This window comes from Ursus americanus, chromosome 2 (genome assembly GCF_024610735.1).
Source record: "Ursus americanus isolate L20-20 chromosome 2, mUrsAme1.1.p, whole genome shotgun sequence".
NCBI lineage: Eukaryota > Metazoa > Chordata > Mammalia > Carnivora > Ursidae > Ursus > Ursus americanus.
Genome location: NC_142128.1, coordinates 9,826,377 through 9,969,019, shown reverse-complemented (window position 1 = coordinate 9,969,019; position 142,643 = coordinate 9,826,377). Strand labels below are relative to the sequence as shown.

The 142,643-nt window shown below is 50.1% G+C and overlaps 4 protein-coding genes across 5 annotated transcripts; 2 read left to right on the top strand and 2 right to left on the bottom strand.

The window, feature by feature from the left end:
* Positions 1-69,860: 69,860 nt before the first annotated feature.
* Positions 69,861-71,594, bottom strand: TMEM270 (transmembrane protein 270). The gene is made up of 3 exons (XM_045786261.2): positions 71,523-71,594; positions 70,232-70,639; positions 69,861-70,154 (listed from the first exon to the last, which is right to left on the bottom strand). Exons 1-3 carry the CDS (start codon positions 71,592-71,594, stop codon positions 69,861-69,863), a joined length of 774 nt encoding a protein of 257 aa, XP_045642217.2.
* Positions 71,595-92,327: 20,733 nt separating this feature from the next.
* CLDN4 (claudin 4) lies at positions 92,328-94,050 on the top strand. Its single transcript, XM_045786186.2, has one exon. It carries the CDS (start codon positions 93,420-93,422, stop codon positions 94,047-94,049), a length of 630 nt encoding a protein of 209 aa, XP_045642142.1. The 5' UTR covers positions 92,328-93,419; the 3' UTR covers position 94,050.
* Positions 94,051-95,914: 1,864 nt separating this feature from the next.
* On the bottom strand, positions 95,915-99,754 carry METTL27 (methyltransferase like 27). 2 transcript variants are annotated; one of them, XM_045786187.2, is made up of 6 exons: positions 99,679-99,754; positions 99,301-99,427; positions 98,636-98,764; positions 98,280-98,415; positions 97,880-97,972; positions 95,915-96,296 (listed from the first exon to the last, which is right to left on the bottom strand). In XM_045786187.2, the coding sequence occupies exons 2-6, from the start codon at positions 99,421-99,423 to the stop codon at positions 96,037-96,039; spliced, it is 741 nt and encodes a 246-aa protein (XP_045642143.2). In that variant the 5' UTR covers positions 99,424-99,427; positions 99,679-99,754; the 3' UTR covers positions 95,915-96,036. The 2 variants fall into 2 exon arrangements, with proteins under 2 accessions (XP_045642143.2, XP_087724306.1); XM_087868180.1 differs by lacking the exon at positions 97,880-97,972.
* Positions 99,755-131,589: 31,835 nt separating this feature from the next.
* Positions 131,590-132,973, top strand: CLDN3 (claudin 3). Its single transcript, XM_045786270.2, has one exon. The coding sequence runs from the start codon at positions 131,946-131,948 to the stop codon at positions 132,600-132,602; it is 657 nt and encodes a 218-aa protein (XP_045642226.1). The 5' UTR covers positions 131,590-131,945; the 3' UTR covers positions 132,603-132,973.
* The last annotated feature ends 9,670 nt before the right edge of the window (positions 132,974-142,643 follow it).

Sequence of the window (142,643 nt, the reverse complement as noted above, 5' to 3'; positions counted from 1 at the left end):
ATTAGAAATCAATAAGAAAAAGATTACTGGAAAATCCTTCCAAATATTTGGAAACTAAATAGTACACTTCTAAATAACCTATGGGTCAAAAGAGAAATTACATGGGAATTTACAATGTATTTTAAATAAATGAAAAGGAGAAGACAACAGATCACAATTTGTAGGATGCGGCTAAAGCGGTATTTAGAGGGATTTTTTTAAAATTCCAGTATAATTAACATACAGTGTTACATTAGTCTCAGGTGTACTATAGAGTGGTTCAACAACTCGATACAGTACTCAGTGCCCATCATGATGAATGTACTCTTAATCCTAGAGGGAAATTCAGAGCACTGATTGCTTATATTAGAAATAAAGGCCTCATTGCACTACTGGGTATTTACCCCAAAGATACAGACGTAGTGAAGAGAAGGGCCACATGCACCCCAATGTTCATAGCAAGCAGCATTGTCCACAATAGCCAAAGCGTGGAAGGAACCGAGATGCCCTTCAACAGATGACTGGATTAAGAAGTTGTGGTCCATATATACAATGGAATATTACTCAGCTATCAGAAAGAACGAATTCTCAACATTTGCTGCAACATGGACTGCACTGGAGGAGATAATGCTAAGTGAAATAAGTCAAGCAGAGAAAGACAATTATCATATGATTTCTTTCATCTATGGAACATAAGAACTAGGAAGATCGGTAGGGGAAGAAAGGGATAAAGAAAGGGGGGGGTAATCAGAAGGGGGAATGAAACATGAGAGACTATGGACTATGAGAAACAAACTGAGGGCCTCAGAGGGGAGAGGGTGGGGGAATGGGATAGACCGGTGATGGGTAGTAAGGAGGGCATGTGTTGCATGGTGCACTGGGAGTTATACGCAACTAATGAATCATCGAACTTTACATCGGAAACCGGGGATGTACTGTATGGTGACTAACATAATATAATAAAAAAAATTTTAAAAAAAGAAATAAAGGCCTCACATCAATGACTTAAAATTATACACGGAGAAACTAGATTTAAAAAGAGCAAAATTTTTAATTAAGAAATATTATCACCTGGGGGTGCCTGGGTAGCGCAGTCGTTAAGCGTCTGCCTTTGGCTCAGGGCGTGATCCCGGCGTTCCGGGATCAAGTCCCACATCAGGCTTCTCTGCTGGGAGCCTGCTTCTTCCTCTTCTACTCCCCTGCTGTGGTCCTTCTCTCACTGGCTGTCTCTCTCTCTGTCAAATAATATAAATAAAATCTTTAAAAAAAAAAAAAGAAATATTATCACCTGGAGAGCTCAGTCAGTTAAGTGTCCAACTCTTGGTTTTGGCTCAGGTCATGACCTCATGGGTCATGGGATTGAGCCCTGCATTGAGCTCCCCACTCAGTGGGGAGTGTCCTTGAGGATTCTCTCTCTCCCTCTCCTTCTTTCTTTGCCTCTTCTCCCACTCGTGCTTTCTCTCTTTCTCTGAAATAAATAAATCTTTTTTAAAAAAAGAAATATTATCAAATATACACAAACTCTTTTGGAAGATTTAAAAAGTGAGAGTACTTCCCAATTCATCCTATGAGTCCAGCATTACCAAAACAAAGATTGACACCAAAAACAAAGATTCTGAAAAACAAACAAAAACGACCAGTGTTCCTCATGAGTAAAATAAAACACACACACACACACACACACACACACACACACACACATTCTTAATAATGTCACAGTAAATCAAATTTAACAATATATAAAAATTATAGCACATTATGACCAAATGGGTTTATCTCAAAAATGTAAGGTTGGTTTAGCATTTGAAAATCAATCAATGTAATTCATGTTATTAACAGAATAAAAATGTAAAAACAAAACCTAGGTGATAATCTCAGTGGATGCAGAAAAAGCTCTTGACAAAATTTAACATCCATTCCTGAAAGTACTAAAAATACAAAGAAACTTTATAACCTTCATGAAGAATTTTCCTCCTAAAATCAGGAACAAGGTAAGAATGTCCATTCTCACTACCACTATTCAATGTCGTACTGGAACTTTTAGCCAGCGCAACACAGCAATGAAGAGAAATAAAAGTCATCTAGGTTGAAAAGAACTATCTAAACTGTATTAGCAGACATCTTATCCATGCATGTAGAAAATCTCATGGAATCTCAAAAAAATTATTAAAACTAAAAAAACAAAAAAACTTTAAACTTCTTAAAAAAATTTATCTGTTTGTTTATTTTAGAGAGGTGGGGAGAGGGGCGAAGGGAGAGGGAGAAAGAGTCCCAAGTAGACTCCACACTTAGTGTGGAGCCTGATGCAGGTCTTGATCTCCTGACTCCAAGATCGTGACCTAAGCTGAAGCCAAGATTTGGACGCTTAATCGACTGCATCACCGAGGCACCCTGAAACTAAAAAAATATTAGAACTACTAAAACTACAAGAATAAGTGAGTTTATCAAGATGCAAGATACAAGATCACTATACAAAATCAAGTATATTTCTATGTAGTCGCAAAAAGTTATCAGAAATAGAAAATGTAAAAAATATTTAGTGTAGTATCAAAAATTTGTGCACCAATATACAATAAATTTGACAAAAGATATTCAAAAGCAGTACACCGAAATTACAAAACATTACTCTGAAAAATTCAAGAAGACTTAAATCATGTGTTGTCAATAAGATTACTATTACCCCCAAAAGAAAGAAAGTTGGTTCTTGGAGGAGGAAGTGTGTGAAAAGTCTTACTCTTTTATATATAAAATACAGATATATATACAGTACACAAGCAGATATTAAAATATCATGCGGGGTGATTATGAAATTCATCTCTAAAAAGAAATGATAAGAAAGGCAAAAAAATTTGAGAAAAACAGAAAAGTTGAGAAACAAATACATGGAGACATATTCCATATTCATGGATAGGAAGAGTGAATATAGTTAAGATGACATTTCTCCCAACATTATCTATAGATTTAATGCAATTCCAATCAAAATCACAGCAAGATTTTTTCTGGTAGAAATTGACAAACGGATTCTAAAATTTATATTGAAATGCAAAGGACTTAAAATGTCAAAACAATTTTGAAAAAAAGAATAAAGTTGGAAGACTTGTACTACCTGGTTTCAAGATGTATTATGAAGTGACAGTTATCAAGACAGTGAGGTATAGGCATAAAGATATATATACAGATCAACAGAACAGAATAAAGAGTCCAGAATATAGAACCACATATCTGTGATCAATTGATTTGCAATGAAAGTGCCATGGCAATTCAATTGGGAGTGGATAATCTTTTCAATAAATGGTGCTGAAGCAGATGGATATTCATATGCAAAAAAATAACCTTCAATCCTCATCTCACATTATATACAACAATTAAGTGAAATTTCTGATTATGGGAATACTTTCCAGTTTTCCTTCTGCTATTTATTTCTTTTTTTAAATGATTTTTTATTATATTATGTTAGTCACCATACAGTACATCCCCGATTTCCGATGTGCTATTTATTTCTAATTAAATTCTGTGTACGTAAGAGCTAAACTATAATATTTCTAGAACGAAACATAAGAGAAAATTTTTGTAACCTTAGGTTTGTCAAATATTTTAGATATAACACACAAAGCATATAACTATCAAAGAAAAAAATCAATCAATTGTACTTCATCAAAGGAAAATCTGCCCTTTAAAAAACTCAGTTCAGGATGTGTTTGTTACAATCACTAAGAATAAGGAGAATTCTCCCTGTCTCTCCCCCTGAATGCAACTAAAAATCTTGGTCAAAATGCATGGAATAGTTATTATGGACTCTGAAAATTAAATGTTAGTGGGCATTTTGGGGGGAAAAAACAAAACTGGAAGCAACAGTTAGTACCCCCCACTTTGCTATCTCCCACCCTGGCTTCAAAGGTAGCCCAAACCCAGACCGGCATACTGGGTGCAAACAGAAAGAACCCCCAAAGTAGCTCTCCACTTGTGGTTCAAGGAGTGGGAAAGGGAGTTCATACAGCTAAGAGAGGAGGGAGAAATTCCAAGATTCACACCCTCCCCCCATTTTCTACTATCCCATCTTCCAGAAAATTCCATGGTGGCAGAGGAAGCAGGAAAAAGTAATTGGGCAAACGCCACATACTCAGTCAAAGGGAAGCTTTTCTATGACAAGAGACACTGTGGTCCCGAGAGTACTGAGTGAATCCCTGTTGCTTTTTTTCTATCTCTTTGTCATTTGACACTGAAGGAAGATGCGGTCATAGTGTGTAGCAGAGCATAGAAACTGAAGCCCTGGCTTTCCAATCAGAGCACTAGAAAGAGGGGTCCTTGGGAGCTAGAAAGTATAAGTAAAACTGCTGAGAAGAAGGAGTTCAAGAAAACAATGATAACTGGTTTATGAACTCCTGGGCTCACCTCTGAACTTTTTGTGTGCCCTTCTGACCCTAAACAGCATAGATTTTGAGAAATAAACCATGCTTGGGATAGACCACTGCCCGGGTCTCAGGATGGCCACTGTGTGGTGTGTAAAAAGTATGTATCTGAACTGGACTGTGAATTCTTTAGAAACAAAACTGACATTGCAACCACAGCCCACAGAATACTAGGAAGCTCTTGCAGCTTGAACCTAACCAAATTGTCTACCAAACAAACAGAAAACAAAAAACAAACAAAAATTCTCTGTAGGATTTAAGCAAGGCCCAGAATCACATAATATTTTAAATTGCCAGAATGTAATTCCAAATAACCCAAATATGAAGAATTAGGAAAATCTAAATATCTTACAAGAAAAAAGACAATTAATAGATGTCAAGCACAAGGTGACACAGATATTGGAATTAGCAGGCCAATATTTTAAAGCACTCCATTTATTTAAATTTAACCATAGAGGAGACTATTTTTGAAAAAAAAAAAAAAGAAGAAGGGTAGAAAGCCTTAGCAGAGAAATAGAAGATATTTTAAAAGAACCAAGTAGATATTTTAGAACTGAAAAATATAATAATTAAAATGTAAAGTTCACCAGATACACTCAATAATTAAAATGTAAAGTTCACTAGATACACCAGATACAGGTCAATGTAGATAGCATTAGGAAAAAGCCAGTCAACTTGAAAATAAGCTTTAAAAATCATCCAACATGAACAATAGAGTGGGAATAGATTAGAAAAAAATGAGCAGTCTGAGATAGGAGAAAGGGTGTGGTGTAGAAAAATATAGAAGGAAATCATGGTTTAAAACTTCTGAAACTTGGGGAAATAAACTTAGAGATTCAAGAAGCTCAGTAAATCCCAATTAACATAAACTCAAAGAAGTCCACACCAAGACACATCATAATAAAAATGCTGAATACTAAAGTTTAAGAAAATACCTTAAAAGCAGACATAGAACCATGGCACATTACACACAAGGTAATAATTACTTGAATGACTAGGGATTTATTATCTGAAATTGTGAGGTCCAGAAGGAGGTAACACAACACCTTTTAAGTATTGAAAGAAAAAAAATTGTCAACCCGGAATTCTGTCTCTAGGGAAAATATCCTTCAGGGATAAATGTGAAATAAAGGCACTTTGAGACACAGAAAAACTAAGAGAATTTGTTGGCAACTGAACTGCAGTAAAAGAAATGCTCAAGGAAATTCTTCAAACGAGAGGAAGGAATACCAGAGAGAATCTTAGACCCTCAGAAATGAAGGAAGAGCAACAAAAATGGTAAATATCTGGGCACCTGGGTGGCTCAGTCGTTAAGGGTTAAGCATCTGCCTTCGGCTCAGGTCATGATCCCAGGGTCCTGGGATGGAGCCCCGCATCGGGCTCCCTGCTCAGCAGGAAGCCTGCTTCTCCCTCTCCCACTCCCCCTGCTGGTGTTCCCTCTCTTGCTGTGTGTCTCTCTCTGTTCAATCAATCAATAAAATCTAAAAAGTAAAAAAAAATAAAAATAAAAAGTAATTCTTAAGAAAAAGGTAAATATCTGGGTAAATGTAAGAGAATTTTTTCCTTTTGGGTTCTTTTAAATAGGCGTAATTATTGAAAGAGAAAGTTATAACATTCTTTAGTAAGCTTTTAAAATAGCTTTATTTTTTAGAACAGTTTTAGATTCTAATGGTGTTTTCAATGTATGTGGAGGTAATACATATGAAAACTACAACATCAACAGGGTGAAGAGATCTATACTGTGGTAAGGGTCCTACATTTCACTGAAAGTGTAAAATATTAATTTTAAGTAGAATTTGAAAATTTTAGTACACACCCACATAAATTCCTAGAGTAACCACTCAAAAATCGCACAGAGATACAGTCAAATGATCAAATGATGAATTAAGATGTAATACCAAACAATATGTAAAGAACCTGAAAGAAGGCAGAAAAAGGGAAAAAGAGGAATACAAACATAGGGAACAAACAGAAAATAATTAAGAAAGTGATATTCCTAAATCCAAACACACCAATAAATCCAGTCAATGTGAATTGTCTAATCACACCAACTAGAAGACAAAGATTGTCAGAATAGATTTTTTTTTAAGACACGACTATACACTCTAATATAGATAGGATGAAAGTTATAGAGGGGGAAAGTTTGCCATGTCAGTGCTAATCTAAAGAAAGCTCACGTGGCTGTGTTATTATCAGACAATGCACACGTTGGAGCAAGGAAATTTACCAGGGATAAAGAGGGAAATTACATGATGGCAAAAAACCAAGACAACATGGTTTAAAATGTGAATATATCTAACAACAGAACTTCAAATAGATGAAGCAAAAACGGACAGAACTGAAGAAATAGACAAACCCACAATTATAGTTGGAAACTTCATCACTCCTCTTTTAGTAATGGCTAGAACAAATAGAAAATCAACAAGAATACATAAGAACTGAACAACACCATCAACCAATTAAAACTGAGAAAATGCTCTATCCACAGCAGTATAATATACATTCTTTTCAAGAGCACATAGACTATTTACCAAGATAGATTATATCTTCAATCACAAAATAAGCCTTAATAAAGGTTTTAGGGTTAGAATTATATAAACTATGTTCTCAGATGATAATGGAATTTAACTAGAATTCAGAAGACAGTAATAGAAATAAAACTGGAAAATTAACAACACGCGTCTAAATAATTCAAGATAAAAGGAAATCTCAAGGGAAGTTAGAAAATATTTAAATTTGAATGAAAATGAAAACACAACATATCAAAAACTTACAGATGCAGCCAAAGTACTAGTCAAAGGAAATTTATAGCATTAAATGATTGTATTAGAAAATAAGAAAGGTCTCAAATTAATAACCTACCTTTCACTTTAATTAACTATTTTTTAAAAGGGTAAAATAAACTCAAAGCAAACAGAAGGACACCTGGCTGACTCAGTCAGGAGAGCATGTAACTCTTGACCTCAGGGTTGTGAGTTTGAGCCCCATGTTGGGTATAGAGATTACTTTTAAAAATTTAGTAAAATCTTGGGGCGCCTGGGTGGCTCAGTCGTTAAGCGTCTGCCTTCGGCTCAGGGCGTGATCCCACCGTTCTGGGATCGAGCCCCACATCGGGCTCCTCCGCTGGGAGCCTGCTTCTTCCTCTCCCACTCCCCCTGCTTGTGTTCCCTCTCTCGCTGGCTGTCTCTCTGCCTGTCAAAAAAAAAAAATTTAGTAAAATCTTAAAAAAAAAAGCAAGCAGAAAGAAGGAAATAAAGAAAAATAAGAGCAGAAATGTATGAAATTGAAAGGAAGAACAATAGAGAAATCATTTAAACCAAAAGCTGGTTCTTAGGAAGGATGTATAAAATTCCTAAACCTCTAGCCAAATAAAAGGAAGGAAGGAAGGAAGGAAGGAAGGAAGGAAGGAAGGAAGGAAGGAAGGAAAAAAGAAAAAGAGAAGAAAAAAAAGAATTGGACAAATTTCTCAAAACCACAAACTACCAGCACTCACCCAAGTTAAAACAGATATGCTGAATAGTCCCATACTATTAAAGAATTGAATTTGTAGTTAAAAACTTACCAAGAAGAAATCTCCAGGTCCAAATAATTTCTCTGGAGAATTTTACCAAAGATTTAGTCTTTGGTAAATCTTATGCAATTTCTTCAAGAAAATAGAAGAGTGAATACTCCCCAATTTGTTGTATGAGGCCAGCAGTATTTTTATACCCAAACTAGACCATGTTTGTGCAAAAAGAGAAGTCTTCACAGACCAATAGTCCTTATCAACTAGACATAAAATCCTCAAAAAAGTAGCAAATTGAATGCATCAGTATGTAAAACGATAATACACTACAACAAAGTGAGTTTTATACCAGCAATACAGGGCTGGTTCAATATTTGCAAATTAATTAATACAATCCATTTTATTAACAGTTTAAGAAGAAATAGCATGTGATCTTATCAAGGTATGCAGAAGAAGCATTTGGCAAGATCCAGCATCCATTCTGGGTAAAAGCTCTCATCAAAGTAGGGACAGGAAATTCCTCAACCTGATAAAGGGCATCTATAAATTACCCAGAGCGAAAATCATACTTACTGGTAAAGAACTGCATGCTTTCCCTTAGTTAAAAAGACAAGGGAAGAATGTTTACTGTCACTACTTCTATTTAACATTGTATCAGAAGTGAAATAAGTCAAGCAGAGAAAGACAATTATCATATGGTTTCTCTCATCTATGGAACATAAGAACTAGGATGATCAGTAGGGGAAGAAAGGGATAAAGAAAGGGGGGTACTCAGAAGGGGGAATGAAGCGTGAGAGACTATGGACTATGAGAAACAAACTGAGGGCCTCAGAGCGGAGGGGGGTGGGGGAATGGGATAGACAGGTGATGGGTAGTAAGGAGGGCACGTATTGCATGGTGCACTGGGTGTTATACGCAACTAATGAATCATCGAACTTTACATCAGAAACCGGGGATGTACTGTATGGTGACTAACATAATATAATAAAAAATATGATTATTTAAAAAAAAAAAAACCCATTGTATCAGAAGACCAAGCTAGGACAATAAAGCAAGGAAAGAAGTAAAGAGCACACGGATGGGAAAGGAAGAACTAAAAACAGTCCCTAGTCCTAGAACGCATAATTGTCTCCATAGGAATCCCAAGAAATCCGCAAAAAACCTCCAAAAACTATAAATAAATTTATAAAGATTGAAACATGCAATTTTATATCTGTGCACTAGCAGCAAACAGCTGGAAACTGAGAATTTAAAAACAGTACCATTTGGAATAGCATTAAAAGAAGGAATACCGGGGGGTGCCTGGGTGGCTCAGTCAGTTAAGTGTCTGCCTTCAGCTCGGGTCAGGATCTCAGGGTCCTGGGATCGGGTCCCGCATGGGGCTCCCTGCTCAGCGGGGAGTCTGCCTCTCCCTCTGACCCTCCTCCTGCTTGTGCTCTCAAATAAATAAATAAATAAATAAATAAATAAATAAAATCTTTAAAAAAAGAAGAAATACCTGGTTATAAAACTAACAAAACATGTGCAGGATGTTTATGCTAGAAATGACAAAACACTTTTAAAAGAAATCTAGGAAGACCTAAATAAATGAGGAGACACACCATGTTCACAGACTAGAGGATTTGGTATAAGTAGGATGACAATACCTTGCAAATGATTTATGGATTTAACGCAACACCAATCAAAATCTTAGTAAGATTTTTGTAGCTATATACAAGCCGATTCTAAAATTTACATGTAAAGGCAAAGGAAGTAGACTAGTTAACAACGAATTTGAAGAAGAAAAATACAGTTGGAGGACTCATTTACTAAGTTAAAAATATAGTTACCATATTGATGAGGTTGTAGAATACAGGTGAGGTTCAGTGGGGTGGAGTCCGGAGCCGATGACCAAGAAAGAATTCTTGAGGCATCTTTGGTGCAAAATGGTGGTTTATTAAAGCACAGGGACAGGACCCGTGGGCAGAAAGAGCTGCTGCCCCGGGGTTGTGAGGAGTGGCCCATTATATACCCTCAAGTTGGGAGGGGATTAGGGATAGCGTAAGTCTCTAAGGAATTTTGGAAGCAAGGTTTCCAGGAGTAGCTGTTGTTGGGAAAAGGTCATTTATTACTGTCTAATAAAACCTGAGTCATGAGACCCTTTGGATGTATATCGGTGGGCATATGCTTGGGGGATGATTGCCAACACTATCTTGGGGGGACGGTTAGAGATAAAGGAAGTTTCCAAAGGAATTTTTATACATTAAAGTAGACTTACAGGATTGTGGTGGAGGGAAGGGGGTCAGGCTAGGACTGCCTTTTGCCCTTAGCAAAGTATTAACATCGAGGCAGCTGAGTTCCTAGAGTAATGTCACCGTGCCTGTTTCAAGGACTTGTCAATGAGCTGTAGGTAGTAAGGAAATTTAATTGTGTCTACATACTTTCCCTTCTGGAAGCTAGGTTACTGATGTCCTTTAGGGCAGCCAGGAGTGCCTGAGGAATGTCACATACATCTGCTGGGCAGGGGGGGCGGGTGTTGCAGGGTGTCAGCTTCTGCTTTGTCTTCAGCTTGCCTCCATTCCCTCATCAATATGATCCAGAAATCTCTTTCTGGGGTAGGTATCCAAGAGAAACGAAATCATACATCCACACATAGCTTCATATACACATGTATATAGCAACTTTATTGTAATAGCTTGAAACTGGAAAAAACCCAGATGTCTATAAAAAGTGCATAAATTTTAAAAAGTGGTATATCTATGTGATGGAATACCACCCACAAATAAAAAGGAACAAATTACTGATTTATGCAACTACATGAATAAGTCTCAAGAAACTATGCTACTGGAGGAGTGATGTCAGTGAAAATGGCAGAGGAACTCCAAAATTCCATTGTTCAATAAAAGTAATAACAACAACAACAAAGGCAAAAACTGTCAGAATATTTTCTTTTTGCAACTGGAAATTAAACAAAGGTTTGCAGCAACCTGAGAGCACTAATTCAAGAAAAACAACTGAATTCAAGAAAAACAACAAGCATTGTGGTATTTAAACTTCCGCCAGTCTAATCTCCCTCTCCCTGGGTCAGTGGTAGTTTTGACAACAGCAGCCCACCTTGCTGGTGGTAGAGGAGGCAGAACACACCTCATTCACCAAAAAAAAAGGTAATTTGTTTTGACCAATCTGGGAGTTCCCTATAAGATCAGCTCAGAAGACTGGGTTGTTTTTGTTTTTTTGTTGAAGTTTGTGTGTGTGTGTTGTTTTTTTGTGCTTTGTTTTTTTATGTGTTTGTTTGTTTTTGTCTCACTCCAAACTGGCCCAATGCTAGAGACACTACCAGGGGGTGGAAGGTGGAAGCATTAACTGAAAACATTTACAGATGAATGTTTTAGTCCCTACTGCCTGAGGCACTAGATAACAGTGGGGCAAACAACAGTCTAACCAAAACGCTTGGTAGGAAAGATGGGGAAAGTGTTGTCCATAAGCGATTTAAAAGCTGTGACATAGTTCTGAGAATCCAGAAAGTCATGCACGTGCTCAGGGATGTATGCATGCTAAGAAAAGACCTAAGAAGGCCCTACGCTCTCACCTCGGGCTGACCTTCAGATTTCTGCACAAGCAGGAAGTGAAAACTAATGCAGAGCTATAAATTGCCAGTCTCCGTGGTGAAGGAGTGCCCAATGTGCACATGGAGACCTTCAACAAAGATTAGGGGACTTTTTTCATTTCAGGAAGGAATAAGAATACTTCTGTCCAATCCTTAGCTGACCACTAAACTAACAGACTTCGTTAGCCACAAATGAGGAAGAATACAGAATTAGTTCAGAAAAGTGACTAAACAAATGCAAAACTGACAGACCCTAGGGGAAGGGGGAGAATATGATTTCTTTCTTTCTTTCTTTCTTTTTTAAAAAAAGATTTTATTTATTTATTTATTTGAGAGGGAGAGAGAGCATGAGCAGGGGGAGGGGCAAAGGGAGAGGGAGAAGCAGACTCCCTGCTGGGCAGGGAGCCTGATGCAGGGCTTGATCTCAGGACCCTGAGAGCATGACCTGAGTCGACGGCAGATGCTTAACCAACTAAGCCACCCAGGTGCCCCAAAATATTCCATTTTCAACAAAAAAATATGAGGCATGTAAAGAAACAAGAAAGCATGGCCCATATACAGGGTGAAAAAGCAATCGATACAGATTGTCCTGAATGGAGCCCAGACATGGGATTTTCTAGACAGACTCAATCGGCTATCTTAAGTATGTTCAAGGAGCTAAAAGAAACAAGGTCTAAAAAATAGAGAATATCTGTAAAGTGACTCAAATCATAAAAATGAACCAAATAGAAATTCTGGAATTGAAAATTACAATAACTAAATGGAAGTTTCACTGGAGGGTCTCCATAGATTCAACCAGGTGGAGAAAGAATCAGAAAACTTAAATATAGGTCAACTGAGATTATCCAATAGAGGAACGGTTAAAAAAAAAAAAAAAGAAAAGAAAGCTCAACACAGCTTCAGAGGTCTGTGGGTTACCAAAAGTGTAGCAACATTACCATAACGGGAGTCTCAGAAACAGAACAGGTGAAAAAATATTTGCAGAAATAATCACCGAAAACTTCCCAAAGTTGATGAAAACATTAATCTATATATCCAAGAAGTTTAACAAACTTCAACTAGGAAAAAGTCAAAAAGATCCACACCTACACCTGTCATAATTAAACTGTCAAAAGACAAAGAAAGTATCTTGAAAACAGCAAGAGAGTCATGACTAATTATATACAAAGAATCATCAATTAGATTAGCACGTGAGTTTTCATCAGAAGCCATGGCAGCCAGAGACAGTGAGTGGGACCACATAGTCCAAGTACTGAAAGAAAAACTGTCAACCAAGAACTCGGTATCTGGCAAAACTATCCTTTGAAAAAGAAGGGGAGGGGCACCTGGCTGACTCAGTTGGTAGAGCATGTGACTCTTGATCTTGGGGTCATAAGTTCAAGCCCCACATTGGGCATAGAGTTTACTTAAAAAAATAAAATAAAAATAAGTACAATCTTTTTAAAAACCCGAAAGCAAAGACGAAGAAGAGATTAAGATATCTTCGGATACACAAAAACTGAGGGTTGCTGCTAGCAGACCTGTTCTACCACAGATGCCAAAGGGAGTCCTTTAGGTGGAAATGAAATGGCTCTAGGCAGTAACTAAAATCCACACAAAGAATAAAGAACACCGGGAAAGATAACTACATAGTTAAGTATAAAAGACAGATATAAATATATTCTTTTATTTGTAACTCTTTTTTTCTATCTGATTTAAAACACAATTGTACAAAACAATAATTTTAAATCTGTATCAAGGAGCACACAATGGATAAAGATGCAGTCTGAACAAGAATAGCATGGGTTGGGACTAATGGAGCTATATAGGAGCAAATTTTTTGCATACATTTAAAATTAAGTTAGTATTAATACAAACTAGGTTGTTATAAATTACAATGTTGGGGGGGGTGCCTGGGTGGCTCAGTCAGTACAGCATGTGACTCTTAATCCCAAGGTCATGAGTTCAAGCCCCACATTGGGTACAGAGTCTACCTAACAATAAATAAATAAATAAATAAATAAATAAATAAATAAATAAATAAATAGAATTAAGATGTTAATTGTGATCTCCAAGGCAACCTCAAATAACTAAAAAAAAAAATACTAAAGGAACAACAAGGAATTAAAATGGTACACAAGAAAATATTTTAAAACACAGAAGAAAGAAGTAATGGAGGAACTAGGGAATAAAGGAACACGCGACTGATAGAAAACAAATAGCAAAATGGCAGAAGTCTTTCCTAATCAGTAAATACATTAATTAAATGGATTAAACTCTCCTATTAAAAGGGCTAGATTAGCAGAATGGATTTGAAAAATAAATTTGAAGTATGGATAGAAAAAGATAGTCCATGAAATCAGTAACCAAAAGAGAGATGGAGCATTTACACTAATATCAGACAAAAGAGACTTTAAGACAAAAATTTTTACTGAAGACAAGGAAAGACATTTCATAATGATAAAAGGGATACAATTATAAGCACATATGACCTAAAAACAGAGCCTCAAAGAACAGAAAGCAAAAATTGAAGGAATTGAAAGGAAAAATAAACAATAATATTTAGATACTTCAATATCAAACTTTTAATAACGAAGGAAACAACTACACAGAAGATCATCAGGAGATAGACTATATAACAACTAGACCTAACAAATGTCTACGGAACATCCTTCCTAACAACTGCAGGCTATACATTCTTCTCAAGTAAACATGGAACATTTTCTAGCATAAATGATATGTTAGGCCATAAAACAAGTCTTGATAAATTTTAGATGATTGAAATCATGAAAAATATATTTTCTGTCCACAACAGAAATAAATTAGGAAGTAATAATAGAAGCAAATTTGGAAAAATTTATAAATATATGGAAATTAATATGCTTTTAACAGGTGAATCAAAGAAGAAATCACAAGGGGAATTAAAAGTTATTTCAAGATCAGGGGCACCTGGCTGGCTCAGTTGGTAGAGCATACGACTCTTGATCTTGGGGTTGTAAGTTCCAGCCCCACAATGGGCATAGAGTTTACTTAAAATCTTTCAAGATTAATGAAAACAAAAATACATTACACCAAAACTTATGGGATGGAGTAAAAGCAGTGCCCAGAAGGAAATTTATAACTATAAATGCCTAAATTAAAAAAGGAGAAAGAACTTTTATCAATAACCTAATGTTCTATCATAAGAAACTAGAAAAACAGAGCAAACTAAACCCAATGCCAGTAGAAGGAAGGAAATCATGAAAATTAGCATGGAAATAAATGACAGAGAATAGAAAATAAACACAGACGTTCAACAAAAGCAAAAGTCGGTTCTTTGAAAAGGTCAACAGAATTGACAAATCTTTAGCCAGACTGATGAAAAACAGAGGAGACTCAAATTACTGAACTCAACAACTAAGCAAGGGACACTACTACAGACCTTAAAGAAATAAAGAGGATTATAAGGGAATACAATAAACAATAGTATGCCAACAAATTAAAACGCCTAGATAAAATGGAAAAGATCCTAGAATCACACAAACTCTCCAAAGTGACTAAAAAAGAAAAAGCCCAACTGAAAAACCCCATTGAGTTAGTACAAACAGATTTCAACAAAGAAGAGCCAGACCAAGATGGCTACACAGCTGAATTCTACTAAAGGTTGAAAAAAAGCATTAACACCAATCTTTCTCAAACATCCCAAAAAAGAGGAGGATAGAACCCTTCCTAAGCCATTCTACGAGACCATTATTACCCAGATACCAAAAACAGACAAAAATATCACAAGGAAAGAAAACTATGGACCACTATTCCTTATGAAAGCAGATGGAAAATCCTCTATAAAATATTGGAAAATTAAATCTAGCAGCATACAAAGATGATTATATGCTGTGACCAAGTGGGATTTTTCCCAGCAGTGAAAACTTGTTTCGGTAAACAAAAATAGGGGCACCTGGGTGGCTCAGTCCGTTAAGCGTCTGCCTTCAGCTCAGGTCATGATCTTGAGTTGATCAAGCCCCAAGTCAAGTTCCCTGCTCAGAGGGAGCCTGCTTCTCCCTCACCCCCACCCCTACTCATGCTCTCTCTCTCTTTCTCTCTCTCCAATAAATAAATAAAATCTCCAAAAATACATGTACAAAAATAAATCAATGAAATACACCATTTAACAAAATAAAGGGAATAACCCATGATAATCAATAAATGCAAAAGAAACACTTAGCAAATTCCAACACCCTTTCCTGATAAAAACACTCAACAAACTAGGAATAGAAGGGAATTTCCTCAATCTGATGAAGGCCATGTACAAAAATCCCAGAGCTAACATCAAATTTAATTGTGAAAGGCTGAAAGTTTTCTTCCCTAAGATCAGGAGCAAGACAAGAATATCTGTTGTCACCACTTCCGTTCAACATTGTATTTGAGGTTTTGGCCAGGACAATAAGGCAAGAAAAAGGCATCCAGATTAGAAAAGAAGCAAACTCTATTTGCAGATGCCATGACCCTAATACACGGAAAACCCAGTTCATCAAACTTACAGGATACAATGTCAATATACAAAAACCAGTCATTTTTCTGTACACTGGCAATAAACAATCTCAAAATGAAATCATGAATATAATTCCATTTACAATTGCATCAAAAAGAATAAGATACTTAGGAGTAAATTTAACAGAAGAAGTATGAAACTTGTACTGAAACTAGGAAATAGTATTGAGAGAGATTAGGGAAGATTTCAATGAATGAGAAATCATCCCATATTCATGGATAAAAAGACTTAATATTGTCAAGATGGCAATAATACCCAAAAGGTTCTACATAGTCGATGCAATCCCCCTCAACATTTCAACTGCCTTTTTTGAAGTTGGACAATATGATCCTAAAATTCAAATGGAAATGTAATGAGCCTCAAATAGCCAACAATCTTGAAAAAGAACAAAGTTGGAGGACTCACACTTCCTAGTTTCAAAACTTACTGCAGAGCTGCCATAATTAACATTTGTGGTGCTTCCATAAAGATAGACATGTAGACCAATGGAATAGAACTGAGAATCCGGAAATAAACCCATATAATCTATGGTCATTTGATTTTTTTTTAAGATTTTATTTATGTATTTGACAGAGAGAGAGACAGCCAGCGAGAGAGGGAACACAAGCAGGGGGAGTGGGAGAGGAAGAAGCAGGCTCCCAACGGAGAAGCCTGATGCGGGGCTTGATCCCAGGATTCTGGGATCACGCCCTGAGCCAAAGGCAGATGCTTAACGACTGAGCCACCCAGGCGCCCTGATGGTCATTTGATTTTTGACAAAGATGCCAAAACCATTTGATGGAAATAGGATAGTATCTTCAACAAAGAGTGCCAGGACAACTGGATACCCACATGCAAAAGAGTAAAATTGGGGGCGCCTGGGTGGCACAGTGGTTAAGCGTCTGCCTTTGGCTCAGGGCGTGATCCCGGCGTTACGGGATCGAGCCCCACATCAGGTTCCTCTGCTATGAGCCTGCTTCTTCCTCTCCCACTCCCCCTGCTTGTGTTCCCTCTCTCACTAGCTGTCTCTATCTCTGTCAAATAAATAAACAAAATCTTTTAAAAAAAAGAGTAAAATTGGTTCTTCACATAACATTGTATACTTTTACCTCACACCGTAATCCAACACAGATCAAAAACCTAACTATAAGATCGATCTAAAACTATAAAACTCTTAGAAGCAAACATAGGGATAAATTTGCATGACCTTGGATTATGTGATGATTTCTAAGCTATGACTCTAAAAGCCTCAAGCCCACAAAAAGAAATAGATAAATTGGATATCATCAAAATTGAAAACTTGAGTGCATCAAAGAACCAGATTGGTAGAGGAAAAAAACAACCCATTGAAAAGGAATGGAATTCCTGGGTCATAGAGTATCTGTGTTAAGATTTTTGAGGAACTGCCAATCTTTTCCATGGAGGCTCCATTCTACATTCCCACCAGCAATGTATGAAGGCTCCAATTTCCCCACATCCTAAAGAACACTTGTTATTGTCCCCCCTTTTGAGTACAGTCATCCTAGTGAGTAAAAAGTGGTGTTCATTGTGGTTTTAATTTACATTTCCCTAACGAATGCCCTAGTGTAGGACATCTTCTCATGTGTTTATTGGTCATTCGTATGTCTTCTTTGGAGAAATGTCTATTTTAATCATTTGCCCATTTGAAATTTGGGTAATTTGTTGTTGGTTTATTGGGTTGTGAGAGCTAAAACTATAAAACTCTTAGGGACAAAACATAGGGGTAAATCTTTAGACCTTGGACACAGCCATGGTTTCCTAGATGTGACACCAAAGGCACAAGAAACAAAAGCAAACGGAGATAAATTGAATTTCATCAAAATTTAAAACCTCTATACATCAAAGGATATTATCAAGGAAGTCAAAAAGCAATCCACAGAATGGAAGAAAATATTTTTAAATCACACCTTTGGTAAGGATCTAGTATCCAGAATATTTAAAGAACTCTTACAACACAATAACAAAAAAAAGACTTGAACAGACACTTCTCCAAATAAAATACATAAATGGCAAAAAAAAAAAAAATCACGTGAAAAGATGCTTCACATCATTAGTCATTAGGGAAATATAAATCAAACCTCCAATGAGATACCACTTCACACCCACAAGGATGGCTATAATCCAAACATGAAAAATATGTTTTGGTGAGGTTGTGAAGAACTGGGAACTCTCATACATTGCTGGTAGGAATGCGAAATGGTGCAGCCACAGTGGAAAACAGTGTGGCAGTCTCTCTCAATGAGTTAAACATAGAATTACCCTATGACCCAGCAGTTTCATTATTAGGTATGCATCTGCGAGAGCTGAAAACATGTTCACAAGAAAACCTGTACACAAATGTTCATAAGCAGCGCTATTCACAATAGCCAAGAGCTGGAAACAACACAAATGTCTATAAACTGATAAATAATAAACAAATTGTAATCTATTCATACAATGGAATGTTGTTTGGCCATAAAAAAAGAATGAAGTTTTGATATTTTTTACAATGCGGATGGACCTTGAAAAACATTATGTTGAGTGAAAGAAGCCAAGCGTAAAAGACCACATACAGTATGACTCCACTCATATGGAACAGCCAGATTCATGGGGATGGAAAGTAGATTAATGGTTGCAGGAGGTTGGAAAACGGGAGAATGATGAGTGATAGCTTTATGTGTATTGGGTTTCCTTTGGGAGTGATGAAAATGGAATTAGATAGTAGTGATGGTTGCACAATACTTTGAATGTACTAAATGCCACTGAATTTTACATTCAAAAATGGTTAGGTGGTAAATTTTATGTTCCATGTATTGTACCGCAATAAAAAGTCACCAGTAAGAAAATAAACAGACAAGGCCCAGACTCAGGAGAAAATATTCACAAAATATATATCTGACACAGGACTTATACCCAGCATATATAAAGAACACTTATAAATCAATAGTTAAAAAAAAAAACAATTAAAAAAACAGGCAAAAATCCTAAAATTAGATACTTTTCATTTTCTTTTAAAGATTTTACTTATTTATTTGACAGAGATAGAGACAGCCAGCGAGAGAGGGAAGATAAGCAGGGGGAGTGGGAGAGGAAGAAGCAGGCTCCTAGCGGAGGAGCCTGATGTGGGGCTCGATCTCATAACTCCGGGATCACGCCCTGAGCCGAAGGCAGACGCCTAACCGCTGTGCCACCCAGGCGCCCCTAAAATTAGATACTTTTCAAATGAAGTTTTATAAATAATAGTATGTTCATCCTAGTTGGCCTGAAGGAAAATGAAAATTAAAGTCACAGTGAGATACCACTACATATCTATTAGAATGGCCATGCTGAAAAAGGAGATCTACTCTATGATCCTACTGTAAAGGCTGAAATTTAAAAGACTGACAATACCAAATGTTGGTGAGAATGTGGGCAACAGTCTCCTTCATTGTTAGGGGAAATTTAAAAAATAAAAGCACTGTAATAAAAGTTCTGATCATTTTTTGTTTGGTTAAACATACACTTTATGGACACCTGGGTGGCTCAATCAATTAAGCGTCTGCCTTCAGCTCAGGTCATGATCCTGGGGTCCTGGGATTGAGTCCCACATCGGGCTCCTTGTTCAGCGGGAAGCCTGCTTCTCCCTCTGCCCCTCCGCCCACTTGCACACTCTCTCATCTCTCTGCCTCTCTAACAAATAAATAAAACCTTTAAAAAAAATAATAAACATACACTTTCCTTACCACCCAGCCACTCCACTCCTAGTTAGTTACTCTAGAGAACATTCTGGAATGATGGAAATGTTCCCTACCCTGATCGGTGTTATAGACTGAATGTGAAGGTGGGGCTTTGGGGAGGTAATTAGGTTTAGATGAGGTCATGATGGTGGGGACCCCATAATGGGATTAGCCACCTTATAAGGAAATGAAGAGACCAGAACTCTCTCTCTTCCTGTCACGTGAGGACACTGCAAGAAGATGGCCATCTGCAAGCCAGGAAGAGAGTCCTCACCAAGAACTGAATCTGCCAGCACCTTGATCTTGGATTTCCCATGAGAAGCATGAGAAATAAATAATGTTCTAGCTGCCAGTCTATGGTATTTTGTTATGTCTGCCTTAGATGCCCAAGGCAGCTGGGCTGCGGGAAATACAAGCGTATGCATTTGTGAGAACTCATCAAAGTACACACTTAAGATTTGTGTGTTCTCTATATCAAATTTTATTTTAGGAAGTGTGAATAAGTACTGGATTCCAGTCAGTAGTTTTGCTGGATGTCAGTACGAACTCACAGTTTTTAGCGTGTGTGTGTATCTGCGTGTACGTGTAGCATGAAATTACATGATAAAGCCAATGGGGCAAAACGTAAACAAGTGACAAATCTAGGCTAAACAAGTCACTGGGCTTTGCTTACCATATTCTTGCAGCTTTTCTGTAAGTTTAAAGTGATTTCTAGATAAAAAGTCTCAAAAAAAAAAAAAAAAGAAAAACCAATAAAGCAAATTGGCAAAAGCAGGCCACAGGGATGCAGAGAATAGAGATGTTTTCGAGAATCACCCCACCCCAAGGATGCTCGGGAAGGGAAATCCACTTTACACACGCAGACTGGGGAGTGTCCGCACGCACATTATATTAGCCCTTCCAGAATCAAAGAGAAATGCCACGTGGATTTTCCCATTTGGAAGAGGCAGCAGCAGCCTGGCAGAGAGAAAAGAGGCCGGGCCAGGCGCCAGGATACCTGGGCTCGAGTTCCAGCTTGTGCAGCCGTGGAGGATGGCTCCCGTCCTCTGGACCTCACCATCCTGTCCACACTGTGAGGTGGCCAAGATCTCCAGCCACTCTGTTTTCACCGCTTTGGATGGTCCCAAAGCCAGAGTGGTGCTCGCCAACAGCTCCAAGACCCACTGTGGCCCCCCTGGGGGTTTCCACTTTCCAAGAACTAGTCTCTGGGCTTGTGTCTCTTGGAACACCAGCCTCCCAGCACTTTCCCTGCCTTGTCCCAGGGCCAGCCTCGATCTCGTGATGTGATTTTCCAGACTGAGGCATCTCCTTGCCCTTGGAGCCTCCTGCCGTAGTCTGAGGACAGACCCTGCCCCCAGCCCGCAAATAGGCAGCGGCCACAACAGGGGCTCCACTCTCGCTGGACTTTCTGACCTCCAGGGGTAGTGGCCACAGAGAGGGGTGACCACAGGACCCAGTGCCACCAAGGAATGATCCCTGGGCTATGACCCAGGTAAATGAGACTCACCTGCTGATTCCTGTCTGCCCACACCCCACTGTCTGTCCTGTAGTCTCAGAGACTTCCTCTGCAGGGCAGAGAGAATATTCTTTCACTACTTTCACACATTTTTATGCCGCGTCCTGTGTCAGGGTGAGCACACGTATACATACCCACAGAGCCTGCATTCCAAACCGACCAACTGGAATGTATAATTATGCATGGGATAAGTGCTCTGTAGGAGAGGAAGAAGGAAATACTCACATTTCTTAGGTCAAAAGAGGAGAACGCAGTTTGGGGCACAAGGAACAGGAAATGCAAAAGCCCTGAGGCCATATCAGCTTCAAAGAATGGAAAGAGGTATGGCCTGGTCAGCAGGGGCCAGATGTGCAGAGACCACCAGAAGTGCAGGTCACTCGGGAGGTGATATGCATACGTTTGCACTTGCCAAGATGCCTGGCCCCAGAGCAGAGGGTGCACAGAGGAAAGCGGGCACACTAGCTGGGAACTATTGCAGACGAGTAGGCGATAGAGAGGGGGGCTCAGAGAGATGTGTCCTTCCCATCCTCCCACCAGAAGGCGGGGTCTGAAGGTGAAGCCTAGTGGTCAGCCCGGCTGGGGAACACATCTGAGTCCTTGCTGCCTCTGCACCTCTAACCAAAAAAAAAAAAAAAAAAAAAAAAAAAAAAAAAACCTACTCCACTTTATTGAGATATAATTCACATGCCATACAACTCACCTATTCAATGTGCACAGTTCAGTGGTTTTGTGGTTTTTTTTTTTAAGATTTTATTTATTTATTTGACAGAGAGAGAGAGAGAAAGACAGCCAGTGAGAGAGGGAACAGAAGCAGGGGGAGTGGGAGAGGAAGAAGCAGGCTCCCAGGGGAGCAGGAAGCCCAATGAGGGGCTTGACCCCAGGACCCCGGGATCACGCCCTGAGCTGAAGGCAGACACTTAATGACTGAGCCACCCACGCGCCCCAGTTCAGTGGTTTTTAATATACTCATAGATATGTGTGATTATTAGCACAGCCCATTCTAGAATATTTTCATCGCCTCGAAAACAAACCCTCTGTGCCTTAGTTATCACCCCCACCACCTCCCCCCCAGGCCATCCCAGCCCTAAGGAACCACGAATCTACTTTCTGTCCCTGTAAGAATGGCCCAGTCTTTGCCACCCTCCGCCTTATCTGGAGGCTGACTCCTATCCCAGTGCTCCAGGCACTCACTGAGCCTCCTATGCCCACAGGCAGCGTGGAAGCTCCAGGGCCACCACTGAGCCTGCCCTGCCCTCGGATGCCAGCTGTGTCCTCCTGCCTGACTGCTGGGACAGCCCTTGCAGCTGGCGGCTCTTCGTGTCGCCTCTGCCCCATCTCTCCTCTTCAGCCGGATACGGCTAGTTTCTGTTCCTCTACTGGCCACACAAGCTGGCTTGCAGGAGCAGCTTCCCCAAACCCCAAGACTAGACCTCTTGGACCTCAATTTAGGGCCTGCTTCTGCCCCTTCTCCTGTCCCAGGGCCAGATCCCAGACAGCTCTACCCACCTAGCCCAAACCTGTTCATTGTCTCTCCCTCTCTCAAGGGCAGGACTTAGATGGCCCTCCACTTTTCCATTCCCCCCACCCAGCATCCACCCACATCACTGTCATCAGCTAGCACCTCCGCCATTAGAAACTGAACCCTTATTGGGGCGCCTGGGTGGCGCAGTCGTTGAGCGTCTGCCTTCGGCTCAGGGCGTGATCCCGACGTTCTGGGATCGAGCCCCACGTCAGGCTCTTCCGCTGGGAGCCTGCTTTTTCCTCTCCCACTCCCCCTGCTTGTGTTCCCTCTCTCGCTGGCTGTCTCTCTCTCTGTCAAATAAATAAATTAAAAAAAAAAAAAGAAACTGAACCCTTTTTTTTTCATGGAGAATCCATTTGATCTGGTCTGGAGGGGCTGAGCCTTCCCTGTCCCTCCTCACAGAGGTAGGCCTGTGACTCGGGCCTGAGTGAAATACGAAGAGAAAGGGAGAGAGAACGAGAGATACCTGGGAAGTGGATGGTTCTGGGTTACTTAACGGTGGGTACGTTTGGGACGAGATGTGCCCCGGCGATTGGTTCAGGGATGGGCATGTGAGCCCAGGAGGACGGTTCATCTCCACTGAGATTTGCATCTGGCAACTGGAAAGAAGAGTATCTCACTTCCTTTCATACGGGGACTTTTAAGGATGGTGCCCAGGGCTGCTAGACACCAGTCTTCCCAGCTCATGGGGAGAACCCCTCTGAGAGAGACACCAACACACACTCCAGAAAGCTGGAGAAAGAGAAACCCAGTGACATAATTTCTGCCCCAGGATCTGGCCACACCCTTGGACTTCCCAGCTACCTAGGCCAATAAATTCCTTTTTTGCCGAAGTCATCTGAGTTGAGTTCCAGTCACTTGTGACCCACACTTGCTGAGTGGTGAGGGAAAGGGTTCTGACATCAGGGGCACGTTAGATTGGGTGGACTTTAAAGCCCCCTCCAGCCGGGAGCCTGAACTGTCAATGTGGCAGAGGCAGCCATCCACTGTAGCTTCGACGGCCGTCAAGGCCCTGCTGATGTGGGGAGTGGACAGAATATACTTCCTACACTGCAGAAGCTGGGGGCCCCTCTGCGTCCCAGGTCTCGGGAGGTTCTCCTTCCAACAACCAGCTCATGGCCCTTTCTGGAGGACTGCCTGTGGGCTGTGGAACAGGCTTTCCTGCACTTGTAGAGAGCCGGAATGCCAGGACTTTCCCACCTTCCAATGCCGTGGTCCCCAACCATGGACCAACACCTGCACACACAGCCCTGCTCAGGAAAGTCCAGCTTGCCCACCTCAGGCCAGCAAGTACAACATCTACTCCAGAGTCCCCTCGGGGTCAGGCTTCCAAGGCTCATGGCTGAGATCATACTTTTGCTTGACTGCCTCCCCCATCCTGTCCTAGGTCCTCCTATCACCTGTGAGTCTCTCCTAGGAGCACTTTCTTAGTAAATGATTTGCACAAAAATCACATCTCAGGGTCTGCTTCTAAGAAACCCAATCTCAGACAATTCTCAAGGCTGAAACTCCAGTGTATTCTTCTGACTCTGGCCTGTTTACCCAGATGCCTGTTGACATGTCCAGCCGACTGGCCTACCTCAACCTCCATAAACTCCACACTGAGTTCATCCTTTCCTGGTCCAAGCTCACTCTTTCCGTTCCCTACCCACCTCATCTCCTGATCCCCAAATGGAAGGGTCATCTTCAACCACCACCACCACCCCCCATCTGCAATGCACAGAGCATCACCCACTCCCCTAGATTCTGTCTCTTTATTACTTTGTGACCTACTCCCTCCCTCCCTAGTTGGTTCACTTTTGGTACCACCCCATGGATCTTTGCTTCACTACAGCTCAAGTCCAAATACCTGGCCGTGTGACCTCGCTGCATAACCCCATCCACAGCTTATTTCAAGGGTAACAACTTCCTGAGCTGGGTGTCTGAGGTCTACAGGACCTCACTGATGCCTTCTCTGGACCTAGCTCTCGCTGAGCATGGGGAATAGGGAAGGGACACAGATCCATTCCCACCTGGGTATGTCACTCTGGCCCAACCCTTTCTCTCCCCCCACCCCATTGCACCAGGCAGACTTTATCCATCATTTTCAAAATTATGAATTTTTCTAATTCGATTTTTTCGAATTTTCTGGCACTCCACTTCACAATCTGATCACTGTGCTCTGTTTACCACTGGGTGTTTATATTTTGACGGTTTCTAGTTGGGCTTTGGGCAATCCAGTGTTTCGATTGTTTTCGTGTTTCAATGATCAGATGTGTCCTCTTGTGTCCTCTGCTTGTGTCTCCTTGGACCTCCTTTTGGAGTCTTCATGTCTGGCAACTGGCTTCCTGGGTAACATCTTCAAGAGACCATCTGGATGTCTTTAGATTGGGACCAAGGCTGGAAATCACTCTACAAGGTCGCCATGCTGCCTCCTCCTGCCAGTGCTCCTGTGGGCCATCTGTGTCACAGCAGTCCAGCCTCATGGCCTGCTCCCACCAGGACACAGGGGTTTCCCCCAGACAGGGTCCAGCAGGGCCACTCACTGGGCACCTGCCTGGGATCACACCCTCCCAGCCCAGCCACCCTGGCTCAGCAGAAGCAGATTTTTCCTACAGGGAACCTACATCAAACTAGAACCAGAAAGAAGACCAAATGCTTTTTATAGTTTACAAAATGCTTTCAGATGCATGCATCCCATTTGTGCCCCATAAGAAGTCTGGGAGGTGGGCGTGATCATAACCATATCTGCTCATAACTGATGAACTCGGGGCTTGGAGAGCGAATGCAGGCTGCCTTCCTGACTCAGCTAAACAGCGGGGATGGAGCAGAGACTCAAACCCAACCTTTGGCCTCCAGTGCCGTGCTTTTTGAAAATAAACAGGCACGTAAATATAAGCAGGTGTGCGTGGTAAGTTCTGAGTGGTACAGAGTGCAAGACCAACAAGGCGTCCACGGGGGATACGATGGTCCAGGGAGGTTTCCTGGAGGGACAGCTTAGAGTTTGATCATGAATGGCAAGGAACTGGAGGAGCAGAGGGGAGGCTCAGAACCAGAGACAGAACCAGAGACAAAACCCCTATACCCCTCTTGTGGGGCCGCCTCACACCTCACACAGGTGATCTCTCTCTCTCTCTCTTCATTTTGCCCACCAGGAAACAGTAGCTCAGAGATGCAAAGACTTGGCCAAGGTCACCCAGGGAGTGGCAGGGCATGAGTAGGAGCAGGGCAAGGAGCAGAGGGCGGGCATCAGCACTGCAGGGGGTGGAGGGGAGGAGTATGACTTTAACTCTATGTCCAGCAATGGCTGTGTCAGGCCCCATCCACAGCCTCCCTGGTGAACAGGCAGGATGGACAGATGGCTGGGGGGTGTGGCTTCGGACAGATCCTCAGAGCCGGCTGCCATCCAACCAAGGGGAAGTGGCCACTCTGCTCACTGAAGGGAGCAGGGTCCCAAGCCCTTTGGCCATTCTGTTCTGCCTTCTTCTGCCTCTTTTTTTTTTTTTTTTTGCCCTCCCCAGATGCTGGGGTAGGGAGGGGGGGGGATTTGTTTCCAATTGGTTTCAGGAGGCTGGAGCAAGACCTCTGTTTTTCCAAAGCAAAGCGGAGATGGTCCGCATTAGGACAAGCAGCGTGAAATCCATTCTAAGAGGTTCCGTGTGTACCGGCAGGATGGGGGCTGGTCCTCAGCACCATCATCTCACATTTGAGCCCTTTCCCCGGACCAGAGGCAGGGAGCTACACTCTGCCAAGTTCCCCTGGCCCCAAAGTGGCAGCAGAAGGGCCCAGGGCAAACCATAGGGGCATCAGCTGCAATCCCACAGTGCCTGACATCTTTGGAGCCACTTGGAGCCAGCTTGGGCTTGTCACTCCCACCTCTCCTTCTCCAGGAAGCCTGCCCTGACCACCACCACACACAGGATCACATAACCAGGCCTCTCCACGGCCTTGGCTGTGGGCAACACCATTGCCAGTTTATGGCGGGTCAAAAAATACATTGCACCTGTCCCATTGTAGGATTCTGTATCAGTCTTCTATTGTGTTTTCTTATCATGTGTCATCAACTCTTTCCATTACTTGTTCCACAAACAGTTATTAGGTGGCTATTGGGGTCACCAATAGGTCCCAGAGGCATGGGGTGCTAGGAACAAGGAAATGATCTAGACACAGGCTTGCCCTCCGGTGGCTCACCAGCTGGTGAAAAGGTCAGACAGGTAAACACATGTTTAAAATTTAAAAGAGCAAGTGTTGACACAACAGAGAGAAAGGACCTGAGGGTCAGGGAAGTCTTCCCAGAAGTGATTTTTGAACTGGGTCTGTAGGAGGCGCGAGAGTCCCCCAGTGTAGACAGAGAGGGCCAAAGTTCCACTGTGGGGCTGGCATAGCTGAAGCATGGAGGGAGGGGGTGGTGGAGAGAGAGGCTGGGATAAGTATAATAATAGCAATGCTGCTGTTTGCTGAGCATCAACTAAGTGTCAAGCATTGCCCTGAAAGCTTCACCTGTGTTAACGTATTTAACCATCACTAATGTCCTAGGCGGTAGGTAGATGGGTGCTATTATTGTTATTTCGATTTTATAGATGAAGAAATAGAGGCACAGAGAGTTTAAGCAACTTGCCTAAGATCACACAGCTAGCAAGTGATGGAACTAGATGTTGGCCTCAGGCAGTCTGGTTCCAGAACCCACGCTCTTAGCTGTGATTAGGTACCATTTCTATCAGGTGGGTGTATTACTGTGTCTCTTCCAAAATGTTGTGGACACATTACAGTTCAAATAAATTAGCCTTCCTGTTTCGAATGACTAACATCATCTCCCTCCTCCAAAAAGGTCCAGCACTCATGTTCTCTCATTGTTTCCTTATGAATCTCCTTTCCCCGACAAGAGCACAAGCCCCTCCTAGTAGGGTCTCCCTCCCAGGGTTCCCCACTGAGTCCCGTGTTCATGGCCTATCTGGAGGTGGCCCCAGACCCAGCAGTACTTGCTGGAAGGATGGGTTGACTGAGGCCTCACCACAAGTCACCTGAGCTGCGAAACACCTGTAGGCCAGCCAAGTGGCAAGGCTGAGTGTGAAATTTTCCAAACTGACTCCCCAGGCAGCTCAGCCCCAAGTCCGGCCGCCCCAGAAAAGATGAGCTCACACAGGGGCTCTCCTACACCTCACGAGCTCTGAACTCCAACCAGCGCTAGAGCCCCTTCCAAATCCCTAACTTGAAAAACCTGTTTGTGAGCCCTGGCCACAGAGCATGTCTGCCATGCACGGTTGGTGCTAAGGAATGGCGCCCAAAGCTGGCTCAGCTGCAGACCAGGCCCAAAACCAGGACCTCAAGCATGGCCTCACCGCTGAGGCAGACATGGCCAGAGCCAGCTTTGGGGGCCATGTCTGGAGCTGCAGGCCAAGTCGATTAGCAAAGGCAAGGCTGGAAGTTGGAAGCCTACAAAGGAGTGTTGAAAGGGGACACTAAGGCTTGAACTGGGGCAGTGGCTGTGGGCTAGAGAGGAAGCGAGGTTCCCCAAGACATTGGAAAGGTGCCATTGACTGCACTTGGGTTCTCCAGATTGGTGGCTGGGGGAAAAGAAATGGACAGAGTGAAAGAAGGGGGCCCAGACCTGTGTGGCTGGAGAAAAGTGGAGCAATCTTGAAGTGGCCACTGCACAGGGGAGAGGACAGGTTGAAGGACAGTGGAAAGAGCAGTGGAGAAAGTGTAACTTATGAGGGATCTAGGGTCACTGAAGCAGAGATATCCACCAAATGGTTGGCCACTGGCCCATTCCTAGAAGCATAGGTAGGGCTGAAGGTCAAGCCTCAGGTTCCATAATCACTGGATTGTTTATGGGTCATGAGGCTGTGGAAAGAGATGAGATGGCCAACCAAGGCAGTCAGCTAAATCTGATGGAGAAAGGAGCCCAGAAGGGTCTGGATTCTGGACATCCCCAGCTGGGGCCGAAGAAGAGTCAAAGGACCCATAAATGAGCTCAACAAGATGGAGGGAAGCCAGCAGGGCAGAGTCACAGAATTCTCAGGAGTTGTGGGGTTTAAGAAGAAGAAGGCCAAACCAGAGTTCAGGCTGGGTGGACACAGAGAAAGGCCACTGGGTGTGGAGAACAAGGCATCCCTCAAGAGTCAAATGACCTAGAGAATCTTCTCCTAACCGTATGCCAAAGAGAGAAAAACCCCATACGTCATATCCAACAAAAGAGACGTGCAAGAATGCTCATAGAGCTCTAGTCATAATAGCCCGCACTGGAAACCACCTAAGTGTCCATCAATTGATGAATGAATAAACAAATCATGGTATAGTCATACAATGGAATTGTTTCAGTAATAAAAAAAAAAAAAGGAATCAACTTCAGCTACATACAATAACATGGATGCATCTCAAAAACATTAGACTAAGCAAAGTAGCCAGACACAGAGTACCCACAACTTGATTCCATGTATAAAATTTCTATGACAGGCAAAATGAATGTACAGTGATAAAGATCATAATTATGTTTACCTGAGAGAGGAAGTTAACTGTCCTGGAAGGGGTATGAAGAAAACTTCGGAGGAACTGAAAATATTTTTTATCTCGATCTGGGTGGTGACTGTACGAGTGCACGCATATCGAACTCATCAAGCTGTATGTTCAAGATTTGTATATTTTGCTGTTTCCCTCAATAAAAATGTAGAGTTAAGAAAAGAAAGAGACTTGGCAACATCATGGAACATGGTGGAGTATGACACTTAAAGAATCAGTCCTCCCACTCAAACAACCATAAGCAGGCAAAGATGGACTTAATCCATTTTTCTTCGGGTTTCTGGAATCTAATCCAAAATTTACAGCAACCAGGAAGATGCTTAATGAAGAAGAAAAGGAAAACTGAATTTTAATAAGAGAGCATTGTGGCATTTTCACCCACCTGAGTCTCATTTCTCATTCCCCAGCATGGCGGCAGCTGTGAGGATGGCAACTTGCATTCCTGGTGTGGCTTGCTGGGGTCAGGGTCTGGTGGTTCCCTGAGGGATGCCTCAGAAGTTGACTTTTACTTTTCATGCCCCCCAACCCCTGCCAGGCTAGAGTGGTTTTCCAGGAAGCAGCAAGATTTAAAATCATATACACCCCATGCCCTCCTGGGGCAAAGGATAGCACATGGGACAAGCGGCTGATGGAACACAAAAGCCTGAAAAGGAGGAGACAAAGAAGAAAGGTTATTGGGGGAATAAGGACTCAGAAGAGCCAGTGAACATACTAGGGAGAACAGAGTGCAGTGTGCATGCCCAGGATGGAAGGCATACTCAGGAAAGACCTGAGATGTCCCTAGGCTTCACCTCTGCTGACTCTGTGGGCTCCACATAAGCAGAAGGTGACAGCTAAGGCAGGGTTGGGCTTAGCACTGAAAGAGTGTCCTCACTCACAGCCAAGCTACAAAGACTGAGAGAATACTATGTGGTTTTTTTTCTTTTTTGCTCCAGGCATAAAGGAAATCTCTGTGTGGTCACTGGCTGACCACTGAGATAACCAAAAGGACTTTAGAGACTATACACAATAAGGAATACAATCTTTGCAAAAATGATTTGTAATAGCCACTAAACAAATGGACAACTGAAGCCATCAAAAATCAACAAAAGCAAAACCTGGAGAAGAGAAAGAATATAATTTCCAGAAGTCCTACATTATAATATTCAAAATGCCTAGTTTTCAACAAAAATTATAAGGCGTACAAAGAATCAGGAAAGTATAGCCCACTCCTGAGGAAGATCAGACATTAGACTTACTAGACAAAGACTTTAAATCGATGGTTTCTGTTTTTGTTTTTTTAAGATTTTATTTATTTATTTGACAGAGAGAGAGAGAGAGAGAGCCAGCAAGAGATGGAACACAAGCAGGGGGAGTGGGAGAGGAAGAAACAGGCTCCCAGTGGAGGAGCCTGATGTGGGCCTCAATCCCAGGACTCTGGGATCACACCCTGAGCCAAAGGCAGACACTTAATGACTGAGCCACCCAGGCGCCCCTAAATCTACTGTTGTTGTTTTTTTTTAAGATTTTATTTATTTAACAGAGAGAGAGACAGCCAGTAAGAGAGGGAACACAAGCAGGGGGAGTGGGAGAGGAAGAAGCAGACTCCCAGCAGAGGAGCCCGATGTGGGGCTCGATCCCAGACCGCTGGGATCACGCCCTGAGCCAAGGGCAGACACTTAATGACTGAGCCACCCAGGCGCCCCCTAAATCTACTGTTTTAAATATGCCCCAAGAGCTAAGAAAAACTATGAACAAAGATCAAGGACATCAAGAGACCAATAGATTAACAAGAACATCAAAAAGGAGATAGAATTTTTTTTTTAAAGAATCAGAAAGAAATTCTGGAACTGGTAAGTGTAATAACTGAAGTGAAAAATCCACTAGGGGGATTTAACAGCAGATTCGAACATGCAGAAGAAAAAAAATAACAACTTTGAAGATAGGATAATTGAAATGATCTAGTCTGAGGAACAGAAAGAAAATAGAATGAAGAAAAGTGAATAGGGCCTAAGAAATCTGTGGGACACCAGCAAACAGATCAACATATCCATTATGGGAGTTTCAGAAGGACAAGAGAGAAAAGGAGGCAAAAAGAAATATGTGAGAAATAATGGTCAAAAACATCCCAAATTTGATGAAAAACAATAATCTATAAATCCAAGAAGCTCAAAGAACACCTAGTAAGGTAAATTAAAAGAAATCCACACTGAGACAAATCATAACTATCAAAAGACAAAGAATTTCAGAAGAATTTTGAAAGCTGCAAGAGAAAGAAAGGATCCACAATAAATTTAAAAGTCGATTTCTTCGGGTGCTTGGCTGGCTCAGTCAAATGGAGCACACAACTTTTGATCTTAGGGTTGTGAGTTCAAGCCCCACGTTGGGTGTGGAGCTTTTTTTTTTTTTTTTAATAAACAAAATATTTTTGTAAGGTTGATTTCTCACCACAAACCATGGATGCTAAAAAAAGAGAGGGATGATTATATTTTAAAGCCCAGTGATGGGTATTAAGGAGGACATGGATTGCATGGAGCACTGGGTGTTATATGCAAACAATGAATCATGGAACACTACATCAAAAACTTATGATGTACTGTATGGTGATTAACATAACATAATAAAATTTTTAAAAATAAAAAAATAAAGTGCTGAAAGAAAAAAATAAGAACTTCATATTTAGCAAAACTATCCTTCAAAAATTTAAGGAAAAATTAAGACATTTTCAGATAAACAAAACCTGAAGAAGTTCATTGCTAGTAAACCTTCCCTATGAGAAATGCTAAAGGGAGTCCTTCAGGTTGTAATGTAAGGACATCAGACAGTAATTTGAAGTCATATGAAGAAATTAAAAACTCTGGTAGAGATAACTACATAGGTAAATATAAAAGTCAATAGTATTATAATTTTGGATTATAAGTCTTCTTTTTATTTCATATAAGATTTGTAAGAGAAAAGCATTTCAAAGATTATAAACCTATGTTAATGGGCACAAAATGCATAGAGATGTAATTGATAATGATATAAAGGTGGGAGGTACAGAACTGTATAGAAGAAGAGTTTTTGTGTGCTACTGAAGCTAAGTTGGTATCAATTCAAATGAAATTTTTTTAATGTTTTTTTATTATATATGTTAGTCACCATACAGTACATCCCTGGTTTCCAATGTAAAGCTCGATGCTTCATTAGTTGCGTATAACACCCAGTGCACCATGCAACACGTGCCCTCCTCACTACCCATCACCAGTCCATCCCATTCCCCCACCCTCCTCCCCTCTGAAGCCCTCAGTTTGTTTCTCAGAGTCCATAGTCTCTCATGCTTCATTCCCCCTTCTGATTACCCCCCCTTTCTTTATCCCTTTCTTCCCCTACCAATCTTCCTAGTTCTTATGTTCCATAGATGAGAGAAGTCATATGATAATTGTCTTTCTCTGCTTGACGTATTTCACTTAGCATTATCTCCTCCAGTGCCGTCCATGTTGCAGCAAATGTTGAGAACTCATTCTTTCTGATAGCTGAGTAATATTCCATTGTATATATGGACCACGACTTCTTAATCCATTCATCTGTTGAAGGGCATCTTGGTTCTTTCCACGATTTGGCTATTGTGGACAATGCTGCTATGAACATTGGGGTGCATATGGCCCTTCTCTTCACTACATCTGTATCTTTGGGGTAAATACCCAGTAGTGCAATGGCTGGGTCATAGGGTAGCTCAATTTTTAACTTTTTAAGGGACTTTCACACTGTTTTCCAGAGTGGCTGTACCAACTTGCATTCCCACCAACAATGTAGGAGGGATCCCCTTTCTCCACATCCTCTCCAGCAAGTGTTGTTTCTTGCCTTGTCAATTTTTGCCTCAAATGAAATTGTTATACATTCAGGATATTAATTGTAACCTTCGTGGTAATCACTAGGAAAATATATAAAAGATATACACAAAATGAAATGAGAAGGGAATCAAAATAGTTCACTACAACAAAATCAATTAAACACAACAGAAAGCAATAATGAAATGATGAACAAAAGAAGACACACAGCAAACAGTAAAGTGGCAGATGTAAGTCATTCCTTATCAATACTTACTTTAAATGTAAATGGATTAAACTCCTCAGTCAAAAGGTAGAGATTGGCAAAATGGAATTTTTAAATAATAATAATTCAACTACATACTGTCTGCAAAAGACTCACTTTATTTTTTTTTTAAATATTTTATTTATTTGGCAGAGAAAGAGACAGCCAGCGAGAGAGGGAACACAAGCAGGGGGAGTGGGAGAGGAAGAAGCAGGCTCCCAGCAGAGGAGCCTGATGTGGGGCTCAATCCCTGGACTCTGGGATCATGCCCTGAGCTGAAGGCAGACGCTTAATGACTGAGCCACCCCAGTGCCCCAAAAAGACTCACTTTAGACATAAGGACACATATAGGTTGAAAGTAAAAGGACAGAAAAAGATTTTCCATGAGATCTGTAACCAAGAGAGCTGGGATGTTTATACTAATATGAAAGAAATAAACTTTAAATCAAAAACTGTTACAACAGACAAATAAGGACAGTATATACTAATAAAAGAATCAATTCATCAAGAAGATGTAACAATTATAAACATTTGTTCACAAAGAAGTCCCAAAATATATGAATCAAATATTGACAGAATTGGCAACAACATGGATGGATCTAGAGAGTATAACGTCAAGTGAAATAAGTAGTCAGAGAAAGACAAATACCATATGATTTCACTTATATGTGGAACTTAAGAAACAAAACAAACAAGCAAGAAGGGAAAAAGAGAGAGAGAGAAAGATAGAGAAACCAAGAAACAGACTCAACTACAGAGAATAAACTGATGGTCACCAGAGGGGAAGTGGGTGATGGGATGGGTGAAATAGGTGTAGGGGATGAAAGAGGGCACTTGCTGTGATGAGCACCTGGTGATGTATGGAAGTGTTGAATCACTATATTGTACACCTGAAACTAATATTAGGCTGTATGTTAAGGAACTGGAATTAAAATAAAAACTTTTAAAAGGGGAGAAAAGGGAAAAAAACAAATATTGCCAGAATTGAAGGGAGAAATAGACAATCCTACAATTAAGTTCAAGACTCTAATACTCCACTTTCAATAATGGATAGAACATCTAGACAGAGGGTCAATAAGGAAAAAGAACACAGACAACATTATAAAATAATTAGATCTAGCAAAGCTACATAGAGCACACCAGTAAACAACAACAGAATACTCATGCTTCTCTAGGGCACATGGAACATTCCCCAACATAAATCATATATTGGGCCACAAGACAAGTTTCAATAATCTTAAAAGATTGAAATCATATCTTTTTTGACCACAATGGAATGAAGTTGGAAATCAATAACAGAAGGAAAACTGGAAAATCCACAAATATATGGAAATTGAGCAACACAATCTTAAATGGTTCAAAGAAATCAAAGCAAATTAGAAAATACTTAGAGACAAATGAAATGAAAACACAGCATACCAAAGCATAGGGGATATAGCAAAAGCAGTGCTCTGCAGGAAATTGTAGCAGTATATGCCTACAATTTATTTTTTCAAAAAAAGGAAGATCTCAACTCAATAATTTAACTCTATACCTTAAGGAACTAGAAAAAGAAGAGGTAACTACACCCAAAGTTAGTAGAAGGAATGAAGTAATAGGGGTTAAAGTATAGATAAATGAAATAGAGAATAGAAAAACAATAAAATCAACAAAAACGAAAGTTGGTTCTTTGAAAAGATAACAAAAGTGACAAATCTTCCATTAGATTGACTGAGAAAAAGAGTAGGAATGACTCAAGTAACAAAAATAAGAAATGAGGGGTGCTTGGGTGGCTCAGTCAGTTAAGCTTCCAACTCTTGATTTCAGCTCAGGTCATGATCTAAGGGTCATGAGACCAAGCCCCACATCAGGCTCCCCAGCATGGAACCTGCTTGAGATTCTCTCTTTCCTTCTCCCTTTGCCCCTCCCCAGTTATACTGTCTTTCTATAGATAGATAGATAGACAGACAGATAATAGATAGATAGGTAGATACATGTATATAAAGAAAAAAAAGAAATGAAAAAGGGGACATTATTACTGACTTTATAGAAATAAAAAGGATTTTAGGAAAATACCATAAAGACCTGTTTGCTGAACAGATGAGATAGCCTAGCTGAAACGGATGAATTCTTAGAAACACACAAAGTAAAAACAGACTCAAAAAGAAATAGAAAATCTGAATAGACCTATAACAAGTAAGGGGATTGAATCAGTCATCAAAAACTTCCCAACAAAGAAGTGTCCTGGACCAGATGGCTTCACTGGTGAATTCTACCAAACATTCAAGGAAGAATTAACACCAGTCCTTCTCAAACGCTTCTGAAAAATTGAAGAGGAAAGAACACTTGTTAACTTACTTCCTGAGGCCAACATTACCCTGATACCAAAGCCAGAGAAAGACACTAAAAGAAAACTACAGACTAATGTCCCTTATGGATATAGATGCAAGAATCCTCAATAAAATACTGGCAAAGTGAATTTGGCAGCATATTAAGAGAATTACACACTATGACCAAATATGACTTTTCCCCACAATGCAACATATGAAAAGCAGGCAATGTAAAATACCACATCAGTAGAATGAAGGGAAAAAAACATGATTAGTTCAATTGATGCAGAAAGAGCATTTGACAAAATCCAATACTCCTTCATGATTAAAAAGAATTTCTGTAAAGTAAGAATGGAAGAGAATGTCCTTAACAAGGTAAAGGACGTATATGTAAAACCAACAGCTACTATCAATACTCAATGGTGAGAGGCTGAAAGCTTTTCCATGAAGGTCAAGAACAAGACAAGGATGCCCACTTTTGCCACTTCTCTTCAACATAGTACTGGAAGTTCAAGCCATAGCCATTAGACAGGAAAATGAAATAAAAGGCATCCAAATTGGAAAGGAACGGGTAATACGATCTCTAGTCACAGAGTATGTGGTACTATATGCAGAAAATTCTAAAGAATTCACACACACACACACACACACACACACACACACACACACACCCCTGTAAAAGCTAATAAACAAATCCCACAAAGTTACAGGATACAAAATCAGATGTCTTTCTATACACTAGCAACAAACAGTGCAAAAAGGACATTTCAAGAACAATTTCATTTACCAATAACATCCAAAAGAAAAATCCTTAGCAACAAATTTAACCAAAGAGGTGTAATATTTATATACTAAAACCTTCAAAGAGTTGCTGAAAAAAACTGAAGTGGAGAAATCCAAAAATAGAGCCAGACCTCTATAGTCAATTGATTTTCCACAAAAATGTCAAAGCAATTCAATGAGGTAAGGAAAGACTTTTCAACGGGTGCTGGAATAACCAGGTATCTCTATGGAAAGAAGTGAACTTGATCCCTTCCACATACATACACGAAAATTAATTTGAGATGCATCCTAGACCCAGAAGTAAAGGACGAAATTACAAAATTTCCTTTTTTTTTTTTTAAGATTTTATTTCTTTATTTGACAGAGATAGAGACAGCCAGCAAGAGAGGGAACACAAGCAGGGGGAGTGGGAGAGGAAGAAGCAGGCTCCTAGCAGAGGAGCCCAATGTGGGACTTGGTCCCCCAATGCTGGGATCACGCCCTGAGCTGAAGGCAGACGCTTAACCGCTGTGCCACCCAGGCGCCCCGAAATTACAAAATTTCTAAAAGAAAACAGGAGAATATCTTTCCAACCTGGTCCTGGTGGTTGGTAAATATTTATTTTTTTTTAATATTTTTAAAAAAGAAAAATAAATTAAAGTTTTAAAATAGTTTTAAAAAGAAAAAACTTTAAATTAGACTTCATCAAAATAAAAAAGATCTCTTCTTTGAGAGACACTGACCAAAAAAAAAAAAAAATGAACAGAATAGCCCCAAACTGGGAGAAAATATTCACAGAACATACATCTGACATATGACTCAAAATGCAAAATATATAAAGAATTTCTACAAATCAATAAGACAACACAATTCAAAATGCACAAAAGACTTGAAAAGACATCTCACTGAAGAAAAATTGTACATAGTCAATAAATACACACAAAAGCCATCAGCATCAGTAATCATGAAAATTAAAACCACATTGAGGGGCGCCTGGGTAGCGCAGTCGTTAAGCGTCTGCCTTCGGCTCAGGGCGTGATCCCGGCATTATGGGATCGAGCCCCACATCAGGCTCCTCCGCTAGGAGCCTGCTTCTTCCTCTCCCACTCCCCCTGCTTGTGTTCCCTCTCTCGCTGGCTGTCTCTATCTCTGTCAAATAAATAAAAATAAAATCTTTAAAAAAAAAAAAACCACATTGAGATACCACTTTACACTCATTAGAAAGGTTAAAACGAAAAAGATCAACAATGCCAAATGTTACAGAAAGTGTGGAGCAATGAAAACACTCATATGTTGCTGGTGGAAGGGTAAGTTGACAACCACACTGGAAGATAGTTTAATAGTTTCCTAGATTAATGATCTAACAAAGATAACGTTAACAGCCTAGTACTTGGGTCTATTCCTCGGCATTTACCCAAAAGAATGAAAAACCTATATCCACACAAAGACTTAAAAATGAATGTTCATGGTGGCTTTATTCATAATAACCACCAAACTGTATGGGCGCCTGGGTGGCTCAGTTGTTTGGGTGTCCTACATTTGGTTATGGCTCAGGTCATGATGTCAGGGTCATGAGATCGAGCCCTGCCAGCGGTCCAAGCTCAGTGCGGAATCTGCTTGAGATCCCCCCTCTCCCTTTGCCCTTCCTGCTTGTGCGTGCTCGCTCTCTTTCAAATAAATGAATAAATCTTTTAAAATAAATAAATAAATAAATAAATAAATAAATAAATAAATAAATAGATAGATACCCCAAACTGTAAACACCCAGATGTTCATCCACAGGAAAATGGATAAAGAACCCTTGGCGTTGGGCGCCTGGGTGGCTCAGTCGATAAGCGTCTGCCTTCGGCTCAGGGCGTGATCCCAGGGTCCTGGGATCGAGTCCCACATCGGGCTCCTCCGCTGGGAGCCTGCTTCTTCCTCTCCCACTCCCCCTGCTTGTGTTCCCTCTCTCGCTGGCTGTCTCTATGTCACATAAATAAATAAAATCTTTAAAAAAAAAAAAAACCCGTGGCGTATCCCTCCAGTGGGTTAGAGCTTTGGAACAAAGTACAAGCTGGAGCCTGGAAGAATCTGAAAAATATTATGTTGAGTCTAAGAAGCTGGACCCCCCAAAAGTCTATACACACTCTCTAATTCCACTTATATAAAATATTAGAATAGGCAAAACTACCCTGTGCTGGTAGAGATCAGATCAGTGGTTACTTTGAGGGGTGGGGGCATTGGGAAGGGGCACAGGAAACTTCTAGGGGTGATGGAAATGTGCTGAGAAATAGGCATTTGTCAAAGCTAATTGAATGGTACACTTTAAGATTTGATCCTTTTGCTGCAGGTAATTACACCGCAATGAAAAATACATTCATTTCTTCACTTGTATCAGAAACATTTCTAGAATCGGTAGCCCACAAGCTGCCAGGGGCTACCGCGCTGTACAATGTGGATCGAGAACATTCCCGTCATTGATAGAAGATTCTATTGGGCAGTGCTGTCAGGGGGTCCCCAGGGGGCAGTGAGCCCCAGTGTCTCTGCTCATTAGCACACTTTTGTCGGCTTTGCTCCTGTCCCTGTCTCCCTCTCCCCACAGCCCTACCTGTTTCCTGGATCTCCTCCCAAATAAAACACCTGCACCCAAGTCATCGTCTCATTGTCTCAAGGTCTGCTTTCAGGAGAACCTAAATCAATGTGGCGGGTGACCTCAGTAAGAGGGTGACAGCCACCACCACCTGAGAGCCCCCGAAGGAGCTGAGGCCATGTCCCTGAGCCCTGTGCCACCCCCACCTCTCCAAAGGTGACAGTTGAAGGGACCTGCGGAGGCCACCAGGCAGGGAGGTCAACAGCTCTGCAGCCAGGCCCTGGACATGGGGATCATAGGAATTTGGGGCAATGCTAGCTCAAGGCAGAAGGGGCTGGCACCTCCCAGCCTGGGGTCTTTTTCAGAGCCTCGAGCCCTGCTCTGGGGGCACAAATGCGATGACCAGCTGGTTTCCCTTTCCCTGGTGAGCAGCTTTCATCTGGCTAAAAGGCGCATGGCTCTGGGAGTCGCGAGCAGGCTGCTTCATGCAGGGAGGAGGCGGCCCAGTGACAGGGAGTAGGAGGACATTCTGGGACAAGGGGTTCTGACCATTTCACCCTTCAACCCCACATTCCCTTGCTCCCCCGAGTCTTCACAAGCCGAGCTGGACAGGGTGGCAGTTGGAGAGCTCAGAGCCATGAGCCTTGTCCCCAGGGCACTGTCAAAATTAAATTAACATTTTTTCCATTTCCCCTTTATTGCAAACATATTGAATGCTGTTGTCCAAACTCCGTTTCTCCACTGGCTTCTCCACCCCTGTTTTCTCGGGCCTGGGCTTCTAGGGCAGGGCTGAAGAAGGGTGAGGAGACAGGTCTTACACCCCCTCCCCAACTATACCCTCAAAGGCCCTGGTGCCCCAGAGATGGGGCCAAGGGCCAGCCCAGACAGGGCCCATGATCCCCTAACCATCCAGCCCTCTGCTCCACTGGCTGCCAGCCCTCCCAGCTCCTAGGCACCCACACCTCTCTGCCCCTCTCCCATTGGGGCTAGATGTCCCAGAGGAGAGTAAGTTCCCACTCCCACCAGCCATCAGCCCGTGGCAGAGATACGCAGAACACAGGCCTGCCAGGGCCCAGCCTGGGAGAGCAGCGGGGCTCAGGTCACATCATCTCAGCAGGGGCCACAGAGAGAGGACTGGGAGCCTGCATTTGCTCCTTTGTAAGTGCGTATTGAGCATTCCCTGGACCCCAGGCCCTTGGAGAGACCCAGAAGAATCGGGCACAGCCCTGATCTCGGAATCAGGACTCGAGTGGGGACCACAGCAAGGCAGTGCTGGCACAGAGTGTGGTAAGTGGAGGGTGCTGCCAAGAGCAGACGTGAGCTGGAGGGGACTCATGGCTTGGGCAGGGGGTTCGTCCAGACAAGAAAGGGAAGGGGCCTTCCAGGCAGGAGAAATGACCTGTAAAAGATTACAAGGAAGAACTCGAGCAGTGTGGTTGGGGGTGATACTCATGGGGAGGTGGGGGGATGGGCTGGGCCAGCCTGGAAGGGCAGTCAAGGATGTGGCCGCAGAGGGCCCTGCAGCGGGGAGCCATTGAAGGCTGTTGAGCTGGGGAGGGGCAGCGGCAGGTTTGCATTCAAAGAGGTCTCCCTGGCTCCGCATGGAGGGCCTTGGAGGGGCAGAGACTGGCAATGGGGATGTTGTAATAGTCTGGGCCAGAAAGGATAAGCTCAGAATGAAGGCAAGGGCAGGGGGGAGAGAATAAAGTTCGGGAATCACAATAAATCACACAGATTGGCCTTGGTCAACCAACAGGACCAAGGGGGTGGGGGGCGAGGGAAGGGGAGGAGTCCCTGCCCAGGAAATCAGATAGGTAGTGGAGCTCTTCACTGAAAGGGGGAACCTTGGGGAGGGGCAGGCCTGGGGGAGCCTGGGCAACTGAGTGGATGGACCAGTGGGTCACCCCCATGGGCATGTCAATCTGGTTCTGGACCTGCTGGCCTCGAGCCCTGGGGAGGGCTGGGCTGGTGATCTGATGGGGAGGGCTGGAGCAGTCACCCAGCCCAGTGTCTGATATCAGGCCACTGGCCCAGGAAGAGGACGGTGAGGGAAGAGGGCTCTGGTGGACCACCAGCATGACTGAGTTCAGAGCGAGGCTCTGGGGGTGGCAGGGTGAGGCCAGGACACGCAGGGGCTTCATGGCAGGTGGGGCTGGCCAGGCAGTCTGGTGGGGGGGGGCACAGGGATAAGCAGTGGCACTTAGCCACAAACACTCCAGCATCCATCTCTCAGCCCGTGGAGGGACTGGGGACAGAAGCCAATCTGGAGAAGGCTCCGGAGGGAGTGGGCAGTGAGGAAGTGGGGGATGGAAAGTATGGACAACTCTTTGAAGAAACTTGACTGTGGACAGATGGAGAAAGCCGTGGGGAGCAGGGGGATCGCTGGGGTGAGGTCGATGTGTCCAGAGGACTTCCATCACTCGGTGGACGGTTTTTGGATCAGTGAGGGAGCAGGAGCGGGCTCCGGCCTCATGCAGGCCCCCTTCGTGTTGGGGACCAAAGGGAGGGGCAGGCCAGCTGGGCGGGAAGATCTTGCAGAGAGGGAGGCGGGAGTCTCCATGGGGTGGCTTAGGTGCTTGGGGTAAGTGGGGGGAGTGAAAGAGGGGTCCTCCACCACCGATACCCCCGATGCTCCTCCCCTCTCCACTATCCAGGAGTGCAAGGACATGCTGGGGGTGGGGTGCGCAGGGCCCGACGGCTGGGCACCCAGCCCTAATCCTGACTCCCCAGGTGACCTGGAGCAGACCTCCCTGTTCTCTCAGACCCTCCCCTTCCCCACCTGCACAATGGGGCCTTGGCATCCAGGGGTGCCATGTGACATTCCATGAATCTTGCATTTCAGACTGGAATTCTGAGAAGTCAATCCTCTGATTTCAGGCTTCTAAAATTCTATAACATAATTTCGGTGTTGCCACGAGGGATGAGTCCAGCAGACATCTCTCTCCCCTGCAAATTGCTCTGTCTGCCCATCCCAGCTGCCAGCTCTCCATCCCTCCCTTTTCCCCATCAACTCTGGGCACAGCGAGCCTCGAACACGTCCCAAGCGAGCACTTGGCAGGCGGGGGCCGTGATTCATGCCCCTCCAGCAGGCTTCGTGGCTAGCCCGCCCGCCAGAGTATGCAAGACATTCTTGGCCTTGCCGTGCACTTGGGATTAGCAGGGTGGGGGCGGCTGGGGCAGGGGGAGGCAGACTGTGTTCTCTATCCTCAGTGAGGCGGGGGGCATCCAGGCACGAGCATGTCTGAAGTGGCCGCCAAGCTGGCCCGGGAGGGAACATCGCCCCATAAACCGAGGCCACGTCTGGGACCCAGACAGCGGGGCTGGAGCAGGACATTCGAGGAAGGCTGCCACCTGCTCCGTGTCCAGGGACTGAGGAAGGGCCAGGAGTCTGGGGCCAGCGAGGCTGCTCATCCCAACACCCTGGCCCTATTTCCCTCCATGAGCCCCTTCCTGCCCCACAAGTCCCTTCTTCCTTCCCTGTGTTAGCCTGGCCCGCTCCATCTCCACACCCCAGATCCCAGACTTGGCTCAGAGCGTGAAGCCTATTCCTGTGTAGTCAAGGAGCAGAGAACCTCAGGTCCCCCCATCTCTCTCTGTCTCTCTGCACCCACTCCAGGTCCCCCACATGCCTCCCTGCAGGGCAGTGCCTCCATCCTCAGACCATCGCTTCAGAGCAAGATGATGTCTCCCTAAAAGCAAGCCTCCCAAGTTAGGGCAAAGTCACATGCAGGGCGCGCGTGCGCGCGCGCACACACACACACACACACACACACACACACACATATGCACATGTACTTGGAGACCAGCATCCCAGCACAGCTTTGAGATCACATCCTACCACATCCTATTGCCCTCAGACCATCATCTCAGACCACAGCTGTGATCCAGGACAGCCAGCAGCCCGGGGAAGGGGGAAGAAGAATGCTGCCTTTTCCCCCACCCACCCATGGGTTCACCTGGTCTGTGGAAGAATCTCTGTGTAGGGATAGGTATAAACAGTCCCCAGGGCTTCCTCACAAGTATGTTCTCTCTCCAGTCTCCAGTCAAGCACCCGGCCGAGGCTTCCCTGGAAAGAGCAATACCAGGGACGCAGGTGGACCCAGAAGTGACCATGCGCTCCTGGCGCCCTGGGACCAGTGGGGAAGCCGGACAGACCTGGGCCGTGGAGAGTCTGAAGGTGTGAGAGCCGCACCTGGGAGTCAGGGACACATGAGGAGCTCCGGAGGCATGGGGGCTGGGGAGGCCATCTCTAGCTTCTGGGGGATGATGGGGAGAGTCAGGGATGGGAGGCCCAAGGTTTGGGCACAAGGTCCCAAGTGTCACAGTCGCACTGGCCAGAGTCTCTGGACCCACGTGACACATGCAGGTAGGCTCAGGGGCCATGCGCACAGGTGGCCAAAGAGCGACCTGACAGCCCAGAGGTGAGTGGACTTGCCCGTAACCGCAGTGAAAGGGATTGTTCACCGAATGGGGGGTGATCCTCAACCTCTGTCTCGTCTTCTGTCCCCCAAGACTGGGAGCCAAAGGACTGGGTCTAAATCCGGGCTAGGCCTTCTATCAGCTGGAAGGCCTCAGACAAGATCCCTAACCTCTCTGAGCCTGACTTTGCTCATCTGTGGAATGGGTCTGGTAATAACACACGAGCCATCAGAGAATGACGTGGGCCGAGTTAGGAAAGGGCCTGGCACCATGACTGCATTCGTCATCTCCAGGCCCCTCTGAGAAGCTCCTCAGGGGTGCTCAGCTCGGGGTGGGGAGGGGGCAGTCCGAACCAGAGGCCCGGAGTCCCAGGCCTGGAGCCCCTGCTCAGTGCTCGCCACCACCCGAGTGCGGACAAAGAAGCGACAGAAGCCCAGACAGACCCAGCCTGCTTCCTGCTCCGGTTCAGTCCTGCTGGGAGTCCTGAGACCTCTCCCCACAGGGGCACCCGGCCAAGCGCCTCAGACTGGGCCAGACCCGGAGGACAGCTTGGCCAGACCAGAGATGGACCTTACTCCCCGTTCAGTCCTTAAAAGTCTACCGGCCTGAGCTCCCCTCCCGCGGAGGAGGGGGCCTGCCTGTGCAGGGGCTGCATTCCGAGCATGCCACGGAGGGGGAGCTGGCTGGAGGTCTCCCCAGAAAACGCCTGGCTCCAGGCCGGATCCGGGGAAGAGGCCACAGCACCAGGACCTGGAGCAGCCCGGCTGCTTGCTGCCTGGCGACTCAGAGCTGCTCTGAGCACGCCTGGCAGAGCCAGCAAGTTGGGGGAGGGGGGCAGTGGGCTTAGGATGGGGCTCGACTAGAGGAAGGGAGACAGAGGAAAAGGGGGCTCAGAAAGAGGAAAAGGGGCTTAGTGAGGGGGGAGGGGCTCAGTGAGTGGGGCAGGGCTCACCAGAGGGGTCCGGTGGGGCCTCCGGGGTCAGCAAGGAACCCAGGCCCACGCACCCGCCCTCCCCATCATACTTCCTCTCTCTGGCTCTGTCACACAGCTCCCACTGGGTTCCCCAGCCTGGGCTGCACCCTCTGGCCTCCTGCTTGCCTGGCTTGACCATTCCGCCACGTTCCTCTCCATCCAGGGTCTTAGTGAAGTCCAGGCCAGAGTGGCCCGAGGTCTGGGCTCTCCCTGAGGACATCTCCACAAAGCCTGGTCAATCCAGGCTGGGATTTGGGCCCCAGGCCCTATTTGGACTCTAGTGCCTTGGTGCAGAGTCCCCAGGACCCGTCCCTAGAGTTGCTCTGGGAGAGAGAGAGATAGGCTGGAGGCCCAAGCTATTGTGCAGATGTGAGCTAGCCCGTGAGGCAGTGGGCAGCTCCCTCTGGCAACCCATGGAAGTCTGCCTGGAGGAAGAGGCGTGACCCTCAAGTGGGGTTTGAAGGAGAAGGAGACCAAATAAAGATGTCTGGCCATGGGGCGTGGAGGCACTATCCAGGGGCAGGTGTGTGGCCGGGAGAAGGGCAAGGTGGGGCTGCAGAAACGGATGGGCACCGTACCCCCTTAGTCTGGCAAGTGATGCCAAGGGGGTCGGACTGCACCTTAGAAGTAACGAGGAATAGACAGAGGTGTATAGGTAGGGGAGAGACTGCCTGGGAGAGGATCTCTGGCCTTGACATTCTCCCTGGGTAGCAAGAGAAGGAAGAGGGGCCTCTGGGCCTATTTACCCCATGGTTGCCCCTCTGCCTCCAAAGGCTGAGGAAACTTCTAGTCTCTGCCCACTACCCCCAAACACACACACTTCGTCCATAGAGGATGCACTGTAAGAGGGAGTGGGGGCAGGGTGGTTCATGCAATCATCCTCAGGCTCTGTCCAAGATCAAGGGCAAGACAGCCTCCCAGGCCCCAAGTCCCGTTAACCCAGGGGGGTTGTGGGTCACGGGGCATCATAGCTAGACCCGTTCCTTCTGCACCCTTCTGAGTACCCACCCCCAGGAATGTAAGTGGTCCTGGAAATACTGTCTAGGTACAAACACTTCTTCAAGAGATATCCTGATGGGCAGGGAAGGAGCAGGCCAGCTAAGGAGAGGCCAGGGTGTGGGGGCATGGAGAGACCCCTCCTGGTCACCAACTGATTCTGGTCACCAGGGAAAGGCAGGCTAGGCTGAAGCTGTCTTTCCCATGGCCCAAAGGAGAGCGACAGACAGAAGGAAGAGAGACAGCAGAGCAAGGAAGGGGCAGAGGAGAGCTCTAGACCGGGGTCCCAAGGCTTGTGTTCTACACCCTGCTCTGTTACTGGCTCCGGGCCTCAGTTTTCCCATCTGTAAAATGGACAGGCTGTCTCAATGGCTCCTTTGACCCGGGTTTTCCAGCTCTTCTGTTCTCTGCTGCTGTCAAGAACTCCCCTGGGGGGAGAGGGCTCTTGCTCCTCACAGAAGCCCCTCTCCACCCCCCACACCCCTACTCCGTCTGGCCAGTATGAGAAGGAGCAGCTGGTTGGATATATGGGGTGCCACCAGGGGGCCAGAGCTGGGGAAATCGCCTGGAAAGGCTGGGTGGGGAGGAATTTGGAAATTTTTTAAACCTTGACAGCTGGAACCCCGTGAGTCAGTGGGGCAGATGGAAGCGATTAGGCACTGGCGGGAGGTACAGCGGGGCGGGGACGGGAACCCATGCGGGGAGCTCGGAGCTCAGACCGAGGCGGGTGGCTTCCTCCCAGCCCCACTGCCGCCGGGGACACAGGGCTGCTCTGCGTGTTCGGAGGCACCAAGCCAGGCTGTGCACCAGGCTCACGTGCCGCGGGCTGAGGAGGCTAGAGACGGGGAGTCCAGGGAAGAGAGGGGACCCCAAGGCAGGAGAGAGGCATGGGACACTGGGCGGGGACACCCTGCTATTGGACCCGTAATGCATGCTGCCCAGACAAAGAAAGGGTCTCAATGCCTGCCCCCTCATATCCATTCCCCACTCCCAGAAGCTCCTAGGACCATCCTTAGTGATAATGCAAATACCCCCAAAAAAGTCCAGTTAGGTACTCCCTCCCTGGGAGGCTACTCTTGTGTTCCCCAAATGATAGTTCATCTCTGGGGGAGGGAAAGCAGGGAGTAAGCCATTTTGCAAAGAATTCCATTTTAAACCATGTATTGACCTTTTCCTAGACCAGCCCAGGTTCGGTTCTAAGGACTGTGAGAAAAGCCCTCTGAGCCCCCTGCCCTTGAGAAGTGTCCAGTCAAGCAGGGGAGACTGGTTCTTGCACAGGGCCGTAGAGAATCAGAGTGAGAATGGCCCATGGCAGCATGCAGGATGGGGAGGCTGTGAGCTGGGGGCTGTGGAGATCCGGGTATGGTTCTGGGGAGATGCTGGGGAGGAGGGGGAGAGGGAAGCCAGGAGGAGAAGGAGGGACATTGCACTTTGCTGCTCAGCCACTCAGACTGATGAACAAGGAGGCCACTGGTCTCACTGGGACATTGGGTGGCAGTCAAGTCGGAGTAGATGGAGGGGTGAGGACAAGGAGAGGAAATAGAGGCGAGCAGAACCCAGCTGCAGAGGTGAGGGGTGACTGACAGGCGAGCCCTGAAGGGGAGGGCTTGGGAGGGTTGGGGACACGTATGCAAAGCCTCTCTCAGGGCCCGGGCCCAGCTAGAGCCACATCAGGCAGCCGTCCACAGGCCCTCCCCACAGACCCACCAGCGACTCCCCAGATCATGACAACGCTCAAACATGACACTGCTGTGGGCTTCCAAACCCAGTGGTGCCAAAGCATCTCATGGCCCCATTCCTCCCCAGCCAGCCCTCGGTGTTCAGCAAACGTTCGCCAATGGTCACTGTCTCCCAGGCCTGTATCAGGCTCTGTGGCAAGAGAAAAACCAAGCCTGGTCCTGGCCAAGGAAGGGAGACAGGTGGAGCGTCCTGGGTGCCATGGTTGCTGTCTGGAAAGAGGGACCATTCCACCTGGGAGGTGGGGATGCCGTGGGAAAGAGGTAGGTCTGGAGGCAAGCCTGGTCAAAGAAACAGGAGTTTGCCAGGCAGGCCCAGATGAGGAGCTGTCAAGGGCACGGAGATGGGTGTGTGTGTGTAGAGGGCCTCATAGGGTGTGTGTGTGTAGAGGGCCTCATAGGGTGTGTGTGTGTAGAGGGCCTCATAGGGTGTCCAAGGCAGGCACCCAGGACCTGTCCCTGGAGTCCCTGGGGAGGGGCCATTAAAAGAATTTTAAACAGGGTACATCTATAGTATAGAAAATCACTCTAGGGATCTGTGAGCATGTCAAGATAAAGCCTGTTTAGAGTGTGTGTGTGTAGAGGGCCTCATAGGGTGTCCAAGGCAGGCACCCAGGACCTGTCCCTGGAGTCCCTGGGGAGGCGCCATTAAAAGAATTTTAAACAGGGTACATCTATAGTATAGAAAATCACTCTAGGGATCTATGAGCATGTCAAGATAAAGCCTGTTTAGAAGAAGGGGCAGACACAAGAGGGGCTTAGGAGGTAAGATCTGTAGGATTTGGTAACAGGATGTAGGGGGATGAGGGAGGGAGAAGGAGGCTTCTGGAGAGCAGGGAGGAAGGAGGTACTGCAAAGGGACAGGGGAGGAGGAGCTGATCTGGCTCCATCACTGAGCTGCCCCAGAATCTGATGGCTTTGCAGCATCTGGGACATCTCAGTGATGACATCCCCGAGGCTGTCAGCATGGATCTGGCAATGGAAGTCTTTAATGAGGATGAAGGGTCTTAAGCAGAAGGCCGAAGAGCTCACAATGTTCTCATGGCTAAGATGGGGAGCCACTGGAGGCTGCAAGCAGGGAAATGACACAATCAGATGTAAAAATATCATTTTGGCAATGGGGAGGAGGCCGGGGCAGAGGGAGACTGGAGGCAAAGAAACCTAGGGTGAGGATGAAATATCTCCTCCGAGGCCAGGCCTCCAACAGAAGCCAGGGTCAAGGAAAGGGTCATAGTTCATATCCTGGAAAGCAACTAACCTAGACTTCAGGGTCACAGTGGATCTCACTTTTTCCATAAGTAGGGTCTCGACACGTTGGGTCATAAACGACGTTTGTGCTGATACTTTAGGTCAAACCCTATTTTAAATGACTCGACCCCAAAACAAAATTAAGAAAACAATTCCATTTGCAATAGCATCAAAAAGAACAAAATAAATAAATTTAACAAAAGAAGTGAAAGCCTGTACACGAAAAACCACGCAACATCATGGGGGAGAAAATTAAAGATCTAAATAAAGGGAAAGACAGCCTGTGTTCAGGAATTGTCTAAATCGTGAATATTGTTAAGATGACAATACTACCAAAAACAGATTCAGTGTAATCCCTTTCAAAATTTCAGTGGTGTTTCTGAAAAAATGGAAAAACTCATCCTAAGTTCATATGAAATTTCAGGGGGCCCCAAATAGCCAAAATAATCTTGCAAAAGAGGAACAAAATCGGAGGGCACACACTTCCTGATTTTAACACTTGCTACACAGCTACAGTAATCAAGGCAGTGAGATCCTGGTGTAAGGACAGATATATAACTCAGTGGACTAAAATTGAGAAATACATCACTACATTGATTTTTGACAAGGGTGCCGAGAACATTCACTAGGGAAAGAACAGTTTTTTCAACAAATGGTGCTGGAACAACTATCCACACGCGATAGAGTGAAATTAGACCCCCTACCTCACACCATATACAAAAATTAACTCAAAATAGATCGAAGACTTAAACGTAAGAGTTAAACCGATAAAACTCTTCGAAGAAAACATAAGGGTAAATCTCCATGACCTTGGATTTGACGATGGCTTCTGAGGTGCAACCCCAAAAGCACAAGGGAAAAAAAGAAAAAATAGATACATCAGATATCATCAAAATGAGAAGAAACTTGTGTGCATCAGAGGACACTACCAAGAAAGTGAAAAGCAGCTCACAAGATATTTGCAAAGATATTTCAAATTATTTAAGAGAATATGTTGTCTAAAAGTCTCGGAAATTCTCCGTGCTGGGGAGTGGAAGGAGAAGACTCTTCTCCAGCGTACAGAGAGCAAGGTATCCTGTCCTGTCTTCCCTGGAGTGAGTTTGCCCAAAGGGGATCTGCCTGTCTAGGAAATTAGGGAAATAAAAATCGGAGGAGGGTGGGAAGAAGCAGGGACACTTGCCCCCAGGGCAGTCACAGTTCTCTGGGAACTTGCTCACAAATTCCCCGAATTCCCCCATATTAATTTTAGAACGAGTCCTCGAAACCCGAGCAGGCCGGGGACGTCCCGGCGCCAGTTTAGGCAACTCTCAGAAAGGGGGCAGCGTGAGGGAGAGGCTGTCTGGCCTGGCCTCCTCTCCCAGCCAGACCTCGTCCATGGGAGGGTCACGAGAGGCACGAGCCGGGGCCAAGCCCCGTGCAGGGCGAGGGCTCAGGCAACCAGCCAGGAGGTCCTGGGGCCTGAGGCCTCAGTTCCCACTGACATCAGTGCAAGGTGTCAGGGGGCCTGAATCATCGGGGCTGGGGCCAGCCCCCTCCCGGGGGGAGAGCATAGCAGAGGTATGAGGCAGCCCCAGCCAGACAGGCGGCCCTGGGACTGGGCTGGACACTGTGACTGTTTTATAGAATTAACAAGTGGGACCCGCCACAGGGGGGCGGGTGGGGATGTCATTGTCCTGGATTCCAACAGGCTGCCCCCCCCACCTCTTTCTGATTCACAAAATTAATTCCAACAGCTAGAGAGAGGAGTCTGTCAGCAGGGCCAAGGGGTCATAATCACGGGGAATATTAATAGCTCCAGCCAGGCTGCCTGGGGGGCTGGGGGGGCCTGCCAGAGGGACTGACTTATTTCATCTCCTCATTAATGATGTGGAAAGAGGAGAGTTTACCCAAGCCTGGGGCAGGTGCTGACCCACATCAGGGCAGGGGTGACCCAAGAGGAGGACAGACCACAGGGGTCTGGTCGGGGCTCTGTTTCCCCCCAGAGAGGATTCCTCTTTGCACTATCAGGGTGACCCTGGCCCCACAATGCAGCCAGGGGTGAGCTGGGTACAGCAGGAGTGCACCCTGGCTAGGTAAGGATGAGTGTCTTTCCTCAGGCTCAAGAATGACTCACTGGTGCGTGTGAATACACACACACACACACACACACACACACACACACAGCTTTGCACATTTCTGAGAACAGGGACCAGGTCAGGGTACCATGTCCTGCCACCCCAGAGGTGCACGTTGACCAGATGAGTATGGGCTCCTTAACTAGACCCCGACCTCCCTAGCCCTGCCCCCCAACCTCTCCCTGCAATGAATCAAGTTTAAGGGTACTTACAACTGGGAGCTAAAAAAAACCCAAACACACACGCACACACACACATCTCTCCCCCCCACTCCCCCACCCTGTGCACAGTCTGTCCCACTAAGGGGAACAGAAATCAGGGTCATTGGCACGTTCTGCCCCCTCCCCTGTCCCTTCGGTCCTGAGAACATCATTCCAAACGGACTTCAGGACCTCAGGATCAGGGGGTCACAGGCAAAGAAAGGAGTTGGTGAAGGGAGACAGCTGGAAGAGCGCTTGCAGAGAACGGGCTCAGAGGCATGCCCAGGGCCCCCCTGCAGATGGGCTGGGAGAACCCCCGCTCCCCGGGAAGCCCCCCAGCTCCCAGCTGCACAGCTCCTGGCTGCCAGCGCTGGGACAGACACAGACGGCCCGGGACTGGCAGCAGCTGGGGCTGGGAGCCTGCCGAGTCCCAAGCTGGAATGAAAAAGAAACCTATCCAGCGATGAGATCAAGGGGATGGCACCAGTGTCTCCCCAGGGAGCCGAGCTCTGCGTCCCAGGACATTCCAAACTGCGAACAAAACATGGGTGGGAGGCCGGCCAGGCTGGGCCCGTGCCAGGTGGCCCCCTCCACCCCTCCCATCAGCAGGGAGGCTGGCCCGGCAATGGGACCGGCTGGGAACGTAGCATGAGCTGCTGGGAATGCTGCCCGTACAAGTCGCCTGGGGACGCAGCGTCCAGACACCTGCCACGTTCCCGCGGCAGAGCGCCATGTGCGGCCATCCGCCCGTGCGCCTCCAAGCCTGGCCCGTGTGGAGCGCTGCAGGCCGCGGGCCTGGCGCATCGACCTGCGCGGGGCCATTGCACTTAGCAAACACCTTCAAAGCCACGATCGCAGTCACTAACCCCTGAAGGAAGCCAGGCCTGGCAGCTTTCCCCATTTTGTAGGAAACTGGGGCCTGGAGTAGAATTTGCTTGGTGCAGGCAGCAGGAGGCCACCAAAACCCTGGCCTCGGCCTCCCTGAACGAACCCCAGTTCCGTCACAGGGCCCCAGAACTCAACAAGTTCAATGCATTCGTTCTATAAATAGGTAAACTGGAGTTAAAAAAAAAAAAAAAGACAAGACAAGGGCTTGCCCAAGGTCAGAGGGCACCAGAAGTAGCAGTGAGATACTGAGGATGGTGTTCACAGGTACCATGCCAGGCAGCTGATGTCAAGACAGCTGGACAGCACTCAGCTTCCATGGCTCAGAGACCTGGAGAGTAGAGGGAAATCATGATGGCTTCCTGGAAGTGGTGTTCTCCCCAACAGTCCAGTCCTCTGTGAAGCCTACTCAGGTGACCCTAGATAGAGACAGCAATAGGTCAACAAAAGGAAAATTGCAAAGAAGAATCAGAACCCATTGGGGTGAGCTGTCCCTTCCCCTCTACCGGCCTCAATGGTCTCATCAGTACAATGGGGGCAAGGGATGCTGGCTCCCGCCATAGCTCACAGTGACTTTCCAGCTCAGACACTCATGGTGCGGGTCTCTGAGGGCTAGCGCAGGGCAACTCAGGCACTGACCCTCACTCAGGAGACCTCAAGCTCTAGCGGGGTGCCCGGGAGGGCGGGGGGCACTTTGCCCCCAGCTTAGCTTAGGCCCGGGGAGGGTCCAGATAGAGCCTCAGAGAGATGACCAGTGCTGGCAGGAGCTGATGGACAGGAGATAGAAAGCATGAGCGTGGGTAGCCAGTGTCAGCAGCTTGGACCATATTCCATAAATGACAGGAAACTGAGGGCATTAAGTGAGGCAGGGTCATGGTCACAATCACCATGGTGTGGAGGACACTGGCTCAGGGAAGGAGTCATCTGCACAGCCTAGCAGTGGCCATGAGACAGCAGCAGAAGGAGAAAGAGGCTTTCTCTCCCCGTTCCTGGACTGAGGGCCCCTTGAGGCCAAGAGAGGGCCTCTGGTCCCCGGGACAGGCATGGAGAGGCAGGATGGACCTGATGACGGTGTGCTGACCCCCAGGGAGCCTGGCCATCACAGTCCTCTGCAGGGATCTCTGCTGGACCCAGTCATGCTGACCGAAGGCTCCCCAGGCTCCTCCCAGTGGCCACAGCTTGCGACGGCAGAATGGTTCCCAGAAATCAGTGGTTCAAATGTCCACATCAAAGTGGGGCAAAGCATGAGAGGAGACAGATTCAAGGAGGAATTCGTCCCTCCCGGCCCAACAAAGGCTCACTGAGCACCTACTGTGTACCAGGCTTGGGGCTGGGGTGGGGAGCACAGAGATTAGGAAGATAGGGCCTCATCGGGGAGGGGATGCCTTCATGAGCCATGAAGCCCCAGGGGTCTGGGCAGCGGGCAGTGCCCTGGAAGAACAGGGCAGAGATGGGAGCAGAAGAGAAAGGGCAGAAGAGATGCGGGCGGGGCATGGGTAGGTATTAGGGACGGCGGTAAAACACAGGATTCTGGGGTCTGCAAGTGAGTGCGGGGAAGGGGCTTGGTGGGGAGGCCTCAGTGAGGAGAGGGGGCTCAGCAATCCAGTCCAACTCTGGACCAGGACCAGGACCCCAGAGCCCACCTTCCCCCAAACCACCCGTCTTGCCAGGTTTTGGTGGAGACACAGAAGCAGAGCTATGGGCCATTTTCACCTTTTAAAAACCACAGATATCCGACACGGGGCACCAGAGCCAGATTTCTGGGAGAGACAGAGGCCCTGTGGGCGCTTCGCCTGACGTCAATCGGGGCTTCTCTTTTGTGTCTGCGGCTTTGACAGGAGGAGGCCAGATTAGGGGGCTAAGCTGAGAGAGGGAGAGAAGAACGAGAAGCCAAGCGTGGCCCCTGGCTGTTCGAGTGCAAAGCCCTTGTTACGGTCGTTCGGGGACCCTGCTGATGAGCAGGGCAGGTGTCAGTTACTGGCCAGGGGCTGGGGGCATCTGGAGTCCAGGGCCAGAATCTGGACCCATTGCCGGGCTCCGTGCCTGAGCCCTAACGTGAAAGCCACACTTGTGGTCTGGAAGTTTCCACACTGGGGAAGGAGCCCTTTGACGACAGAGGTGGCCCCATCAGCCACTAAGAGGTGGAAGATGCCTCCTTGGCTGTTGGACCCGATGCAGTGGGTTCCCAGGAAGGTCTGTCTTGTGTGTCCCTCCTCCCCCTGCCTGTCCATGCCAGAGGTCCTGCAGTGGTCTCGTACTGCCCCCCCACCCATACACCCCCAATCCTCTTGACACAGCTGCCCAAGCTGCCAGGTCCCAACTCCCCAACATGGAGCTTCTCAGACAGGGAAACTGAGGCCCAGAGAGAGCTAAGGGGCTAGCTGGTACACCCTGTGTCCCCAGGTCCAGCACAGGCCTCAGGACACATTTGCCGAAATGCCCTCCCCACCCACCCAGCCCTCATTCTGCCTCCGAGCCGCTTACGAGGCCTCAGGAGTCAGGGACCAGCTGGTTGTGGGGGCAGGGGTCTGGGACAGGGTACACCTTTAACAGATCCCCGCCTTAATTGGCTCCACATACGGGTCTTGTCCTAATACACACTGAGTGCCTAGTCTGAGACTTGACCCCAAGCCCAGAGGGACCCCAACACCCACCCTAGGCTAAGCCCAACCACAACCCCAGGGTGAGCCTGAATCCAAACGAGACCCTGACTCCACCGTCAGACTGAATGCCAGCCCGAAATACAGGCTGCCCCCGGAGCCCCAGAGCCCGCTCTGACCCTAATCCCAATCCCGGATGACACCTTGCTTCTGACCCCGACCCCAGATTGAACTTTGGACCCAACCCCAAGGCAGAGCCCTGTCACAGCATAAACAGCCTGGGAAAGACCCCAGGGACACCAGGACATAAGCCCCAAGCCCCCTGCAGCCATGCAGGGCGGCAGACTCCTCTGAATGCTGGGCCCCAGGTGTGAGGAAGGGAGAGACAGCACAGTATTGTGTCCCACTGGCCAGCACCATACTCCTGATCTCAGGTTTCTCAAGTGGGGGGGGGGGGCAGTGTGCGGAGGGAGTGTCTCTAGGCCTGCCTGCCTGCCTCAGGGCAAGGTGACTCTGGTGGGATAAAAGTAGGTTCGGGCAGGGCCATCCTGGATGGAACACTGGGCCCCTACATCCCTCTGCATACAGGTCTTTCAGGAAGGGTGGCCTGAGCCAGGGGGAGGTCCTGTTGCAGAAGGGACCATTCCACTATGGCACTGAGCTTGCCTTCATGAGGAGCCAGGCACCCAGGGCCATGCTTTGCGGAGGGTATAGCTGATGTGGCTGTGCGTGAGGCTCAGGCCCGGGGGCTCCGGGCTTAGCAGTGCAGGGACCCCCAGTCTCTGGCCCTGCCTAACAGCAGGAGATGGAGTCCGGGGGGGATCAGTCTATGTTCTCCAAGATGGCTAGGGACTGGGGAACCCCCAGCCTGAGGGAGTGCTCCTTTCTCCCCCGCCCCCAGATGCCCTTTGGTCTCAAGGCAGAGCCAGGGCCCCAGGGAGGCCGGCCTGAGCCCCCTTCTGCATCACCCCAGTCCCCGGCTTCACTTCCCGCCTCACTGTGAGAACGTGCGCTTGCAGCCGCAGAGAAGAAATCAGCAAGAAGGAATGTGCTGTCCGGGGGCCAGCGGACAGGATGGGCTTGCCGGAGAGGGAGCGAGCAAGGAGAGCTCCGGGAGATCGGAGCCGGGAAGGAAAACAGAGATGTGCTGGGGCAGCTGGCCAGGCAGCACCGGCCCAGCCATTGTTCCCAGCCCCACGGGTCAGGTGCACTGGGCTCGCGGCCGAATCCCAGCCTCTGCTCAGCGTGGCCCCAGCCTTCCCCACAATGCCTGCCCACCTCCCTCCTGTCCCAGACCCTGACCTCTGGGGCCTGGCCCAGCCTAAGAAGAAGACAGATTTGTCCTCTGTGCCCCCAACCCACTCTCCAGGCCTCTGTCCGTCTCTTGGCACACGTCACCTCTCCCCGCTGAGGTCCATGTCCTTCCACAAGCCTGACTCTGTCCAGACCTCCCTGTGGGAGGACGCTTCTGGTTTCAATGGCCTGATAAGCTAGTCCATACGTGGACATTAATAGCTGATAATAGCTCAGACCTGTCCTGTCAGAGTGTGGTCCCCAGACTGGTAGCATCAACATCACCTGGAAACTTGGTAGAAATGCAATTATCAGGCTTCACCCCAGACCTACGAAATCAGCCCCCACAGGGGCTTTGCATGCACGCTCAAGTTTGAGAACCACTGGCTTAGAGTGTGACCAAGGTCAATTCCACAAACGTTGATGGGAAGAATAGGTAATTGAATGAACAAAATGGAGCAAATGACTTTCGAGAGGGCCTGATGGAGGCTTGAGCAGAATGGTTCCCGTCTGGCGTCCAAGCCCCAGGGACAGCTGAGAGCTACATCTTGGGACAGGGAAGGACTGACCAGCTGGACTCCCTCTGAGATGGAACAGGCTCTCAGACAATGTCACCTGCAAGGAGGCCATCCAGCAGGTCGGGCCTGGAGCCCAGGCAGACACAAAGGGAACGAGCCAGAGTCGACAGGAAGAAGGAGTCCGGCAGGTCAACGGGATGTAGCTATGGGAATCTGGGGACACCCAACAGCAGGCAGACAAGAGGAACCCTGGGAGCAAAGCTGAGCTTCATTTATCCGAACTGGGACACCAGATTGAATGACGACCCCCTGAACATTGAACTTGGCTCCTTCAGCAATCCCCTCATTGAAGTCGGGCTGGGCCCCAAAATCTGGGGCAGAGCCAAGCCTACTGGTGGGGTCCAGCGACTCCAGCTGTGAGGAGGGGACAGGGATCTGCAGGATGAGAACCCCACAGTGGTACCAGTCTTGCTAACTCGTCCCAAAATCTGGTCTTGGCATCAGATCTCTCCTGAAGCTGGGATCGCTCTTTCTAGAACTTCTCACCAGCTTGATGAGTGAGGTCTTCCCTGCTTTCCCTACTGGGTCGTGCCCAACCTTGACCACAACCAACTCAACTGTGGCTCATATTTTCAGAATAAGTTAGAGAGACGGACAAGGTCTGTCCTTACCTCCTTGTTCTGCCCACCTGCCAGCTCATCTCCCTTCAGTGCCAAGGAAGAGAGGACAAATCATGTGGCCAGATCTCCACACTAGCTTGGCCAACTTCCGAGCGTGGCCAACTTCATCCAATATTACAAGGGTAATTTCCCACTTGACATAAAAGGAGAAGCATCTTCACCCACGGCCACCATCTCTGCTGGGTGACTTGACGTTTCAAGTCCATGAGGTGTTTTCTAAACACTCATGGCCCAGAGTATGTCCCACTTGTCCCGGAAAAGATTCCATGAGGAAAAATGGCACCCAGATCAAATAAGACTGGGAGACGCTGCACACCAGGGCCCCTTCCTAGGACAACAAAGTCCCTGTTAATAATTTTTTAAAAAGATTTATTTACTTATTTGAGAGAGAGCGTGGGCGGGGGTGGGCAGGGCGGGCAGAGGGAGAAAGAGAGAGAACCCCAAGCAGACTCCCCGCTGAGCATGGAGCCCAAGTCGGGGCTCTGTCCCACAACTCTGAGATCATGACCTGAGCGGAAATCAAGAGTCCGACGCTTAACCAGCTGAGCCACCCAGGTGCCTCACAAAGTCCCTTTTAATAATTAAAGGCTCTGGTGAGTCCTGTCTGGCTGTCAGGTTCAGTGTTTCCCAGTTTATCGGATCCAGACCCTTTTTTTCCCTCTCCTCCCACAACGCTCCACGGAGCATCACTTGGGATACACATCCCAAAGTGCGAAGTGGCATTGCCCCCCGCCCCCACCGCCCCCAGCCACCTAGACACAGACAAGCTTCCTTCTGAAGTTCCAGGGAGGAAAAGCAGAAGTCGGGGGAGTGTCTCGTTCAGGAGCCTAGTGGCGGTGAGAGCAGGAGACTCTGGAGACCCACGAGGGATTGGCATGGATGTCCTTCTGTTCACCTCCAGGAGACCCCAACTCCAGAGCCACTGTCCCCAGAAAAGGTGTCATCAAGAAGAAGCCTTCAAGGAGGAGCTAAGCTGAGAGGGGAGGTTGGAGGGGCTGCTGCTCTTGGAAGAGAGAGGCGTGGGTAGGCTGGAGCACCCCGCCAGCACAAGAATGACAGGCAGCTCCCAGCATCCCCTGGGGGAGGTACAATCTCATCCCTTGGCTGGACTTGAACCAAGACCAGCTCCTGCCTCCCCCTCACTCCCCTCCTGCCCAGCTGGACTCCCCCATTCCCTCTTCTGCTCATTCCTCTGCAACCCCGGAGGCCTGGAAAAACCTCCCAGCCCCAACCTGTGTGCTCGGAGGTGTCCTCTTTGGGGTGGAGGGGAGAGAGTCCTGCTTCAGCTCCCCGCCTCCTGCCCAGACTCTTGGCTGCCTCCCGAAACCGGACAATGCAGGGAAATGTTTGCACCCAAACAACTCTGCTGCCTCAGGAACTGCCTGACCCTGCCCAGGAAAGCGAACGCCGGCAGCTCCACCCTGCTGCCCCCTCAGTCTGGGGACCAGAGACCAAAGCTGGCGGGGTGGCCCAGCAGAGGGGTCAGCAGAGCAGAAGGGGTCATCGGCAACCCCGATGCGGGCGGGAAGGGAGCTCAGGGTCACCTCTCTCTAGGGACCGGAGCTTTCCTTCCTGCCGGCATCAGAAAGAGAGCTCTGTCCCTGCCTGTGGGATATCCAAGAGCCAGATGGTCAATATTTATCTGGAGAGCCGCGGCCCTGGATTCATCTGGCCCGAAGATGATGAAAATAGCACTTTGATGGGATTTGAGAAATGCATTCATTCATTCAACAAGTATTTGCAGCCCTCAGGTCCGCGTGCCAAGCCCCGGGCATGGCACTGGGCTGCAGGGGTGGATTAGCCCTGCCGTGCCCTGGACAGCCCTAGGGGAAGATATAGGCCCCCAGAATGGAACAAGGGGCAGGTGGGCCCGTCATAAAATGCACCCACAGCTGCGGCCACCCAGCTCGGGGAGCCACGGGTCAGCGCCGCTTGCAGAAGCAGAGGTCACGGTCCCCGTGTTTGATAAAGACTGAAATGCCCTCTGGTGGCTCCCCTCCCCACAGCCCTTCCCATCCGCTCGGATTCCGCCCTCCCTCGCCAACCCCAACAAGCCCTGAGGCGAAGAACACCAGGTGCAGCCGATGATCGTGGCTTAAAGCAGTGCGAGGGGAAGGCAGATGATCTTCTCCTTGCTGGTGGGCGCCGACCTGGCCCCATGTGATGCTGCCACGGGGTGATCTCCAGGCATTCCTGTGTGCGGCACTTCGGGGCACAGCGGCTCCCTGTTTCCAGCAGCAGGGGGTAGAGGGGAGAGAGCCAGTGACCCCCGAGTCCCAGTGGGGCTCTTCCCTGTAGCTTGGAGGAGGCCGAGGCCCAGATGGAAGGAGCCGGGGGGCAGCTAAGGTCAAGGCAGCCAGCCTGCTTGTCGCAACCCCTCACGCCCACCTCGCCCGTGTGCCAGAGACTGTGTTTTTGTCTTTCTTGGGGGGGAGGGGTGTGGCTCGGGGCCTTGAGTGATGAGTTAAGTGACAATGAATTTGAACCACATGGAGCTCGGGCTTAAGGGGAAAGTGTTTTGGTGAAACGCAGCTGGAATTTCGTCAGCCCCCACCCCCCAGACGGTACAAAAATAGTCCGGGCCAGGCAGGCTCTGACCCACAGGCCTGGCCCAATTTCGCCGCCCCCTGTCCCGGAGAGACGCTTGGAGTGGCCTCTTTCCCTGAATCTGGGTTTCGTAATCTTTCCTTGTTGTTTTGGTCGCCTGTTTGTTGACTGGCCTGGTTCGTCTGGGAGAATTTGCTCCCTGACGAGCTCCCTGCTGCTTGGCTTCGAAGAGAGAGCAAGGCAGGAAGACCCTCTCTCGCTGTTGGTAACAAGGCCCAGGGGGCTGGAGGCTGGAAAGATGGTCACAGGCACGGCCCCGGGGCTGGTCGGGAAGCCCTGTGACCTTGGGAATGTGAGTGGGCGGCGGGGGGCTCCGGACGCAAGGGCGAGAAGTGGGCTTCACCTAAGCAAGAGCTGAGATGTTCATAGAACATTCTATGAACATCTCAAATCCAGCCTTGTTCCTCAGAAGGGGAAACTGAGGCCAGAGGCAGGGGGTAGGTGATTCCAGGCATCAGAACCTACCAACAGCACAGCCAGGACTCACCCCAAGCAAGGACTTCTGCTTCCCAGCCCAGGGTCTGGCGCCAGGAGGCATCCAGGGTGTTCGTGGACTGGGAGAATGCTCAGAGCCTGTCGCGTCCGGTCTTCAGCTGGGAAGGAGACAGAGGGGGAGCTGTGCACCCCAGGCAGACCTAGAAGGTGGTCAGGCCTCTACCACTCTCAGCATCTATCATCACCTTCCCCCAGATGTGAATGGTGGGAGCCACTCCTGAGGGCCCCTCCTGAGGTTGGGAAGGGGAGGGGAAGCTACTGATGTCCTTGCAGACCCAGCACCAGGGCCCTTGGGACAGCAGCCCCCGGAGGGAATGAGAGGCGCCTGCAGGGAGGCCGGGACTGTTGGGATGGGGACAGAGCCCTCAGTGGCAGCATCTCTAAGACCAGCTGACGGAGCCGCTGCCCCGACAGCAGGTGCGCCAGACCAGGGCGGGACCCTGCCACGCTGGGGGGCAGGGTAATGAGCATCGGCCCTGAGGGAGCGGGGCCGCAGGGCCACAGGCCTTCAGGGGCCACCTGGGGAAACTGTCTCCTATCCTGGGCACCCACATTCCCCTCCAGAGCACCAAGGCCCAGGGAGACTTGGTCCTGGGGACCAGGATGGACACGGAGTAAGTGGTCCAGGCACTGGGACCCTGGCAAGTGGCAGCAGAGGGTTCTGGGCTCTCCCCGGAGCTACTGGCCAAGCCACGCCTTCCCCATCTGACTCAGGCATTCTGTGAGGACAGCACCCCGGGTGGGGTCGAGGGGGAGGGGCCAGGAGGGGCCGCAGGAAGGCCACCTGGGGAACTGCGGGGGTCAAGCCAGGGCTTTCTGTGCAGCCCCCGAGACAGGGGCACAGAGTCCAGCACCCCTTCTGGCACTCGCAGCCTGCCCAGGACGGAGGAGGGAGGTGCTGTCCGGGCTGAACCAGCAGCTTCCTCCTCTTGCCAAGTTCAACCATGTAGAGTCCAGTTAATCTGGATCTTAGCAAGAGCCTCCTCCACTTCCTTTCTCCCCAGGCTGGAGCCCCCCAGAGAGAGCCAAGTCCCCTAGGACCACAGGACAAGACCAGCATCCATCCTTCCTACTTTGGCCACGGAACCTCAAATGTATGCAGGAGGCATGGCCACTGTACCCCCTTCCCCTCTACCACTGTCCCCTGCCCCATGGAGCCTGGGACCCTGTCTAGAAAGCCCTGCTGGCCTGGCCTGGGCTGCCCCCCCTCACTTCTGAGAGGGGTTCTGCTCCTCCCACTCCTATTGTCCTCCCCCTTGGCCCTCAGCCAGCCCCCAAGCCCAGGCTGAGCCCACTCCAAGCCAGCCAGTGAGGGAATGGGGTCGTCAGGCAAGGGCTCTGGGAAGCCTGGGTCTGCCCTAGGAGTTTGAGAAACAGAGGTTTCTCCCCAGCCCTCTTGGCAGGGGTGGGAATTAGGGGCTCAGTGAGAGGGGTCAGAAGAGGCCTGGATTTGAATCTCTTGTCGGGGGTGTGGACAAGTGATTTACCCGCTCTGAGCCTCGGTTTCTTCATCTGTAAAATGGGTATATGCATGGCATCTTCCTGCCACGCTGTGGGGCTTGAGATACTACATCATGTAAAAATGTGCTCGGCACAGAGGAGGAGCCCAGTGAGGTTGGCTGCCATGTGCATGCCGAAGAGGGGAGGCGCTCTGGTTGGTGGGAGAGGTTGTTAGAAGTGGCCGTGGGACAAGGAGGGTCGGTCAGAGTAGTCCAGAGACGAGGCCCCAGAATGCCCTCTCCTCCCTCTGCTTAATTCCCCAGGCAGCTCAGGCCGTAGCAGAAGCAGGTGGAGGGAGGCCCCCCTCTAGACTTATGCATATCCACTGAGGCCCCCAGCCACAACCCTAGAAGCTCTCAGTGACCCTCCACACAGCCTGATCTGCAGACAGTGCCCCCAGCTCAGGACCAGGTGTGACCCCAGAAAGACGATGCACAGCAGGTGGGCACAAAGCTGACCATCACAACCCCCTCCCCGCCGCCCCAGACGCCTGCCTTCTAGAAGAGCCAGGGGAACCAGCCCCCTCCCTGGCCAACAGGACTCAGATTCACGCAAAGCCTCTCTCTGTTTGACTTTGGAGACCTTGACAGGGCACGGACTGCTCTTCACACCTGGACACCTCAGGCAAAAGCCTGGGGGGGCGGGACAGGACAAGGTGGTCCCTATGACCAAGCCACTGTCCTCCTGGGCTGGGGACAGCAGCATCGCTTCTCAGGGCCCAAAAGCCACCCCTGTCTCTGCCTCCCTCTGTCCCTTCTCCATCTCTGTCTCCAGTGTCCCCCCCTCCCCCGCCCACGTGCAGAGAGGCAGTGGTAAAGGATATAGACTTTGAACCCAACTCAGCCCCTCCCCCACCCGCCGATGGCTAAGTGGACCCTAAGCCTCAGGGTCCCCATCTGTAAAATGGGTCCGTGGTAACAGCAGTACCAGTCACAAGGGAGCCTGCAATGAGTTAATACAAGGAAAGCCCTCAGAACGGTATCTGGCCCATTGTGAAGACTCAATAAATTCTAGCCCTTGTGATTTTTTATTTGTGTCTCCGTCCTGCATGTTTGTTGAGTCAGATTTTCCATGGCTGAGGAGGTACAGCAGGAGGCACGAAGCTTGGTGGTTTCCATTGCCCATGGCTCCAGGTCCTTCGGGCTGGAGGCTAGAGCAATAAATGATTCCTTTCAACTGGGGCCAGTGATGCTCTGATAAGGTGTGACCACAGGATGCTAACCCGAGCCCCAGGCCTCGGAGGCGGGGCCGCAGCAAAGCCCGGGCCATTCTGGGCGGGAAGGCCCCAAGGCCCTGAGTCCCGGCCACAGGCTGGCGACACTCCTCTGCATGGTCAGTGCCCTCCCCCCGCCCACCTCCCCGATCACCCTCTATGCCCAAGATCTGGCCTCCACCCCAGGGTTGTTTGTACCTCCTGGCCCAGGAGGCTCAAAGTCTGAGAAAGCAGTGTCTCAGAAGCCTGGAACCTGGGAATTACAGGGCCGAAGCCTAGCGTGAGGAGCTCACTACCGCAGTGACCGTGACAAGGCCCCTGTGTTTCTGCTCAGTAGGGCCGCGTGCCCCCAGTGAGGTCAGGAGGGCAGTCTGAGAAGGAGCTGGTCCCGGCCCCCTCTGGGCAGTTTCCATGGCTCCAAAGTGCCCTCCAAGCCAGACCTGCGTCCCTCCCCTGGCTGCCCCATGGGGTGTCCCTGACCCCAGAAGCCCCTTGCCCCGCTCAGTCTCTCCTGCAGGCCAGCCCTGGTTCCCTAGGGTAACCTCCTTTTCTGGGCCCTCTTCTCTGCATCTGGGGCCTCTGGGAAGACCTCTACCCCCATCCTGCCAAGCACGGGTATTGGCGGGGAAATGGAGAGGAGAAGGGAAGTGCCAGCCGGACGCCTCGTGTGAGATGGGCTTCGTGACAAGGACCCAGTATGGTCCCCCCACAGCTGGTGGGCACCCCATAGAACCCTCGGAGCCCTGGGCAGGTGGGTAGGCAGGCAGGCGACACTGGGGGGCCCGGAGGCTCTTTCAAGCAATGCCAGGGGCCGGGTGAGCTGGTGCAGAGTGACAGCTGTCACCACTCCTGGCAAGGGATCTGTGTCCCCATTATGTCAAAACTATGCTGTTCCCAAGGCAGCCCCCAGAAGAAGCCCTGTGAGCTGTATCATCCGGAAAGGAAGAGCGAGCCCCCTGTGCACGGGACCCCTGCCTCGGGGAGGGAACCCCACGCAGCAGCAGCTCCAGACCCGCCAGTCACGGGCAAGGCAGGGCGACCACAGGGCTCCAGCCCTCCAGATGTGCAGCCAGCATTCCGCCGTGGAGACAGGGCAGAGCGGCAGCCAGGGGCCCAGATGGGCCGCATTAACCTGGGAGCAGGCTCTTCGGGGCCCAGATGCTCCGTGTTTAGCCGGCTAGCTGGCTTTGGGCTCCAGATGTGGGTCTGGGCTGGGGGCGGGACACACACAGCTCCAGATGGCCCCATTCTGAGTAGGAGCGCCGCAGGGCTCAGCGGCAGCGCCCCGAGAACAGGGGCCTGGGGCTTTGGGGACCGAGACAAGGGGCCTCCACACTCGCCTTCTCCAGCACCCCCAACCCCAGGGCCAAGAGGGGTTCAGTGTTCACAAAAATAAACTCTGACTCAGGAGCTGCAGAGCCCAAAGTTTCATGCCTCATTGCATGGGCAGGGACAGAACCCAGTGACCTGCCTGGGGTCACACAAGCCCGGGACAGGCAGGACCCCAACTGGAGCAGACGGTCGGATGTCTCTCCAGTCACAGCAGTGTTGGGGAGGGAGTTTGGGGGACAGATGTCTGCCTCTTGCCGCCCACAGAGATGCACTGAGCCCCATACAGTTGGGTGACCGGGACATCCCTGTCCAAGCATTGAGAGGAGGCTCTGTTCTGACCTCCAAGGCAGGGTCTGGGGGGGTGGGGAGCACAGTCCAGTCCCAGGAGAATCTCTGAAGATGCAGCCTCTCCCTGGAGCTGGCCGTCCTGCAGCTGCCCCTAGTCCAGACGGCACGAGTCCATTTGGGAAGCAGAGGGACAGGAGCATAGCTAGGCAGAGGACCTGGGCCAACCACTGACCCCCCTCCCCGGGGCCCCACGCACTTAGCCGCCAAGGTGAGGTGGTAGAACAGATGTTCCTATTCGCTGAGCACCCACCATGTGCAAGTCCCTCCCCTGCCTCATTGGGTCCCCACGACTCCCGTGCAGGGTGTGGTGTGCTTGTCTCGTAAATAGACAGCTCCTGGAGGAGCCAGCCTGTCTAAGGTCACTGGGCCAGGTCAGGCAGAGCCAGGCAGAGCGGGAGGAACACCAGGGACCTGCTGCTGGCCAGGGCTTGGTCATGAACTTGGGGCTCTGCAGGCTGTGGCTCAAGATGACATCTGGGGAAGACCTTTGTAAAGGAGCCCAGGCGAGGCGCTGTCCCTGGGGCCTGGCCTTCCGGTCCCCATATAGCACATCTTCCCTGGATGGTGGGACAGCTGAGAAGTCCAGAGACCCCTGCCTGATCCCCAGGCATGCAGCAGCCCCTCCCACCACTCAGGGGGCCCTCAGCATCTCCTCCTCAATGTCAGGAGCCGCCCCCTTGCACCCTCTTTCCCCAGACCCTAGAAGGACTGCTGAAACTGCAGGGATGAGGGCAACGGGCAGGCCCAATGGCCGTATCTGCACACTGGCCCTGCTCTGGGCTCTGAGCTGGGAGGGCATGGAGGCCTCAGAGGGCACGAGTTGGAGCCCAGGCCCAACTGACCATCAGGGGAGCTGCCAGGAGACCTGGCCCAGAAGAGGCCTCAGGCCGGATACAGCTCCTGGGCCCCTGAGGGACAGGGAAGCAGGCACGGCTACCCCCAGGGCTGGTGGGCGTCCTGCAGGCTCCTTCCGACCCTGCCCCAGCAAATCCCCCAGGAGGTAGACAGCAGGACAGCACGGTCTGGCCTGGGTAGGGAGGCTGGTGGGGGGAGCCGGCCGAAGCAGATGCACTAATAGGTTATGTCAGGCGAGCGCTCTGGGGAGGGGCCGCGCCCCTCAGCTCTGGCAGCCGCACCTGGGGCCCACGCCTAAAGCTCGGCCTGCAGAGATGCTGGCTTGCCTCTGAGCGCAGCGTGGGGGCCGGGGAAGGGGCTGCTGGGCCACTAGCAGGGAAGCCTTGGCTAGCCATGGTGGCCAGGAAGACAGGACTGGGATGAGCCCCCCATCAGCTGCAGGCTCTGGCCTGGTGGCCATGTGGCTCGGCTTGCGACTACCCCTAAACCTCAGGAGGGCTCTCTCCATCCCCTCACTTCCTCTGCGGCCTACCCCCACCCCAGGGCTCCAGGACCCCATCCCCCAAATCAAGGGGACCCCCATTTCTCACTCTGAGGCTCTGCCTGCCGTCTGCCCAGAGCCCCCTCTCCCAATTCCACAAGTTGCCCCTGAGCAGTGCCTGACAACCATATTTCTCCTGAGGTGGGGATGGTGTCAGGAGCTGGGGGACAGGGAGATGTCAGAAAATGAACCCCTTTCCCAGGGCTGTGGGCTCAGGGAGTGAGTGGGGGCTCAAGGAAGTAGAGGGGGGCTCACTGCAAGCAAGGTCAGTGAAAGGCCAGCAGCTCAGGCTGGGGACTGAGGAGGGGGCCCCTCGCAGTCAGTCGTGGCTGGGCAGCCAGGGCCCTGTGTGTCTTGGCGGAGCGGGACCCCTGGGCGGCCAGGTATGTAACAATTCCAGCCATTTCCTGCCCTATTAATGAGAAAGGGGCTGATATAAATATACGCTCAGCATAAATAAATACAGGCCAGGCCCGGGACTGCATAGCAGACAGATTGCGTGGAGCTTCTGGCCAGCCCTTCAGCCAGCTCCCCCCACCCTGCCCGCAGCCCCCCCCCCGACACTGCCCCCCACTTGTTTTCCTCCAGCAGGCCAGGGCCCCTCCACACACAGAGGCCAGAGGCAGATGGACTGACTGCCCTTGCCCTGAGCCTCAGGAATGGGGTTCCCATAGCCCCTGGGAAGGCGGCAGGCCTGAGAGAGGGAGCTGGGGTTCCCGGTCCCTTCTGCCTCACGCACAGACCCGATGATAGCCCTGTGAGGCCTGAGATGCTATCGTCAGGCCTACTTGTAGGTGGGGAAACTGAGGCTCACAGGGATAAGGGACTTGCCTGATGTCACACAGCCAGAAGGTTGTGGATCCCATATTCAAACCAGAGGCTTTCTCACCCCCAGGCCTCTGAGCTGCCCAGTGTGCGCCAGAGGCAGCCAGGGGCAGCTTCTTGCCCTCCTGCCTTCCTCCCAAGTCCCAGCCCTAAAGCCCTGGAAGACCTCCTTCCGGAAAGGCCTGGAAGTGTAACTCCACGGAGCCAGACCTCAGCTCGGGTAAGATACACAGCAGCCCCAGGCCCACCCCACCCCACCCCTGCTCCAGACCACCTCCGGGCTGGAGCTTCCAGGTCACCGAGGTGCCTCGAGTGCTGGCTGTTCCATCGGGGATAATCTGGTCACCCCACACTGCACAGATGTGGAAACTGAGGCCCAGGGTCAGAGCTTCAGCTAAGGTCTCAGCTCCCGCCAGACCTTCTCCTCAGGCCCGGGGCGACCCTCTCGCAAGCCACCCCACCCCTGCTCAGTGCCGCCCCAGCTCGCTGGCCTGGACGCTTCCCAGGGTGGACAAAGGTGTCAGCCTATGTTCTGGAACCCAGCCGGGGGCCCTTCCCTCGTCACAGATCAGCAACAACAACTAGGAAAAACCAGGTCCAGAAAGGGTCGGAGCCTGACGACGTTTGTATGGCACGGAGCAGACCTGGGGCCGGCATCCAGGGGCTGTGGTACATTCCTCTCTTGTAAACCCAGTTCAAATGTCCCCTCCTTCAGGAAGTCTTCCCAGCCACCCCGACCACAAGGATGGGCTCCCAGTCTGCCCTCAGGCCTACTCCACCTCCCAGGCCTTGAGGTCTTCTCTCCCCAGTGTGTCGTGTGAGTGGGCACTTAGCCCAGGCAGCCACACAGGAGTGCCACCCCCCCACTCTGTGCAGAGCCCCAGTGTGGAAAGTGGAGGCCAGGCCTTTTCCAGCTGTGTCCTCATTTCCGCCAGCAGCCAAGGATTTGGGAGCCAGCTGTCTGAGGGGGCAAGTTGAGCAGGTGGACATGCCCGGGACAGCATCATCCCAGCTGGTCTCCTGGCCCCAGCCCAACCTCGGGTCCAAGGCCAGGCTAGGCTCTCAGCCTCTGCAACCGCAGCCCCTCCCCCAGTCCTGTTCCCTCGTGCCCCAGAGGTCTCAGCCCCAGACCACAGGGGTGGGAGCATGGCAGGTGGAGGGTCACAGAGGAACTCCCCAGGGCAGGGGCCACCTCCGCCCTGCGCCCGTCCCTGCCCGCACGCAGTTCTTCTGGGGCCCACCCCCACCCCCAGTGCTTTGGAGCTCCCTTGCAGGGAAAGAGCAGAACTTGCAGCTGACCTCCATGCAGCAGTTCGAAAGGACAAGACATCCACGTGGACTGACTTGGAAATGGGTGGGTGGCATGTGAGCCTTCCGCCTAACGATGCGCGTAGCGGGCTTGGTCTCCGTCGGAGGCAGAGCTGCAGGTGTAACGTGGCTGCCTGCCTACCGGCCTGCACGTACACAACACATCATGGCTGGAAAGATACGCAGCACACACACAACCCTGTGTCTCCCAAGTTTCTAACCAGAGAGGAAGGAAACACTGTTACCTTAACATGTCTGTATTGTGGATAATGTTTGAAAAGTTAGAAAAGGAAAAATACTAGTATCGCATACACGGTCTTGCCTCCAGCCCCACTCCCCAGGCCTGTGCCAGCCTCCCTGCTGGTCCCAGCCTCCAGTCCAACCCCCAGCTCCACCCTGGCTCCTGTCTTATCCCCCCTCCCTGTCCCCCACTGGGTGCAGGCCATGGCCCTTCCTGTCCCTCTCTGGCCCTTGAGGCCCCTCTCCACCTGCCCCCTCCCTCCCTCCTGGCACCCCAGGCCTTGCAGGCCACAGGCCTGTCAAACACCCGCTTGGGCCCATGCAGCTCGGGGCCCATGCAACTCCATATGCCTGCCCTGGGGCCTCCTTCCCTCTCCCCCAGTCCCCAACCTCAGCCACCGGCCAACTTCACACACCTCAGCACACAGCTTTCCCTACAAGTTGTGTGCATGTTCTGGAATCCCAGTCATGTTTACTCCAGCACATTCCCAGCAGATGCTCTGCCTCGTGGGCCAGATGGTAGCCTTTCAGATGTCTCCCCCAGGGCCAGGCCGGGGCTGCTCCTCAGACTCAGAGAAAGGGCCCAGAAGTTCACCCCACACCTACCCTGGGCCATCTGCCGGTCCAGATGGGAGGCAGGGCAGGAATCTGGCCCTAATTTCCCCAGGAACCAGAATACAGAAGGCAAATACGGGGCAGAACTCTCTGGAACATCTTCCCACACTCTGAGCACCCTCAGGCTTGAGAGTGAGTGGAAGGTGATTGCTAACTCCCACGAAACCATCCCTTCCCCTCCTCTTACAGAATCACTGTCCTCAGGGGCAGGGGGAGTCTGAGCCACGGCCACGTGAGCTTGCTTAGCTCCCTCGGCTGAGATTTTGGATGTTTCCCTCTCCCTGGAGGAGATGGATAGATGGATAGATCTATGGATGGACTTATGGGTGGGCGGTGGATGGATGGCAGGTAGGTGGGTAAACAGGCTGAGGAATGAATGGATGGGTTGATGGGTGGATCGATGGATGGGCAGATGGATGGATGGATGGATGGATGGATGGATGGATGGATGGATGATGAATGGATGGATGGATGGATGGATGGGCAGATGAATGGATGGATGGATGGATGGATGGATGGATGGATGGATGATGGATGGATGGATGATGGATGGATGGGCAGATGAATGGATGGGCAGATGGATGGATGGGCAGATGGATGGATGGGCAGATGAATGGATGGGTGGATGGATGGATGGATGGATGGATGGATGGATGGATGATGGATGGATGATGGATGGATGATGGATGGATGGATGATGGATGGATGATGGATGGATGGATGATGGATGGATGGATGATGGATGGATGATGGATGATGGATGGATGGATGATGGATGGATGATGGATGGATGGATGATGGATGGATGGATGGATGATGGATGGATGGATGGCTGGGTGGCTGGGTAGCTGAGTGGTAACGTGAGTGACTAAGAGTGTAAAGGAATGGACGAGCTAATTGCAGACTAGCTCAGGAGTCACTACTCAAAGGAACTTTCTAAATCTCTGAAACGTGAGGCCTTAGCACCCCCCAGAGGCCGGAGTCTCTAACGACCCATCTCCCTTAAAGCCCTGGGCACTGACAGTCCTGAGAATCGGGAGCACGGACCTACGAAAGTTAGGGGTTCTGGGAAGCAAGAGATCTAGGGTCCAGTGCTGACTCATTCTGGGGACCTTGGGAACGTTCCACCTTCTGAGGCTCAATTTTCTCATCTGGAAAATGGAGCTAATCAAACCTGATGCCTGTAATGCTATGAGATTTAAACAAAATTATGTACGTAAAGCATCTGAGAGGGTCATCTGGCAGAGATCAGGGGCCCACGGAATGTGAGTTCCTTCCCAGAGGCAGCCCTAGGGCACACATGCACACACATGCACGCACACGCACACACACACACCAGTAGGGAAGAGGGACAGAGAGCGAGACCCCAGGCCAGACCAGATTCAGAAAGGCAGATGCAGACATACTTATTCTGCAGGGGTCCCATGCTCTGGCAGGGCTGGCCTGGCCTTGGGGCCCAGGGGCTCGGGGAGCGGGGACGCAGACAAGGTTCCTGAGCCCTGCGGGGGCTCAGCGTCCTGGGACTGGGCCAGCTGGGCCGTGTGCTCAAAGGCGGCTTGCAGCAGGTGGGAGGCGAGGCAAGTGGTCCAGGTGATGAGGTAGGCCAGGTGCCAGGTGAGCGCCGTCGTGATCTCCACCCACCAGTACAGACGCCTCAGCAGCGCCCGGAGCTCCGGCACCACGCGGCTGTCCAGTAGTGCCTGGAGGGGATGAGTGGATGGGCAAGGGGCCAGGCCCAGGGCCCCAGGCCTGCCCTCGCGCCGCCCGGCCCGCCCACCTTGCTGAGCAGCCTGCCCAGGCTGCAGCGACGACGGGCCCTCCGGCACAGCCTCCAGGTCAGCAGCAACAGCAGCAAGCCTGCCAGCATCAGACCGTGCAGGCCGGACAGAAGCAGGTCCGTGCAGGTGGCCGCAGACAGGCCTAGCCGCTTGGGGGCCAGGCCCAAGGTCCAGGCACAGCGCCGCACGCCTGCCCAGGCCAGCTGGGGCACCCGCAGCCCCAGCCACACGGGGACTCCGAGCAGTCCCAGCCCTGCCCTCAGCGCCCGGCCCAGGGGGCTGGCAGCTGGAGGGGCCTGGCAGCCGCGGCACCCCCAAGCCTCCTGGGCCAGCCCCGACAGCCAGCGGTTAAAGAGGCGAATCTTGAGGAGGAAGAGATTGTAGAGGTGGACCCGGTTCTGGACCAGCTGCAGGAGGAGAGAGAGCCAACCCATTGTCACTCACGTGGGGGAGGAGCCCTACCCGCCACCACGGGCCAGGCCCCCCTTCTCTCTGGGCCTCAATTTCCCCAATCTGACCACTTCTAAGGACTCCATTCTCAGGAGGGGGCTTTAGAAAGTGTTTTGAATTATTGTTGGTTTTCTTTCCCTTGGATTGAAGTAAGTATTTATAATACTCTAGACAGAAGGAAGTGGGCTGTTTATTATTATTATTATTATTATTATTATTATTATTATTATTATTATTGAAGGAATGACCACCCATCCCCCTCAGCCCTCTGATCCTGCAGGATTTGAACCCCAGGGGGGTCTTTTCTCCCAAACACCTGGGCTCTCCTGCCCACCGGTTGCCTGTTGGTGTCATGAGGGCGGCTGGGGGCAAAGGGCACTGCTGTTATGGGTAGAGATGTGAGGCATGGGAACAGTGACCAAGGGACTGAGGGACCAATGGAGAGGAGGGAAGGAGAGGGAGGGACCCAAGAAGACCTCCAGGCTTCTGTCCTGGGTGACAGGCTGGCTTTGTTGTCTCCCATTCACGGGGAGAAAAGAGTGAGCTTGGGTGGGGAAAGAGTCTATAAACGGGGAAGCCCCCCCTGAGTCCTGGGGCTGAACGGCCCCTCATCAGAGTCCTAAAGCCCCCTATCTGGACCCTACACGCCCTTGTCCAGAGGACCACTTGGAACCCTAGGGGGCAGTGTGGGACGCAGCCACCTGGCTTGGGGGTGGGGCTTCTAAGGCAGGTAGTCGCCTAGTGCCACCAGCAAGGACAGGTCCATGGGGCCCAACAGCTCTGAGGTGGCTGTGAAGGGCTGGGAGGACCCCACCCCAGTCCCCCCGGTGCCCCACTCACCAGCACTAAGAGCTTCACCACCAGCAGCAGAATCCCCAAGAGGTTGGATCTGACTGGAGGGACGGCCTCCATGTCTGGCCCTTCTCCCCTTCCTCCAGCTGGGAGAGGGAGGGTGACCTCACAGATACTGCCGGGTGGGGGCCAAGTTACCGTGGGGACCTAGTTGCCACAAGAGACCCCCGTTTACCTGCCTCCCGCCCCTGCACTGCAGAAAAACTAGGGTTCTTTGTCTTCTCTGTCCTGCCCCTTCCTTGTAGGAGGCCGCCCCGGACTCCACATCTGGCCTGCTCACACAGGTGCTGGAGAAGGTCCTCAGATGGACAGCCCTGGGGCCTGAGTGGGCAACTGAGGCAGTCATCGTGTACAGAAACCGTGGCTGAGGGTGGCTGGGTGCTGCACCTGCCCACATCTGTGGAAATCCCAAAGTGTCGAAGTCCCAGGAAGTAGAAATATTGACCACCACCACCCCCCAGGGCCACAGGTGACAGAGTGTTTGGAGACAGATGGAAGTCGCCACTGCCCAAACCTGCAGGCCCCTACCTAAGCCCCTCCACCCTCCGCCCCAGTCACAAAGCAGAGAAATGAAGTTGTGACTTTTCTTCTCAGATCTTAGTGATACCTGACACTCCGTTAGAGGAGGGCAGGGAGAACAAGTGTACTGACCCAAAGGCCCCAGAGAGTTCTGGAGTGAGGCAAGGACTGAAGGAAAGGAGTCAATTTGCTGAGCGAGCCCACTCAGGGACACGAGAGCAACCAGGAGGCCACAGGCTGCCTAGAGCATCTCGTAAAGCTTGCCAGAGGCTGGGATTAGGGTTAGAGTCTTAGAATTTTCTGGGAGGATCCAGAACCTTGATCACAGCATTTCTCACTTTGCTTTCCTGTCTGGGTCCCCCCACAGGTGGCCCTGAGAGGCTGCAGGAGGTGGCTCTCACGCCTTTTAGAAATTTTTAAAAAGCACGCCCTCTGCTGGACAGGCTGCTATAGTGCAGGGCTCGGAGACTGGAAGGCCCCCCTCCCCCCCCCCCCCCCCCCCCCCCGCCGCATCGGAAAGGGTGGGTGCCACCCCAGCCCTTGCACACAGCGTGATTTCAGTCCTCACTTGCCACCTCAGCCAGGCACCCTTGTGCAGGATACAACCTGCCCAACTGGATATGGAAAGCTGCCATAACGAGTCCCTGAAACGTCAAGGATGACCTGTGCCCAGAGCAGTCCTGTTCACCCATTCGTTTCCTCTCCTGGGGCAACAGCTGGGGTCTGGAGGGTGAAGTGTGCAAAGTCCCTCCACTCTGTCCTCTGCCTTGCCCCTCCCCGCCCACCCTCTGTGCCTGCAACATTATGGTACTAAGGGGACACCGGGGCTTCAGAAAGGCCTTCTTGAGCTAAGTTTTGAAGGATGGCTAGGAAATTCCATGGTCCAGACAGAGGAAACCGCATGATTCAAACAATCCATATTATAGAGCATAAAGATGAGGTCAGAGTGGGGAGGAGTTAAGATGGCGGAGGAGTAGGGGACCCCTTTCTCAGCCGGTCCCCTGAGTCGAGCTGGATAGGTACCTGACCAGCTTAAACAACCACGGAACCAGCCTGAGACGCAGGAAGATACATCTGGATCTCTACAAATGAACATCTCCAGCGCTGAGTATTGAGGTACGAAACGGGGAGCCATGAAACCGTGCACGGATATCGGAAGATAAACGGAAGGGGGAGGGAGCCGCTGCGTTCGGGCGCCAGGAAGCGGTAGCCACTTGCACGGGAGAGCGGGCGGGGCTCGCGGACAGCACCCGCAAAACAGCAGACTGAGACCGTGAGCCGGGTGCGCGCACCACCAGGCATCTCGCGGAACCCCGGAATCCCGGTGCGCTCACTGGATCCAGACTGAGACCGGGAGCTCCGGGAGCGCGCGCGGGGAGGCTGGCGGCTGGCGGCGTTAGAAACACAAAGGACAGAGACGCGCCGGCCCTGGAAGTGAGGGCTGGGACGCCGGATGTGGGGCGCACATCCCGGACGCTGCAGGGTTGAGCAGCACCAACAGTAGCAGAGTTAAAGTGGCCAGAACATCAGTGGAGAACGGGCCGCAATCCCTCTGTTCTGCGACAATGCAGCCTCTGCTGCTCTGACTCTCAGAAGAGGCACAGCAAACCGCCAGGGAAAGCCGCCAGAGAACAAAAGCCTGGAAATACCAGCTCAGAGAGTGCCCATCCCCATCCCCCCTTGCAGGGGACGCCGAGACTCTACCCAAACAGGGTTGCCTGAGTATCGGTGCGACAGTCCCCTCCCCCAGAACACAGAAGGCAGGCTGAAAAATCAAGAAGCCCACAACCCGGGCGCCTGGGTGGCTCAGTCATTGAGCGCCTGTCTCTGGCTTAGGGCGTGATCCCGGCGTTCCGGAAAGGAGTCCCTCATCGGGCTCCTCTGCTGGGAGCCTGCTTCTTCCTCTCCCACTCCCCTGCTTCTGTTCCCTCTCTCGCTGGTTGGCTGCCACATAAATAAATAAATAAAATCTTTAAAGAAGAAGCCCACATCCCTAAGATCCCTATAAAACAAGGGGCACGGCCTGGGACCCAGTCAATAATTTGGGCTCTGGACAACCCCGCAACCTCTCTTCATCAGAATGACAAGAAGGAGAAGCCCCCCCCCCCCCCAGCAAAGAAAAGACAATGAGTCTGTGGCCTCTGCCACAGAAATAATGGATATGGATGTAACCAAATTATCAGAAATGGAATTCAGAGTAGCGATGGTCAAAATAATGAGTAGAATTGAAAAAAGTATTAACGAAAACGTTACTGAGAATATAGAATCCCTAAGGACAGAAATGAGAGCGAATCTGACAGAAATTAAAAATTCTATGAGCCAAATGCAGGCAAAACTAGAGGCTCTGACGGCCAGGGTCACCAAAGCAGAGGAACGTATTAGTGAATTGGAGGATGGGTTAATAGAGGAAAAAACGAAAATAGAAGCTGGTCTTAAAAAAAGTCCACACCCACGAATGTAGGTTACGGGAGATTACTGATTCAATGAAACGATCCAATGTCAGAATCATCGGCATCCCCGAGGGGGTGGAGAAAAACAGAGGTCTAGAAAAGATAGTTGAACAAATTGTAGCTGAAAACTTCCCTAATCTAGCGAGGGAAACAAACATTGGTGTCCAAGAGGCAGAGAGGACCCCTCCCAAGCTCAACCATGACAAACCTTTGCCACGTCACGTCATAGTGCAATTCGCAAATATTAGATCCAAGAATACAGTATTGAAAGCGGCCAGGGCAAAGAAATTTCTCACGTACCAAGGCAAAGGCATCAGAATTACGTCAGACCTGTCTACACAGACCTGGAATGAGAGAAAGGGTTGGGGGGGGGCATTTTTAAAGCTCTTTCAGAGAAAAAACATGCAGCCAAGGATCCTTTATCCAGCAAGGGGGTCATTCAGAATTGATGGAGAAATAAAGACCTTCCAGAATCGCCAGTCATTAACCAATTTCATAACCACGAAACCAGCCCTACAGGAGATATTAAGGGGGGTTCTATAAAAGTAAAAAGGCCCCAAGAGTGATACAGAACAGAAAGTCACAGCCAATACAAACAAAGACTTTACTGGCAACATGGAATTATTAAAATTCTATCTCTCAGTTCTTAGTGTCAATGTAAATGGTTTAAATGCTCCCATAATGCCACAGGGTTGCAGATTGGATAAAAAGAAATGACCCATCCATTTGCTGTCTACAAGAGACTCATTTTGAACCCAAAGATGCATTCAGACTGAGAGTAAGGGGTTGGAGTACCATCTTTCACACAAATGGACCTCAAAAGAAAGCTGGGGTAGCAATTCTCATATCAGATTGATTGGATTTTAAATTAGAGACTATAGTTAGAGATGCAGAAGGGCACTATATTATTCTTAAGGGAAGAATTCAACATGTGGATATGACAATTATAAATATATATGCCCCTAACAGGGGAGCAGCGAGATACACAAGCCAACTCTTAACCACAATAAAGAGACATATAGATAAAAATGCATTAATAGTAGGAGACCTCAACACTCCACTATCAGAAATAGAACACCCTGGCAAAGACTAAGCAAAGAATCAAAGGCTTTGAATGCCATACTCGACGAGTTGGACCTCATAGATATATATAGAACACTACACCCCAGAACCAAAGAATACTCATTCTATTCTAATGCCCATGGAACATTCTCAAGAATAGACCATGTTCTGGGACACAAAACAGGTCTCAACCGATACCAAAAGATTGAAATTATCCCCTGCATATTCTCAGACCACAACGCTCTGAAATTGGAGCTCAACCACAAGCAAAAATGTGTAAGAATATCAAACACTTGGAGACTGAGAATCATCCTTCTCAGGAATGATTCGATAAATCAGGAAATCAAAAATCAACTTAAACAATTTATGGAGACCAACGAGAATGAAAACACAACGGTCCAAAACCTATAGGATACAGCAAAGGCAGTCCTAAGGGGGAAATACATAGCCATCCAAGCCTCACTCAAAAGAATAGAAAAATCTAAAATGCAGTTTTTATATTCTCACCTCAAGAAGCTGGAACAGCAACAGAGGGACAGGCCTAATCCACTCAGGAGGAAGCAGTTGACCAAGATGAGAGCAGAAATCAATGAATTAGAAACCAGAAGCAGAGTAGAGCAAATCAACAGGACTAGAAGCTGCTTCTTTGAGAGAATCAATAAAATTGACAGACCACTGGCAAGACATCCAAAAGAAAAGAGAAAGGACCCAAATTATTAAAATTATGAATTAAAAAGGAGAGGTCATGACCAACACCAATGAAATTGGAAGGATTATTAGAAACTATTATCAATAGCTATATGCCAAAAAACTAAGCAATCTGGAAGAGATGGAGGCCTTCCTAGAAACCTATAAACTACCAAGACTGAAACGGGAAGAAATTGATTTCTTAAACAGGCCAATTAATTATGAAGAGATTGAGTCAGTGATAAACAACCTTCCAAATAACAAAACTCCAGGCCCGGACGGTTTTCCTGGGGAATTCTACCAAACATTCAAAGAAGAAATAATACCTATTCTCCTAAAGCTATTTCAAAAAATAGAAACAGAAGGAAAGCTACCAAACTCATTCTATGAGGCCAATATTACCTTGATCCCCAAACCAGGCAAAGACCCCATCAAAAAGGAGAATTACAGACCGATTTCCCTAATGAATATGGACGCCAAAATCCTCAACAAGATCCTTGCTAATAGAATCCAACAGTACATTAAAAGGATTATCCATCATGACCAAGTGGGATTCATACCTGGGACGCAAGCGTGGTTCAACATTCGCAAATCGATCAGCGTGATACATCAGACTCCGGAACCATATGATCCTCTCAATTGATGCAGAAAAAGCATTTGACAAAATACAGCATCCTTTCCTGATTAAAACCCTTCAGAGTGTAGGAATAGAGGGTACATTTCTCAATCTCATAAAAGCCATCTATGAAAAGCCTACAGCAAATATTATTCTCAATGGGGAAAAGCTGGAAGCCTTTCCCTTAAGATCAGGAACACGACAAGGATGCCCACTCTCGCCACTATTATTCAACATAGTACTAGAAGTCCTTGCAACAGCAATCAGACAACAAAAAGGGATCAAAGGTATCCAAATCGGCAGAGAAGAAGTCAAAATGTCTCTCTTCGCAGATGACATGATACTCTATATGGAAAACCCAAAAGAATCCACTCCCAAACTATTAGAAGTTATAGAGCAATTCAGGAATGTGGCGGGATACAAAATCAATACTCAGAAATCAATTGCATTTCTATACACGAATAACGAGACTGAAGAAAGAGAAATTAGGGAATCTGTCCCATTTACAATAGCACCAAAAACCATACGTTACCTTGGAATTAACTTAACTGGAGACATAAAGGATCTATATTCTAGAAACTATAAATCACTCTTGAAAGACATTGAGGAGGTGATGGGTAGTAAGGAGGGCACATATTGCATGGTGCACTGGGTGTTATACACAACTAATGAATCATCAAGCCTTACATCGAAAACCGGGGATGTACTGTATGGTGACTAACATAATATAATAAAAAATCATTAAAAAAAAAAAAAGAAAGACATTGAGGAAGACATAAAAAGATGGAAAAATATTCCATGCTCATGGATCGGTAGAATTAACATAGTTAAAATGTCCATGCTACCCAGAGCAATCTACACTTTCAATGCCATCCCAATCAAAATACCGAGGACATATTTCAAAGAACTGGAACAAATAGTCCTTAAATTTGTACGGAACCAGAAAAGGCCCCGAATCTCCAAGGAACTGTTGAAAAGGAAAAACAAAGCTGGGGGCGTCACAATGCCGGATTTCGAGCTGTACTACAAAGCTGTGATCACAAAGACAGTATGGTACTGGCACAAAAACAGACACATAGACCAGTGGAACAGAAGAGAGAACCCAGAAATGGACCCTCGGCTCTCTGGGCAACTAATCTTTGATAAATCAGGAAAAAACATCCGGTGGAAAAAAGACAGTCTCTTCAATAAATGGTGCTGGGAAAATTGGACAGCTACATGCAAAAGAATGAAACTTGACCACTCTCTCACACCATACACAAAAATAAACTCCAAACGGATGAAAGACCTCGATGTGAGACAGGAATCCATCAAAATCCTAGAGGAGAACATAGGCAGCAACCTTTATGACATCGGCCAAAGCAACCTTTTTCATGACACATCTCCAAAGGCAAGAGAAACAAAAGATAAAATGAGCTTATGGGACTTCATCAAGATAAAAAAGCTTCTGCACAGCCAAGGAAACAGTCAAAAAAACTAAGAGGCAGCCCATGGAATGGGAGAAGATATTTGCAAATGACACTACAGATAAAAGACTGGTATCCAAGATCTACAAAGAACTTCTCAAACTCAATACGCGAGAAACAAATCAAAAAATGGGCAGAAGATATGAACAGACACTTTTCCAATGAAGACATACAAATGGCTAACAGACACATGGAAAAATGTTCAAAATCATTAGCCATCAGGGAAATTCAAATCAAAACCACACTGAGATACCACCTTACACCAGTTAGAATGGCAAAAATAGACAAGGCAAGAAACAACAATTGTTGGAGAGGATGTGGAGAGAGGGGATCCCTCCTACATTGTTGGTGGGAATGCAAGTTGGTACAGCCACTCTGGAAAACAGTGTGGAGGTCCCTTAAAATGTTAAAAATTGAGCTACCCTATGATCCAGCCATTGCACTACTGGGTGTTTACCCCAAAGATACAGACGGAGTGAAGAGAAGGGCCATATGCACCCCAATGTTCATAGCAGCAATGTCCACAATAGCTAAATCGTGGAAGGAGCCGAGATGCCCTTCAACAGATGACTGGATTAAGAAGTTGTGGTCCATATATACAATGGAATATTACTCAGCTATCAGAAAGAACGAATTCTCAACATTTGCAGCAACATGGACGGCACTGGAGGAGATAATGCTAAGTGAAATAAGTCAAGCAGAGAAAGACAACTATCATATGATTTCTCTCATCTATGGAACATAAGAACTAGGAAGATCGGTAGGGGAAGAAAGGGATAAAGAAAGGGGCATAATGAGAAAGGGGAATGAAGCGTGAGAGACTATGGACTCTGAGAAACAAACTGAGGGCCTCAGAGGGGAGGGGGTGGGGGAATGGGATAGACCGGTGATGGGTAGTAAGGAGGGCACGTATTGCATGGTGCACTGGGTGTTATACGCAACTAATGAATCATCGAACTTTACATCGGAAACCAGGGATGTACTGTATGGTGACTAACATAATATAATAAAAAAAATTAAATAAATAAATAGAAAGTGTCTGACCCAGTCTTCTAAAACCCAATCTGTGTCTTCCTCAGCTGTGACCACCCCGATTCGGCATCCCCTCCACCTGGGCTGCTTTGTCTCCTGCCGTCTCCTTCCTTGGAGCCTCTTCGACTGGCCCACTGAGAGGTGGTTCTGGGGCCACCCGTGGGCCCCGCCCAGGTCTTGCTGTGTCTCCGAGCAGGTCTTTACTTACTGGGTGCTGTGCTGTGAGCCAGCGATGGTGGGCTCCTGGGTGGGCGCCCAGGGCCTCATGGATGTGCGCGCCTGTGAGTGTCTGGGTGGTGGCTGTTTACTTGTGTGTGTGTATGTGCGTGTGTCTGCGTGGGTTTGTTCTTATGTGAGTGGGTGTGTGTTTCTCATCCAGGGAATCCACTGTTCCAGGTGTGGTCTGTCCTTTCCTGTGGGTGGTGGGAAGTGGGAGGTGAGAGTGGCCAGGGTGGGGTTGGAGCTGTTTTCTCTCGGACCGACCTGGTTGGCTGCTTTTGGGTAATTCCTAGGCTCTGCGGTGTCGCAGAGCCTGGGAGGGAGGAATGAGTCACTCCTCCCTCTCCACCTGCTCAGGGAAACTTCTTCCCTGTCCGCAGGGCCAGGTTTCACCAAAAGCCATAAAGAGGCCCTGCCCTGCCCAGGCTTCTTCCGTTTTTCAATGGGGCCTGCTGAAACCGAGCCTGGGGGCTGCCTAGAAGCTGTGCCATAGGGCGCTGCCGGATGAGACCCAGCCCTTCCAGCACTAGCCTGAGCCCCTCCCTCGGGGCTTTCCCCTCCCTCCACGGAGCCTCCTACTCGGTGCCTTATCTCTTCCTCCCCAGGGGCCCAGGGAGGCTGCAGGTGGTATCAAGGGCAGAGGCTTGGGGAGGGGCTGGTATCAAGAGAGGGGAAGGGGCTGAAGGCAGGGTCTCAGAGACGCCAGTTGGTCCTTGGCCGGGCTTCCTCTCCAGTCCACGGACAAGTGGGCCAAGGTTTCACCACCTTCCCAGGGCCAGGTGGCCTGGCCGTGGCTGAGGGGGTGATGGGGCCAGGGAGGGGACAGCAGGGGCCATGACTTTGGAGTCCCCATCACCTCAGGGGCTCCTGGATAGCTCCTGCCCCCCTCCCCTTCTCATAGAGGCACACGTGCCTCTTCCTCCCCTCCTTCTGGCCCCTCTGTGGAAGGACAGCAGTTCTCCCCCTCACGCCCAAGCTCAGTTCCCAGGTCCACCCCTCCCGACCATCTGCCTCCCCTGGGGCTCCTCCTCTGCTTCGGGGCCACCCCATCAGGTGTGCGCTGCCCCCTTCCTGTGGACCTCACCGTTCTGCCCTGGGTAGTCCCCTCCCTGCCCTCTGCTTCAGGGCCTCAGCCACACTTGCTGGTCCTCTGAGATACCCAAGGGCGCCCACTTCACGCCTGCCCAGCCGGACCCTGACACACGGCACTGGTCAGCTTTTGTTTTACAGATGAAAAATCTGTAAACCCCACCTCACGATTTGCACTGCACGCCCTCCCTTAGCTGAACCCCGCTGGGGGCACTTTTGGCGGCCCATCGCACCCCTGCCAGCCACAGCCGCTGCCTTGCACTCCACCTGCACTCCACCTGCCAGCTCTCAGGAGCGATTTTCCAAACTGCTTCTTGGACGCGGTGCCCCCTCGGAGGCTGCAGTTCCCACAAGCAAACACATGGGGGCGACTCCTGGGAAGGCAGCCCCAGACCCAGGCCTGGCCCAACCCTGGCGGGAAGGTGGACGGCCAGTGCTTGTCCCCGGAAATGCAGCGCCACTGCCAGGGGCTCTATCTCCTTGCTGGGCATCCAGAGCATTCCGGGCAGGGGGTTGTGGGCGGGGTGTGGAGAGGCACCCTGAATTTCCAGTGCCCTGTGGCATTCCCGCACCCTTCACCCCAGCCCCGCACCGTCTCGGGCAGGCCTGACCCGCTCCTGTGTGTCTGCAGCCCACTTGCAGCCCTTGACGGCAGGGCGCCTGGGGTTCTGACTTTCTCCCCGGCTCCAGCGAGCTGGGGGCTCAGTAACGTCTTGGAAACCAGCTTGAGGAGACCTCACGCTTGTGGTTGTGGTTACACACTCCGGCTTTGGTTTTGGTCAGTTCTGGGTTCAGGTTCTGTGTCCACGAGCTATGTGTCCCTGGCAGAGTCATTGCAATGCTCCAAGCTTCGGTTTTTTCATTGGTGGAAGGTACCCATATTACCAGATCGGAGTTTCCTGAGTTTTAACAGCAGCTGTGTCCGGCCTGCCTGGCACCCGATGGGCATTGGGGAAGTGCTAATTCTTATTGTTTTTGAAGCAGCTTTATTATTATTATTTTTAAAGATTTTATGTATTTATTTATTCGACCGGGTGGGGGGAGACCAAGCGGGGGGAGGGGCAGAAGGAGAGTGAGCAGCAGACTCTCCGCTGAGCAGGGAGACCGATGTGGGGCTCAATCCCAGGACCCTGAGATCATGACCTGAGCCGAAGGCAGATGCTTAATTGACTGAGCCACCCAGGCTCCCCAATAAGTAAATCTTAAAAAAAAAAAGTGCAGTGTAGGGACATAGCATGCTTTGTTGATGTGTTCATCCACTGCTGGCCACTTGGGTCGCCTCCATGTTTTGGCTATTGGGATAGTAGTGCTATGAACATTCGGGGTGTTACTATTAGCGTTACTGGCCTTGCCTCCAAGGCAGCGAGGTCTGAGCTCCCCAGCCTGGCCAGAGCACAGAGAACAGAAAGAGCTTGGGAGGGTTGCTCTGGTACCAGACTCATCCCAAAGGGAGACCTGAGGCTGTGGAGTTAGGTAGGGCAGGGGGGCCTCTTCCCCATCAGCAGGGGAACCCGGGGGGGGGGGGGCAGGAGCTAGGGAGAGGCCGGGGAATCAAGGCATGGGTGGCCATGGGGCTGGGGACAGGGGAGCCAGGAGAGCCCTTGTAGGTGTATTTTGGGGAGGGGGTGGACAGTATCCATGTGATCCAACCCTTGGGCAGTTCTGGGGCCCTGGCTTACAGGATGCAGGGCCAGGCCTGAGGAGCTCCTGTCCTGTCCTGCCTGCCTGCTGACTATATCTCAGCGTCCCCCCAACCTCCAATCCCCCTCTCACCCACCACCAGGCCCTCACCTCCCCCACCTGCCTATCTTCCCCTCCTCTCTGCCCCTCCTGCCTTCCAGGCCTCTGCTTCCCCCCCCCCCACCCCGCCCCTGTGCCTCACCACCTTTGCACCCATGGTTCCCCGACCTGGAAGGTGGGTGCCTCCTACCCACCCTCCTAATGGGTCCCTGAATTTTTCTCTTAACTTTTTATTTTGAAAAATTGAAAACCTACAGAAAAGTGCAAGAAGAGTGCAATGAGCACTCACTGTGCACCCAGGTTCACCAGTTGCTAGTTTTTGGCTCCATTTGCTCATTCTCTCCCCTCCCTACACACATACATTTTGTTTCGGACCCCTCTGGGAGTTCCGTGAATACACCGTGACAGTTGGCTGCGCGTAGTTCAGCACACATCTCCTAAAACATGACGTTCCCCATCAGAGAGGTTCTGGAACATGAGCAGAACTGAGCGCTGAGTCCTGCCCGCTGGCAATCTCAATGCCTCTTCACTGCCCGAGCAGGAACCAGGAAGGCTCCCTGGAGGAGGTGGGGCTTGGGCTCAGCTAGCTAGCTTGCTTGCTTTCTTACTTTTTTTTTTTTAATAGACTTTATTTTTATTTATTTTTTCCGTAGGCCCCAGACCAACCTGGGGCTTGAACTCACGGCCCTGAAATCAAGAGTCGCATGCTCCACTGACTGAGCACACCAGGTGCCCCAAAATAGACTTTATTTTTCTGAACAGTTTTAGATTTACAGAAAAATTGAGAAAATGGTACAGAGAGTTCCCATATAATCCCCACACCCAGTATTGCTTTTGAAATTACATTTTTATTTAAATTTCAGTTTTCCAGTTTATTAACATCTTGCATTAGCATGGCATATTTGTTTCAATTAATGAGCCAATATTGATACATTATTATTAACTAAGGCCCATACTTTATTTTGATTTCCAGTTTTTACCTAAGGGCCTCTTTCTCCCACAGGATCCATCCAGGACACATTACCTCTGGTCATCATGCCTCCTTAGGCTTCTCTTGGCTGCAACACTTTCTCAGACTCCCCTTGTTTGCAGTGACCTTGCCAGTTGTGAGGGGTCCTGACCATCAGGTATTTTGTATCATGCCCCTCTATTGGGATTTCTCTGATGTTTACTCATGATTAGACTGGGATTATTGTGGGGGGAAGCAAGATCACAGAGGGAAAGTGCTATTTTTTTTAAAAGATTTTATTTATTTATTCGACAGAGATAGAGACAGCCAGTGAGAGAGGGAACACAAGCAGGGGGAGTGGGAGAGGAAGAAGCAGGCTCCTAGCGCAGGAGCCTGATGTGGGGCTCGATCCCATAACGCCGGGATCACGCCCTGAGCCAAAGGCAGACGCTTAACCGCTGTGCCATCCAGGCGCCCCAGTGCTATTTTTTTTTTTAAGATTTTATTTATTTATTTGACAGAGAGATAGAGCTAGAGAGAGAGAGAGCACAAGCAGAGGGAGCGGCAGGCAGAGGGAGAGGGAGAAGCAGCCTGCCCCCCGGAACAGGGAGCCCTATGTGGGACTCGATCTCAGGACCCTGGGATCATGACCTGAGCCAAGGCAGAGGCTTAACCCACTGAGCCACCCAAGCGCCCCAGAAAGTGCTGTTTTTTCACATACATCCAGGATAGATACAACCAACATGGTTTATGGCTGTTGATGTTGACCTTGATCACCCGGCTGAGGCAGTGTTTTGTCAGGCTCCTCTACCATAAATTTATTCTTTTCTCCCCCTTCCCATACCGTCCTCTTTGGAAGGAAGTGACTGCAGCCCACACTTGAGGGGAGGGGGTTACGCTTGCCCTTAATGACGGTACAGCCTTTACACTCATTTTTTTGGAACTTTTCTGCCCCGGGGGATTTGTCTCTTTTCCTCCCTTTAGGTGGCCAATCATTTATTTCTATTAATATCTGCCTTCTTTTCTTCACTCGTGTCCAGTGATACTGAGAATTCAGGAACTAGTCATTGAAGCCTGTTCAGACACACGGCAGCTCCTCTTGGGAGAGTCAGAGAGTCAGAAGTGGTCGTCCCGCCCTCGAGGAACTCCCGGCCTGGGGGAGGGGGGAGCAGCAGAAGCCACATCCATGTGCAGTGTGGCAGGTGCTCTGATGGGGGAGACCACAAGCATGTGGGTGAGCCCACGGGCCATCCCTAAGCAGCCTGAGAGCTGGGGTTGGAAGGATGGGATGGGCTTTGCTGTGTTGGCAAAATGATGAGTGTGCTTCTCGGGTGGAGGCCTCGGTCTGTGCAAAGGTGGGAGGCTTGAGAAGGACACGGTGTGCTCAGAGCATGGTGATAAGGGACAAGTAGCTGGCAGATGCGGTGGCTGGCCAGGACATCAGGACATTGGGATATGTGGCAGGAGAGAAAGGCTGGGCTGGAACTAGTGTAGACTTTAGGGTCCGCTCCTGGGGGTGGATGTCATCTTGCTCACCTGGGGCACCGGGGCAGGCTTCTGCGGCAGAAGGCTAGTGTGTGTTGCAAGGTCACTGTGCCCTTGGTGTGGAGGGTGAGGCCGAGAGAGGCCGGTGAGGAGGCTGGGGAGACAATAGCTGATGTGTGTGTGCGGGGAGGGTGGGGCTGGGAAGAGAGGCAGGGCTGAGGCAGACACTCTCCCTGAGCTTGACCGCAAGGTAGAGGCCATGGTCAAGAAGAGCCAGGATTTGGTGTTCTGGAGTGGAGACAGACCGAAAGGATGCAGAAGAGGTGCCTCCATGGGACGCCATGACTTTGGGGGCTATGGGCCACTTGAGAGGGTGCCGTGACAGGGAGGCCTCCTACTATGTGCTCCTACTATGTGCCCACCCGTGCTATTCCCAGGAACAGAAGGGGATACCTTTTAGGTGATGGCTGTATGGTTCCTGGTCGATGATTTCTGATTCTTTTGTGTAGCTGGGAGGGCACTGAGTCCCAGGCCCTGGAGGGGCCCCTGGGCCTGGAGCCCAGAGGTTTCCATGGCAGCCAGGACCTGGCAATGGCTGATGGGACAAGGAGCGACTCGTGGGTGTCCTGGGACTGAGAGGATCCCTGGGTAAAGAAGGAACTGCAGGAAGGAGCGAGGTTGGATTTCCTGCCAGCCGGCTGAGATGCTAAAGGCTGGAATAAGGTGATTGAAAGAAAAGAAGTGAAACTCGAAACTTGAAACTCAGGAGCCTGGCTGCAAGCCCAGGTGTGTGCAGGGCGCTTCCCACTGCCTGGGTGGTGAGGCCAGGGCTGCGAGGAGGGGAGAGCCATGGAGTGAGGGTGGTGACACCAAGCTGGTGGTGGCCGGCCAGCCCCCTGGGCATCTGAGGCTCCCCCAGCCCTGCTGGAGAGAAGCAGGGGGAGGGAGGGAGGGCGTGACTGAGTGCTGCAGGTGGGTACTCGGGCACATGTCAAAAGTTCAAACCAGTAGGTTAAGCCCTGCCATAAAAAGAACATTGAGAAAGAAAAAAGTTCTCCCACACATGTGGCTGCTCCGGGCTCAGCCCCACCTCCCGCTCCCCAGCTGATGGGTGTCCTTTCTTGGAGCTAGACCCCTCCGGAGCCGGGAGTCACGGGGAGTGAGGGCTGCTGGCCGGGCTGGGTCAATGGGTGCACCTGGCAGGAGGACCAGGAAGATCTAGCAGGTGGACTGACGGGGACTGAGGAGGCGAGGGGTCAGGATCTGGGGGTGGGGTCCACCCCATCCGGGCCAGAGGCTCAGAAGCCAGGCCTGGGGGCCTCTGCAGCGGGAGGGAAGGGTAATGTGATCTCTGAGTCACCTGGGGTTGGGGTGATGCCACTTAGGATCCCTAGACTTTGGATAAGTTTTGTTCCTGGTCTGTCACTGCTGACTCACTGGCTGCCAGCCTGGGAGTCCCCGGGTCAGCCTGCTGGTTTCTCTCTCCCTCTCGGTGTGTCATGGAAACAGAAACAGCTTCTCCACTCTGTTGTCAGCAGGCACATGCCCTGCCCTGGCTGCTTGGAGGGCAAGGGTGCTGGGTTCCGGGCTCTTCTGAGGCTCCCACCAGCGGGGTGGAGAGGAAGCAGGTTGGGAAGACCCCAGCCCCTGGCTCTGCCCACTGGAGGCACAACCTGGCCCAGCCCAGGGCCAGTGGGCTGCTCTGGGGTCCCAGGTTGGGTCCAAGATGACCCCCCACCCTGGCCCCCATGAAACCCCATTTCCCCTGCCCTGGGCTCCTTCGTCTAACTGAAAGCAGGGCAGCCCTCCTCTCTGTTCAGAACCTGTCTGTGGCTCCCCTGTGCCCCTAGACTCCTAGGCTGGGCACTCGAGGCCTCCTGTGATAGGCCCAGCTTGCTTTCCAGCCCAGCTCCATTGTCTGTTGGCTCCAGATCCCGCAAACCAACCTCCCCCATTCTGCCCCTCCACATTTCCCTTTTTGGAGAACTCTCTCTTCCACCTCCTCTAGGAAGCCTGCCCTGGGCCCTGGGTGGAGCTAGCTCTTTCCTTTGCAGAGTTCACACAGAGCTGGCCTCTCTGGTGTAGGAAATTGTCTATTCGAATCTGGGGGCCCTGAGGGCAGGTGCCGGCCAGATTCCCCACTGAGCTCCATGTCCCGCCCTGGGCCTGTCCAGAGCAGGAGTGAGGGTAGGTGACGAGGACAAGCCCTGGAATCAGGCAGGGCTGGGTGTGAATCCTGCTCTTGTCATTATTCTGAGGGTCTTGAATGTCACATCAGTTCTCAGAGCCTCAGTTTTCCCATCACTACAATGGGGATGATGATACCCCCACATAGTTTTGTAGTAAGAGAAAATGATTTCTCATAATACTAAGGGCCTCAGCCCAGTACCTGGCCCTATTTGCTGACCAATTGACAGGAGGGGTCTGGTGGAAGCAGGTTCCCTGGCTGGGGAGGGGTGGGACTGGGTGAGATTGACTCCTCCATCAGATTAGAGTCCTCATGGATCCCCTGGACTTTATTTATTTATTTATTTATTTATTTATTTATTTATTTATTTATTTTAAAGATATTATTTATTTGACAGAGAGAGAGACAACACAAGCAAGGGGTGTGGGAGAGGAAGAAGCAGGCTCCCAGCGGAGGAGCCGGATGCAGGTCTCGATCCTAGAACGCTGGGATCACGCCCTGAGCCAAAGGCAGACACTTAATGACTGAGCCACCCAGGCACCCCTCCCCTGACCTTTAGATTCTCTCCTTCCACCGCTTCTGGAAAATTGAAGACACAACCAGCAGAGACAGGGCTGCCCTGAAGTGAGGGGGGGGGCAGGGGGCAGGCACAGGAGCGGGTGTGAAGGAGCTCTCATGCCTGGGGCTCGGGATGGCCCTCTCTGAGAAGCAGGGCAGTGGCCCACCCGTGAATGGCTGGACAGCAGGGTGGGATGGTAAGGATGGCCACAGTCACCCATAAATATAGGGCTTTTTGAAACTGCCAGACCAAAGCTGGAATCCAAGGCACAAGTTTAATGGGAAGCAATTAAAAACTCACTCAGTCCCGTCCTTTTTGTAAGTCTCCCCCTCACAGAATCCTTGCCCCATCTGACCCTCTCTCTAACCAAGCACATGCAGGGGGCCCCCCAGCCCCTGGGGCCCCCCAGCCCCTCCCCCAGCCCCTCCTTCTCTCCGAACCCATCTCTGTCCCTCTGCCGGGGGTGGCCAGCAGACAGCAGTGTGGCCTGGCTTCTCTTCCTTGGAACTGCCACCCTCCACCCCCACCTCTCCCTCAGCCCACGTGGGGCCCAGCCTGGGGGCAGCGCAGGCTCAGCCAGTCTGGCCAGGCCGGGCGGTCAGGCCTCCTGCACAGCCAGGCCTGTCCTTACCCCTTCCTGAGCCAGCAGGGAGGATGGCCACTGGTGTGGGCTGCCAGGCCGAAGGCCAAGGGCTACCTACCCACTAAGCTTGGGGCAGGGCCTGAGCTTCTGAGCCCAGGAACCGTGGCTTTCTCGGGCCTGTCCTCTGGGCCACCAGATCCCTGTCAGGGCAGCCAGAAGAATCTCAATGGGGCCGAGTGGGCCGAGCTCCTGGGCCCTAAACTCCATGTTCTCACTGAGCCTCCCAGCGCCTGGGAAGGAGGCCTCGTCATCCTCCTCACCCAGATGAGGAAGTCAGTTGAGAGAGTTCAGTTCTGTTGCCCAATGTCACGGAACTGGTAGTGGCAGAGCTGGAACTCGACCCAGGGAGGCCTGGGGTTATTTTAGAGGAGGGCTGCAAAGGGGCCCCAGATTCTGAGAGCGCCAACCCCCAGGGCCCAGCCTTCCCAGCTCCGGAGGCTCCACCCCAGGGAAATCCCGGTCGCTGCCAGAGCCACACAGGAGGCGGCTGGTCCACACCGGCCTGGGTCTGGAGGTGACCGCCTATCGCTGGAAGCCTCCCAGACATCCTGCCCTAGAACAATTCAGGGAGATGGCTCTGAGGTGGTCCTGGTGACACAATGTGTGTACCTGCCGAGGACTGTGACATGCCTTGGCAGATTATTCACTGAAATTTAAACGTCTTAGAACTTCACGGTGTTGTCTCCGGTTAAAAAAAAAGAACAGAATCTTAACTCGTGGCTGTAGGCCGAGAAGTTTGTGAACTTCTGCAGAAATAAAGAGTTGGGTTTTTTTCAGTGATGGGTAGTAAGGAGGGCACGTGTTGCATGGTGCACTGGGTGTTATACACAACTAATGAATCATCGAGCCTTACATCGGAAACCGGGGACGTACTGTATGGTGACTAACATAATATAATAAAAAAATCATTAAAAGGGGTGCCTGGGTGACACAGCGGTTAAGCGTCTGCCTTCGGCTCAGGGCGTGATCCCGGCGTTATGGGATTGAGCCCCACATCAGGCTCCTATGCTATGGGCCTGCTTCTTCCTCTCCCACTCCCCCTGCTTGTGTTCCCTCTCTCGCTGGCTGTCTCTATCTCTGTCAAATAAATAAATAAATAAATAAATAAATAAATAAATAAATAAATAAAATCATTAAAAAAAAAAGAGTTGGGTTTTTTAAAAAAATATTTTACTTATTTATTTGACAGAGAGAGAGAGAGAGCATGAGCGGGGGCGGGGGGGGAGCAGAGGCAGAAGCAGACTCCCCGCTGAGCAGGGAGCCCGATGTGGGACTCAATCCCAGGACCCTTGGGGGGATCATGACCTGAGCCGAAGGCAGACGCTTCACCAACTGAGCCACCCAGGTGCCCCAGAAATAACTAGTTTGGGACCAACTTTCAGCTAGACTAATTTTTGAGCTGAGAGTGAGGCTGTTTCCCGTTTGTCTTCAAAAAAATCTGCTTGGTTTTATAAGGATCCAAATGTTATGTTTGGGGTGTTGGGGGGGATAATTTTGAGCTGACTTCAGCTCACCTGGTGTTAGTGTTCTTGTTCCCAGGAAATGAGGAGGAAAGGTCCCGGGACCCAGTCTGTTTGGCCCAAGGAGATTCTTCTGACTGTTCTGGTAGGTTCTGGTAGGGGTCCAGTGGGCCGGACAAAGTGCCTAGAAGGCATAGGCTCCAGGCTCAGAAGGCAGCAGAATGACTAGGTTTGGGTGGGAGATTGTAGCTATCCTTTTCCTAGGGATGCCGGGGGGAGCAGACACAGGGCACGAGGTATGTGGGGGTGGAGGGGGGGACTTGTGATCCCGGTCTCTGGAGACGAGGAGTCTAAGAAGTCCCAGCTTCCACCTGGTGTGAGCAGGACCAGAGCTGAGGGGTGGCTCCTTCGTCCTCATTGGCACTGCTCTTTGGCTGACAAGGCATTTTCACATCCTCCTTTCACTTGACAGCCATCTTCGCTAGGGGAGGAGGGCGAATGTCCTCATTTGACAAAGAGGGAAGTTGAGGCTGAGAGGGAAACTGGCCTCTCCAAGGTCACATGGCTGGCAAGATGCTTTTGGGGTGGGCAAGGTTGGGTGAACTGATCTGGTGAGAGGGCTGTCCTTGAAAAACCCGGCATGTATGATATAATTCTATTGGCATAAAATTAGACAGTGGCCACTGGGAGAAAGAAAATGAAGTAAGTGCCAACCATGCCCTTCTCACTGCAGAAGCAAAGACGATGGACGGCAGATCCATTATATGTCACAGAAGAGCATTGTCCAAGCTGTCAGGAGTGGCAGGCTCTGGGAGCCAGAGCCAGAGCTCACGCGGGGAAAGTGGCTGGTCTCTGCCGGTGTTTTTCCTGCAGCAGGTGAGTGTGACTTTCCAGGGCCTCCAGCATAAGTCAAGCCTCCACAAATATTTCTCCAGCTCCACTCATGTGCAGAGCTGCTCAGGGTCCCAGGGAACCTCCTGTTCTATCTGCACATCTGGGTCCACAGGCCCATCCGGGCTCCCCGTAGACCTCCCCTGCTCTGGGCCTGCCCTGCCCCTGGGTGCCCCCCTGTACCTGCCCTTCCCCTATGCTCAGCTCCTCCCCCGCCTCTGATGTGCTTGGCTGAACTGGGCAGGGAAGGACAGCTTCTTAGTCACTTCTTTGGGCCACAGGTGGAAAGTTCTAGGGCCCGTGTGTCCCCCCTCCCCCACTCCTATTTCTCCAGGTGCCAGTTGGCTGTGTTCCAAGAAAACAAGGGCAGGAAGTTGGCAGGGGTGGGGCGGCACGGGGGGGGGGGGGGGGGGCTGGTCCGGCCATCTGGCCAATCTACTTCTGGACTCAGAAAGCTTATTGAAGGGCTGGGACTGCGGGTGAGGGGCACCTGAGTAAGGAAGCTCTGATGATGGAGTGCCCATCCCATCCCGGACAAGCCCTCGGCCTTCTCTGGGCCTCAGCTTACCCATCTGTACAAAGGCTGAATGAGTCCCTGCCCTACTTACTTTCAGGGAGGCTGTGATGAGGTCATCACAGGAAAGCACTTATTGTCAATCTCGAAAGGTACTTATCTCTGTTGTTCAGCCCGCAGGCCTCCGCATGTGCTGTTCCTCTGAGCCTTGTAAGGAAAACCTGGGAGGTGTGGTCCAGGCAGAAACCATCCCTGTTTGTGTTGGTGTGTGTGCCTGGGGGGGGGGGAGTCTAGGGGAGGGTGGGGGAGGGCATTTGGAACCAGGAGAATGCCTTCTGCCTTACTGAGTGCCTCGAGCATTCACTGAGCACCCCTGCTTCTGTCCTCCGGGAGCCCCCAGCCTCATAGAGGGACCAGCTGTGTGTACCGCCAACCACAACGCAAGACCTCAACTTCCCCATCACGCTAGATTGTCCCAGCCAGCCCTGGCATTTATCAGGCCATCCACATGGGATCTCAAAGGCTTCCCGTGTGCCCCGGGCTCACAGATGACTCCAGCCTAAATCACTCTAAATCACACACGCTCGCTGATTCTCCCGAGGACACGCGGCCACCCCAGGCTGCCAGGCGTGGTGCTGGACAGTCCTGCGAGCTTAGGGGTGCATTGGAGCCATGTTGGTGGTGACCACGTGGCGGGTGAGGGGTTCCCTTGGTCTAGCCGGGATGAGTGAGGCCCAACCACTCCCCCCCATAAAGACCCCTGCAAACCCTGCCCTGCTGTCTTCCGCCTCCATTCCGTTTCCACAGACATCTTTCTAAGGTGCGTGGACCCTTCTCTGTGGGGCATCCAATGCCCTTGCTCATCCCGGGGCCTGGCGATATTTAGGGCAGAAGTTTCTGGCCCTTTCTCTCCTGGCCCCTCCCCCACAACCCCAGGGTCCGGTCAGACTGGATTCCTCCGGGTTCCTAGAACTAGCTGCATTTCCCCAAGCTCCAGTACCTTTGCCCTCCATGTTGCTTCTCCCCAAATGTCCTCCTTCGCCCAGACCTGCCGCCTTGCACAACTCCCAGGGGCCCCATTCGTGGTGATTCCTGCCCTCAGTGACCTCTGCACATAACCTGAGACTACAGCCCCCCCTCTCCCAGGAGTGGGGCTGTGGGGCCCCCCTTCCCTCCCAAGCCCCCTCCCCAGCGCCCCACCTCCACCCAGTCTGTTCTTCCCCTTCCAGGTCTCGTGGGACTTTGCCCCATCCTGGCTTTATCTGACCACCGCTCTGTGTGTCTTCCCAGAGTAAACAGCCTTTTGTGCTCCCAGGGCCTGGCCCACAGCTCGCTCTCCATGACCTCCCCCACTCAGTTCTGGCCAAGCGGCCTCAACCCCGGGGGGAATCTGGCCAAAACTCCCTTGGTCGGGCGGGGGACAGGCTTCCTTCTCTCTCTTCAGCCCAAAGACCTCCTCCTCTGGCGGGGCTGGGAAGCCTGGTGGCAGGAAGGGAGGGGAGAGCAGGTGACAGACCCAAGAGTCCTGGCCCCCCAGCTCCTCGTTCCCCAAACTGCCCTCATCAAGCCCACACCGAAATGGCTCGGGCAGTAAGTGCCCGGAAGGTGAGAATCACAACAGGAGTGATGGGGCCAGAGGGGACGGCGATAAGGATGCAAATACAGTAATCAGGTGGGGCCACTCTTTGACTAGCCCGGGACTTGATCCTCAGACCCTCTTCCTGACGGTCGCCACCCTGTCTGCCCACCCAAGCCTGGAATGAGGGAGCCCTGAGGTGTGGGGATCCTGGACTTCAGGACCCAACCCTGGCTGGGGCTGGCTGCCCCATGCGTCCAGGTGCCTGGGAGCTGTGACTCAGTGTCTGTCTCCAGGCTGACCTCAGCAATGGGCCCCGGGGGCGGGGGGAGAGGGCAGTTTCCCCCGAGACTGGCTCTCCGGGATCCTGACTCAGGGGCCCAGGGTTGAGGCCTTGAAGTGCCTTTGTTGGCCCGGGTTCAGGAATCCAGAGAAACTGGTCAGGGGGCAGGCCCCGGGGAATGAAACCCCTCCCTCTGCTCCCGCCCCCACCGCAGAGCCATATAACCACTCAGGTCTAAGCGCCAGAACCAGTGGCTGAAAGGAACTGGTCGGGCACACGCGCTGGGTTTGGGCTTCTGACTCTGGAGACGGGGGGAGCTGAGCTGACGCCTCTGCACTCCAAGTGAAAGTCTTCCCCGTGGACGCCGAGTGTCTGCCCTCCGTGCTTGGATTCCTCCAGCCCCCGGGGCCGGACCCCCACAGCTGTCCAGGTCCTAGACCCCCGCAGACACCGAGCCATGGCCTCCATGGGGCTGCAGGTGATGGGGATCGCGCTGGCCGTGCTGGGCTGGCTGGGCGCCATCCTGAGCTGCGCGCTGCCCATGTGGCGCGTGACGGCCTTCATCGGCAGCAACATCGTCACGTCGCAGACCATCTGGGAGGGCCTGTGGATGAACTGCGTGGTGCAGAGCACTGGCCAGATGCAGTGCAAGGTGTACGACTCGCTGCTGGCCCTGCCGCAGGACCTGCAGGCGGCCCGGGCCCTCATGGTCATCTGCATCATCGTGGCCGTGCTGGGCGTGCTGCTGTCGGTGGTGGGTGGCAAGTGCACCAACTGCGTGGAGGACGAGAGCGCCAAGGCCAAGACCATGATTGTGGCGGGCGTGGTGTTCCTGCTGGCCGGCCTGCTGGTCATGGTGCCGGCGTCCTGGACGGCCAACACCATCATCCGGGACTTCTACAACCCGCTGGTGGCCTCCGGCCAGAAGCGGGAGATGGGCGCCTCTCTCTACATCGGCTGGGCCGCCTCGGGCCTGCTGCTGCTCGGGGGGGCCCTTCTCTGCTGCAACTGCCCACCCCGCACCGACAAGCCCTACTCGGCCAAGTACTCGGCCGCTCGCTCCGCCCCAGCCAGCAACTACGTGTAAGGTGCCGCTACGCAGCTCTGTCCCGCTGGCTTTGTCTCTCCCTGGACCGAAGGCGCAGCCTGTGGGCCCAGGATGGCCCTGCCACGGGCCGCAGGCTGCCCCGAGCCGGGCAAACGGGGACTGAGCCAGGCCATTGACCGGCAGCCCTCGGCCCCTTCTGGCCCCCTTGGACACTCACTCGAGGGCCCCCCTCTACACCAGCAAGGATGGATGGAAAAAGAATCCTGTGCCTCCCTTTGCTGAAGGGCCCGCGGATACAGGGGACGGGCGGAAGTAACTGGGTGTGCCGGGGGAGGGGGGAAGCTGGTTCCTGCTGGTCAGGACAGCTCAGCCCTGAATTTGCTTGCGCTCTGACTCCGAGTGGGTGCCCTGCCCATTCCTGTGTTGGCCAGGCTGGGGCCTCGCTCACGCACCTGACTGTGGAGCCAGAGTTGACACAGTTGACAGACGGGTTTAGAGGGGAGGGGTGAAGGTGCTACAAACTGGTTTGGGTAGTGGTGGGGAGGAGGCCACGAAAGCTGCCCAGGCAGCCTGCACCCCTTCCTGCCCCCACCCTGCAGCCTCAGGGCTCTGCCTCAACAGCCTTGGCAGAAGGACCCCGGGACTCTTGTGACTTGCGACATCCGCCACCCCTCCCAAGGTCACTTGGACATCCTGGGGACAGCTGGGGGGAGTGGTCTCTCTCTGGCCTTCACTCCCAGGGAAGTCCTGGGCCTTTTCCCTGCCTCCTCTGGTTTCTGTTTTGTAACTTAAGGAGATCTGTTTATCATGGTAATTACTATTATTTTCTACAATAAATGGGACCTGTGCACAGGAAGACCGGATCGTTTGATTTCAGCCGTGAAAGTGGGCAGGGCAGGGCTGGAAGCCTGGGCACGGGGTCGGCGGGGAGCAGGACCACTGTGATGTGGCCGGGACAAAAACACTTAAAAAAAAAACTGGTTTTGAGGAATGGTGACAAATCAGAGCTAGCCTTCACCTTTGGAATCACCTTACTCAAAGCCCTTCATTTATTAGAAGGTAAAGCCATCCACAGGAAACACGCTGTGTGCCCAGGACCGTGGTGAAGGGTTGGGGACCCCAGGAGGGTGGCCAGGCGAGAACACTCAGCCCTGGGGAGTGGGCCATGTGCCCTCTCCCTCTCTCTGTCCCAGCTTTGTCTGGGAAGCCAGGCTGGTCCGCTTACCCTCCAGGTCCCATGTCCTGGCCTTAGACCAGGCCGTCCCTGCTGTGGACCTGGAATGTCCTTTTCCCTTTCTCCAGACCTCTGAATTCTTTGTCCTGAAGGCCCGGGGCTCCAAGGCTCCTTCTTAAAGAGCCTCCAAGATACACCTGGAGCCGGGCTTTCTGACTCTGTTTAGAAATGAGGATCCTTAAATAAAATCTTAAAAAAAAAAAAAAAGGGGGGGCGCCTGGGTGGCATAGCGGTTAAGCGTCTGCCTTCGGCTCAGGGTGTGATCCCGGTGTTATGGGATCGAGCCCCACATCAGGCTCCTCCGCTGGGAGCCTGCTTCTTCCTCTCCCACTCCCCCTGCTTGTGTTCCCTCTCTCGCTGGCTGTCTCTATCTCTGTCAAATAAATAAATAAAATCTTAAAAAAAAAAAAAAAAAAAGAAATGAGGATCCTGGTCACGTGAAAGTATTTGGTTAAGGCCAGAGGCACAAGCACAGGATTCCGGTCCTCCAGTTAGGGTGAGAGGGCCTGCCACCACGGGAGGTGTCACAACGTCACATCTGCGGCTCTGTCTTGCCTGGCTCAGGGATGGTCTGGGGTGGGAGCCCTCTCTGTTCCATCTTTTCTCACTTCTGTCCTTCTCGGGGACAGATGTCACTTTTCTGGGGGAATCAGAGCCAGAGTCCTGCGACCCTTTCTGGGACTCATTTAATAGGCAGAACTCCCTGATGGACAAGGCTGATGCAGGGGCCCCCATTTTACAGATGAAGCCGAGGAGGCCCAAAGACGGGCCGGGCTGAGGTCACGTGGAGGGTCAGAGGTCAGTGGGGTCTGAAGACTGGGCCAGCTCCTGCTTTCGGTACAGGTAGACGATGCCGGAGATGAAGCCATCATTGTCAGAAGTTCCAGGCCCCACCTCAAGCTCGGAGGTGGCCAGTTCCCACCGGTCCACCGGCCAGGCCACGAGACGTTGCCACGCCCCGGCCCGCTCCAGCCCCTCGAGCGTGGCCTCTAGGGCCTCCTTGTAGTGCAGGTTGGATGGGTTGGTCCTGGTGGTCAGACACACCAGCCCCCCTGGGGAGGGTGGGACGGGGGAAGGTGAGTAGGGGAGGGGCAGGAGCCAAGGATCCAGTCTCCAGGCCCACCCCTTCCCAGGAAGGTTGTCCCTTTCCGCTCTTGTCCTCAACGGCATATATCCTCCCAGCTTGTCCCGGGCCAGGCTTTCCTCACCTCCATGGCTTTGGTGCTCACCGTTCCTGCCCCAAGGAATACCCTTCTCCTCCCTCAGCCTGACAGCCTCCTACGCACCCTTCCCAAGCGTCCTTTACCCTGGGAATTCTTGGCTTAATCCCTTGGGCAGGGGGGCTCCGTCTTCACTGCTCACCCAGCCCCTCTGCCGGAGACTGTGTCTGGAGGCACGGGAAGGAAGCACTTTGGACCTCGTGCAAGTCCCCTCACCGCTCTGAGCCTGTTTTCCCAGAGTATAGCGTGGGGCTGATTCCCCGGAGTCAAAGGAAGGACTGCACAGTCCTTAAGCGCTGGCTGAATGAATGAATGACCTATGCTTCGGGTCTTCTCCAGGCACCTACAGCATGCCCAGTATGGGCTCAGATACATGTAGGAGAGATGGTGTCTGGAGGGCTTCCTGGAGGAAGGGGTGGATGGATGGGGCTCCATGAGAGGAAAGGCTCCAAAGCAGGGGAGCCTGTACCATGTGGGCAGAAACACAGGGCTCTGACTCCTGAGGGGCCTGACAAGCATGGGCTGGGCTGGCTCTGATGCGAGCCTCCTGTTCTCTCGAGCCCAGTCACTACCTCTCTCTCTGACCCCACTCAAGACCCTGCTTCTGTCAGCCTCCACAATTCCCTGGGGCCAAAGCCTGCCCAGACCTGCCCGGGCTTAGCCACGGGCCCTGCTGGGCCCAGTGCGGGTGAGGGGGGCAGGGAGAAGATGAAGTCTTGCTGCAACCGGGGCACCTCTGGGGCTTCCTGATCCCATCCCACAGCCAAGTCAGTGGCTCACCACCCTCCCGCTCCGCCATTCCGGATGGCTTCCTGCAGCCGTCTTCCTGACCTCCTATTTCTGCCTTCGGCCGCCTTCCTGTGGGTGCTGCCCTCACTCCCCATCCCAGCCCACGGAAGTGCCGCTCTCCTCTGACTTCTCAGAGCGTGGGCCCACCTGTGGGCTGGCCTGTTCCCCCCGCCCCTGCCTGGGGTTGAGGATGGAAGCCCAGAGGGCAGGGCATGCACCTGCTCCCCAGAGCAGAGCCCAGTGCGAGCAAAGGCACACGGTCGGAGCGCAGAGAACGCAGTCATCAGCCGCACGTCAACAACCCACGTGCGGAGTTTACAAAAAGTGCCCACCGCAATCCCATGGGGGCAGGGATCTCCGGCATCTGCCACTGCTTGGAGACGAGGAGAGAGCCAGAGAGGAGAGCGGAGCTGTCCGATGGATAAGAGGCCAGCTGGCTACCTGTCTGCCCTGCCTGTTTGCCTGGGTCTGTTGCTGGTGGCCACTGGTGGCTGGGATGTGAGGCTAGGCTGTGTGACCCCAGGCTGCACCCTACCCTTGCCTGGCCCGAGAGGTTCCGAGGCTGGTGTCTGTGCGTGTGGAGAGGGGGAAGGTGTGCGCCTCGGGTTGGACAGGCAGCTCCTCACCTGGCTTGGTGACTCGCAGAAGCTCGCCTATGGCACTGCAGGGCACCTGGCCGTCACTGAGGGCACCCACTATCAGCACTGCATCGAAGGTCCCTATGCAGAATGTGGAGATGCGCTGTGGGGGTTTGTCTTTGTCGTGGCCTCGTGATACCCATCGGGAGGGACCAGGCCTGCCACTTGTGGCAGGGGGATACGGCAGGTATGGCTCCATCCTGGGCTGACGTCAGATCATAGGGTGGAGGGCTCAGACAGAGGGGCTCACAGGGGCTCAGAAAGGGCCTCAGTGAGGCTTTGGTGGGACTCAGTGTGGGGGGGAGCTTGTGGAGGGTTCAGCGAGGGGGATGGAGGCTGGGCAGGAGAAAGGGCTGCTGTCAAGGTGTCTGGGTGGGAGGGGAAGTACCTTCAGAACTGGGCAGAGGCTCCTGGCCCAGGATGCAGAGGCTGAGGTGCTGGTAGAGGCCACGGGCTCGGGCTTGTTCCAACATCTCTGGGCTCCCGTCTACTCCGTGCAGCTGGAGGAAGCCCCGAGCCTGCAGCTGACATTGGGGGGGGGGGGGCTCAGTCACAGTTCCCACCTGCTATCTCCCAGCTGGGTCCCTGCACCTGGGGAGGGCAGTGGGCCCCGCAGTAAATGCAGTCCAAGTGTTTGGGACCAGTGAGTCTGAGGGGGGAGGCAGGGTTTTGGGGCCGGGGGTGAAAGGAAATTTGAACAAGTGGGGGGTTGAAGAGAGGGCAGGGGATCCGGGGAGGCCTTACCTCGGCAGCCACCAGGCCGGTGCCACAGGCCACATCCAGGATCAGGGCGGCATGAGGTGGGCATGGAAGGGCTTGGGTAAGGCAGTCCACTGCGAGGCGCGGGGCACGGTATTGCAGGGCGGCCACGTCCTGGGGACAGAGTGCTGAGCCGACCGGCACCCAGTGCCCCACTGCTTAGGGGACCTCCGTGCAGAACTGTGTGTATGTGTGTGTGTGTGTGTGTGCACGCATGCATGTGCTGGGCTCACCCGGGCTCCAGCCCTGCAGGGACTCCAGCACGAGATGCTTTCCTCTGCCAAGGGGCCAGGATTAGAGTCAGTGCCCGGCCCACTGCTGGGAACTGCTTTGCCGGCCAAGGCAGCGCTCTCTCCCTTAGTCCATAGTGACCCCTCAAGTGGCACCTCCTCCAGGTAGCCCGTCTGCCTGCGTTGCAGTTCCAGGGTGGGGAGGTCTTGGTTCCTGATTTCTAGGGGCTGCCAATGTGGAGCCATGGGGCTGGCCGGAGGGCAGGGGTGAGCCCTTGAAGGGGGCAGGACTGCAGGGGCTCACCTCATTCTCACAAGCCATGCTGGGGGGATGCGAGGCTAACTATTCCCACTTTACAGATAGGAAAGTTGAGGCTGAGCGAGCAAGAGAGGTGCAGGTGAAGAGCCTGGCCAGCGTACCTGGTCATAGTCTGGAGCCCAGCGCTTATAGAAGTGCAGCTTGTGGCCCAGGTTGGTGATGCCGTGTAAGGCCCCCACCCGGGCCCGCGCCTCGGACAGACTCCCGCCCTCCTCTTGAGCCATCCTCCTGTGGGGACACAGCCTGGGTATCTCGAGGCCCACTGCAATCTCTCCCATTCCTACCCGCCCCCCCTCCCCCACTCGCCAGGCCATTTCATAGGCCATGACACCACACAGAGGGAGAGACTGGACACGTGGGCTTCAGATCTGGGGGGAGAGATGCTCCCCGCGGCGGGAGGGACCTGCCCCCCACCCCCAACACGGTGAGCGGGATTCTAGCACTACAGGGATCTAACGGGGTAGGGGGTCAGAACTCACTGCCAATCTGACCAGGCCGGCGGTGCTCACGGCGCCGGAACTCGGGGCGGGGCTGTACGGCGAGCCTGGCCCCGCCCCCACCGCCCTCGATGATTGGCTTTCTGCTATGAGAAAGTACCCAATCAAAGGAAAGCGCTGGCAGCCGCCCCTCCACCATCAGCCAATGAGTTCAAAGTTCTTGGCCTTTCTCTAGCCTGGGAAGATCTGGACTCCTCTGAGGCATTTTCAGGGTTTCCCAGTTTAGGACCATCTCTGTGCCCTCTCGGCTCTCTACGTCCTTTGTATGCTTTTACTTTTAGGAAGCGAGAGCCTCTGAAATCTTACGGGCAAGAGGGGACCTAAGATCAGCCTTCATTCTTAGAACGGTCACCTCGGTCTGGGCAATGCCATCCCGTAGAACTTTCTGTGGCGACGGAGATTGTTCCATACTGGACGCTGTTCGATATAGTAGCCACTAGCTACATGGGGCAGTTGAACATCTGAAATGTGGCTAGGGCTACTGAGGAGCTGAATTTTAAGTCTTATTTTGTTTTATAATTTAAATAGCCATCAGTGGCTAGTGGCCTCCGTATTGGACAGAGCAGGGATCCTTGCTGCTTCAAGTACGGTCCCAAAACTTGCAACCTCTGTACCAGCATCTTTACCTTGGGTTCCTCCAGGAGACGCTCTTAGGAGGGGAGCTTGTTAGAAATGCAAATTCCTGAGCCCCACCCCAGACCAAGTGAATCAGAATCAGATTGCTGGCGGGGATGGTGGGGTGGGTAGGGAGGCCCCAGAAATCCTCTTTAAACAGACTCTCCAGGTGATCACTAAAGTTTCAGAAGCGCTAGCCTAGAGAACTTTGGGGATCAAAGTTTGGGCAGGTGGAGTTTGGGAGCCTGTCACAGTTGTCCAGGAAAGAGGTGATGGTAGCATGAACTTGGGTAGCAGTCATGGCTGTGGAGAGAAATGGATGAAGATCAGAGGTGTTTCAGCGGTAGAAGCAGCGGGCTTTGGTGACTGGGAGAGCGTGGCATGGGGAGGGGAAGCAAGCTGTAGGGAGTTAAGCCTTTGGGTTGATGATAGTGTCATTCACAGCAAGGGAAGCCGGGGAGGAGGAGCGAAGAGGATATTCACAATTTGAGGGTACTGATTTTGAAATGTCTATGTGAAGACGTCTAGGAGGCTGTTTGATGCCAGTCATGAGCTCAGGAGAGAGGTCAGGCTGGAGCCAGACTCAGGGTCATGACTATAACCAGTGGTGATTGAGGCAGCTGGTAAAGGTGAGATGTGTGTGGTGAGAAGAGAAAGAGAAGAGGACAGGGCTCAGGGTCCAGCTTGGGGACCCCCAACCCTTCAGGGAGGAAGAGGATTGTCTGGGAGAGCTGGAGAGAACCCAGAGAAGTTAGGAAGGATGCCAAGAACAGAGTCTTTCAAAAAGATGAGGGATGACCAATGGCTATAGGGATGTGGAGATCTTTGGGGGCCAAGGTAGACCCTGATAGGATATAGCAGTGGCCAAATTTACCTCCTTTTTCTGAGTTTGACATTGTGCCCCAGCCTTCCACATCCATAGGTGTGGCCATGAGGCTCAATTCTGGCCAATAGAAGGCAGATGGTGGTGAATCGCTGTATTTCCAGACCTCGACCATAAACACCCCCAATCCAATCCTCTATGAAGGGGCTCCAAGCACCCAGAGAAGAGTGGGGCTGCCAGATGACAGCGTCTGGGACCCTAAACAATTGTGCATAGCCATGCCCTCCCCACCAACCTGCATCGGATTGTAACAGGAGCAAGAAATCAACTTCATCGTGTTCAGCCACTGAGATTTCAGGATCGTCTGTTACAATAACGTGTCATTTCCCTCAACTAATACAGTGATGTTGGCAAGAGCAGTTTTAGGGGAGTGGAGGAAACCCAGATTTCAGCTGTCACCTGCCAAGGTCCAAACCCAGATCTGTTTTAGTCCAAGGACGTACAGTGAACGTGTTTTGAATCCATTGTGCTCAGCTGCAAATAACAGAATACATGTACAACTAGAGCTTAAAGACAGAGAGATGGACAGGGCTCATCAAGGAAGCTGAGACTGGGCAGTCTGGTCGGAGGCTCAGTTATGCCATCAGGGACCCACACTCTTGTCATCTTCCTTCTCTGCCACCTTTTGCACAGAGGCCTTTGTGCTCATGACTGTCACCTCCTCATGCCTGCTACACCTCCAGAGAGGACAGGATGAAGGGGAAAGGGCAAAAATTTAGGCCAGCTCAGACCATTCATCATCAGAAAAGCTTTATTGGAAGCCCAGGCCCGTAAGTTCTACTTCATCCATTGGCCAGACTGGGTCACATGGCCGCCCCTGAGTGGCTACTAGCAGGTGAATCGGGAAGGGGAGGTTGGGAACAGGACTGCCTCAGTCAGCGGACAGTGTGGGCCCCATCTCTACAGCCTCATGTTCCGTTTAGGCCAATAAATATTTATTGTGTATCTTTTGTTTATCAGGCTCTGGGCAGGGCATTGAAGTCACAGAGATGAGTCAGAAACAGCTCCCACTCTACCCTGGTCTAGTGGGGCGGGGGAGATGGGTGTCTTCTTCTGTTCAGGCTCTGATCACTATCCCCTCCGTATCTGTGTACAGGCTTTTCCTTCTAAGGCCCCCCTACCTCCCGGGTGTCCAGGACCACTTCTTTGTCGGCGGTGGGGGTAGGTGGGAGCTGTAGTTTTAAAGGTGTCGTCATGAGGAATGACCCTTTAAGTAATATGGATAGCCCCAGAGGCAGTCCTGTTGGATCATCAGAGGGAACCTGGGGAGGCCCCGGAGGGACTGCATATCTGTCCCCATAGTCCCTCAGTGCCTCCGCTTGGTGGTGCCCCACTCACTGATGGGGGTGCTGCAGGGTTTGTGGGTCCCAACGTGGCTCCTCGAGCAATGGCTTCCAGCCTTGATGGAGAACAAGACTTGACATGGGGGGTCCTGGTGGGAGCTGGTAGTCTCAGGATGCGGCTCTGCTACTTCCAGGCAAGGACCCCAGGCCCCACTGATCTCTCTCTCCAGAGCTCACCCCATCCCTTCCCCTCCAGAGCCCCAGGAAGCTGTCCTAGCCTCAGGGAAGGAGGTGTGTCCTGTTATCAGCCCCCTGAAGTCCGAAACTTTGAAACCCCAAAGCCTTTCCTATGTTTTTTGCTGACAATGACCCTCCTGTGGATAAGTGAACACCGTCCGGTCCACCCCCAAAAATGGTTTGGGGGTGAAAAGGAGCAGTTTATGTTTCAAAACTATGTGTTTGACCTCACAGATTTGCAAGCCAGAGGTCAAGGGTTGCAGGTGGCTGAGACCAGGTGAGTCACCCTATGGCCAGAATGAGTGGCGGGAAAGGGTCAAGTGGACAAGGGTGAGGCCATGTTAGGCCAAGATGGCCCAGAGGCAAGACATGGTGATGCCAATGGGCAAGAGTTGCAAGGGGGAAGGCACGACTTTCGGGGGCCAGGCGTGTGAGGGTGGGATGTGCGCATGCGTGAGGACGTGGGGGTCAGTGGGGATGCTTCTGGATCCAGTGCCGGAAACCCAGCCCAACCCAAAGGGGTTTAAATAGTAGGGGTTCGCTGTTTAGTCTTGGGAGAAGTCCAGTGGTCCGCGTACCAAGGATGGACCCCTCCCCTGTTGATTTTCGTTTTTAAAGATCTATTTATTTATTTATTTTAGAGAGAGAGAGAGAGAGAGATAGAGAGAGCAGGGAGAAGGGCAGAGGTAGAAAGAGAATCTCAAGCAGACTCCCCACTGATCGAGGAGCCCCAGGTGGGGCTCGATCTCACATCCCTGAGATCGTGACCTGAGCCAAAACCAAGAGTCAGACCCTCAACCGTACCACCCTGGGTGCCCCATGACCCCCTGATTTCACCAAGGACCCAGGCTCCAGTCTCCTGTTTATCATTGGGTGTTCGCTCTGAGGGTTCCTGCTGGTCACAGGATTGTGGCAGCATGTCAGACATTCATGTGTCCTCACATACGAACCCCGAGGCAGGGTGGGCTTTGTCTCCTTCTCTCTCTCTCTCTTTGGAGGGAGGGTATTTTCCCAGAAGCCCCTGAGGCTGGGAAAGGGAGGTCTGGCACTTCCAGGCTTGGGTATGGGAAGTGAGCCAGGTCTGTGGGAAGCAGGGAGCAGGGGAGGGGGGGGATGGCTGCTGGTGCAAGGTGCAGCTCCCTCCCCCCCCTCCGTATATGCAAAAGCATGTGCTTCCATCTGCATCTGAGTCTGATGGGTGGGAGTGTCCCCAGGGGCCACGGTCACCAGGCTGGGACTGGCCTTCTTACCCTGCATGGGGCTACGGGAGCTCACTCCCAGAGGCCCAGAAGGCAGTGTGGGGAAGGGACCCCAGCCTGTTGTGATGATCTGGGCCAGAGCTGGAGTCCTGAGCAGCGTCCGGGGGTGGGGGGGCTGCCATGGGGTTGACGGGTTGGAGGGTGATTGGGGACAAGAGAACAACTTCCCTTCTTTCTGGTTTCCTATCTCCTTTGTTGCTTCTTTATTCTTCGCTCCCCTCTTCTGCCTCAAGTCAGAGGGAGCCCCCTCCCTCAGTCCTGGGCCCTTTCTTGGTCTCTAACTACACCCACGTCCTATATGATCTCATCTTGTCCCGTGGTTTCAAATATGTTTTATATGTTAGCGATCCCCAAAGGGGTGACTCCAAGCCCTGACTCTCCCCTGAACTCTGGACTTGTGCACCTGATATCTCCCCGTGGAGGCCACGAGTCTCTCTCTGGCATCGCTCCCAAACCCAGTTTTCTTTGTCCCCACTGCCAAACTCGCCCCTCCTTGTCTTCCTCCTCCTCCAGAACCACGGTGCTCCCAGGGGCTAAGCCCAGGCCATTTTTCTCTCATCCCACATTCTGTTGTCTGCAAATCCCATGGCCTCTCCCCTCCACCTCTGCCACTCTGGTCCTGTTTACCCGCCCCTCTCACCCAGACCCCTGCTGCAGCCCTTCCCTGGCTTCCCTGCCTCCCTTCTGCCCCCACCCGCAGTCCATTTGCCTTAGAATAGCCACAGGTAGTATTGACTATGGTTTTTAAAATTTTAATGGAAAATTGCAAACGTGCAAGAGATTAGCACTACAAACCCCAAGTTTTTGTTGATCACTCAGTTTCAACAGTTAACAACATTTGTCCAGCCAGAACGATGTTTTTACAGTATACATTTTTTTAAAAATTTTGTTTGAGAGAGAGAGAGAGAGCGTGCGCACACAGGCAGGGAGAAGGGCAGCAGGAGAAGCAGACTCCCCGTTGAGCTGGGGGCCTGACATGGGGCTCAATCCCAGGACCCTGGGATCATGACCTGAGCCAAAGGCCAACAGTTAATAACTGACTGAGCCACCCAGGTGCCCCTACAGTATAAATTTGATGAGCTTACTCCCCCTTAAAACCTAAAATTCAAATTCCTTACAAACCTCATCCCTAAGCTCTCTCCTCACTCCACCATCCTAGCCTCTGCTGTTCCTGGAACATGCCATAGTTAGCTCAGGACATTTGCACTGCTGTTTTGGGGCATGGATCACTCTTCCTTCAGATCTCTGCTTGAATGGCTTGTTCTCAACCTTCAGGTACCCACTACCGAGAATGAACAAATGTTAGCATTTTGTCATTATTGCTCCAGAACATGTGAATGTAGAAAAAGACAAGACTATAGATGAAGCTGAGATTCCCTCTGAATTCCTTCTTCCTCCATCTGCCGCCTCAAGGACCCAGCTACCACCCTGAATGGGTGGGACCTTCTAGGTCTTGTTTTTATATTTTTACTACATGTGTCTGGAGCATATAATATTGTTTGATGGGTTTGAGAAAATGTATATGAACGCTATCATTTTATAGCTATTACTCTGTAAATTCTCCCTTTTACTTAACCCCCCTCTTTACTATGGTTTTGAGGTCTTTCCACATTGGTGTTTACAGACTGCATTCATGGTAACCACTGCTTAGTCACCCCTCAAACAGATCCACCCAACTCATTTATTCATTTCCCTACTGATGGAAAATGATGCTGCCACAAATAGCCTTGCACATGTTTCTTTGTTCACAAATGAATACTTCTGGAAGGACTGCTTTACAAAATGGGGTTTGCATCCCAGTAGGGGGTAACGAAAACAATTGAGTTCATTGTAAAATCGAATGAGTAGAAAGTGCACATTGCACATAGTAAGGATAATTATTGTCTTGTGACCTCGTTTCACTTTCACATATGTATGCAATGGGCAGCTGCGAATAACACCTTTCTTACCACAAGTGGCTCTGAGTCTGAGAAGCAGCATGGAACTGCCAGGTGGGGGCACATGTCATGTCGGAGGCTCTGGTTGCCCCCACGGACTCACCGACACTCTTTATCAGACTGTTTGGCTTTTGCAAATGAGTATGAGGGAGTATCTCATTGCGGTTTTAATTTGCATTTCCCTCGATTACTAACGAAGGTGCACAGCTTTTCCTAAGCTTGTTGGCTCTTTGGATTTCCTCTGCTGTGAGTTGCCTTTGCCTCTGTGTTCTATGGAGTCGCTTGATTTGATCTTATTTATCCTTGTTTGTAGGAGTTCCTTAGATATTCTGTATATTCTGGATACTGCTTCTTGGACTGTTTCACGAGTTGCAAACATTTCTAGACTGATGCTACGTTTTGGCTTTGCTCATGGTGTCCCTGTACCAGATTCAGCAACAAAGAGTTTATCAGTCACTTGGGCCAGGACAGTGGCGGTGGGGATGTGGGGGCAGAAGCTAGATGGCCAGTGGCTGGTGGTAGCCGTAAGGTGTCTGCAGAATTTATTTCAGCAACATGGTTTAAAAGGTCAGGTGCGGGGGGGCGCCTGGGTGGCACAGTGGTTAAGCGTCTGCCTTCGGCTCAGGGCGTGATCTCGGCGTTCTGGGATCGAGCCCCACATCAGGCTCCTCTGCTATGAGCCTGCTTCTTCCTCTCCCACTCTCCCTGCCTGTGTTCCCTCTCTCGCTGCTGTCTCTATCTCTGTCGAATAAATAAATAAAATCTTTAAAAATAAAAAAAAATTAAAAAAAAATAAAAGGTCAGGTGCAGGGGCACTGAGGGACATTTTCCTTTTAAAAGAATTGTGTATATTTAAGGTGTACAACTTGATGTTTTGAATATAAATCTATGTTGTGAAAGGGGCACCACAGTCCAGCTAATTAGCATATCACCTCTACATGGTTACCAGTTCTGTGTGTGTATATGTGTTGAGAAGATCGAAGATCTATCTCCTTAGTAAATTTCAAGTAAACAATACAGTATTGTCAGCTGTGCTCACTATGCTGTACATTAGATCTCTAGGACTTACTCATCTTTATAACCGGAACTTTGTACCCTTTGACCAACCCATTTCTCCCAACCCCAGCCTCTGGCTGGCAACCACCATTCTTTCAGTTTCTGAGTTTGGCTTTATTAGATTCCACGTGTTGGTGAGATCGCGCAGTATTTCTCTTTCTGTGTCTTGCTTATTTCACTTAGCATAATGTCCTGCAGCTCCATCCATGTTGTCAGGAATTTTCCTTCTTCAAGGCCAAATAATATCCCATTGTGTGTACCTATCTATCTATTTATCAATCTATTATCTATCTACTTACCTCTCACATGCTGGAATGTAAATTAATACAGCCACTATGGAAAATGTACAGAGGTCCTCAGAAAATTAAAAATAGGACTGCCTTAGAGTTTAGCAATCCCACTTCTGGGTATCTATCCAAAGAACTTGAAATTAGGATTGAGAAGCGCTATCTACTCCCATGTTTATTGCACCAAAATTCACAATAGTCAAGATACGGAAACAACCTAAATGTCCTTCAATGGATGGAGGAACATTTTCTTTAGGACACAAGAAGCCTAGTAGAGAAAAGAGCAAGCAGGGAGAGGGGGGGTGGCTGAGGATGTGTGGGGGGTGGGTGGGAGAATTTCAGAGAGAGAGGTCTGAAGTGAGCTGGCAGAAATCAAGTATACTAAACACATTGGTCCTGAACAAATTGCTCAAGAAACAAATAAGTGAAAATTATGTTTCCCATTGTTGTTTGTTCATTTGTTGATTCTTGTACCTCACAGGTGTGATTCTGCAATCCGTGGCTGGCATTTATATATTTTTGTCCATTTATCAGAACTTTTATTTGGGGGATGAATAATGTCTTTGAACAATGGGATGGTCTGGTCACTTTATATCCTTTTCAATACTTTTAAGGCATTTTTACTTACTTTTGTGTTCAAAAATTTTGTGAACCAGTATTAAAAATATCAATGACCCTTTTTTATATTTGGCCATGTTGTTCTGGAATTTCAAAATGTAGTCTCAGCCTCCAAGTGAGTCCCCTGAAAGTGGTTTGGTTGAGATGAATATTTCCACATGGTAGCTTACAAATCAATTCAACCCATGCTCTCTGGAGGTCATTTCTTTTTACAAATTTGTGCGTGTTTTAAAGCAATTTTGCCTAACCTGTAGCTTATTTTGTTTTTAAAAATTCTTAAGTTAACTTTCCAATCCACAGGTGCTGACTTCCTTGACCTACCAGCCCCCAAGCATTGGTATGGGGCCAGGTGCCGCTCAAAGCACTTCTCAGACCCTGTTTCATTGACTCCTCCCCATAACCTCACCTGCTAGATTCTACAAAGTATATCCCAGTTTTACAGAAGAAGGAACTTGGGACGGAAACACAGACCTGTGAGTAAATGTCAGAGGTCAGTTCAAACAGAATCCAAACTCTTTTCCTTTAACCAGGACAGGTTCCTCTCGCATTCTTCAGTTCTTAATTATTATTTTTGTATTTAAGTGGCTTGGATAAAGCCATTTTTACAAAGCCAAAAAGACAAATTCTAGTAAGTATGAAGGCATATTTGTGTACTTCTGGGGCGAAAAATGAAGATTTGAAACAAAGTGAGATTTTTATCCCTGGCACATGAAAGAAAGAATATTGGTCCGGACATTTCCCTTGTTTTCGCCTCCAGTAACCCAGGCATGACGAGACACGCACCGGGCAAGCTCCTCCGGATGACGCATCGTTGTTGTCACAGGGAAACCAGCCTCCCAGACTGACAAGGGACAAAATAGCAACGGAAAACTTTCCACCCAGTGGAGCAGCGCGCGCAGGTGCGCCGGGCTCCGCACCGCCTGTGTGTGCTGCCCCCGCGCGGCCGCACTGCTGTCCTGCACCCGCAGGGGAGCGCACCTGAGAGCCCTCGGGCACCGGGAACTGGGAGCAAGTCCAAGGTGGGCTACCTGTACTCCTGTAGCCCTAAGTCCTGGGCTGGGGAGAAGAGTCTCTGCACAGAGGGCCTCGGGGAAAGAATGGCGCCCCCTGGCGTCGGGCAAGGCGGCGACCACTTGTAACTGGGTTAACCCACCTGGTCCTCCCTGTTATCCTTCAAGGTGCAGACGGGGTGAGGGAGCGGAGGTCGTTATTGCCGAAGGCCACGCAGCGCAATGGTGCAGGGATGGCCTTGAGCCTAGGTGTTGAGTAGGAAAGAGAAGGGGATGGAGGGCTCCCGGCCTAAGAACCCAAGGAGGGGGCGGCTTCTTATGCAGCTGCTGCTGCTGCCCTCATGCCCTGCCTGGCAGGGGGGATCTCGAGGTAGTTACTCCTTCGTTCACTAATTCAACAAATACTTACAGAACTCCTACTATGCACCTGGCACCGTTCCAGGCATGGGACACTGTCATGAAGAAGATTTATGGTCCTAGCCTTCAGAGGTGGCTTGGCAGGAAGGTGAGGAAGGAAACGGGGGGGGGGGGGGGGGGGGAGGGTGCGCGACTCTGGGGTTTTTGGCCAATGGTACTGGATGGCTGGGGCTAGGTGTGGGGGAGCTCCTGACCTCTGTCATTTGGATTTCCAGCCCTGTGGGCCCCTCTGTGTCCCTCCCCTCCTGTGGTCCGAGCATGCACAGAGCCACAGAGAGCCCTTGCTGAAATCTCACTGGGGGCCCAAGCTCTGGAGGGGGTGGGGGCGAGCTGATGGAGCTGGGACTGAGACCCAGCTTGGTCTTGAGAGATACCCTGAGGGGCTGTCCTGGCGGCAGTGGGGCAGAGTGAGGCTCTTGCAACCCCATCTCCTGCCCAGACCACATGGTCCAGGGAGTTTGGTCAATGTGAGGTTGAAGACCATCAATTCAGCCTTCGTGATGGTAGAATTCTTCGTATGGCGGTGCTGGGTGATAGTGCGGGGGTTGAGCCAAGGAGGGGAGGAAAGTGAGGAAGGAAAATAAATTGCAAATCCTAGTTTCTGTCCGTATGGTGCGATTCCAGCAATCTGTCAGGCCCTTCCTCAAACCCACTCCTCCTCCCCACCCCCACCTTGGTGGACAGTACTGCCATCCACCCTTCCTCCAAGACTTCTGAGGGGGACCCTTCACCCCTGCCTTGCTTTACCTCTCTTTCTTCAACCCTCTGTTGGGAGACAAGTGCACAGGTCTCTCACGGTTCCACACACTGATCTTTGATCTTGGATTATCTTTTCAGGATGTCTGTGTATCAAACAACCTTGGCATATATGGGGTCTCCCTCTGGGACAAAGAGCAGGCATGCTCCAGCGTGATAAGGGTAATGTCTCTCTCAGGAGCAAAGGCCAGGCTTGCGTACTGCCCATTACAAAAGATTTGGGTTCTGTAAGCTCAGGCTTACTCTCTTGTAATATACCCAACTTGGTGGACAGGTGTCCTATGGCCCTGCCCATGTCACACTGTGGGATTTCGGACTCAAGGAACCAAGGCCAAACTCTTAGCAACTAGTGCTGTGAGCAGTAGATGGTCCTTCCTCTCTGATCTGGGAACCTCGTGCTTCTGCCAGCAGCCAAGCAACTCAGGCTGGTTAGCCTGCAAGTAGGGTACCATCTTGGACCCTTCCCCATATATGACAGCCTCCAACCTTATCGCTCTACATTCTACATGTTTCTAGCATCTGTCCACTTCTCTCCATTCTAAGGTTTATTGTTGTGGATTCCTAGATGATCTCCCCCCACCCTGACCCCCGTCCCAGACCCCTTCTCACTGGTCTCACCTCCTCACGTGTTGGAGGGACTGTCCCAGAGCCCACAGCGATCTCCTGGCTGCCTCAGCTCTTTCATGGCTCTCACTGTGTAATAGAATATTTCATGGCAAGGGGGAGTTAAGATGGTGGAGGAGTAGGGGACCCCTTTTTCAGCTGGTCCCCTGAGTCGAGCTGGATAGGTACCAGACCAGCCTGAACATCCACGGAATCAGCCTGAGACGCAGGAAGATACATCTGGATCTCTACAAATGAACATCTCCAGCGCTGAGTATTGAGGTACGAAGCGGGGAGCCATGAAACTGTGCACAGATATCGGAAGATAAACCGAAGGGGGAGGAAGCCGCCACGTTCGGGCGCCGGGAAGCGGCAGCCACTTGCACCGGGGAGCGGGCGGGCTCGCGGACGGCACCCGCAAAACAGCAGACTGAGACCGTGAGCCGGGTGCGCGCGCCACCAGGCATCTCGCGGAACCCCGGAATCCCGGGGCGCTCACTGGATCCAGACTGAGACCGGGAGATCCGGGAGCGCGCGCGGGGCGGCTGGCGGCTGGCAGCGTTAGAAACACAAAGGACAGAGACGCGCCGGCCCTGGAAGTGAGGGCTGGGACGCCGGGTGTGGGGCGCACATCCCGGACGCTGCAGGGTTGAGCAGCACCAACAGTAACAGAGTTAAAGTGGCCAGAACATCAGTGGAGAACGGGCCGCAATCCCTCTGTTCTGTGACAGAGGCTGAGATTCGGCCGCTGCCGCTCTGACTCTCAGAAGAGGCACAGCAAACCGCCAGGGAAAGCCGCCAGAGAACAAAAGCCTGGAAATACCGGCTCAGGGAGTGCCCATCCCCATCCCCCCTCGCAGGGGACACGGAGACTCTACCCAAACAGGGCTGCCTGAGTATCGGCGCGGCAGGCCCCTCCCCCAGAACACAGAAGGCAGGCTGAAAAATCAAGAAGCCCACATCCCTAAGATCCCTATACAAGGGGCACGGCCTGGGACCCAGTCAATAATTTGGGCTCTGGACAACCCCGCAACCTCTCCTCATCAGAATGACAAGAAGGAGAAGCCCCCCCCCCCCCCAGCAAAGAAAAGACAATGAGTCTGTGGCCTCTGCCACAGAAATAATGGATATGGATGTAACCAAAGTATCAGAAATGGAATTCAGAGTAACGATGGTCAAAATGATGAGTAGAATTGAAAAAAGTATTAACAAAAAGGTTACTGAGAATATAGAATCCCTAAGGACAGAAATGAGAGCGAATCTGACAGAAATTAAAAATTCTATGAGCCAAATGCAGGCAAAACTAGAGGCTCTGACGGCCAGGGTCGCAGAAGCAGAGGAACGTATTAGTGAATTGGAGGATGGGTTAGTAGAAGAAAAAATGAAAATAGAAGCTGGTCTTAAAAAAATCCACGCCCACAAATGTAGGTTACGGGAGATTACTGACTCAATGAAACGATCCAATGTCAGAATCATCGGCATCCCCGAGGGGGTGGAGAAAAATGGAGGTCTAGAAGAGATATTTGAACAAATTGTAGCTGAAAACTTCCCTAATCTAGCGAGGGAAACAAACATTCGTGTCCAAGAGGCAGAGAGGACCCCTCCCAAGCTCAACCATGACAAACCTTTGCCACGTCACGTCACAGTGCAATTCGCAAATATTAGATCCAAGAATACAGTATTGAAAGCGGCCAGGGCAAAGAAATCTCTCACGTACCAAGGCAAAGGCATCAGAATTACGTCAGACCTGTCTACACAGACCTGGAATGAGAGAAAGGGTTGGGGGAGCATATTTAAAGCTCTTTCAGAGAAAAACATGCAGCCAAGGATCCTTTATCCAGCAAGGCTGTCATTCAGAATTGATGGAGAAATAAAGACCTTCCAGAATCGCCAGTCATTGGCCAATTTTGTAACCACGGAACCAGCCCTACAGGAGATATTAAGGGGGGTTCTATAAAAGTAAAAAGGCCCCAAGAGTGATACAGAAGAGAAAGTCACAACCGATACAAACAAAGACTTTACTGGCAACATGGCATCATTAAAATCATCTCTCTCAATAATCAGTCTCAATGTAAATGGCCTAAATGCTCCCATACAATGCCACAGGGTTGCAGATCGGATAAAAAGACATGACCCATCCATTTGCTGTCTACAAGAGACTCATTTTGAACCCAAAGATACATTCAGACAGAAAGTAAAGGGATGGAATACCTTCTTTCACGCCAATGGAACTCAAAAGAAAGCTGGGATAGCAATTCTCATATCAGACAGATTGGATTTTAAACTAAAGACTACAGCTAGATATACAGAAGGGCACTATATTATTCTTAAAGGATGTATCCAACAAGTGGATATGACAATTATAAATATATATGCCCCCACCAGGGGAGCAGCAAGATACACAAGCCAACTCTTAACCACAATAAAAAGACATATAGATAAAAATACATTAATAGTAGGGGACCTCAACACTCCACTATCAGAATTAGACAGAACACCCTGGCAAAAACTAAGCAAAGAATCAAAGGCTTTGAATGCCATACTCGACAAGTTGGACCTCATAGATATATATAGAACACTACACCCCAGAACCAAAGAATACTCATTCTATTCTAATGCCCATGGAACATTCTCAAGAATAGACCATGTTCTGGGACACAAAACAGGTCTCAACCGATACCAAAAGACTGAAATTGTTCCCTGCATATTCTCAGACCACAACGCTCTGAAATTGGAACTCAACCACAAGGAAAAATTTGGAAGAAACTCAAACACTTGGAGACTAAGAACCATCCTGCTCAGGAATGACTCGGTAAACCAGGAAATCAAAATCAATTTTTCTGTTTATTACAGAGAAGGATGTGGCACGATGTTCAGGTTTCTGCAAGCACTTTGGTTAATGCTTCCACATTCGTGAAAGATGATGTTAGTTAGTCGGTCATCGTATCGTGTTGTGACTCACAGATAAGTATTTGTTACTCTCGTCTGCCTTCCCGTACCACTTTTGTTAATGCTTCCATATTCATGAATATTGATGTTAGTTGTAAGTGGCTGCTTCCACATTAACCAAATACATTGTTTGTTGTAAGTGGGTTCCTGTACGCTGTTGTTTCTTACCGATAAGTATGTGGCACTTCCTTCACGTTTCCACACGCACTTTCGCTAATGATTCCACATTTCCCACAGATGTTGTTCGGTAATTTGGTTCCTCCCCACTGTTGTTTCTTTGAGATATGTACGTAGTCCTTTCCTAATGCTTCTACAACCACATTGCTTCCTGCCTCCATACTCATGAACGATGATATTACTGGAAGGACATTATACTGACATCATTGTTCCTTAGAGAGAAGGATGTGGACATTCCCCTAGGCCTACAAACCCAATTTTGAGAAGGGATCCCTATGCTTTAGGCTGCTTTAGTTGAAGGACGGTTCCTGGACACTGTTGTTTATTACAGATAAGGATGTGGCACGATGTTCAGGTTTCCACAAGCACTTTGGTTAATGCTTCCACACTGGTGAACGACGATGTTAGCTGGTCGGTCCTTGTACAGTGTTGTGTCTCACAGATAAGTATTTGGCACTTTCGTCAGGCTTCCACTACCACTTTGGTTAATGCTTCCATATTCGTTAATGATGATGTTAGTGGTAGGTGGGTTCCCATACACTGTTGTTCCTTACAGAGAATTTTTTGGCACCGTCATTATGTTTCCTCAACTACTAACCTTAGTGATTGCACATTAACCAAAGATATTGTTTGTTGTAAGTTGATTCCCGTAGACTGTTGTTTCTTAGCTACACGTCCATAGGCCTTTCCTAATGTTACCACAGCTACTTTGATTCATGCTTCCGTATTGAGGAAGGCTGATATTACTTGAAGGGCATTATCCTGACACCGTTGTTTCTTAGATATAAGTATGTGGACCTTTCCCTATGCTTACACACCCAATGTTGAGAATTGATCACTATTGATGAGGGTGCTGTTAGTTGAAGGTGTTTTCTTGGACACTGCTGTTTATTACAAATAAGGATGGGGCACAGTCCTCGAGATTCCAGAACCTCTTTGATTAATGCTTCTATATTCGTGAAAGATGATGTTACTTGCTTGCTGCCTGCAATTGTTGTGTCTTACGGATGAGTATGTGTCAATTTCATCAGTTACCCCAACTTATTTTTTGAATGATTCCATAATCACCAAAGATCTTGTTCGTTGTAAGTCGGTTTCTTTACACTGTTTTTTCTGACAGATATATACGTAGACCTTTCATAATGCTTCCACAACGACTTTCATTCATGCTTCCCTATTCATAATCAATGATGTTACTTAAGGACATTATCCTGACACCGTTGTTTCCTACAGATAAGTATGTGGACCTTTCCCTATGCCTACAAACCCAATGTTGAGAAGGGAGCCTTAATCATGAGGGTGATTTTGTTGAAGGACGGTTCCTGGACACTGTTGTTTATTGTGGATAAGGATGTGGGACAATGTTCACGTTTCCACAACCACTGTTTAATGCTTCCATATTCGTGAATGGTGATGTTTGTGGTAAGTGGGTGCCTGTACCCCGTTGTTTCTTACAGATAAGTATTTGGCAATTTCTTCACGTTTCCACACGCACTTTCGTGAATGATTCCACATTCCCCACAGATACTGTTCGGGTTAAGTTGGTTCCTCTCCACTGTTGTTTCTTTGAGAAATGTACGTGGTCCTTTCCTAATGCTTCCACAACCACATTGATTCCTCCTCCCATACTCATGAACGGTGACATTACTGGAAGGACATTACCCTCACACCGTTGTTCCTTAGAGATAAGTATGTGGACACTTCCCTAAGCCTACAAACCCAATTTAGTGAAGGAATCCTTATTCATGAGGGTGCTTTAGTTGAAGGATGGTTCCTGGACACTGTTGTTTACTACAGATAAGGATGTGGCACAATGTTCAGGTTTCCACAACTACTTTGGTTAATGCTTCCTTATTCGTGAAAGATGATGTTAGTTGGTCTGTCCTTGTATAGTGTTGGGTCTCACAGATATGTATTTGGCACTTGCATCAGGCTTCCACTACCACTATGGTTAATCCTTCCATATTCATGAATGATGACGTTAGTTGTAAGTGTGTGTCTCTACACTGTTTTTGTAAGTCACAAACTTACAATGTAAGTCACAAACTTACAATGAATATCCAGCGAAATGCACACAAAATAACGAGACGCTGCTTGGCACACAAGGAGACCAATCAATCAATCAATACATATAAAAGTAAAATGTCCGACTCTATGAAGGAATGCAGGGACGTTGTTGTTTTTTTTTTTTTTTTAGAAATGAACTTTTTTTTTTAATTTTTTTTTAAGATTTTATTTATTCATTTGACAGAGACAGAGACAGCCAGTGAGAGAGGGAACACAAGCAGGAGGAGTGGGAGAGAAAGAAGCAGGCTCCCAGCGGAAGAGCCCGACGTGGGGCTCGACGTGGGGCTCGATCCCAGAACTCCAGGATCACGCCCTGAGCCGAAGGCAGACGCTTAACAACTGAGCCACCCGGGCGCCCCGCAGGGATGTTTAACAATAGGAATTCTCTACTGTGCTGTACGGAGCGCCAACTAGCGCGACAATTTTAGAGAATCATTTGGCAACATCTGGTAAGGCAGAAGGTGCATACACCGTAAGATCCAGCAATTCATTTCCAAAGAAACTCTCACGCATGTGCACTTGTAGGTATTTATACGGATGTGTGTCATATGTTATTTGTAATAGCAAAACAGTGGGAAACAACCCAAATACTCATGGAGAGGAGAGACGTAAGCTGTGGCATACTCACATGGGGGAATCCTACACAGCAGTTACAGTCAATGAACCAGAGCTTTTCACATAAGCGTGGATCGAATTTGAAAACATGAGGTCGATGAAAAAAGCAAACTGGAGAATGATATGTGCGATCTAAGACCATTTATGTAAATTTGCTAAAGCACGAAATAGATCTAAGTATTGTAATTGGATGTATACCTAAGTAGCAAACATAGCGGCCTCTGCAGTCACAAGCCCATCAGGCAGGCACTGGGCTGGCTGGGGGAGAAGGCTACCGGGCACTCACAGGGCTGTTCGTCAGCCCACAAAGTAATTTGAGCCCCTTCAGCAACAGGACCATCCTTTGGTTGGAGCTCAGAGTCAGGCACCAGTGCCCCAGGACCGTGTTGACTGGGGAGCGTGGCCTCTGTCAGCGATAAAGCAAGGAACACTAAGGGTTGTGTAACTTCTGATAGAGCCCTATCTTAAGTCAACTTCTCTCTCCTTGGGCCTCAAAACCTGCTTTGTTTAACTTTGCGCTCCTTGGATGAAGATATGATAAGGTCCCCAAGGTTTACATAAACTTAGAATGCCACAGAGTCTATTCCCCTCCATTCCCTAAGAGGGAGGCTTCAGGAGGTGAGGACACAAGACCCCACAGAGCTGAGGACGGAGGTCTCATGTCCCTCTCTCTCTTGCAGCGCCCTCAGCCCCCGCCTATCCCCACTGACTTTCCCTTGGGTTTCTTTCTTTTGCTTTCCCTTTTTCTCATTTTGGTTGCCAGTAAGGGATACTGGGCCAAAACCTCGAACTATAAAAGCTAAGCCAGTGGTCTCAAACTCAAGTGGTTACAGGGGATGAGCAGGTGATGGAAATGTGTACTCAGAGCCGGATGTAATACAATAGGTGGGGACTTCCGCTTCTTAGAAGATGAAGATGTCCATTTCCCTGTTCCTTCTGCCAAGTACAACTAAAGCCCCTGAACTTTATAGATAAAACAAACATGAGAAGATGGAAAGGTGGAGAGAAGGCAGACCAGCTAGGGACCTCTAGACCCAAGGACATGTTATGCCCTCATTGTCACCATCCTGCTAGCCACCTTCAGGCTCCTTGTGACACATGGTGAGTGCTCTGGGTTTTCTTTTTCCTTCCTGTCTCCCAGACCTGGAAGTGAGGAAACAGGCAACTGGGAGACACCAATGGGCAAAGACAAAGAAAGCCCCAAAGAAGGGGCGCCGGGTGGCACAGCGGTTAGGCGTCTGCCTTCGGCTCAGGGCGTGATCCCGGCGTTATGGGATCGAGCCCCACATCAGGCTCCTCTGCTGTGAGCCTGCTTCTTCCTCTCCCACTCCCCCTGCTTGTGTTCCTTCTCTCGCTGGCTGTCTCTCTCTCTGTCGAATAAATAAATAAAATCTTAAAAAAAAAAAAAAAAAAGAAAGCCCCAAAGAAAGCTCTAGTCAAAGGACCAAGAAGGGGCAGCCTAGAAAGACAGAAACTTTAGACAATAACCCGTACTCATACCATTTGTGCTGCCAGAGCCTAGACTTCTTTTTTTTTTTTAAGATTTTATTTATTTATTTGACAGAGAGAGAGACAGCCAGCGAGAGAGGGAACACAGGCAGGGGGAGTGGAGAGGAAGAAGCAGGCTCATAGCGGAGGAGCCTGATGTGGGGCTCGATCCCATAACGCCGGGATCACGCCCTGAGCCGAAGGCAGACGCTTAACCGCTGTGCCACCCAGGCGCCCCCAGAGCCTAGACTTCTACCCTCCAAAGGCTGTACGAAAGCAAGCAACATCCCCACCAAGGTGGTGTGACATCCCCACCCCTTCAGTGTCAGCGGAGACCACATGGGGAAACAAGTCACCAGGGAGTACAAAAACACCACACATGCTCCCCCACCGGGTTGTATCAGAGGAGGTCACCCCCACCATGCCGTTGGTGGAAACTACCTGAAAAGCCAGAACTCCCATCCCTGTCCAGAAGTAAAGAGGAGCCACCCTCCTCCCTGCCCCACGTGCCAAACAAGACCAAATGGGGAACTTGGAACTTCTACTTCTGCCTGGCAATATGAGGAAGCCAGCCCCTCGCCCTTCTCCTGTAGTGTCAAAATAAAACATCTAAAACAGAAGGTTTACATAAGATCCAGACTCTCCGAACGTCATACAAAAATACCCAGCATTCAGCTGAAAATCGTGCGTCTTATGAAGAAACAGGAAGATCTCTAACTGAACGACCATCAATAGATGTCAACGCCGAGGTGACAGAGATGTCGAAATTTCCTGACAAAAATCATCTTAAACCAGCCATGATACATGCTGGAGGACCACGTAAAGAGAATGTTAAAGAATGTGTGTCATAGTCATGTCTCCAGGGCAGATCAAGCACCTTATGCCCCAAGGGTGTGCTTAAGGGTATGTTAAACAAAAGGAAAGCATGGGCACTGGGGTGTGGGGGTGGGTTCAAGAAGGTTCGAGAAGGTTTCAGGTCACAGAAAGATTATCAAGCCAAATTAAGTTTCAGGTCAGAGGATGACCATCATGGCAGATTTAAACATTTTGTTTAATATTACCCTGATACCAAACCCAGACAACTACAATACAAAATTCGAAAACCTCACTATCGCTCAAGAATACAGACTCAGAAATCATCAACAAAAATATTAGCTAATAGAATTCGGGGTACATAAGAAGAATTACGCACCATGACAAGTGGAGTTTGTTCCAAGGCATGCGAGACAGGCTCATTATTCAAAAATCAATCAATATAAGCCACCACGTGAACAAGCTAAAGGAGAAAACTCACATAATCATTTCAACTGGTGCATAAAAAGCATTTGACAAAATTTAACACTGATTCATGATTTAAAAAATAAAAAAAAAACTCTCTGAAAAATAGGAATAAAGGGCAATTTCCTCAACTTGATTAAGAGCATCTTCAAAAAAACCTGCAGCTAACATTCTACTCAATGGTGAAAGACTGGATGCTTCCACCCCAAGATCAAGAACAAAGCAAGAATGTCTGCTGTCACTACCCGTATTCAGCTAGTGACCAAAGTTGTAGCCAGAGCAGTAAGGCAAAAAAAAAAAAAAAGGAAATGCAAGGTGTACAGATCAGAAAGGAAAGAATAAATCTATCCCTGTTTGCAGACGACATAATTGCCTATGTAGAAAATCCCAAGAAATCTACAAAAACATTCCTAGAATAAGTGAGTTTAACAAGGTCTCGGGATACAAGATAAATATATAAAAATAAAGCGTTTGCTTTTTGTTAAGAGGACAAAAAGACAAGCTAGAGCGGAAGCTACAGTTGTGGTAAAAGTAATAAAGGGAAACCTCACTAAAATGTGGAGTTGGGAGGCCACCAGTAGGGGGAGTTCTCTCTCGTCCTACCACTCACGGTCAACAGCAAACCCAACAGGAAGAAACTACTGGCGAACTGATTCTACCTCATTAACCCCGCGGGAGGAGGAAAGGCTTTCCTACACCCCCGGCAACAGCCCAGCCAATGAGAGACTCTCACCACTCAGCCAATGAGAAGCCACTAGACTCTATGCTCCCAGTTTCCTCCAATGGACTTGTTTTAACAGCCTTCGAAACTTCCCCCTTTTCTATAAAAGAGCATTCCTCCCATGGGCTTGCCTGTGGTTCCTCCCATGGACTTGCTCATTTGTCATAGATTTCAATTCTCCCTTATTCCCAAATAAAACCAATTTCTTCTGGTAAAATAACTGGCAGTTTCGGGGCACCTGGCTGGCTCAGTCGGTGAAGCATGCAATTCTTCATCTCCGGGTGGTAAGTTCAAGCCCCACATTGGGCAAGGAGCCTAGTTAAAAAATAATAACTGGCAGTTTTCTTTTTTTAAGGTTAACAGTGGCAAATCACACATTCAACAAAGGATTACTATGTAGGATATATAAAGAACCTTTAAAACACAAGAGCTAAAAAAAAAAAAAGCAAGCAATCCAATTATAACATGAGCAAAAGCTGTGAGCAGACATTTTAATAAAGATGATACACAGATGGCAAATAAGCACATGCAAAGATGTCTAACATCATTAAGTCATTAAGGAAATGCAAATTAAAACCATAGCAAAATACCATTACGCACCTATCAGAATGACTTCAGTAAAATACAGGGACGGTACCACATGCTGCTGAGGACGCAGAGAAACTGGATAGCTCACACGTTGCTGATGGAAATAACAAATGGTACAGCCGCTCAGGAAAGCAGTTTGGCTGTTTCTTTAAAAGTTGAACATACAACTACCATACAACCCCAAAACTGCATCTGTAGGCATTTATCCCACAGAAATGAAGACATGTTTGCAAAAAACCCATACATCAGTGTTTTTCAGCTGCTTTGTTTGTAACAGCCCCAAAGCGGAAACAGTCCAGACATTCTTCAAGCAGTGGATGGTTACACGAAAGATTTACATCCATACCAGGAGGTATCACTCAACAATAACAAGGGACGAATTACTGATACAACCTGGATGAAGAAGTATCATGCTGAGGGACCAAAATCTAACACCAAAAGTCACGGTACATATTGTGGGATTCCATTTATATAACATTATTTTTTTTTTTAAGTTTTACTTATTTGCATCATCTCTGCGCCCAACATGGGGCTCGAACTCATGATTCCGAGATCAAGAGTCACGTGCTCCTCCGTCGGAGCCAGCCAGGCGCCCTTATATAACATTCTTGAAATGACAACAGATGAGTGATTGCCAGGGGCAAGGAGAGGGTGTGGCTATTAAAAAGAAGATGAGGGACCCTTGCAGTTTGGAAATGCTCTGCGTCCTACCACTGTCAATATCCTGGTTGCGATGTTGTACTATGATTTTACAAGATGTCCTCACTGGGGGAAACCTGATAGAGAGTACGGAGATCTCTGCATTGCTTTTTACTGTATGTGACTATCTCTGTATTATTTTTTACAACCCCATGTGAATCTACAGTGATCTCAAAATAGAAAGTTTAATTAAACAAAGAAAGATACTAGGTACCTTCAGCAACTGGAGTGTGCATGCCCTATTTTGAAACATTCTAACTCAGGCTTTAGAAAATCTTCGTGCTGGTCACAGAGACTCTGCAGGCTGAATTCTGCCCCTGGGCTGCAGTTTGCAACCCTTGGCCAAGCACTGGGAACATAGATTAGCGCTGTGATCAAATGAAATTGATAACAAAGTTTAAAACACACATGTAGCGATACGCATAATCATGACTGTTTATTTCTCATCCTCACACATCCGGACACATCATACACAAGTACTGCACACCCACACCCACACCCACACCCACACACCCTCCACCACACTGACACCTAGACGCTGCAGCCAAAGGGTGACATTTCTCCCGAGGACTTGGCAATCACAGTAGGCACAGATGGGTCCCCTGTGTACCCTTTTTGCTCTTCTCCTTGTTCCTGGTTTGCCCCCAGCAAGGGCATCTGGGCCCCCAAACTCCTCAAGCCTCAGGCTCTTCCCCCGCCCCGCCCCCACCCCTGCACACAGCTCTCACGGCTTCCCGTGCTGGACATTGTAAGAAGGTGGCCCCAGGGCCTTGATACCTACTCTCAGGGCTTGGACACTAGGCAGGAGATAAGGAACAGGCTAACCTAGCTGCAGACACTCTTCTCTCCCTTCCTCTTTTCCTAGCGCTTTGCTCCGTGGAATCACACACACATACACACACACACACACACACACACACACACACACACACACCATTCTACCCAATCACACCTAGTGCTTCCAGCCGCCACATCCTTCCCCACCCACTCCTGCCCAACCTCCTAGGGGACGCTTTCCTGTATCAACGCACCTCAGAACCCTTCCTAACATCACTCAACCCTGCAGGCTTCCATTCCAGGAGCACGGGTCGCACCTTGGGTCTTGCTGCCTCTTACAGACCGGAGGCTCAAGAGTGGAGGGCATTGTGCCTGGAGCCCCGGAGCCTCCACCCCTCCCACCCCCCTCACAGTCCTCTCCCTTCCAAGAGGGTGTCATCCCCAGTTCCTCCCCACCCTCTGCAGCACACACACCGCACAGACAAGCTGCAGTCCCTGAGCACAACCGTGTTTGTTATTTTAACAGCTTTCTTGAGACGTAACTTACACACCCTTCCAGCCCATTATTTAAATCGGACTATTCAATGGTTATCAAGTATACGCACAGAGTTAAGCAGCCGTCTGCATCACCACCTGCAAGACAGTTTTCAGCACCCCAAAAAGAATCCCCGTACCCATTAGCAGACGCTCCTCATTTCCTCCCAACACCTCCACCCCAGCCCCTGACAACCAACAATCGACTTTCTGTCTCTAGATTTTCCGACTCTTTTTTAATGGAATCACACAACGTGTCATGCTTTGTGACAGGCATCTTGAACTTACTGTAATGTTGTCAAAGCTTATCCAGATATGGGTGCCTTATTCCTTTTTATGGCCAAATAGTATTCCGTGGACGGACATACCACATTTGGTGAACCATTCACCAGCTGACACTTAGGTTGTCCCCACTTCTGGGCCACTATGAATAATGCTGCTCCGAACAGAACATTTGTGAACCTATTTCTCCTTTCCCTTGAGTAAATACCTAGCAGTGTAATCACTGGGGCAAATAGTAACTCTACCTTTTAAGGAACTGCCAGACTGTTCAAAAGCAGCCATGACATTTTACATTCCCAGCGGCAGAGGGGGTCCCCGTTTCTCCAGCTCCTTGGTACCATCTCTCCGTGTCCGCCTTTATGATTCCAGCCATCCCCGTGGGTATAAAGTGGTATCTCTTTGTGGTTGTTGTGGGTGTTCAGCTCAGGTCACGATCCCAGGGTTCCGGGATCGAGCCCCGCATCAGGCTCCTTGCTGAGCAAGGAGCCTACTTTTCCTTCTACTTGTGCTTGCTCTCTCTCTCTCTCTGCCAAATAAATAAATAAAATCTTTTTCAAAAAGATTGTATTTTTAAGTAATCTCTACACCCAACGTGGAACTCTGACTTACGACCCTGAGATCAAGAGTCATAGGCTCATGGACTGAGCCAGGCGAGCGCCCCATGTCTTTGTAGTTTCAATATGCATTTGCCTAATGGCTAACACTTCGCACATTTCTTAATGGGCTTCTTGGCCATTCATCCGTCTTCTTTGTCTGTTCTGAATGCCTATTCAGATCCTTTGGCCATTTTTTAAAATTGGGTTATTTGTCTTTTTATTATTGGGTTGTAAGAACCGTGGTAGATACTAAGCACAGAGCTGATTGGAGCTGTTTGCCCAGAGCCAAAGTCTTATTTGCAGAGTCCCTGAAGTTTGGCCCCTGTGCACGAAGCTTCCAGTGCAGCTGCCGCATCTCCTCACAGCCTTGCCCAGCACCCCTCTCCCATCCCTCAGCCTCAGGACTCAGGCACCTCTCCTTGCCCACCCCCCCAACCCAAGCAGCTCAGAACAAGCCCCTCCTCACAGGGGAGGAACTGGAAGCTCCGGGAGGAAAAGCACTTGCTCAAAGTCACATGGCTGGGGAGGGGCAGCTGGGCTCACAGTCGGGTCTGTCCAACTACGCCCCACGCTCTCTCCACACATTCCCTGCACATTTGTGTCCATTCTCATCCCAGCCCTGCGATGTGGGTCATGCAGACACCGTTTTCCTTGTTTTACAGAAGAGGAAGCTCAGGGAAGAGAGCTGATGGGACTGTCCTCAGCCTCGCAGATGGCAAGGGACAGAGTGCACAGCCCTCCCCCGGGGCACCACCCGCCAGGGACCCAGTCTCTGGCCGAAAGCATCTGAGCTCGGGCCCCCCTTAAACCTGGCCACGTTGCCTCGGGGTTCTATTTCTCTTCTGACCCAAAGCTACCCCCACAAACAAGGAAACTGAAGCAGCCAGCAGTCCACTGAAATGGACCCGGGCTACCCGAAGCTCCTGCAGGACAGCCCCCACCCAGCACCAGCTGGGCCCTCTGGCCGGGCACTCCCAGCCCTGCCCTGCCCAGCCCCAACAGGCCCAGCCCAAGACCTTTGCCCGAGCAAGAAGCAGGACCCTAGTTTTCATGGGCCTCTCGCCCTGTTTCCCTTACTCTTCTCTCACCCCGGAGCCTGGGCACTGAGGAAAGAGGACACAAGCTGCACGCGTGTGGTTTGAAAGATGTGGGCAAACCAGAAAAACGCTTAGGTATCTCATCTTCCTTGGAGGTGCCCTTGGTTCCTACTAAGCTCCCTCGAGACAAACCAAACCCACAGGAACCCTTGCCCATCTGGGGACATCCTGGGTGCCCCGGTGGAGCTGACATACAGGAGAAGAGAAAGAATGAAAACTAAATAAGAAAAATCAAGTATGGGGCGCCTGGGTGGCTCAGTTGGTTCAGCATCGGACTCTTGATTTCAGCTCAGGGGATGATCTCAGGGTTGTGAGATCGAGCCCCGAATCAGGCTCCATCCTGGGCGGGGAACCTGTTTGGGATTCTCTCTCTCTCTCTCTCTCTCTCTCTCCCTCTGCTCTCCCTCAAATAAATAAAAATAAGTCTTTGAATAAATAAATAATAAACCTCAAGTTTCCTACATTCTCTGGACTAAGGCTGGATTACGAGTCTCATACTTAAGAGTTTCCTAAAGTGACTGAGCACCCCGGTAGCTTGCTGACGAATCTAACAGTTTACTCAAACCTACCAGCCTCGTTTCTCAGATTTGTCTCAGTCTCCATGCCTGTTGTTGAGAACCAGGCCAACCACTGGAAAAAAACACACAGGAAAGTAACATCCTGGAGGGGATTTCGAGAAAGAAACCCCTAACTTTTGGCAAGATGCTAGAACACTCACTGGAAATCCCCACAGAGCCATTACAGATGCCAGCCTGCTGATTGAAACAAGATCCGGGCTTGCACACAAAAATCTGACAAGCCTGCTCATAACTATTACAGTCAACTCCAAATTGTCCTTTAGGAATATTCTGGGGACACCTGGGGGGCTTAGCCGGTAAGGCGTCCGACTCTTGATTTCAGCTCATGTCTTGATCTCAGAGTCCTGAGTTCAAACCCCATGTTGGGCTTAAAAAAAAAAACCAGCAACAACAAAAAAGAATATTCTGGTCTCCCTTTAGATTATCTCCTGCGCAAGTCCCTGTAACACCCCTATTTTACCTGTGAGAAAACCCAACGGGCAAGGATGGAGGTCTGTCCAGGACCTCGAGCAACATCTAACACTGTTATCCCTCAGCACCCTGGTGTTCCTAACTCCAAGGGGTTAGTACCAACATCCATTCCCACCGAAAGCAAATTTTTCACTGTAATCGATCTGTGCGGTCATTTTTAGTATTTCAGTTGATAAGGCTAGCCGCTATCCTTTTGCCCTCACTTGGAAGAATGGAAATACTTAATGCCCCAGGATTTCACAGAGTATTTTACCTTAAAAGCTGATTTGGATGACAGAAGGTTTTCTGCGGGGGCGCCTGGCTGGCTCAGTCAGTCGAACGTACGCCTCTTGATCTTGAGGTCGTGAGTTCGAGCCCCATGTTGGTCTTAGAGATTGCTAAAGGAAATAAAAATAAATTAAAAAATTTTTAAAGTTTTCTGCAGGCTCTACTTTGTTAAAATAGGTAGATGGCTTGCTTCTCTGCTCCCCTCCTCAGGCACCTCTTGGAATACAGCATGCATCTGTTAAAACTTTTGGCCTTGAGGGGCGCCTGGGTGGCACAGCAGTTAAGCGGCTGCCTTCGGCTCAGGGCGTGATCCCGGAGTTATGGGATCGAGCCCCACATCGGGCTCCTCCGCTGTGAGCCTGCTTCTTCCTCTCCCACTCCCCCTGCTTGTGTTCCCTCTCTCGCTGGCTGTCTCTATCTCTGTCGAATAAATAAATAAAATCTTTAAAAAAAAAAAGAACTTTTGGCCTTGAAGGGACATAAAGTCTCCAAAGAAAAATTACAGCTTGTTCAAGTTTAGGGTAGATACTTAGGGCATCTGACCTTGGAATAAGGGCTACATAATGACCCAGATGAAACCCCTCATGACTGTTTAACACTGACAGGTGACCTTTTGACCCCCACTGACAATTTATAGGAAACTCCTCTAACCAATGCAAATTTTTCATGGTTTATTGATGGTTTAAGATGTTATTTATTTATTTCAGAGAGAGAGAGAGGGAGAGAGCATGAGTGGAGAGGCAGAGAGAAAGGGAGAGACAGACTCCCTGCCGAGCAGGGAGCCCGATGCCAGACTCCATCCCAGGACCCTGGGGTCATGATCTGAGCCAAAGGCAGACGCTTAACCGACTGAGCCACCCAGGAGCCCCAGGTTACTGATGGTTCTTATTTAAGGGATGATGATGGTAAATACCATCTACTATTGCAACTCCCCTGAAGTCACTGAGGTAGTACGTTTACCTCTGGCTGCTTCAGTCCAGTGGGCTGAGTTATATGCCAAAGCTAAAACCACAAATATTTATACCGATCATTGGTATGCCCTCAGGGTAATGCATGACTTTGGAATATTATGGAAACAAGGTGTCCTTATCGCCAATGGGAATAATATTCAAGATGGCTCCTATGTCCAAAATTTATTAAATATCATACTTTTGCCAGCTGTTCTCACTCTTGTTAAGATTCTAGGGACTCCAAACTTGACTCGTTAAGGGCCAAAGTAACCCACCTTGATGATCTTTCCGTGAAAAATGCCACTATCAAAGAGACCAAGAGCCAAACCTGTTATGATCCAGAGGGATGTTCTCTCAAATGACAGTTTTGGAAAAATTGAGAAAAGGTGCCCAACAATTGGCCCCAGAGAGGGAAAAACAATACTGGAAATGTATCACTGTAGGTTCAATAAAAAGAGAGAGCTCTGGTTTGGACCAAATAATAATCGGCCCTACCAGAAATTCCAAAATTCCCACTACTTACAACTGTCTACGCATTAAATCACTGGTCTACTGACAAAATGATAGCATTCATGAACGAACATTTGTGGAGAAAAGTTCCTAAGGCCACAAAAAGTGCCTACCTCATTTGTCCCAATTGTTCAAAGGATAATCCAGGGAAACCCATTCATATAAATGGATTTCATACAGTTTCCGCATCACATGGATAAGTATGTTTTAGTCATGGTTTGTGTGTTTTCTCACTGGACCAAAGCTTTCTTTTGTAGACAGGCTAATCCTTCCTCTGCTGGAAAAGATGATCTATCACAGGGTACCTGACTGGAGACGATCGATGTCCTTAAGCAGCACACCTTGCAACCTGGAGATTTCATCTGTTGGAAGAGACACTTCCAGAAAGACTCATCAACCTCGCTGGAAAGGCCCCTATCAGAAACTGCAAACCAGCCCTGGGGCTGCCAGGGAAGAGGCTCTTGGATTCACGTGATGCATCTCAAGAAAGTACCAGACCCTGGAGCACCTGGATGGCTCAGTCTGTTAAGTGTCTGACTCTTGATTTCAGCTCAGGTCACAATCTCAGGGTCGTGAGATCAGGCTCCAAGCCCAGCGTGCAGTCTGCTTGTGCCTCTCCCTCCCCCACTGCTTTCTCTCTCTCTCTCTCTCTCTCTCTCTCAAATGAATGGATAAAATCTTTAAAAAAATTTAAATTAAATTAAAAAGGCACCACATCCTGATGGGACCTGCGCACCATCTGGTGACCTGAAAAGCAAAGATGTTCCAGAATGTCCCAACCAGGCCTGGATGCCTTTTTCCCTTTTCCATGGAAGGAAAAATGCCCTTTCTGTGCATTTCTCAAGCCTTTGCAGAAAGGGGAAACCTCTTCTCTTGATTACGGTCTTTCAGAAACAGCCTTATCGTGATCCCAGGACAAACTGATTTTTCACTTGCTTTTTTCTGAAGCCTTCGAAGGTTCAGAATGCATAAAAATCCTTCTTTCATCTAAACTATTAACTGACCCAAAAAATTTAAAAGGTAAACTATTTAAAATAATAATAATAATTTTTAATTGAGCTACCCTATGACCCAGCCATTGCACTACTGGGTATTTACCCCAAAGATACAGACGTAGTGAAGAGAAGGGCCATATGCACCCCAATGTTCATAGCAGCATTGTCCACAATAGCTAAATCATGGAAGGAACCGAGATGCCCTTCAACTGATGACTGGATTAAGAAGCTGTGGTCCATATATACAATGGAATATTACTCAGCTATCAGAAAGAACGAGTTCTCAACATTTGCTACAACATGGACGGCACTGGAGGAGATAATGCTAAGTGAAATAAGTCAAGCAGAGAAAGACAATTATCATATGATTTCTCTCATCTATGGAACATAAGAACTAGGAAGATCGGTAGGGGAAGAAACGGATAAAGAAGGGGGGTAATCAGAAGGGGGAATGAAACATGAGAGAATATGGACTCTAAGAAACAAACTGAGGGCTTCAGAGGGGAGGGGGTTGGGGGAATGGGATAGGCTGGTGATGGGTAGTAAGGAGGGCACGTATTGCATGGTGCACTGGGTGTTATACGCAACTAATGAATCATCGAACTTTACATCAGAAACCAGGGATATACTGTGTGGTGACTAACATAATATAATAAAAAAATTTAAAAAAAATAAAATAACAATAATAATTTTTAAAAAATAAAAACCAACTATTAACTGACGATGGATCCTTATCCAAATCCATGGCCTCTGAATTTACAACTTTACAGACTGTATTATTTGATAACATTTGTTTTCAACACAGTTCTTTTGAGATAACAATATTTTTTATTTTTTTAAATTTCTTTTTAAATTTTTTCAAAATTTATTTATTTATTTCGGGGGGAAGGGGAAGAGAGAGAGGAAGAGAGAGACTCTCCAGCAGACTCCCTGTTGAGTGGGGAGCCCCACACAGGGCTCAATCTCATGACCCCCTGAGATTACTACCAGGGTTGAAGTCAAGAGTCAGAGGCTTAACCAACTGAGCCACTCAGGTGCTCCTCTTTTTTTTTTATTTTTATTTTTTATTTTTGGGGCACCTGGGTGGCTCAGATGGTTAAGCGTCGGCCTTCAGCTCAGGTCAGGATCCCAGGGTCCTGGGATCAAGGAGGGGAGCCTCCTTGCTCGGCGGGGAGCCTGCTTCTCCCTCTCCTTCTACTGCTCCCCCTGCCTATGCTTGCTCACTCCGTCAAATTAATAAAATAAATAAAATCTTTTAAAAAAAGATTTTTTTCAATCACTGAACTCTACCTCTGAAACTAATAATACACTATTTGTTAATTAATTGAATTTACATAAATGCATTTTAAAAGATTTTATTTTTGAGTCATCTCTGCACCCGACATGGGGCTCGAACTCACAACCCTGAGATCAAGAGTCGCACCCTCTTTTGACTGAGCCAGCCAGGCGCCCTGAGGTGATACTATTTTTTTAAAAGTCTCTGAAGCGTTGCTGCTCTGCCAAGAGATCAGTTCTTACTTCATCCCAACACTTGCACTGTATCTTCCCAATGCGCGTGATTGGTTCCTTCCGTGCACTTGTGCAGTGTTTACTATTCTGCTTTCATGGCTGCTTTAAGCAGGGACTTCCAGAAGTCAGCTGCGAGTCCAGGTTTGCCTTCATAGGGAGACACGTTTCTTCCCTAAACTGGAAAAGATGCCTGTAAACATTTTCGGTTGGCTACCTTCCGACCTAGGGTCCCGGTTTAGAACCAACATACAGTGTGAAATCGTCATGTTACTTTTGAGTCCGTACTTGCCCATCGATCTTCCGTAAAAACAATGTACCCAAAAAGGTGATGCGGGCTCAACACTTTAAGATGACCTCCAACGCTCATAACCTTAAGAAGAACACAGACTTCAGATGAGAAGTACCTGAGAGTTCTCCGTCCTCACTCTCCTTGTTACTCAAATGTGGCCCTAAGTGGTTTCCAGTTGCTATGTACTTTTCTTCCAGTGTGGGTCCTTCCAGGCACTGAGGGACAAAACCACTCTATACAAAATACCTAACTCTTGATCAGCGATGCTTTCAAGGAAAGATCTTGATCTCAAAGAAGGAAATGTGAAAATTAATGAAGGGGAAACCTCACTGAAGGGGACCTGGGATGCTGGAAAGGGAGGCTGGTAGGGGAGCCTACCATTCCATGTCAATTACAGGAAGAATTGTCAACTGCTGACCCCAAGAGAAGAATCTCAACAGGACAGAATCATCAGTTATAGGCCCCCAAACGGAAAAATGTGCATATGGCATCTTCTGTAAGAAATCGACCACCTCTGCCACTCGGCCAATGAGAAACCATCGTTACTCTGAACTCTTGCTTCTCTTTAATGGACCTTTGTTCAAAAGAAGCCCTCCCAACTTCTTCTTCTTCTCCATAAAATAATGTTCCTCTCCTTTGGTTGTTGGACTTCCCTGAGGCTCGTTCGTCCTGGGTTGTGATTCTCTGCTTTTCCCGAAAAAACCCATGTTTGCTGGTAAAATAACTGGCAGTTTTACTTTTAAGGTTAATAGGAGCAAGTGTACTGTCAGTAACATCTCTGACTTCCCACCTTCGCCTAGATCAAACCTTTCACCACCATTTCATTAAGGTGGATCACAGCACTCACTCGGGCCCAGAGGGAGGGAGGACAAGTCTGTTCAGGAGGAAGGGCATCAGTGAGGAGGACGGACTTCTGGGAGGGGAGAGCAGCTCTGCTAAAGGTATCCAGAATCACTGGAGGAATAAGAGCTAAGGGAACGGCAGTGGGGCTGGAAGTGAATTTGAGTTCACTTGCTTCGGGCCATCTTCTCGGTGCCTCTGGTGGGAAGAAGCGGGGTCCTGGTTTCCGAGCGCAGACCTCCAGAGCCTGGATCAAGCCCGGATTGTGAGCCAGCCAGGGCGGCGGCTGCCGCAGAGGCCGGAGAGACCGAGGAGCAGGTGCGCAGCTCCCCGGGCACCCGCCCACTCCGGATAACAGCCCCGGCCACGCCCACACTGGGTCCTTCCAGGCCCCATGGGTCCCGGCCAGCTGGCAGAGACCCCCTTCCCCACGCTGCCTGTGCCAATGACGCCGAAAATGTGGGGAGGTCGGGCAGTGTCAAGCAGATTGTGATTTGTACCGCAACCCCTGCCGGCCCCGGAGAATTCGCTTGGGAACAGTCGGGGACGAGGAGCGAGGGGCGGGGTGGCAGGCCCCGGCCCCGCCCTGTCTTGGCACCCCCCACCCCGAACTGTGCGCCACGCCCGTCCAAGTCCTTCCTCCCTGTGCGCTCGCTGAAGGTGGGAAGAGGGGCCACGTCACTGTCCCCAGGCCGGGGGAACCGCGGCTCCGCCCCTCCCACCCCCGCCGGAGCGCTGGGCACGGATCTAAGACACCGGCCCCAGCTCAGGGCCAGCCCAGTCGCCGTCGCCCGCCCACAAAGCCACAGGCAGGTGCAGGCGCTGCCGAGGCGCGAGCCCGCAGAGCGGAGCCGTTAGCGCGCGCGTCCGTGCGTCCGTCCGTCCGTCTGTCCGTCCGTTGAGGCATCCGTTCGTTGGCGCGCAGCAGCTCCCGCCCAGGCCCAGCGGCCACGGCCCGTCGTCGCCCCGCACCCTGAGCCGCCCGGCAGAGCCGGTTTTGGCGCCGCAGCCATGTCCATGGGCCTGGAGATCGCCGGCACCTCGCTGGCCGTGATGGGCTGGCTGAGCACCATCGTGTGCTGCGCGCTGCCCATGTGGCGCGTGACGGCCTTCATCGGCAGCAGCATCATCACGGCGCAGATCACCTGGGAGGGCCTGTGGATGAACTGCGTGGTGCAGAGCACCGGCCAGATGCAGTGCAAGGTGTACGACTCGCTGCTGGCCCTGCCGCAGGACCTGCAGGCAGCCCGCGCCCTCATCGTCGTGTCCATCCTGCTGGCCGCCTTCGGGCTCCTCGTGGCGCTAGTGGGCGCCCAGTGCACCAACTGCGTCCAGGACGACACGGCCAAGGCCAAGATCACCATCGTGGCGGGAGTGCTCTTCCTGTTGGCCGCCTTGCTCACCCTGGTGCCCGTGTCCTGGTCGGCCAACACCATCATCCGGGACTTCTACAACCCGCTGGTCCCCGACGCGCAGAAGCGGGAGATGGGCGCGGGCCTGTACGTGGGCTGGGCGGCCGCGGCGCTACAGCTGCTGGGGGGCGCGCTGCTCTGCTGCTCTTGCCCGCCGCGCGAGAAGAAGTACGCGCCCACCAAGATCCTCTACTCCGCGCCGCGCTCCGCCGGCCCGGGCACCAGCACAGGCTACGACCGCAAGGACTACGTCTGAGGGGCAGCCGCGGGGAGACCCCAGCCCCCCTCGAGCGGGAGCGCCCACCAATCCGGCGTGCAGCCTCTCATCCGAGACCAGCCCACCCCAAATGCCGGGAGCTCTCTCATTGGACTGGGAGGGACCAACCCAGCGGCCCCTTCCCCAGCCGCAGGCCCCCTCACCGCCCCCAGGCTGGGGAGCGGGACCACGGCGCAGGGCACCAGCCCGCAGGGACGGTGAAACCTTGCTCCTCCGGAGCGCGGGGCTGGGGTGGCTGCGGCTACTTGCCAGCCCCGTCGGGCCGCAGCCCCGAAGCCCGCGCTGGGCAGGGACCGGCAGTCTTGAAAAGGGCCAGTTGATATTTTTCAATAAAAGCCTTTCGTTTTGCATTTGCGGGCGCCTCCTTGTCCTGAGTGCCGGCCTCCACCTCCCTGCAGAACACCCACCCCCCTACTCCCCACCCCGCCAGGGTTGGCCTTGGCTGGATTCTGCTCCACGGCTGGGCTGCCCGCTGCCCGGAATGAAGCTTAGAGAGGGCAGAGGTTGGGTGACTGAGAAAGTGGGGTTGGAAACTGGGCTGAGCGCGCCCTAGGTGGCCATTTGGCCGACTCACTGGGGATTCAGACGTGGAAGGCCCAATCTAGAGAGGCTGTAGGAGCGGTAACGCCTGTTCGGTGGACAGAGGCGTGGGGGGGGTGTCCGGGGCCCTCTTCTCTAGCCTGTGCTACCTGGGTTTGTACTCCGAGCCACCCCCGCCCCCAGTGTGGCTGCGCACTAAATCTTCCCTGTGTGCGTGAAAGAGCACATTCAGTGCGATGATTTCATATTTGAAAGAGGAGAACAAAAAGACCTGCTATTTTTGCACAACACAGCATCAAATGTAAAGCTGGGCAGAATCTTCTCCCCTGGAGGAGAGATGACAGAGGGGCCTCAGTTTCTTCCTGGGACTCCCGACCAAAAGAGAGAGAGAAAGAGAGAGAGAGAGAGAGGACTCCGGACCCTCTGGCAACACCCTAGGGCTTGAGTTGAACCAGGCTTGGAAGCTCTTGTGTCTGAGAGAAGGCACAGGGGGTTCAGGCAGTAGGAAAGGGGACCTGTGCCCCATACCAGGAAAGAGAGATCCCCCAGGGCTGAACAGATGGCTAGGTGCCAGAGAGAATGGGATGAGGAGGTCTCCCAGAGGAGGCCAAGTCATGGAGTCTCACGGCAGAATTACGAACTCTGGACCTTATTCCGGTGTTTTGGGAGTCCGGGAAGGACACACTGGTCAGATTTATGCTCTAAACTATTGTCTCCAGGAGCCCCCTGGGGAAGTGGGATTCAAGAAGGGAGATGAAGGTGGGGATTCCATGTAAGAGGCTCTGCAGCCATCCCTGTTGAGATCGTGCAGCCAGAAAGAAGGCAGGGGCAGTGCGGCCAGGGGCAGGGCCTGATAGGGGCTGGGAGGAAGCCAGAAGACCAGAGCTTGAGAAGCGTTTGGATATGTGGGGTGAGGGAGAGGGGGGAAAATTAGGATAACCCCAGTTTTCTGCCCTCAGTCACTGATTGGTCGGTGGTGCTATTTACCAAAACAGGAGACCGGGTTACTGGGGCAAGATGATGGGTTCAGTTTTGGGTGCAAGGAATTTGGCAAGCCCGGGGGACCTCCAGGCAGAGACGTCCAGGAAGTGGCAGGACATATAGAGAGACCTGGGACTCAGGAGTGGTAAACGCGGCTGTTGTTAGCACACGGGTGGCACCCGAAACCAGGGGAGTAGATGAGGTCAGTCTAGAAACCAAAGAGAAAAAAGGGTCAAGAGACGGGCGTTGGCAAGGGTGTTGGAGGTTGCGGAAGTGGTCAGGCCAGACGAGGCCTAAAGAGGAGCCCGGGGATTCGAAGCAGCAAGGTGGTCCCCAGCGACCTTGGCAAGAGGCGTGGGGGCAGACGGGGCGGGCAGAAGGGCCAGTGGGAGATGAGAAGTAAAATTGGAACACGTACACCGAGCATCCAAGAGCTTCGCTTATAAAGGGAGTTTCGGCCAAGTTAGCAGGTTGACAGGGATCGAGGGTCAAGGGACAGGTATTTGGGCTTGGAGAGACTTGGGATTGTTTCCAAATAGTTATTGTATCTCAAACTGCTTTGGCTGCGGCAAAGCTGAAGCAGAAGGTCCCAGTGGCCACCAGATATTTCAGTAAAATGCTCCACTCGGCTCCCCCAAAATTCTCTAGTTAAAGAATACGGACATGTTGTCACCCTTTATGACCCAAGGAAGAGGAAGGAGGTTATTTTCTGTAAGATTCCAGGAAAGGACGAGGGGTTGGGGTTGGGGTTGGGATCCTGATTTGTCTTTGGGGAACCACTCTTCTAGCCTAGGGTGGGGGGAGGAAAGGGGGAGAGTGACACTGAGTATGAAGGGGAGGAGATGAGCGAGGCAGAGGAGAGCTAGAGAGAGGGAGTGTGGTCTCAGGAAAGTGGGAGGACTCTGTGGGGGGGTCTCGGTGAGAGGGAGGGGGCTCAGGGACAGGGAGGGGCGAGTGGGGAAAGGTTCAGCAATAGGAGGTGAGAGGGAGGGAACTGAGAAGTTTCTCTGGGCCTGTCTGGGATGACATTGGGAAGGGGGTCAGAAGGGCTAAGGGGGTTGCATCTGCCTTAAACCTCCACAGTCTCTGGCCATGGGCGTGCCAGGGGGTGTCAGGTTGGGCCAAGACAGAACTGAGGGGCGCGGAGTGGCTTCTTTGTCCCAGAGAGCCCTGCAGGTGGGAGCAAGGTTATTCATTTACCACCAGCTTCCAGAAGGCAGCCTGAGCTTAGTGCCTCCTGGCCAAGCTAGGCCGGAGCTGCAGCTTGGGGCCCGCAGCCAGCCTGCCCACTGCAGGCCATCCCCAGGACCACCCAGCCAGAGGATTGTGGTAGAGAAGGGGGGCAGACCTTTGGTTGGGGGGCCCTCAGCCCTCCCCTGGCTCCCTGGTCTCTTCCCACACCTGGGCTCCCCTGGGGCCTCCTGGGTGTAGTGAGGTATCCTACCTCATCCAATGCTCCCCCAACCCCCCCCCCCCACACACACACACCCTTGCCTGGCTTCAGGGTCTGTCCTAACTCAACCTGTTCTTCTGCTTTTTGGAGTTTAGGGTCTAAGAGGGGTGGCTTACAGATCTCAAGCTGGGGGAGTCTCACAGGAGGGGTCCAGGAAAGCTCCTTCAGGCTTAGAGGAGAGGCTGGGAGTCAGCGGGTTCTAAATCCATTCCTTCTCCTGGGTGCCTCTCTCTGGTTGCCTTCTGCTTCGGGGTCTCAGTTTCTCCACCATTTCGGCAAGGGGGTTGAACCAGGTGACCCACGAGGGCCCCCTCTAACTTGTCTTGTCCATCCCCCATGTTTATCCTTATCACCCCCTGCTGAAGAAAATTAGTCAGAACCAAACCGACCGGGTGAGCAGGGCCATTCACTCCTCTGAGCCTCTGAGCCTCGGCTTCCTCATCCACAAAATGGGTATGATAATAGCATCAGGCTGTGTGAAAGGTTAGCTGAGCCACCCTCCGGGGTCTCATCTCACCCCATCACAGCGCTATGTTGTTTTGTTTCCTGTCAGACCTCTCCTGCAGGAGGTCATCCCCCAAGGTCAGAGGAACTGTCCTGAGCTTCTGTCTGTCTGCAGCACCCAGAGCAGGCCCGCACCTGTGTGTGGAAAGGAGGCACACCTGCTTGCTTTGTCGCCTGGCCCAAGCCTAGGCACACGACATTAACGTGAGCTGGTACTGTTCGTGTTTTGGTTTCGTCAGCCAGGCAGGAGCCTGGGAAATGAGGGCAATGGCTGGGTCGTGAGAAAGTTCTGGGTTTCTTCAAAATCCGCAGCGCTGGACACCCCTTGCCAGGCCCTGGGGCTCTGTCCCACTCCACCTCCCACTGCTGCGCCTCGGGCGGCCCTGCTCTTGCCACACCTGTTCCAGCTCTTCCTCCTGCTGAGACCAAAAGCCAAGTGCTTTATCAAACAAACACAGCATTTATTGTGGTTCCCTCAAGGTCTGTGGCAGGCCTAGAAGAACAGACAGTACCTTCCTTCTCCCTCCCCTAGCAGGGCTCCAATAAAGGTCATGTGTGCCAAAACAAGTACGCTCTGCGGAGCAGGTGAAGAGAGCGAGAGCACTGGCTGAGCGACCTTGGGCAAGTCACTGGCCACATCTCACTCTCTTCTGCACAAGAGGTGACACTGTCGCTGCTCCGCTTGATCCCCCTAAAGAACCCTGCAAGGTAGGCATTGCACAATGAGGCCACCAAGGCTCACCAGCTGATGGAACTAGGTTGCAGGCCCAGCCACGACCTGCCAATGACCAGCCCCTTACCTATCAACCTGGTCATTGTCTAGATGTGTCCACCTATCTTCTTCCCCACTTGCTTCCATGACTCCAACCAGGCCACCGCCATCTTTGAGGAACAGCCTCAAGAGGGTGTCCTGCCTCCAGGCTCCCTCTCCACACCCCCAACCTGGCTATGCCCCTTTCCAGGTCACTCATCTCAGCAGAGCCAAGTGACTACTCATGTGACCTAGTCCTGAATCTGACCACATGGGAAAATCCTTCCAGTCTCTTAGCCCCCCACCCCCCTCACCACCATATGGCTCTTAGGATCCCACCCAGACCCCATGGATGCCTCCAGAGCCCCTCCAGGGGCAGAGCCGTGATCACCTCCATATTGTCTCCTCTCCTCCCCACCCCAACCCCCAAGGCCCGACACGTCCGGACATCCTTCAATTCTGCATGAACCCTGCCCTCTCCAGGCCCTGGGCCTCACCACAAGCTCTTCTCTGTTCTTGGCAAATTTCCCCATCCTTACCTCACCCCTCTTGGCAAGCTTAGAGGTCATTTCGTGTCTCACCTGAGGGAAGCTTCCCTGACAGTCAGCCTGTTCCTACAGAGTGCCGTCCATCCAGGACGCCACCATGACATTTGCCAGTCTGTACCAGACTCCCTTCCCACTTTTAAACAATCCCACAGCATTTCTTGTCCTCTGGTCATAACATAAGCATAATCAGAACAATATGACCAGGGGGGCCTGGGTGGTTCAGTAGGTTAAGCGTCTGACTCTTGATCTCAGCTCAGGTCTTGATCTCAGGGTTGTGAGTTCAAGCCCTGTGTTGGGCTCCACACTGGGCGTGGAACCTGCTTAAAACACACACACACACACACACACACACACACACAGAGACCCCAATATGAACAAATGTTTCAGAACTACACTCCCAACAAAGGACACCTAAAAAAAAACAACACAAAACTGCATTGTCTTCTCAACAATTTCTCACTTCATTGACCATTTCTACTTGAAGACACTTTGGAGCAAAGCAGTATGATCTCCCTTGAGCATGATTCAACCCCCCCGTTTTCCCGACTTTGTTTTAGAATGAATCTCTTCTGCGTCATCTAGCACGGGGTGCGGACACTCATCAAAACCAGTGCTCGGGGCGCCTGGGTGGCACAGCGGTTAAGCGTGTGCCTTCGGCTCAGGGCGTGATCCCGGCGTTATGGGATCGAGCCCCAGGTCAGGCTCCTCCGCTATGAGCCTGCTTCTTCCTCTCCCACTCCCCCTGCTTGTGTTCCCTCTCTCGCTGGCTGTCTCTATCTCTGTCGAATAAAAAAAAAAAAAAAAAAAAAAAAACAATGCTACCACCCACTGTGCACATGTCCGCTTGCTCATAAAGCCACAGCTGAACCTGAGGTCTGTGTGCAAGGATCTCAAGATGAGCCAGGCCGGCACCTTCTGCACATGGGGCGCGGGTGACCACATACCATAGTGGAAGCTCATACACGCTAATTCACATGCTACCTTCCAGAATGATCTCTCACTGTGTCTTTTTCCTGCCCCTAAACCATTGGCTCTGCTAGGGAGGGGCCCTAAGCACCCGGTTCACCTTTGTATGCCCCAAGCTTAGCCTAATGCCAGCAGGGAGCTGGTGCTCAGTAAACGAGAGACAAGGTTCACATCCAGGGTGCCAAAAGAACAAAGTTGAAGGGCCTGCACTTGGCGATTTCAAACCATATCACAAGGCTATAGTCATCAGAACAGTCTGGCACTGGCAGAAAGACTGACAAATAGATCAGTGAAACAGAATAGAGAACCCAGAACTAAACTGTCTCATATGTGGTCCAATGATTTCCACAAAGGTGCCAAGAACTCTTAATGGAGAAAGAACAATCTCTTTCGGGGCACCTGAGGGGTTCAGTTGGTTAAGTGTCTGCCTTCGGCTCAGGTCATGATCCCAGGGTCCTGGGATCGAGCCCTGAATCAGGCTCCCTGCTCAGTGGGGAGCCTGCTTCTGCCTCTGCTGCTCCCCTTGCTTGTGCTCTCTTTCTCTCTCTCTTGCTCACTCTTTCTCTCAAATTAATACAGAAGACCTTAAAAAAAAAAAAAAAAAAGAACAGTGTCTTCCACAAATGGTGCTAGGAAAACTGGATATCCACATGCAGGAGAAGCTAAACCTTTATATAATGCCGTATACAAAAATTAACACAAAATAGATCAAAGACCGACACATAAGAGCTAAGCCTATTCAAGGTACCGGCGTAGGGTGCTCGGTTAAGCATCTGGGTCTTGGTTTCGGCTCAGGTCGTGATCTCAGGGTCATGATCTCAGGGTCATGAGGTCCAGCCTTGTGTTGGGCTCTGCGCCCAGCTCAGAATCTGCTTAAGACTCTCTCTACTCTCTCCCTCTCCTTCTGCCCCTCCCCCTGCTTGTTTATTCACTCTAAAATAAATAAATAAAATCTTAAACCAAGAAAAAAAAAAAAAGAGGGACACCTGTGTGGCTCAGTCAGCTAAGCGTCTGCCTTCAGCTCAGGTCATGATCTCAGGACCCTGGGATTGAGCCCTACATGGCTCCCTGCTCAGTGGGGAGTCTGCTTCTCCCTCTTCCTCTGCCCCTCCCCCCGCTCATGCTTTCTCTCTCTCACTCTCTCTCTTGCTCTCAAATAAATAAATAAAATCTTAAAAAACTAAAGAGCTAAGCCTATAAAATTCTTAGAAGAAAACATACTACAAAAGCTTCACAACATTGTACTTGGCACCAATATCTTGGCTCTAACACCAAGGGCACAGGTAACAAAAGAAAAAACAATAGGGGCGCCTGGGTGGCACAGCGGTTAAGCATCTGCCTTCGGCTCAGGGCGTGATCCCCGCGTTCTGGGATCGAGCCCCACATCAGGCTCCTCTGCTATGAGCCTGCTTCTTCCTCTCCCACTCCCCCTGCTTGTGTTCCCTCTCTCGCTGGCTGTCTCTATCTCTGTCGAATAAATAAATAAAATCTTTAAAAAAAAAGAAAAAGAAAAAACAATAGACAAATTGGACCTGATGAAAATTTAAAACTTTGTCCATCAAAGGATACCATGGACAGAGTGAAAGGACAACCCACAGAATGGGAGAAAATATTTGTAAATCATATAGCCGCTAAGGGATTAATATCCAAAGTATATGGAGAACTCCTAAAAAACTCAACACCTACAGAAAGAACCAATTCAAAAACAGGTAAAGGATTTGGATGGATGTTTCTCCAAAGAAGATACAGGAATAGCCAATAAGCACATATGAAAAGATGCTTAACATCAGTAATTATTAGGGAAAGCAAATCAAGACCACAATGAGACACTACTTCACCCCCATTAAGATGACTACATGGGGGGGCTTGAGCGGCTCAGCAGGTCAAGCATCTGACTCTACATCTCAGCTCAGGTCTTGATTTCAGAGTCATGAGATCAAGCCCTATTGGGCTCCACGCTGGACATGAAGCCTCTTAAATAAAAAAAAAAAAAGGCTACTATAGAAAGAGGAAGGAAGGAAGAAGGAAGGAAGGAAGGAAGGAAGGAAGGAAGGAAGGAAGGAAGGAAGGAAAAAAAAACTGTTGTTGATTTTTTTTTAAAAGATTTTATTTATTTATTCGACAGAGATAGAGACAGCCAGCGAGAGAGGGAACACAAGCAGGGGGAGTGGGAGAGGAAGAAGCAGGCTCATAGCGGAGGAGTCTGATGTGGGGCTCGATCCCAGAACGCCGGGATCACGCCCTGAGCCGAAGGCAGACACCTAACTGCTGTGCCACCCAGGCGCCCCGATTTTTTTTTTATTTTATTTCTTTATTTGACAGTCAGCGAGAGAGGGAACACAAGCATGGGGAGTGGGAGAGGAAGAAGCAGGCTCCCAGCGGAGGAGCCTGATGCGGGGCTCGATCCCAGAACGCCAGGATCACACCCTGAGCCGAAGGCAGACGCCCAACGACTGAGCCACCCAGGCGCCCCAAAAAACTGTTGTTGAAGATGTAGAGAAATTGGAACCCTTATGCACTGTTCATGGGAATGTAAAATGGTAGAGCTGCTATGGAAAACAATATGGTGGCTCCTCAAAAAAATTAAAGAAATCATCCTAATAATAAGATCAATTTAAAATTTTTAATTAAAAAATTAAAAACAAAACTACCTCATGATCAAACAATTCCACTTCTCGGTCTATACCTAAAATAATTGAAAGCAGGATCTCAAAGACATATTTGCATACCCATGTTCATAGCACTGATCCCAATAGCCGAGGAGTGGAAACAATGCAAATGTCCATTTACGGGTAAATGGAGAGCAAAATGTGGTTTATTCATGCAATGGAATGTGATTCAGCCTGAAAAAGGAAAGAAGTTCTGACACCTGCTACGACAAGGATGAACCTTGAGGACATTATGTTCAGTGAAATAAACCATCACAAAAAGGCAAATACTGTATCATTCTACTTACACGAGGCATCTAGAACAGTCAAATTCATAAAAACAGAAAGTAGAATGGTGATTACCAAAGGCAGGGAGAAGGGGAGAATGGGGAGTTAGAAGTTATTATTTAAGGAGTATAGAGTTTCAGATTTACAAGATGAAAAAGTTCTGGATATATGTTTCACAACAATGTGGATATATTTACCACTACGGAACTATATTCTTAAAAGTGGTTAAGGTGGTGAAGTTTATGTTGTGTGCTTTTTACCACAATTTAAACTTTTTATACAGAGGGGAAAAATGAATTTCAAACTTAAGCAAGAAATGAAAAATATTTGTATCATATATAACAGAAAGGGACACCTGGATGGCTCATTCAGTTAAGTGTCTGCCTTCCGCTCAGGTCATGATCCCGGGGTCCTGGTCCTGGGATAGAGACCTGCATCGGGCTCCCTGCTCAGTGGGGAGCCTGCTTCTCCCTCTGCCTGCCACGCCCCCTGCTTGTGCTCGCGCGCTCTCTCTCTCTCTCTCTATATATATATCGTCTCTCTCTGACAAATAAGTATATATATGACAGAAAAATGGTTACTATACCTAATATAAAAAGAGTTTCTGCAAATCAATAAAAGAGGATGATAACTCAATAGAATAATTGGCAAAGGAGAAGAAGCAACTATAAAAAGAATGATTATGTTAATAAACATATGAAAAGATGCATAATTTCCCTGTTAAACAGTATTTCTCCAAATTCTCTAAATTAAACAGATTGGCAAACTTCAAAGAATAATTGTGTCATCAAGGACCTGACAGGAAGCAGGATTTGGAAGACTGTACTGGCGGGACTATGCACAGAGAGCCATGCATGGAGTTAGAGGATTCAGTAAAGGATATTGAGGTATCAAGAAACTAACAAACCAGGAGCTGGGAGACACAAACAGCTCAGCATCTCCCTCTTCTCACCCTCCGAAGGCAAGAATGATACAGTCTGTAAAAGTCAGACTCCAAGAGGCACAGAGAAGACCAGAGAAGGGAATTGGGAACAATTGATGATACCCCATCTGAGAGAACGGAATAATAGCTAATAATTTTTAAGCACAAGGGTTGACGGAATGGTGGTATTACCATCATCATCTCCATTTTATAGATAGGAAAACGGAGGCGCAGAAGTGTTACACTGTCCGAAGTTCACACAGGGGATCTGGGCTTTGAACCCAGGCAGTCTGGCCCGCTAGAACCCAGGCTGCATGCCCTGTCTCTCATTTGCCCTCTCCCCGGGTGGGGAAGTATATATTGATACAAGTGTATCATTAAAAAACAAAAGTGTATCATTAAAAAAACAAAATAAAATA

Excerpts from the sequence above, each read along its gene's own strand:
- TMEM270 (XM_045786261.2), bottom strand. The coding sequence starts at position 71,594 with ATGGAGGCCGTCCCTCCAGTCAGATCCAACCTCTTGGGGATTCTGCTG. Across the intron at positions 70,640-71,522 it reads TGGTGAAGCTCTTAGTGCTG|CTGGTCCAGAACCGGGTCCA; the intron begins GTGAGTGGGGCA and ends CTCCTCCTGCAG. Across the intron at positions 70,155-70,231 it reads TGGGCAGGCTGCTCAGCAAG|GCACTACTGGACAGCCGCGT; the intron begins GTGGGCGGGCCG and ends CATCCCCTCCAG.
- CLDN4 (XM_045786186.2), top strand. The coding sequence starts at position 93,420 with ATGGCCTCCATGGGGCTGCAGGTGATGGGGATCGCGCTGGCCGTGCTG.
- METTL27 (XM_045786187.2), bottom strand. The coding sequence starts at position 99,423 with ATGGCTCAAGAGGAGGGCGGGAGTCTGTCCGAGGCGCGGGCCCGGGTG. Across the intron at positions 98,765-99,300 it reads GGGCTCCAGACTATGACCAG|GACGTGGCCGCCCTGCAATA; the intron begins GTACGCTGGCCA and ends CTCTGTCCCCAG. Across the intron at positions 96,297-97,879 it reads TCTGCGAGTCACCAAGCCAG|GGGGGCTGGTGTGTCTGACC; the intron begins GTGAGGAGCTGC and ends CACCCTCCCCAG.
- CLDN3 (XM_045786270.2), top strand. The coding sequence starts at position 131,946 with ATGTCCATGGGCCTGGAGATCGCCGGCACCTCGCTGGCCGTGATGGGC.